This window comes from Aotus nancymaae, unplaced genomic scaffold, assembly GCF_030222135.1.
Source record: "Aotus nancymaae isolate 86718 unplaced genomic scaffold, 86718_ANA_hifiasm-v0.15.2.pri h1tg000003l, whole genome shotgun sequence".
Classification (NCBI taxonomy): domain Eukaryota; kingdom Metazoa; phylum Chordata; class Mammalia; order Primates; family Aotidae; genus Aotus; species Aotus nancymaae.
In genome coordinates, this window is record NW_026988414.1 from 32662291 (window position 1) to 32786734 (window position 124444).

Sequence of the window (124444 nt, forward strand, 5' to 3'; positions counted from 1 at the left end):
TTCAAAGACAATACCATTTACCATAACACAAAAATACGAAATTCTAAGGCATAAATCTGGCTAGAGGTGAGCAAGATTTATACTGAAAAACCACAAAACATTGCTGAGAGAAGTTAAACAAGACCAAACGAAATGAGGAAATATCCCATTGCCTAATTCAAGGTCGTGAAGATTTATACCTATGTTTTCTTCTCAAAGTTTTATAGTTTTAGTGCTTACATTTGGGTCTGTGGCTCATTTTGAGTTAATGTTTTTACACAGTGTAAGTCAGGGGTCCAACTTCATTCTTTTCTATATAGATATCCAGTTGCCCCAAATACCATTTGTTGAAGATCCTGTTTTTTCCCTCCATTGAATGATCTTGGCACCATTACAGAAAATCAACTGATCATAAATGTGAGATTGTACTTCTGGATTCTCAAATTCTATGCTATTGATATAAGTCTGTCTTTACCAGTACCACACAACACAGTCTTGATTGCTGCAGATTTGTAGTAAATTTCGAAACTGTGAAGTGTGAGTCCTCCAACTTTGTTATTTTTCGAGATTGTTTTGGCTATTCTAGGTCTGGACAACTGATTTTTGGCAAAAATATAAATGCAATTTAGTAGAGAAAACACAGTCTTTTCCATAAATATAGTTCTGGAACAAGTGGATAGCCATATGCCCTTGATTTTTCACTCTCTTGTATCTGTGACCACAGCTTTTGGCTCAACCCCTGTTTTCTGAAACGCTTCTGTTCTTCTGGAAGTTGGTTTCTTATTTCTTTTCAAAAACATAAATTTAATTAGGTTTAATTGAATTTAAATATTCTTGGTCTGTGCTTTCTGTTTTTGGAGGCTGTGCCTTATCTCTCCATTCATAGACAGTTTCCTGAAATCTGGGAGTGCGAGGGGCTTAAAGGGAAACCCTGACTGACGGGAGCTGGGGAAGCATCCTGTGAACTCTCTCCTGTGCCTTCTCCAGACAAATGGCCTTCCCTTCTGCTGGATGGCCCTGGGGAAAGGCCTGAGTAGCACAGCCACAAAGATTCAGACACAGGCAAATGCATGAGGTAACTTCTCTCACTTGATTTCTGAAGGAGAAAAGGCCTCCCCAGCATCACCAACCACTTCCACGCCTCTCCATGAACATAACGTATGTCTATCAGCCATAAGTCAAGCATCTAGTGCACACAGATGTCCAGCTAACCTGTGTCGCAGGCCTCAGAGGACCTGGATTGGACCATTGGCAGGGCAAGAAAGCTCTGTGCATGATGAGACACTTATTATTCCTCCTACATGTAGTACCGAGATCCCAACATTTTCACTACCAAATTCCCTTCCCTGGATAATGATGAGTTTTGCAGTATTCGAAGCTATACAACTGAGCTTTTAGAAGACTATTTATTTGCTGGTAGTTGAGGGCTGGTGCTGTGGAGTCAGACTGCTGGGTTTGTGGCCTTGGGCATGGCACTTAACATAGTGGTTCTCAAAGTGTGGTCCCTGATCCAGCAGTATCAGCGTCCAATTTTCAGGCACCACACCAAACCTACTGAATCAGAATCACGGGGTGGGACTCAGCATTTCGTATTTTAACTAGTCCTTCAGGTGATTCTGATGCACCTCGGCTGTTAAAGAGCTTACCTGTTATCCAGATTTCATATCCTGCTTCTGCCATTTGCTACTTGTTACTTAAGATCTCTGGGTCTTAGTTTCCTCATCTATAATATGGGAATGATAATGGTAGCAGTCTCCACAAGTCTCTTGTTTCCATAAATAGAATAAGCCATGTTAGGATGCACTTATTAATCATTCATTTTATATATATATGTGTGTGTGTGTATATATATACATATATGTGTATATATATGAATTTCCTCTGCCTTAGCTGTTTATGAAGATTCATGGTCATGTATAATGGTTCTTAAAGTTTTACAAATAAACTTGTATATGATGGCCCTAATCGTTTTCACCACAAGCAAGGCAGGTATTATTATCTTCATTGTACACCTGGAAAACAGGGGCCCAGAGCACGAACATCTTCTCAGGGTCACAGTGAGACAGTTATGAGTCTAGAACATGAACCACTCCTGCCTTGAACATTTGCGTCTTTTCATCACATCATGAATTCTCAGAGTGGAGGCCTGCAATCTTGGTTGACACAGATTAAACTGTTTTAATTTAGGTACCTGTATTTGTCCACTATAGGAAAAAGATATGGATAATGGTGATGCTGTTAAATATAAAGTTATTGGCAGGACCCAGCTTGGCGTGTGACTCATCATTGCTTCTTGCAATTCCTCATTCCAAACGGGGAGGCTATTTGGTGCAACAGGCACTGGAATGGAACAAGCCAACCCAGCTCCAACTTCTGACTCCGACATTTCTTATCAGAGTGTGTGACTTTGAACAAGGTACCTTGCCTCTTAGAACTTCCTTTTCTTCTTTTGTAAAATGGGGTACTATCCCTACCCTACCCAGCTCCCAGAACAGCCTTGGGTCTCAAGTTGAATGATGTGGAAGATGTGGAAGCACTTTGCAAACCATAAAGTGCATGTGCAATTATGGGATTGGAAGGAAGAGTTTGCTGAAGACGAATTCTGCCGGCTCCTGCCAGTTCTGAATGGCTCTGTGGTCTGGCAAGGCCAAGGCACTGTGCAGCTGGTGGGAGGTAGGTGGGGACTGGCGGAAAGTTAGTCAGGATGTGTGGTCTGACCCTTGCTGGGGAGTGGCCTGCCAGGGCAGGGAGAAGTCAGAGACCCTCCCAAGGAGCCCCCAGGCCTATGCCATCAGCTCGCGACAAGCCACTACTGCCCTGCTTCCTAGCTAGCCAGAGTCCCTCTGGAGTTAGGCCCAAGGAGTCCACTCAAAGTGAAACAGGTTCTTGTCCCAACTACCAGTTCCCAAAATGACACTGGGCAAGACCCTCCCTACTCTAGGCCTTTGCTTTACAAGATAAAGTGGCATGTGTCATCTCTCAAGAGCAAAGAAAAGCAGAACATAAAAAAATAATAATAAATAAAAAATGGCATATCCTCAACTATTCCACCACTACTTTAATTATTCCTATGTGTACACTTTGATCTCAACATTTTCTCTACTAAATTCTCTTCCCTGAATAATGACAAGTTTTGCAGTGTTCAAAGCTGTGTAACTGAGCTTTCAGAAGACGGTTTGCTAGTAGATGGGGGTTGGCGCGGTGGAGTGAGACTGCTGGGTGTGGACTTGGCACAGCGCTTTACCCCTCCAGCACTTAGTTTCTCCACTGGCAAAACAGGACTCATAAACGTACCCGTCTTACAGAACTGAAGATCAGTGAGATGATGTGTGAAGGGCTTCATCTTGCTCCTAGCAGGTAAGCTCAGTGGGAAGCTATCACTGTCACCAGCAACAGAGGGATCAGCTGGAGCTGATTTCAGAGAAAAGTCAAGACACCAGATACTTTTATGAGCCTGTGAGCCCTCACACAGGAGCCATATACTGCTTCTGTTCAGCTTTTGAAAGAACCAGGAATAGTCTGAGCACCCCCAGAGTCCAGGGACCCTAGCCTGGGAAACTCTGGCCCAGAGAATCATAAAGCTGCTTCCATCGCTGACATTCAAGGCCTCAGAACATCATCTCAGCTGTGCTGAGGGTCAGCCAAGCCTCTTAAAAGAAACCCACGTGGTCAGCAGCAGCTGGGCCTGCAGCGAGGCCAAGGTAGACCACAGGAGGAGCCGGGCAGTCCAGTGCCCCGCCTCCCAGGGCCAGGGCCCCTGAAGAAGAGTCGCACATCAGAGGAAAGCTCACAGCCTCCTTTCAGTGCATCCGGGAACTAAATCTCCACGCCCCCTCCCACCTCTCTGATCTCAAAAAGGCCGGGAGGAAAGGAAATGGTTATTTCAAAGGCTGGGCAAGCCCCCTTTGCAGGAGTCTGTGTCTTACGCTCTTCAAGGAACTACTGAAAGCCAGAACTTTGCCCACTTCCTTTTCTTTATTTTCCTTTCCTTTCTTTCAGTCCTGTTCTGAATACAGATCTGTAATCCCAGCTACTCGGGAGGCTGAGACAGGTGGCTCGCTTGAGGTCAGAAGTTTAAGGCCAGCCTGGGCAACGCAGTAAGATCCCTGACTCTAAAAAATATTAAAAATAAAATTATGCAGGCATGGTGGCATGCATCTATAGTCCCAGCTACTTGGGAGGCTGAGGCAGGAGGATTGCTTGAGCCCAGGAGTTTGAGGCTGCACCCCAGCCTGGGTGATGATCCAACACAATGGTCATATAAATGATGATAAATAAATGCTTATTACTAAAAATAAATAAGTAAGTAAATAAGATCTTGGAGGTCATGATTCAGGCTGTCAAGGAACAGAAACCAAGCCATCAAAGGGAGGGAAAAACCTCAGGATCTGGGTGTGGTAGGAGTGATCTCAGGGTAAAGCACACACTAGTGGGGTCTCCTGCAGAAAAAGCCAATGTAATGGGAATGATGCAGAATCCCTCACCTCTGAGGATCCTCTCAGAGGATCCTCTCCCTGGCTCCTCACACCAAGCCCAAGAGACATCCAAGGCAGGGCTTCTTATTCCCATTATGCAGAGGAAGAAACTGAGAGCCAGAAAGGAGATGATATATGAAAAATCATAGCTAACGTTCATTGAGCATTTACTAATTTGCCAAGTAAGGCACTAAGAACTTTGCATGCATTATCTCATTTAATCCTCACAAGTGCCCTAGGAGGTAGGCACCATTGCTATTCCCATTTTACAGATAAGGAAACTGAGGCAGATATGCCAAATGTCCAAGCCCACGTTCATAATCACTGGCTTCATCTACCCCTGCCCAAGAAGCACCGGCAAGACAGTGGGAGGGTCAGGAGCGAAGCCCTGGTCTTCTGACTCCAGGTTCAGTGCTCTTTCCTTGCCTCCATTCTGCTTCCCTGTGGTCAGTGTAAGGATGGATACTCTAATAATCAGATCTATATAAAAAAGGAACCAGTTGTGCAGGAGGGAGTGAGCACCCCATCCCTGAGAAGCATCCTAGCCAAAGCTAGATGATTACCTGGTGGAATGCTGTGGAGGTAATGGAGGTGGGGCTCCTTGCAGACAGGGGGACGCAATGAAATCCATTGTAGTTGCCAAGAAAACCTCCAGAAAGATTTCTAGGTCCCATCTTTTCTCTCTTCTCTCATGTCATTCATTCTTTCTCTTAATCAACAACTTACTGAGAGCCCACACTGTGCCAGATGCCATGCCTCATAACGAAGGACCAGACAGACATGGGCCCTGCCCTCCTGAACATATGCTCCCATGACCTCTATCCCCAGCTGGCCTACCTGGGACTCCTCTGCCAGCCAAGATGTCCCAGCTCCAGACCATGGCTCTTCCTGTTGACCTTCCACCAACTCCTCCTTGATGCTGAAACCAAAGCAGTGCAAATACCACCTTGGAACTCTTAACCTATTCTCGGTGGGAATGTAAATTAGCCAGCCACTATGGCAAACAAAACGGAGGTTTCTCAGAAAATTATAAATAGAACTACCCTCTGACCCAGCAATCCACTACTGGATATTTATCTGAAAGAGAGGAACTCAAGTGTACCAAAGGGATACCTGCACTCACATGTTTCTTGCAGCACTATTCACAATAGCTAAGATATGAAATTAACGTAAGTGTCCATCAGTAGATGGATGAATGAAGAAAATGTGATATGGGTACACAAGAAAATACTCTTTAGCCATAAAAATGAATGAGATGTCATTTGCAGCTAAAGGAAAGCCTGATGCAGCAAAAAAGGGAGTTGTCAAGGCTGAAAAAAGCAAGAAAAAGAAGGAAGAGAAGGAAGATGAGGAAGATGAAGAGGATGAGGAGGAAAAGGAAGATGAAGATGAAGAAGATGATGATGAAGAATAATTGGTTCTGGCGCAGTTTTTTTTCTTGTCTATAAAGCATTTAACCCCCCCATATACAACTCACTCCTTTTAAAGAAAAAAATGGAAATGGAAGGCTGTGTAAGATTTGTTTTTAAACTGTGCAGTGTCTTTTCTTGTGTAGTTAACGCACTACCGAATGTGTCTTTAGACAGCCCTGTCCTGGTGGTATTTTCAGTAGCCACTAACCTTGCCTGGCGCAGTGTAGGGGCTGTAAATTGGCATGGAAAGTTAAAGCAGGTTCTTGTTGGTGCACAGCACAAATTGTTATATGTGGGGATGGTAGCTTTTTCATCTTCAGTTGTCTCTGATGCAGCTTATACGAAATAATTTTTGTTCCATTAATTGATTACCACTCTGTAATTGCAAAAAAAAAAAAAAGTTGCACCTGCTTTGTTGACATTCTGAATGCTTCTAAGTAAATACAATTTTTTTATTAAAAAAAAAAACTTGATCTCATGGGCATAGGGAATAGAATAATTGATACCAGAGACTGGAAAGGGAGGGTGGGTGGCTGAGTGGGTGGGAGGGGGTGATGAAGAGAAGGTGATTAATGGGTACAAACATACAGTTAGACAGAAAAAATAAGTTCTGATGTTTGATAGCAGACTAAGGTGACTATACTTAACAACAAACAATATTTCGTGTATTTCAAAGTAACTAGAAGAGAGGACTTGAAATGATACCAACACATAGAAATAAATGATAAATACTCAAGGTGACAGATACCCCAAATACCCTGACTTGATCATTACGCATTCCATGCATATAACACTCACATGTGCCCTATAAATGTGTATAATATTATATGTTAGTAAAAGAAATACAAATTCATTATAGTTTTAAAATTATAATTGGGCTTATGGTTTAAAGAAAAAAAACTTGGAATGCTAAAATGGTTTCAAGGAACCTGGCCTAACATAATTAGCACAGTGGATCTTTCAGACGGGTATGAAAGTCCTTACTAAAACATTGACATATTACACAACAAACAACAAAAATAAAAGGCGATTTCCAGACTTTTGTTAAAAAAAAAATGCCACCTGGCCTAAGATGCCTTCTCTGGTATTCCCAGAAGAAGTGCTGTTCCTTCTGCCTGGCTCCGTGACCTCTGCAGGGGCCTTCCCTATCCCACAGGCAGTTGGCTTGATCTGCTCTGTATTTCAGGTAAATGTTGGGTACATGGGACGTTCTGCAGGACCACAAGCCCATGGACTGCAGGGACTGTGTCCAATTCTGGTGTCCCAATGCCAGGCACCCCAGCACAGATAAGATGCTCATTCATTCATTCATTCATTCAACAACTATGTATTGAGCAGATGCGAAGTCTCAGGCCTTGTTCTGCCACTGGATTTCCAATAGGGAACAAGGCAGGCAAAAAGCCTGCCCTGGTTTATATTCCAGCGGGAACTACTAGATGAGCAAGTCAATGACTAAATGAATATGCATTGAATCCTGAAAGCCCTTTTTGAGACCCTACACTTAGAAAAAGGTGCATTTTTGGACTGTTTGCATATCCACCGGCTGAATGTTTATCTACACTAAGTGAGCTCTTGAAGGAAGCCTACCTTCCTCTGTGGCATGAGTGTTTAAAAATCGCCGGAAAGGGCTCGTGTCGGAATTAGTCTTCCCTGCTTTGGGAATCCTGAGCTATTGAGGTGTTAGCCCAAGGCTTGAATAAAATAAAATAAACTAAGCTTTAGAGTCAGAGAAATGATTCAATTTCAGGAAACACCAGGTCCAGGGATAGTAATAACAAAAATAATCACAGCAAACATTTCCACAGCACATACTATGTGCCAGACCCAGGAGAATCCCTGGGTTTCCAACAGATGACAAGGCCATGTCAGAAGGAAGGAGAGGCCATGAGGGGGATTACCCTGACTAGAGCCATCCCCTGGGATCAGACCATTGTTCTCTTGGGCTCTAACTGTCTCATAATCCACAGCAAGCTTTCAGGTCCAGGCCCTTTGAATTTCCCAAGAATTCAATGGCAGAAAAGACAAGTCTTCCTAAGCAAAAGGACAACTGCCTCCCTAAAATAGAAAAACTGTGCTCAGGGAAGGCAATTCCTCGGAATAATGGGAGCATCTTTACTCCCTGAAAAGAAGGTTGGAATGCACATTTATTGAGCATCTACTATACGTCAGGCACTGTGCTAGGATTTGGCTTACACTGCCATTTACTCACTGCTGGGTACTATTTAATGTGGAGCTATAGCCATGGATGAAATAGACACTGTCAGTCCCCAGGGCTGACATGCAGCCAGGTTGTATCTCTCGTCCTCCCCGTCCTTCTCCTCTTCTTTCTTCTCCTCCTCTCCTCCCCCTCCTCTACCTCCTCCTCTTCCTCCTCCTGATGTATTTCCCACTTCTTTCATCTGCATGTGCATGTATTCATGCCATAAACACCCACAGAGCATCCATTACATGCCAGGCACTCTGCGTGACATTGAGGATGGAGAAGGGAGCAAGATAAACCCTCAGGGGCCTATGGTTCATCAGCCCAGGTGCTCGGGCAGGAAACATGAACACCACCTGCAACTTCTGACTTCCTCAGCCCCTGCATGGTTGTTCAGTGAGCCCTGCAATTAGACCCTTTCCCTCCATCTCCACTGCCAAAGCCCTAACCCAGATCCTCGCCCTCCCTCACCATGGTCATCATCCAGCTCCCTCAGCCTCCCACTGTGTGCTTTCTCCAGCTCTTTCTCTGCAATGCAGCCAGAGGGACTTCTGTAGAACACATCTAGCTCTGTCTGCTCCCTTTCTCAGAGCCTAACATGGCTACCCTCAGAAGAAAGTTCAAACCCCCTGACCAGACATTCAAGGCCCTTCCTGATCCCCTCCCCCCACCTCTTTTTTTCAGAGATGAAGTTTCGCTGTTGTCACCCAGGCCGGAGTACAATGGTACGCTCTCGGCTCACTGCAACCTCCGCCTCCTGGGTTCAGCTGATTTCCCTGCCACAGCTTCCCATGTAGCTGGGATTACAGGTACCTGTCACCACACCCAGCTAATTTTTCTATTATTAGTAGAGACAGAGTTTCACCATGGTGGCCAGGCTGGTCTTGAACTCCTGATCTCAGGTGATCCACCCACCTCGGCCTCCCAAAGTGCTGGGATCACAGGCATGAGCCACCACACCCGGCCCATCCTGACCCCTCTTGGTCCAGTAGAGTTGGACTGGCAAGAGATGAGCTGTGGGTGGTGGAGCAGTTGGTTCTCAATCAGTGACTCCTTACCAGCCAGGTCCACGTGCACACAGACCCCCGTATACACCCAGAGACACATGGGCACAAACGTACACACACTCAGGTGCACCCTGGGATACAAAGAAGCAAGTCCATTTATACTGCCAAACATGCAAGCAGACATAGCAGCCAGATTTAGCAAACCAAAACACAAGATGACCGGTTACATTTGAATTTCAGATAAATAACATATTTTTAGTATAATTATGTTCCAAATGCTGCATGGGACAAACTTATCCTAAAAAATAATTTGTTGCTCATCTGAAGTTCAGATTAAATTGAGCATCCTGCATTTTATCTAGTGACACTACAGAGAACAGCTAACACAAACACCAACCCTACACACACACATCACACAGCTTACACACTTAGACATATTACATACTTACACTACTTACATGTGCAATTCACACGTGATCATGCGCTTCACACTGTCATGCATTCTACACTAATGGGCATCTCACCTCCGAAGACCAAATCAGGGCATTGGCCAGCTGCAGAAAGCTCTTCAGGGAAATATTTGTTCCGTGAATAAATGCCTAATTAACAGGAATTCCTGGACATCCAGCTCCTAGAATGTTGTGTGCCTAAAGTAATCCCGGCGGAAACTGGGATTTCACGAAGCACAATACCCTGAGTGGATGGCAGCAGGGAGTAGGGTCTATGGGGCCTGAGCCTCTCACTCCCTCCTGTACTTTCCACAGATTTCCAGAGCAGAGTTCAGTGCCTGTAAACTGCCTTTCCAAACAAGACCTCCTTGTCCCAACTGGAAGGCTGCCTAGGATCACAAGAAAGTCACAGAATTTAAAGCCAGACAGAAATACATTCACAAATTCGACTTCCACATATCTGCACTGTGTCCTTGAGCAAGTCACTTGACCCTCTCTGTATAATGGAAATGTTCCACTAATAAACTGCCTCCTTCGGGTTATAAGAGTTACTAAATAAGATAATATATGTGGAAGACTTTTTAGAGCTTTGTTTAAAAACCAGCTCCTAAGGTTGAAAGTAAAGCACAGAAGAGGAGAATGTGATAAAACTTTGGGACAATTAAAGTCAGCTGTTAGTATCAATTAAGTACTGTAGAGTCACATCCTAAGTAAATTAGATTCTAAATTCAGCACCTACAGGGAAAATGCTTATGTCCAAAACACACTGAAAACATTTTAGGATTGTGAACAAGCGTTGTACGATGGCAAACAAGAATACTTATACACACTGGAAATTCAGGACCTCCAAAATAGACCAAAGGAAGGAACAAAAGGAACTTCTTCTATGCAAATGTCTGGGAATATTCTGATTTTAAAATGACCAGCAAATCCGTAGTGATGAATGGCAAGGGTGGGGAATACTGAAATTTCTTCTTGCCTGCAGGTTTCCTCTATTATTTTAAAACACTGAGCCTCTATGTAGTCAACATTAATGCTTGCTCCTTGGTGTTTCTGGTTATTTTCCACCTGAGCATACAAAGGGATTGTATGTCCCTCCTTCGGCTTGTGAAAAGGGAAGTGATGTGTTACCATTAGGCAGAAGCATTCGAGAGCTGCTAAGCGATTCTTCCTCTTCTCCTCCTCCTGCTGCAGTGACCCACAATCTTCCAGGTGGTGAACCCTGAGTATCTAAGAGAGGTCAGTGTGAACAGTGACCCCACAAACCTACAATGGACATGGAGCATGAGAAGTGAGCCTTTGCTACACTAAGCCGTTCATATTTAAGAGTTGTTCATTACTGAAGCAAAATTCAGCCTGTACTAATACACTGTAACATCTTAGATTTGTGTGTGGTTTTGAAGTTTTTTTTTTAAGACAGGGTCTAGCTCTGTTACCCAGGCTGGCAGGCAGTGGCACGATCACAGCTCACTATTTCCCAGGCCCAAATGATTCCTCCCACCTCAGCCTCCTGAGTAGCTGGGACCACAGGTATGTGCCACCATGCTCAGCTAATTTTTTTGCTTGTTTGTAGAGATGGAGGTCTCACTATATTGCCTAGGTTGGCCTCAAACTCCTGAGCTCAAAGGATCCTCCTGCCTCAGCTTCCCAAAGTGCTGGGAGTGAGCCACGTCACCCAGCTGCGGGGAGGAAATCTGAAAATTATCTTGTGATAAATGCTTGAGGTGATGGATACCCCATTTACCCTGATGTGATTATTAGGCATTGCATGCCTATATCAAAATATCTCATGTAACCCATAAATATATACACCGGATATACCCATAAAAATTTAAAATTAAAAAATAAAATAATAAAATAAACTTGTAAGTTAGATGAGCCTGATGCAACATCACTGTAATTGCATACCCTGCCTAGCCTACTTCCAAGCAGAATCTGTGGTAACTTAGTAAATCAAAATACATACGGGCAAACGGAGTCACTAAAATAACAACAGAGGAGAGGCAGGAATCCATTTAGGGAAAATGGGAGAGGATTGTACTTGGAAGTTTTGCCAAAAGCCAAGAATGACAGATTGAACCATGGATCAGTGAAAGCATTTAGGAGTAGGTATTAGAAGAAATTCTTGGTACCAAGAGGCTCTGGGCCAGAAGGCTGGGAGGAAGGATAAATCAGTGTTTATCATGTGCCAGATACTATGCTGCATGCATTGAAAATATAATTTCTTTATTATTCTCATTTAAACTCGGGGAAGTAAAACCCGAGGCTCAGAGAGTTCAAATAAGTTGTCCGAGGTCACACAGTGGAAGAGTGAGGATTCAAACCCACACTGGCCTCACTCTTCCATCAGTGCTCCATTGGAGCCACCAGGGGCCAAGTCTGGCAGGATACACTCCCCACCACTTGTTCCAGGCATGGCTGCAATTTAATGTGGAAGCAAGCGAGCATTCTCTTCTCGATAGCTAGGATGTGAAGCCCTGTTGGAGGGGACCGTGGTGTCCAGGTCTGCCCCACACAGGGTGGTCCTGCTTATGAATTCCTATTCTGCACCCACAAGGGTCCCGGGCTTCTTGGGAGTATCCTATGAAGAAGAAACCACATTCCAGGCCCAGATGCAGACAGCTGTGTGCTTCCTCCAGCCTGTGGTGACTCATACTCGGACAAGAAAGCCACTTCTTTGCCTGGACTCCCTGTCCCAAAATCCTAATCTGGGGAAAGCTGCCTTAAGCTCCCTAAACACAAGGCCCTGTCCAGGCGGCTGGCGCTCTCGAGGGTGGGGTGCACTGATGCTGTCCACCGACAGCAGGGTCCAGAACAAAGAGGAAATTCAGGGCGGGAGATCATTTTGTCTCCCTGGCGGGGCTCCTGCGACCATCTGGCTGAGGGGGCTGTTATTCAGACCTCTGGAGAGTAGTCTGTTTGTCTTTTAGGAGTTTGCAGCTGATTATTTTCACCAAATTCCCAACAACCAACTGCGCTGGCTCCTTTAGCAGGCAAACCTGCACAGCCAACATGTCCTCTCTGCTGGGTTCACGGCTCCGCTAGCAGGGAACCAGCAGCATCGCTGTCATCTTATCAGCAAGGACCCCTAGGCCAGGGGAGGGCCTTCAGATCTGGATACCTGGGCCAGTCCACCAGTGGTCTAGCTGACATCAGAGACTGGCATGAAGAAGGGACACTTGGGAAATCAGAAAGCTCCTGGTGGCCAGATCTGCTCTAGTGGCCTTTGGTGTAATCGTTCCAGCTTTGAAAAGGAAGCACCAGCCCTTCCTGGGTATCTTCACTGTGCAGAAAAGCAGTGAAGATCTCAGAGATCTCTGGAGAGGACTGAGCTGGAGTTCAAATCCAAACTCCAATACTTTTGTTATATAGCAACTGAGTCTTCATTTATTCATTTGGAGATTGGGGATAGTAACACCTTATCTACCTGCACTGCTGTATGTGTGTGTATTTATACACACACATACAATAATATATATGAAAGGGGCCTGAGACCATGCCTGCACATAGCAGGGTCTCAAGAAATATTACTAGTTTCCTCTTTTCATTTCTTCAAGCATATAAAAACTTGGTCTTTCGCTCCCCTGGTCTGGAGGACAGGTGAGTAGCTGGTTCTCCTTGCTATAGCAAAAAGGGTGCAGAGACTGGGAACTTTCCTTCAAGAGACAATGAGAATGAGCCAACTTCAAAGTGATTGCACAGACCATGGACTGATAGCTTTTTACCCAGAAAGTAAAATCCAAATGGTTTTGTAAGCTATGAGCTGAGTTACTCAATATGCCTTCTGGACATCAGTCTGTCTTTGGGGTCAGAATGATGGACCAGGGCTATTCAGTGGGAACAGAAACGATGGTTGTTCTGCACAAAGAAAGAGATGGTCCCCTCTATTATAGCAATCCCAAAAAGCTCTATATGAAAGTCAAGCACCCCTTTATCTAAGAATCTAGGTTAGGGCAATTTCTAAACCATTTTTTTTCCCTTTATACTTCAACTATTCACCTATTCTGCCTTTTGGAAATAAGAAAAATGGGGCTTCTTAAAATATCTTGCCTGGCTCCCCACTCCCAGCCTCCTGCCCCCACAGCTGAGATGGCCCCAGATCCTTGGCCCTTTGCTGGGGTTTTCAGAGGGCTCAGTCCCCATGGGCCTGGCATCTGGGCCTCCAGGGGAAGGGTTTTTGACTCGTTCCTGATACCAGTCATGGCCTTGCAGTCTGTTTCTTCCAAGATCCTTTTAAGTGCCTGAATCCTAACCCCAAAGACTCGAGTCCTGATCCCAAACCTCAGGCCAGTGGCCATCGCCTGGTCTCCCAGACTTCCCCAGAAGCTGTCTGCTGGTCAAGACCCTGCCACAATGCCCATTCCTCAGCTCCTGGCCACCACCCTACTTGCCGCAAGCCCCTCTCTGAGATCACCACACTGATCCAAGCCCAGCACCAGATTTGAGACCCATTGCTGTGTCCTTGAATTAGACCAGGCCAGGCTAGTTCACCTGCAGCGTCATTTCACTGCCCAAGAATACTGTGCCCAGGGGAAGGTCATCACTACTCTGAGGAACTCACTGCACCTGGGACAAGAGAGTTCTGTGAATAACGAACGAACAAATGAATGAATGAATGATGAATGAAAATATAATGCAAATTGCAGTAGAGACTCGCAGAACATGAAAATGTTGGCCCAGAGGAGAAGTAATCCACTCCACCCCAGGGGGTGAGTAGGGAGCCAGGGAAGGCTTTGGGGAGGAAAGTCTAATTTGGAGTTCAAAGGTGGAATGGGGAGACCAAAGGGGACAGTCTAGTTGTCATTGATTCAATGGTCACTTTTATCTTTACCATAATTTATCCCTTTTGTGGCTAATGTCCACTTCAGATTCACCTAATTCTAGCTCTGAACTAAAAATTCAGGGTAGGATCTTGTCCTAAGTTTAAAACTTTGGATTTCTCTCAAGTAGAATTGTTGGTAAAAGGAGCCCTAGATGTGAAGTCAGAAACACTTGGTTGAAGCCTTGGGTCTGTTGGATCTTTAGGAGCAACTCCTTGACCTCTCTGAGCTTCAGTTTCCTCATCAGAAAAGTCGGGGAAACAATTCTGTCCAGCTCACCTCACAGGGCAGTTGTATGGCTCATATGAAATAACACACGTGAACCTGCTTCATGGACACAAGACTCCTCTAGCCCCGTGAGAGTTTATTAAAGCAGCAAGACCTCCTCGTGGCTGTTCTAACAGCGAATCGAAAAATCAGGGTAGCTACAAGGAATAATCAAAAGCTTGACTTTCCCCCATTTTGCATGCCTATAATTCCTGGGCTTGTTGGTCAACATATGCCTTACAAATGAGCTCTTACCAGGCCCAGCATTTTGTATCTGTTTTATCCTGCAACTATTTTTCAGTAGAGAAATTCTACGCTTGCAACAAAGACGCAGGCTCAAGGTCACTCAGAATGAACGTCTGTGTGTGCCAGATGGGTGGTTTCGACACAGCAAGATGTGTGAGGAAGAAAAGAAGGAAGGGAAGGAGGGAAGGAGAATGCATCGAAGGAGGGAAGGAGAATGCATCAAAGGAGGGAGGGAGGGCACTCCATTTGAGGAAAAGGAGACCGCCTGCCCCTGAAAAACCTTAGTGAAGGGTGCAGATACGCACACAAATGCTAACCTGCTCCTGACCTCTCCAGGAGAGGCCCAGGGAGGGAGAGTTCTGGAGAAGTCACCAGAGGTGGAAGTGGCTCTCAATTGCTTTTCAATTGCCTTCTATGGGAAAACAGGAAGAAAGCAATCAAATCAGGAGCTCTCAAAGGTTGAGGTTCTCAGAGTTGGTGAGAGCCTGTTAATTTCTGAGGCAGAGGACGACTGTAGGAAGAAATGCCAAACACAGAGGCCTGGCTGATGCAATGGAGGAAGGAACCTCAGGTCCGAGTCCGGAAGTGGGGCCCGCATGCTGCCTTGTACATGGCCTGAGACAAGTCACTTCCGCCCTCTGGGCCTCGGTTTCCCCTTGTATGCAGCTGGAGGGCTGGATTGTGTGAGCTCTAAGCTCCTTTCCAGAAGTGACCTGTGTCGTCCATGATGCAACTGTCAGGTGCAGAAATTCAAGGAATGGAGGAGTTTGGTTTCCTGGAGGCCACGCCCCTCCTTTCTGCCCACTGGATTTCCCATCCTCGTCCACACTCACTGGTTGCATTCCTAACAGAAGGAGCCTACTCATAGTCATTGACCCAGCCTTACAGGGTCTGTCCACCAGGCTGTCCTGTTCACTCCTCCCAACAACCCTGTGAGCAAATAATAAAAACTATGGCCGGCTGAGTGATGTTCTGTGCCAAGCACTATTCTATGCCCTTCCCATTTTAATAATAATTTTACTTAATTCCCAACATAATCACATGATGTACAGGTATTGCTGTCCCCATTTTACTGATGTCCCCTTGCTCTGCCACACATGAGCAGGTGCACAGAAGGGCTCCTCTACATGCCAGTGATCCTAAGCCTCTGAGCCTGGCCTCTACCCTCTGCAGCCCCTTTGGCTGGACGAGCTGAACTCCAGTCCCGGCCAGTACCTGCCTGCTTGCATTAGGCCTCTAATTCTTCCTGGCTGTCCTTGGCTTTGGTGTCCCTCCTGCCAAAGGGGGGATCTTGAGAATCATTCTCCTGATGCCAGCAGGGAGAGGCCACTCAGGTGGGCTGGGTCTTCAGGGAGAGGATGCATTTCTTCTTACAAGTCTCCTCCTCCCAGGAGAAGGGCTGGCCCACCCAAGGCTCCCCGGGCAGCCTGGACAACTGTCTGTTCTAGGAAACTGGCCCAATGTTTCTTCCTTCCTCGCCTCCCAGAGGACTCAGGGTTATGTCTGCAGGGCCAAGCCCTCCACCTGCATCCTAGATCCCAAGGCCTCCCTCCCAGCACTTCCTGCCCTCCCCGGCAGCCCCATCTCTCTCCTGCTATACTTATTCCTTCCCATTGTCCGCAGCTAAAATGCAGCAGAGAGCGCCCCAACCTGAAGTCAGGAGACTGCAGATAAAATCCGGCTCTGACACTGACTGAATATGTGAGTCTAGAATATGTGACTCTAGACAGGGTCAGTCACCTTGCCGAGTCTGTTTCCTTACCTGGGGACTGGGGTTCTGAGGGTTATGATTCAGTGCTTTCTCTCCAGTCTGATTTCCTGCTGCTCCTCGTCTTGCCACTTCTGTTCTATCCAGACCTGTCTCCCGTCCACAGATTATTTAAGAAATTCATTCAATAAATAGGCTGAGCACACAGGCCCTATATGAAGGAGTCTACAGAATGGTGGGACAGGGAGATGATAAACAGGCAATCACAAGTCAGCATCCTGAGAACTGTGAGGCCCAAAGTGGAGGGTGCTGGGAAACTAAGGAAAGGCATAACGCACAGGCTCAGACTGCCTTTGAAGACTTCCCAGGGAGGAAGCAGCAAGCTGAGAGCTGAGGACTGGTAGGAATCAGCCTCTGGGCCAGGCAAGGTGGCTCACGCCTGTAATCCCAGCAGTTTGGGAGGCCAAGGCAGGCAGATCACTTGAGGCCAGAAGTTCGAAAGGTGAAACCCCGTCTCCACTAAAAACACAAAAAAATTAGCAGGGCGTAGTGGCATGCACTTGTAATACCAGCTACTCTGGAGGCTGAGGCACAAGAATCTTTTGAACCCAGAAGGCAGAGGTTGCAGTGAGCTGAGATGGCACCCCAGCCTGGGTGACAGAGCAAGACAGTCTCTTAAAAAAAAGAAAAAGAAAAGAATCAGCCTCTAAAGAGAGGAGAAGGGGAAGAGTATTCCAGGCAGAGAGAGCAGCATATTCCAAGACCCCCAAGCAGGAAAAGGTCAGTAGATTAGGGGAAATGTATGTGGTTTAGCTTGATTGGACAATTCATGGCCAGAGGTATGTCTACATGCATGTGTGCATGTGTGTGTCTGTGTACTCAGCCATGTTGGGGCAGCGGAGGAGAGGGAGGTGAGCCTGGAGAGGTGAGCAGGCACCAGCTCCTCACACAGAGCCTGTGGGCCACTCAAGTGTGGGTGCTTTACAGGGAGCAGTGAGGGTCCACTGGAGGGGTTTTAAGCAGGGAAGAGGCATGATCAGGTTTGCATTTTAGAAAGATTCCTCTATCTGCCATGGGAAGAAGAAATTTGATTTTTTTAAATAAGAAAAATATTGACAATACCAGGTAACTGTGAGGATGTGAAGTCACTGAAATTCTTATTTCACAGACACTAGGGGAATGTACATGTAATCTGGCACTGCCATTTTAAAGAACCTTTAGCAACACCCAGTGGAGTTGAAGATCTGTGCATTTTTGACCCAGTGTCTTAGTCCATCCAGGCTGCTATCAAAAGTACCATAAACTGGAGGCTGAGAAGTCCAAAGTCAAGCTGCCAGCAGATTCAGTCTGGTGAGGGAACTGCTACCTGGCTCATAGATGTTGCCTTCTTGCTATGTCCTTACATGGTGAAAGGGGCAAAAGAGCTTTCTTTGGCCAAAGGACACTAATCCCATTCACAAGGGCAGAAATCTCATCACCTAATTGCCTTTCCAAGTCCCTACCTCCTAATACCATTACTTTGGGGATTCCATTTCAACATATGAATTTTGGAGGGACACAAACATTCAGACCATAGCACCCAGCAATTCCATTTCTTGGTTTCTACCTTAAGAAAAACACACATAAGAGCTATATGGAAGGATATTCACTGCAGTACAATTTTTAATAGTGAAAAAGTAGAAATAAGCTAACCAGGCATCTGTAGGGAAACAGGTAAAGTGTGATTCATTCATACAATGGGATGTTATACAGCAGTTAAATAAATTAACTAGCGCTCCACTGATAAAGTTTGGAAGTTTGTCTCTGAATCTCATATTGAAATGTGATTCCTGATGTTGGAGGTGGGGCCTGGTGAAAGGTGACTGGCTCATAGGGGCAGATGCCCAGGATGGCTTAGCACCATCCCCTTGGTGATGAGTGAGTTCTTACTCAGTTCACGTGACATCTGGTTGTTCAGACATGTGGGATACCTCCTCCCTCACTCTCTTGCTCCCACTCTGGTCATGTGACATGCTGGCTCCCCATGACCTTCCACCATGATTGTAAGTTTTTTGAGGCCTCAGCAGAAGCAGGTGCCAGCACCATGATTTCCGTGCCTCCGGCAGAACCATGAGTCAATTAAATTTCTCTTTTTGAATTACCCACTCTCAGGTTTCCTTTGTAGCAATGCAAGAATGGCCTAACGCATCCTTGTATCAAGAATAAATCTGAAAAACAATGAGCAGTGGAGAAAGAAAGGTAAGTTGCAGAAGGATATGAACGTTATGTATGTGAGACTTATCAATGAAAATACACAAAATGCCATATATGCTTTGTGAATATAACATCAGTAGAAAAAGTAGGAAAACATGTAGGAATAATGGTCGCTCTAAAAGAACATTAGAAAGGGGAGGGAGGGTTAAGGGGTACAGCAGGAATTTAGCTGAAATTGTTACCTTTCTGTAAAAGACAGAACTGAAATGAATATGCAGAAATGTTTACATCTATTGAATCAAAATGATGGTATCTTGGTGGCCCTTGCACTGTTTACTATACCTTTTGATATGATGAAGTATTTTAACAATTAAAAAAAGATTGACAATATCAATCCACTGGTGGGGAACAAGACAAGATGGAGGTAGATATGATGAAGGCTTAGGCTGTGTCCAAGCAAGAGGTGCTGGTGACTCAGACCAGGGTGGGGCCCAGGGGGTGGAGAGAAGCAGATGTAAATGAATGATGCTCAGGAGGTAGAATGAACACAACTCTCTGCTTGTATGAAGTCCTTCCTTCCTTCTCCCCTCTAATCTGGGCACCTAAATGGAGTTCTGCCGTCTCCAGAGGACTTCTCCAGCTCTGGCAGTCCTCAGAGTTCTCTCTACCCTTCCATCCCATAGCCTCTGCAGTACTGCTCACTCCTGAGGGCAGTTCATGCAAAAATGCCTGAACTTGTGGTGGTCATATGTCTCCTCTCCCTGGTAAATCTGTAAGATTTTGCAGGGCAAGAACCCTCCTGTTTGCTATTGATGGGTTTCCAGACATGTCTGTGTGACCAATTGCTGTATCCCAGGGCCTTGTATCATGCCAGGCCCATGGCCAGTGCTGGAGAGCTTCTAGTTGAATGGATGAATAAGCGGATAAAATGATGAGTTCTAGTTGAATGGATGAATAAGCGGATAAAATGATGAAAGACTTAAGGAATGCCCAAAGCAATGTGGCAGTCCTGAATTGAAACCATGACTCTGCCATTAACAAGTAGTTACCTTGGAAAAGTCACTTCACCTCTCTGAATCTGTTTTCCCCAGCTATAAAATGGGGATAATTCTCATCATTAAGGATTAATGCTTACAGATATTACACATTGTTTATGTTTGCCTATGTATGTTATATATGATGAATCTGCTAACCATAATACTACCCATAATATATTTAAGAGGCCGGTCACTTCCTCCCCAATCACACTCATGTTTTATAGAACTCTCCTTGTCCTAGCCCAGAAACTGTGGTCTTTTTATCAGGTAACCCTGCTCCTTCCTCTGACAGCTGATTGAACAGGGGGTGGATCTCTGGCACAGGATGGGCCAATCAGATTCTCTCTTCCAAAAATTTGGAATTGAAACAGAGACCTAGTCAGTTGACATGCATTCATCAAATATTTGGACCAGGTGCAGTGGCTCATGCCTGTAATCCCAGCACTTTGGGAGGCCAAGGCAGGGGAATCACTTGAGGTCAGGAGTTCGAGACCAGCCTGGACAACATGGTGAAACCCTGTCTCTACTAAAAATACGAAAATTAGCTGGGCATGGTGGTGCATGCCTGTAATCCCAGCTACTCGGGAGGCTGAGGCATGAGAATCGCTTGAACCCGGGAGGCAGAGGTTGCAGTTAGCCAAGAACGCATCACTGCACTCCAGCCTGGGCAACAGAGCAAGACTCTGTCTCGAAGAAGAAAAGAAAAAATTGATGAGCAGCCCCCTCTTACCATACCCTGAACTTGCATAGCTGTATATTTTAGCTGATGTGCTGCAATGCAAAACTCAAGCCTGGAAATTAGAGTAGAAAGAGAACACACTGTCTCTCTCCCTCCTGCCACACGTAACAGCCTTTGTACTGGAGGCCTTTGTAGACAAGCCTTCCCTCTCCTAAAATGCCAAGCCAGATTTGTGCCTGTCTTCTCCACAGCACTTAGCCTAGTGCCTGGCCCTGAGAAGGTGCTCAGGTAACAGGGATTCAGATGAATCATGTTAGATTTGCATGGAAATGGACTAAGACTCATGTGGGAGAGAGAAAGCAAGCTGATGGGTGCAAAACACATCCAAATCATAGGCGGCATGCTTTAAGCAATTAGAGGTGTTTAACTTATTGCAGAGAAAGCTTGTGGACAGCAAACAGGAAAAGGAATTTGATATTCTCTGTGGCTAAGAGTTACAGAGATGGGGTTGTGGTTCCATGTCAGAAAAAGCTTTCAGACAGAACTTCTCAGAGACACACTGGGCTGTCTTATGAGCCTCTCTGTTCTCAGAGGTGCGCAAGAAACTGGGTACTACTCAGCAACTACACAGGTCTCTACGGAGTTAGATGTTCTGCAAAATTCCTTTCAACTGGGAGAGTCTAAGTTTATATGTTTATTAGTGCACCCTAAATGAAATTGTTTTAGTTATCATTAAAGTTTTAGTTTTTAATGAGACCTCTCTGGAACCTTGGCCATGTGTTCTGAAAATCAGACACAGAGTATCCATGGAATAACTGTTATGAGTTATTATTTCAGTTTTTATTATGCACTTTATTAATGTTGGATAAAGTTTTAAGAAAAGTTTTTTTGTACTAAAAATGTTAATGGGTTGTTAGTCATCTTCAAAGAGGAAAAATTGCTAACAAGAAAATGGTGTTGTTTTAGTGTTAGCCTGGAAGTAGAAAGAAGAAATCAAGTTCCCAGCAGAATGGATGGCATATGCTGAGCACATGGATGTGCACTGCTGTCTTCCTTTTTACAGCCTCTCCGTAGTCACGAAGAGGACAAAATCAGAACTAAGACCAGGTCAGCCTGCAGAATCCAGTAGAACTTTGTTGATAATGTGATACCAGCTGACTGAAGAGGAATAGACAATTCTCTAAAATTGTGTATAGAGTAAGAATTTCCCCTACTCCATAATAATACCTCCTCTAATCCCCTTCCTGTTTACTTTTTCCATCACCATAACAATCCACTCCCTGAATAACCAGGACCATTCTCAGAAGAAGTAGAAAGAGAAGAGCTGGAGGGGTTTTGGGGCTCCATCCTGCTCCTGTCTTCTTCTTGGGCCTTTGGCACTTAGTGCTTGCCAATTAACCATCCTCAAGGGACCCAGCCACCAAGCAGGCATGTAAACCCATGCAACCAACTTCCAGGATCCACACATCAAAGCCAGACAGAAGCAGCTACATGGCAAACAGGAATGACAAGTGATCCTATCACTAGACAAATACTTATAACAGTGGTTTTTAATCTTGGTACAGGAGCTTTTAAAAATCCCCAAGGCTACATCTGTAATCATTAAAATTAGAATCTCAGGCATCAGCATTTTAACCTTCTCTTTAAAAACTGAAGTATAGTCCAGGCACAGTGGCTCACGCCTGTAATCCCAGCACTTTGGGAAGCCGAGGCAGGTGGATCACGAGGTCAAGAGATCGAGACCATCCTGGTCAACATGGTGAAACCCCGTCTCTACTAAAGATACAAAAAAATTAGCTGGGCATGGTGGCGCGTGCCTGTAATACCAGCTACTCAGGAGGCTGAGGCAGGAGAATTGCTTGAACCCAGGAGGCGGAGGTTGCGGTGAGCCGAGATCGCGCCATTGCACTCCAGCCTGGGTAACAAGAGCAAAACTCCATCTCAAAAAAAAACAAAAAAACAAAAAAAAAAACTGAAGTATACTTTGCATACCTTTAAACACATCTTGATTTGTTTTGACAGATGCATTCACTCATGTAACCCACAGCCTATCATGACGTAGAACATTTCCATTACCTCAGAAAGTTCCTCTTGCCCCTTCTTAATCATCCTCATCCTCAGTATTCAGAGCTCAAGATGCAACCATTGTTCTGACTTTTTTAAACTTAGATTAGCTTTGCTTGTTCTAGAATTGCATGTAAATAGAACGATACAGTATGAACTCTTTTGTGTCTGGCTTCTTTTACTTAGCATAATGCTTTTGAGGCATTCTTTTTTTTATAATATAGATAATTCCTTTTTTATTGCTTAGTTGTATTCCATTGTATGGATGTACACAATTTATTTACCCAGTTAGGAGTTGGTGGACACTTTTGCTGCTTCCAGTGTATGGTGACTCTGAATAAAACCTCTATGAACATTCACATACAGATCTTTGTGAGGAAATATGTTCTTACTTCTCTTGGCTCAATGCCCAGGAGTGAAATTGCTGGGTTATGTGATAAGCATGTGTTTAACTTCACAGGAAACTCCCAAAACTATACCATTTTACATTCCTACCAGCAAAGAATGCGAGTTTCAGTTGCTCCATATCCTTGCCAGCACTTGTTATTGTCTTGTTATTATTTTAAATAAACTATTTTAGAACATTTTATATTTACAGAAAAATGACAAAGGTAGTAGCAAGAGTACTCACATATCCTGCACCCATATTCAGTTATTACTAATATCTTACATCAGCACGGTATATTTATTACAAATAATGAACTATTATTGGTACATTTGTAACCAAAGCTCATTCTTTATTCAGGTTTCTTTCATTTTTACCTGATGTCCTTTTTCTGTTCCAACATTTCACCTATAATGCAACATAATGTCTAGTAATCATGTCTCATTAGGCTTCTCTTGGCTGTGATAGTTTCTCAAACTTTCCTTGTTTTTGATGACCTTGACAGTTTTGAGGAGTATTTATCAGGTATTTTGGAGAATGTACCTCAGTTTGATTTTTCTAATGTTTTTCTCACAATGATACTGGGGTTGTGAGTTATGGGGAGGAAGACCCAGAGGTAACATGCTATTCTTATCACATCATACCAAGGGTACATACTATCAACCTGATTTATGATTATTGATGATGACCTTGATCACCTAGCTGAGGTACTGAGAAAAAAAATCTGTTAATGTGCCCACATATTTGCCTTTTCCATTACTTTGCACTTTTTCTGCAGTGTCCAATCTACTCTTATCCAATTTAGTGAATTCTTTTAAATTTCAGATATTAAATTTTTTAGTTCTAGAATTTCTATTTAGTTCTCTTTTTTATCAGATGGGGGAAATCTTGAGAGAAATGGAAATGATAAAAATCCACAAACATATCGTGGATTTTTCACAAACTGCAAAATCCACAAATATATTGATGATAGTTATTTTAAAGTCTTTGTCCAGTAATTTTATTATCTGTATCATCCCTGGATCTGTTTTTACTGACTGTTCTTTCATCTAGTTGGTGTAACTTACCCTTTATCTTTATATTTCTAGTAGTTTTAATTTCTTTGCTGGACATTGTGGCTACCACATAGAGAGTTCAGACTATGTTCGCTTCCTCTAAAGAGGATGCCTTCACCCTTCTCATCATGTGAGATGAGTCAAATTTAGGAAACAAAAAAAGAACTTATAAACAGGTATTTGTTCCTGATTTGTAACCCACAGCCTATAAGGTGTAATAAATCACACCTCATTTGGGGCTGTAGTCAATCCTTGCTGTAAGTTCAATTTATGTGTACTTAAGTTGGCATAAGTACACAACTTACGGTATGTAATAAGTACAAGAGGATTTACATAGACAGTTTCTAGGGAATGGGTGTTATGTTCCCTAGAACACAACAGGATTTACATGGACAGTTCTAGGGAACCCCAAAGAGTTTTGTGACTTCCTTTCCGGAAGGCAGTTCACTTTTTTCTAAAGATAATAAGATACAGCCTTTCTGAGGTCTCAACTAAATGTCTAGGGTATTCAGTAACCTGACTCTAATATGGTCAGTCAGAATTCCAACATCTAACAGCACTGACACTACCAAAATCTCTGTTGAGCTCACAGTCCTCCAGGAGTTATTACTTGCCAGGTCTCTCAGAGTGTCAGTCTGTGCCTGCAAAGTTTCAAACTCAGTGAAAGACTTAAGGGGATCCCATGAAAATTTCACCCCAGTATTTTTTTAACTCCCTAAGTGATTCCAATGTATTTATCAAGGTTGAGAATTATTGTGAAGGAATTGGGGTGAAATGTCCTGGTACCAAAGACACTTCAGAATTCCTTTAGATGGGCTGGTCCCAGAGAAAGTCATACAGGATATTGAAAAAGAAGCTCTACACTAAAATGACTCTAACCTGGTGACACAAAAAGATAGAGTCTAAGATAAATCAGTGAGAAAAGTTTACTTTACCTCCTGTTCTTTAAAATAATTAGCTATAAAAACTCGCTCCTACCTTATCTGCATAGTCTCCTTTAAGACTTTCCTGTCAGCTAAACTGAAAAAACTAAAGTGATATCTGGTCAAAAGGAGTCATTGATGCACTAAAACCAGAAGGAAATTAAATCAACCCTTAATAAATTCTTATCAGTGGTCAGGTTCCAAGCTCAAGGGAAATAAAGAAGAATGAGATGTCCTTCCTTCCCCAAGGTAGCTCCCAATCCAGTTGAAATTCCCAGTTTATATGGAGCTAAATGAAATACATTTCACACTGTGATAGGTCTATGGTATGACAGAGATACATTCAAAGTGCTTTTAGGAACATAAGTATATCTAACTTTGAATCTGAAAGCCTTCACAGAGGAATAGCTCTTGGGCTAGGTCCCTTTAAGGGTAGGAAGAGTGAAGAAGGTGGTGAAGGTAAGGGGTATTCTAGGAAAGAGAACATACGCAAGGGCATTGAGAGGGGAGAATAAATGGAACATGTGGGGACATTTAAAATGTTCAGTGTAGAAAAACGAGGTGTAGAAGAATGTTCACAGAACACCAGAAATAAGACGCCTTCACCCTTCTCATTGGGTAAGATGAATCAAATTTAGGGAACAAAAAAGAACTTATAAACAGTTATTTGTTCCTGATTTGTAATAAATCGCACCTTATCTGGGGCTGTAGTAAATCCTTGGCGTAAGTTCAACAATGGTGTATAATAAGAACAAGAGGATTTATATAGACAGTTTCTAGGGAGCGGGAGATGCCTAACCATTTAAGTCTAATCCGAAGAATGCCATCTCACTAAAGCATTGCAGCTTAGCACAGAACTTTGGAGAATGAACTTTCCATGTGGATTGAGATCCTTCTTATTGTTTTGTATATGCACAAACTGCAAAAAGGCAAAATAGTTGCACTGGGAAGATTAAGGATCAAAGAAGCTTGGCCAAGCTTGGCCAAATGTGCTTTGGAAGTCTCCCCTGCAGCTAGAAAACCTAAGTCTCAACACTGCTGCTGCCATTTACTGCCCATTGGGCCCTTGAGAAAGTCCTTTAATTCCTCTGAGCCCCAGTTCCTTGAAATGGGCCATTAATACGCACCCACCCTGCTGTGTCTCAGGAGATTGTCGGGCAAGATCAATGAGCTACTTTGTGTGGAGAAACTTCGTAAAGATTAGAGCATAATAGTGATGCAAGGGTTATTATTAGCAATAATAAACAAGAAGAATGTGTGACAATGACCAGAATTTCCTGTTGAGACAACAATTTCATGAAACTATTAAGAAAGGTAGGATGTTTTTCATTTCCACAATAAGAGTTATGTGCTGGTATTGTTTCAACATTCTCCAGGGAATAAAGGGTTTCGTGGTGACAAATAAGGAATGAGCCAGTTTGTCTGAAAGATTCTTTTCCTCTTTAGAATCATTTCAATAGCTTTTTGTGCCTTCCCATGATTTTTCCAGCCAATCCTGCCATGACGGATGAGAACTGGGTACAGGCAATTTGAGGTCTTCCTTAAAAGAGTGTTATCTTTCCATATGCAAATACTCATAATTCAGGGCTGTGAGTTCCCTCCCCCAACCCCTAGGTAGCCCTCAGGCACAGTCCTGGGGCACAGAAGGACATCTGTCTCATCAATAACCTCAGGAGTTTCTTCCATTTACCAAGAAAAGAGGAAAATGCATCCCTGAAACCAAACCACTCTACAGGAATCCCTTTATTCCTCTCTATCAGCACAGGACAAGAGGCTTTCGTGTATATATCAACTGGCATCTGTCAATCTGTCAAACAAATGTGGGCAAGACCCTCGGGAGGAGGCCCACTGTCCTTCAGAAATGTAACACAGGGATTCTTTCTTGTTGGATTGAGGCCTACCAGTGATTTTGATGACCTTTGGGCTGTCCGTTTAATTTCATGTCATCAAGTACAGCAGCCAACTGCCCTTCCTCATATCCTGCCACTAAGAGTTCCGGTCCTCAATGGTGATCCAAAGCCTTCTTCTCCTAAATTTCTACTAAAATAACCAAACTACTGTAATAGTGGGAAAAGGCTGCACTGTCGGAGGAAACTTGGAAAGGGTTCCCTCCTTTGTCGGAATTTTATAGCATTTCATGTGTGTGTGTGCGTGTGTGTGACAGAGTCTCACTCTGTTGCCCAGGCTGGAGTGCAGTGGCATGATCTTGGCTCACTGCAACCTCTGCCTCTCAGGTTCAAGTGGTTCTCCTGCCTCAGCCTCCCAAGTAGCTGGGATTACAGGTGCCCAGCACCACACCCAGCAAACTTTTTGTATTTTTAGTAGAGACGGGGTTTTGCCATGTTATCCAGGCTGGTCTCAAACTCCTGAGTTCAGCCAATCCATCAGCCTCAGCCTCCCAAAGTGCTGGGATTACAGGCATGAGCCACTATGCCCAACCAGGAATTTTACAACATTTCTCAAATTTCAATGTGCACATGAATTACCTAGGAATCTTGTTAACATGCAGATTCAGTAGGTCTGGGGTGGGGGTCCAAGAATTTTCATCTCTAACAAACTCTCAGGTAATACCAATACTGCTGGTCCATGGATCACACTTCGGGGAGCAAGAAATCAGAAGACAAATTTGAGCAATTCTCCCAGAACTCAGAAGAAATGGTTAAAGAGATAAAAATGATTAAAGTAACATTGAGGAGAGAGCCAAGAGCTATAATGGAGCATCTATGTAAGGAAGTGAACAGAGGAGATACAGAAAAAAAGACTGAGGTTGTATGTATGTTTCAACTTTAGAAAAACCTTAGTACAATTCATTATCTCAATACAGCAAAGCAGAAATACCATATAATTATTTTGATAGATGACAAAAATATCTGAGAAAATTCAACATTTCATTATCATCACCATTGATGATGCATTTTCTTAAAGTGATAAATGTACTCTGTGTAAAACCAAATCCAGCAAGAAGCTTACTGGTGAACTAGCAGTGGCAGTCCTGTTTGCATCAATAAACAGAAAAATGTCCACTGTCATCAGTGTTATTAACACCATCCTCAAATTCTAATTCAGACTATCAAATACAAAAATGAAGTTCGGGGTGATTTAGTTGGGATTATATTCAGCTTCATATAATCATGGCTCAAACAAAACAGAAGTGCCTTCCACTCTCGCCTAAGTTAGAGGAAGCTTATGTAGCTCAAAGACCAAGGCCTTTGTGGTTTTCTTCTCAGTCATGTCAGAGGTGGCTCTTGTCCTCAGGATCTAAGGTGGCAGTTAGAGCTGCTCTAAGGATGGCGTAGCTGTCATAAACATTTGGTGTCTCAGGCCCCCATGTGTGTTTCCTTGGTTCTCCCATCCTTCCTGTCTCTGTTCAATCCATGTAGGCTCGGCCAACTTTACCTATCACATGTCACACAGCTACTGGCTTCTAATTGTTTGCTAAGATAGAATTTAAAATTCTTAAATAATGCGGCAAGGCACATTACACAAAAGAAGCATATTATGTTAACAAAGTTAAGCTAGAATAATAAACACACAGCAAGGACTAGCGATTTTTTAATATGAGTGAGAATATGAACGTATCCTAACAAATATTAGATTATATCATAAAGGGGCAAGAAATTTCACAGTATGTTAGCAGCTGAACAAAAGACGGACCAGTGCAGGAAAGAAAGTGCAGCAGTAGTCCCAACTATATGTCAAAAGTAGTATATGGTAATGCTATTGTTTCCAAGTCAGTGAGGAAAAAAAGTGTGGCCGTGCAACTTGCTTAACCATACGAGAAAAAAAAAAGTAGATTCCCACCTCACACCATTCGCACATTCCAGAAGAATTAAAGCTCTAAACATAAAAAGGGAACCATGAAAGTATGGTTTAAATACATGCACAGGAAAATATGTACATGTATTTAAATAATATTGGGCAGGGAAAAGACTTTTTAACCTGCCAGCAAAGATGAAACAAAAAAATGAAAATATCAAAGATTTTATTCTTAATTTTAAAGGTCTGCATCATTCTTAAATGGCCAAAACTGAACTGGACTAATGAACAAGAGAGGACCTGGAACAGACCTAGCCAGACTAGCCCAGCTCTCGATCCATTCTACTAAGCAGAGGTTGGTAGATCGCACCAAGTTCACATGTGTGCTATTTGAAGGTTGATAGGCATACATAATTTTTTTCCAGTTTCCATGGTTTTATGGGTAAATATGCTCTAGAAAAGAATGATCAATCCTGTTGCTTCTGCTTCTAAGTCAGTGGAATGAAGAGCTATGTCCAAGGGTGCTCCAAGCAGTCCTGAAAGAGACTGCTGCTGTGTCCATCTCTCATTCATAGGCCCAGTCAAAAGCACAAGATCTATAGTCAGCGGGTTCTTTGGGCTTACACTGTAGGTTGATTTCTTTTTCAGCACTTTTTACTGCGCCATTGCCATGAATGATGCACCAGCCCACCTGAATGCAGAAGTCCCCACAAATGGCACGTGGCTTAGAATTCACTGGATTGGTCTCCCCAAGAATCACTTGGCCTGTCTTCACCACATTTGGCCCCTCCCAGACCATGGCCAAGATAGGCCCTGAGTTCCTGTACTTTGCCAGCCTAAGGAAGAATGGGCGGTCTTTCCAGTGAATGCAGTGCTGCTTAGGTGTTCTCAAGGCCCAGAGGAACTTCATGGCCACAAGGTGGAATCGCTTCTGCCCGAAGCACTTGATCTTGCAAACCAGGCCACGCTGCATGCTGTCTGGCTTGATGGCAGTGAAGGTGCACTCAGGCTGGCCATGGTCTAGGAAGCTGGTTGGGCCAGGTGGCGACTGCACTGTGCTGTGGGAGCCTATAATTTTTAATTGTTCCGAAAAATATATATTCAATACAAATGAACTTTAAAAGCATTATGTGAAATGAAAGAAGCCAGACCCAGGAGGCTACATGTTGTATGATTTCATTTATATAAAAAGTCCAGAATAAGCAAATCCACAGAGACAAAAGTGGATTAGTGATTGCCAAGGGCTCAGGGGAGAGGGGAATGGGAGTGACTGCTAACATATACAAGATATCTTTTGGGGTGATGAAACTATTCAGGAATTAGACAGCAGAGATGATTGCAGAACTTCGGGAATGTATGAAAAACCACTGAATTAGATACTCGAAAGGGCAAATTTTACGGTGTGTGAATTATCTCTCAATTTTTTTCCAAAACATCTGTGTTGTAAGTCACTTCTGAACGTGGGCTTCAATTCTTTTCAACTGAGCCTGCTGTTGTCGCTATAAAATAGTGAGTCAAAAGAACACCCTTCAGCTTCTCAAAGCACACTACCTGAGCAAGACCCAAGCAAGGAATATTTATGTCCTGATGGCCAGGGTGGGTGGACCAGCAACATGCTTCCTTCTAGTACGATGCAGGTCCCAGACAGCAGACAGAGCCTCTCCCTGCATGAGTCGCCCTGTACACCCACCACCCAGGTTAGGTCTAGTCATGCATCCTCTAAACAACTCAAAAAAGTCTGCCTTTAGTTTGCAATTTTGAGCAAATATGTGCTGAATCTCTAGTAGGTGGATTTGATCGTCTGTGGTTTCAGAGCATTTCTGAACTTTTGGTTCCTAAACTATGAGCTTGACCTCACAAGGACTGGATCCTCTCCCAGAACTCCATCCATATCACTTTCCAGCAACTCTGTGTCAGTTGGCCTGTTGTTGATCTGATATCATGGAAGTGACAGACAGAGCATATCACAGCCGGAAGGAACTTACAGATTAATTAGTCCAACCTCCGCAACTCCCTCCCACCTCCTACAATCCCCATTTAATGGATGAGGTCCAGAGAGGGGAAAGAGCCTCCCTAGATCTCCCAACAAATAAATGAGGAAACTAAAATTAAATTTCTGTGTCCCAGTCCCCAAAGCACATGTGGTTTTTACATTCAATTATTTCTGTTGCAATATTGGCCTTAATATTGGCTTCCACTTCCAATTAAATGATCTACTACACTGTGAACAGCAAATAGGCTGGCACAAGACCAGCACCAAGGCAAGGGTCTTAACCCTTTCAGAATGCTCCTGACAGTGCTACAATAGGAAAGCCATGCTCAGGACAGACCCCTTGGGCAGGCACTTTCTTCAACTTTCCTATGATTAAGTAAACTTAGCCTTGTTCACAGCAGCAGATGGAATTAGTAGAAAGAACCTAACTATTTGCATAGAAAATTCTGTGGTCTCGTAGAATATTATGCTGGAAAGGAAGCATCTCTCCTCCTCATCTCCCCTCACTATCAAAGCAACAATGATGTCAGATGTGCTTTCATTCATTCATTCATTCATTCATTTCAACAAACACTTCCTAAACATCCACAATGTGCCTGGTCCTGTGCTGGACACTGGGACATGGAAATGAGTGAATCATAAAACTTGCCTTCAGAGAGCATCTAGCCCATTGGGAGATGTTCCTCTAATGACCAGCCCTGGCTGAGGGAAAGATGAGAGGCAAAGAATTTATGCAGAGCACAATGGAGACACAAGAGAGTCCCTGATTCTGGTTTGTGGGTCAGGAAAGACTTCAGGGTGTTGATGACGCATCATAAGCTAGATCTTGAATGTTTTCAGTGGCTGAGGAAAAGGGAAGGCTTTTTCAAGATAAGGAACAACAGCACAAAGCATAAAAGTGCATGGAACGTTTGGAAAGGAGATGAGACCAGGGTTTCTGGAGCAAGGTGCCTGGAGCTATGCTACCTTGGTCCGTTCCCATTTTATTCCCATCAATAAAATATGGGTTTCTTTTGGGATGAGGCCAGTGACTGTGCATTATCCCCTTCTGAATTCCAGCATCTGGCACAGTGCCCAGCACCTAGTCAGAGCTCAGCAAATTTTCTCCAAGTGAATGAATTTTCTCTAAGCATTGACATGTACTAAGCACTGATTACAGCCAGCCCTTCATATTGCAGGTTCTGCATCTATGAATTCAACCAACTGTGGATTGAAAATATTCAGGGGGAAAAAATGGATGGTTTCTTCTGTACTGAACATGTACAGACTCCTTTCCTTGTCATTATTTCCTAAACAATACAGTATAACAACTATTTACATAGCATTTACATTGTATTTGCTATTAAAAGTAATCTAGAGATGATTTAAAGAATCTGGGGGGTGTGCACAGGTCCTATGCAAATACTACACCATTTTTCATCAGGGACTTAAGCATCCTCAAATTTTGGTATCCCTGGAGGGGTCCTGGAACCAATCCCCTCTGGATACCGAGGGACAAAGGTATACAGCAGACGTTGTACTGAGTGCTTCACACACATCAAATAATGTAAAGCTCACATACCTCTTACGAATTTGGCATTATGAGTAATATTAATATTATCCTCCTTTAACAGATAAGATGACAAAGACAGAGAAGTATAAATAATTTGTCCAAGATTACACAGCTAGGAAGAAGGCAATCTGGTCTTCAAGGCCACATCTCTGCCGGGCTGCGAACGTACTCCCCTCCGTGTGCTGAATTTCTATCCTACTATTCTGTAAGCAACCTGGGAGAAGAGACAACATCTATTTCTACTCCCTGAAGTTCCCGCTCTTAAACACTTCTCTGTCACTGTAGTAGAAATGAACTGTGGGAGAGGGGCAGCAAGGGGCCAGATGGTGAAGGGTCTTGACCACCAGGCTCAGGATTCTGAACTCAGTCTTAGAGATGACAGAACCTTTAGCATAAGCCAACAAATCTCTCAGCAGGTATGTGCCCAGCATCTTTTCCATCTTAGCACAGAAAGGAGCCTCTCTCTGGACTTTGAAGCTAGGACAGACTTGCTGGGAAGGGGAAAGTGTAATCCAAAGGTCCCTGCACTCTGCGGCAAGGTGGACACAGCCAGACATCAGGGAAGCGGTTGGTAGGACAAAAGACCCAATGGGTTAAGTCCCTCTCTGTGTGATAGTCTCAGACATCTGGCTCTTTTCTATGTTCTAAATTTGGAACAAGTAGATAGCCACTTCCTCCTAATCAAGATAAGCCCAGGGCCGAGGATCCATGCAATTGTGCTAGGTCATTTAATTGCCTTCCTCTTGAAAACCTTGAGCCAGTCATAGGGAAATTCTCTGACCACGACAAAGAATAAAGGTCAATGCCTTGTGGCATCCTGATGACTTTTACAGAGCCCGGAGCCACAGGAGAAATCAATTCCAGTTAAATGAGTAGTGAAACTTTTTTTTTTTTAATGGAGCCAGTATTTTAAGATTTTCCAAGTCATGGAAAAATAGACACTAAGAACATGAAAACAACACAAAGTGCCTCATGAAATTTAATTCTCATTGTTGTCCAGACAAAGCCAGGTCAGTTTCATAAAGAGGTGTATTTTTTAACCGACCATAAAATGATCTATTAGGAAGTATTAGTGGGAAAAACACTACTACAAGTTATTTTCATTTTTCCTGGCTGCTCACAATTTTGTTATTAACTAAGCTTTCCTTTTCACAGCTTTTTATTCTGACTACAAAAGTAACGCATGTTCATTTTTGTCATTTTGGCAAATAAAGAGAAAAATAAATAAGTAAAAGTCACTGCAACCCACTATTAACAAGTATGGTTTGTTTTTTTCCACAAAAATTAAGATTACACTGTATATAGAGTTTTAAATTGTTTTCATTTGGTATTTATCAATAGCATAATCCTGTATGCCCAATATTCTTTGAGTATGTTATTTTTATCAATTACATCAGATTTCACAGTGTGGATGTGCCATAATTAAGCTAGTCACCATCCTGTGGACACTTAGGTTGGTTCCAGTTTTCTGAGTTTATAAATGAATGTGAGGAATGTCCTTATACAAATATCTTTGTCCTAATTTTTAAGAGTTTCCTTAGGAAGTGGACTTACTAAACAATGGGCTATAACTTAAGGTTGATGATATATTGTGAAATTATCTTCCATTTGTTCAACACATTTTAATTGAGTGCCCAAGTGCCAGGCAAGTCAGAGCAGGACATGAGGTCAACACACCCAGGGACATAAATTCCAGAGGTGGCTGTGCTATAAAACTAATTGCTGTTTCATGGATTCACTTATAATAATCCAAGCAACATTTTTCTAGGCATGGTTCTGGGCACTGGGATCCAGGTGCGAACACAGAGACAAACTCTCTGCCCTAGAAAGCCATATTCTAATGGCTGTACTAACTTATTTTCCTACCAGCTGTGTATCAGAATGCCTGGCTCCTGACCTCCTCACCAGCATGATGACCTTTGAACAAAAGTACATCTTGGGCTGGAGCAGTGACTCACTCCAACAACTCAGGAGGCTGGGGCAGGAGCATCACTGGAAGCCAGGTGATGTGGTCTGGCTCTGTGTCCCCCCGCCAAATCTCATCTCAAATTGTAATCCTCGTGTGTCAGAGGACGGGCCTGGTGGGAGATGACTGGGTCGTGGGGGCAGTTTCCCCCATGACGTTCTCATGAGAGTGAGTGGGTTCTCACGAGAGACGATGGTTTTAAAGTGTGTCACTTCCCCCCTTGCTCTCTCTCTCTCCTGCCACCATGCAAGATATGCCTTGCTTCTCTTTCACCTTCTGCTGTGATTGTAAGTTTCCTGAGGCCTCCCAAGCCATGCAGAATGGTGAGTCAATTAAAACTCTTCTCTTCATAAATTATTCACCCTCAGGTAGTTCTTTACGGCAGTGTGAAAACAGGCTAATATGCCAGGAGTCCAAGACCAGCCTGGGAAACACAGCTAGACCCTGTCTCAAAGAAAAAAAAAAAAAAAAAAAAATTAGCTAGGCATGGTGGTGCACACCCATAGTCCCAGCTTTTGGAAAACAAAAAGAAAGAGAAATAAGTAAATCACTGCAAACACCAAGTCAGATATTTGTTATGAGATGCTTCTGGAGCCCCAGGGAATGTGGCCTCCCTGGTAAGGTGGCTTGCAGAGGCAACTGTGAGTGCCAGCAGCCAACACTGCCAAAGCTGGGGATAGACAAGACTGGCAGATGAGACCCTGGCGGGGCATGTGCATCTTACCACATGTCAGAGGGACTGGAAGGCCAGAGGGGTAGAAGGAACATGGGTGTTGTATGGGGAGGGCAGCTTTGTAGTTAGCAGAGGTATATGTGGCTTCACTGTGGAAAACAGATGGGGGAGAGGGCAGAGAGAAACCTCAGGGGTCCAGGAAAGATAAAGTAATTCTAGGGTATGGCAAACACACAACTCCTTACTTTGGCAAGTCACTGTGATCATTCTTAGCAGGTCTGAAGCTCTGAGAAATTCTACAATATGGAAACTCGTCTAACCTTGTTCAAATCCACATTTCCTGGGAAATAACAGAGGAAGAGAAGAACAGAAAGGGCATCATGGCAGTCTAAAGGATCAACTCTAGGTAAGAGAAAAAGGCCTGGACTCTGCTGGTCCAGACTTGCAGAGAAGTGGGAGTATTGAAAACATATTCAGAAATTAAAAACGGCAGGGCTTAATTGAAGACTGGATATGAAACTGGAGCAAGGGAATGTCAAGGATGACTCGGGTTTCTCATTTGAGCATCTGCCTAGTGACGCATTATTCTTGGAGAAGGATTGAGTCTAAGGTCAAATGTGAGGTAGAGGGGAGAAAACACCAGCAAAACATAGAGCAGTGGAAAGAGGCCTGAACTAAAGACGTGGGTTCTCAGTCCAGTGCTACCGACACATGATTGCATAACCCTGAGCAGGTCCCTTCCATCCACTGAGCCTCAGCTTCCTCACCTGAAAAATGAAGATGATAAGTCATATTCTAATGACCACACACCGCTGTCATTCTGATCAAATAAAATAATAGAAATGAAAGTGCATCCTAAAGTGTAGAATGCAACCAAAATACAAGAGTATTATTGTGATTATTGCTAGCAGTCATTTGAGGACACTTCATTTATGACTCCCCAAAGAATGAAGTCAGAGCAGGACATGAGGTCAACACACCCAGGAACATAGATTTCGGAGGTGGCTGTGTCATAAAACTAATTGCTGTTTCATTGATTCAGTTACAATGATCCCAGCAACATTTTTCCAGGCAGAACAATTTTTTTTTTCTCTGTCATTAGGTCTCTCTCTCTCTTCCCACCCATAATCAATCAGGGATTTCAACCAGGGTCACCCCTACCTCATCAAAACCTGCTCTCAAGAAACTATTCATTGATTGGCACTGAAGAAAAGGTCCCAATAAAGCTTGAAGTGCTTTCTTCCCAGGGATGCTTGCCCCTCTTCAACCAAGGACCAAATCCTCTGCTAAAGGAGAGGATGTCTCAAGGGGTCTGGGGACACAAGGATCACACTCAAAGTGGGACTGAAAGGAGGGTCTCTCGTAGGGGGTTGGGAGAATGGGGAGCACACTCAAAGAGGTACTGAGAGTGAAACAAGCCAGTCACACAAGAACAAACATCATATGAGTCCACTTACAGGAGGTCTCTAGAGAAGTCAGATTCAGAGTCAGAAATTGGAATAGTGATTTCCAGGGCCTTGTGGGAGGAAGAAATGGGGAGTTGGTGTTTCACGGGTACAGTTTCAGTTTCACAAGATAAAAAGATTTCTGGGAAATTCTGGATGGTGGTGATGGTTGCACAACATGTGTGTACTTAACACACTGAAGTGTACACTTAAAATGATTAAGATGGTAAATTTCATATGTATTTTGCTAGAATTGATCATGATGATGATGATGTGATAAACGGTATTGAAGAAGTTCAGATTCAGGGTACTCTGGTACTCTGGAGATCACTCCACAGAGGGAGTCTGCTACACACACGTGTGGTCACGTGCACACACACACGCATACATGCACACACACACACAGCCCCTGCCAGGCTTCTTCTGTCAGCTAGGCAAGGAGAGCTGAGCCCAGTTATTTGTGCCAGTTTAGGGTTGACTCTGGAGATTTTAATAAAGAAATCTTTGTTCTCACTGTGTGACCGTTTCTCATCCCAGTTAGCTCTTACATGAGACATATTTTGGATCTGATACATTGTGGGGGAAAAACCATTACCCGTTTTACTCATTTTGAATAAACTAAAAGTAATTGGCCTTCCCATTTCCTGGAGTCAAAAAAGACGGTTTAGAAAGGACAGAGGAAAGAAAAACGTGGAAAATGGGAAAAGAGCCATGGGCTGGGCATACAGGAGCCTGCTTCAAAACCTGGCTTTGCCCCCCATCTGCTGTGTGACCTTGGGCATGTCCCTTACCCTCTCTGTGCCTTAGGACCCTTGCCTATGGAATCCTCTGGCCTTTGAGGTCCCTTCAACTCTCATAGACTAGTTTTTGGTGAGAAATAGGATTGGGAGTTGAGACATCTTATTTTGCTAGCCATCTAGTGGATGAATCATTTTTATTATTCTAAATGTTTTCCAAGTGAATTTTGATGTGATCCTGCTCGGTAAGACACAGTTAACGACATATCTCCTCCCATTCCTAGTCTGGCGTCTAGAAATAGTCTCTGTGAGTAATTTCTATTCACAATCCCCACTTCCTCAACTCCTGCTCCCTCCCCTGCAGTCTGGTTTCCGACTCCCCAGTCCTTTAAAATTGCTCTTGTCAAGGCCACCATAACCTCCTGTGGCTGGGCCCAACAGACACATCCCAGCCCTTTTCTTCCTTGACCTCTCAGGAACATTTCAACACAGGTGACCACCTTCTCTTTCTTGAGACACTCTCCTCTGTGGGGCCGAGAGGGAAAATAGCCTGCCCTCCTGGAGTCCCAGGGTCACCACTAGGATTTGAGTACCCACCATGTCAGCCCCAAAGTCTATGTGGTACCACACGACTTGCAGTCACTCACCTCCCTGTTGTGCTCACATTGCCACCAAATTCTAGATTCACTGGGTGATTCATTTCTTCAGTCATTCAACAATGATTTGTCCAGAGCCAAGTATTTCCCAGGCACTATGTGAGGCAATGGGAATACAGTAAGGCCAGCATGACCTCTGCCCTCCTGGCATTTGTAATCCATTGCAAGAACCAGGCATCAAATGGGAGAGGACAAGATCCATGTATAACTACAAATACGATGAGTTCTCGGAAGAAAAAGTGCCTAGAGCTATGAAAGATGAGACGTGGGGGCAGACAAGGCACCAGCAAGGAGAGTGACAGGACACCAAGGTCTGAAAGAGGGGAGGCAGCCAGCAGGAGCAGTGGGCGGGACTGCAGCAGGCACAGGGGACTGCCAGAACCTTGAACGGGGAACCCGGGGGCCCGACATCATCACACACCAATAGCACCTTGCATTTCCAAGATGGAGGGTGTGGGAGACGCACGTGAAGACGCTGGAGGAGCTAACCGTCCACCCTGCCCTCCCTCCCAGCCCCTCACACCTTGGGGCTGCCTCTTGTCACCCTTGAACAATGCAAGCTCCAGAGAGGCTGTAGTTTGGACCATTGAAGGGTCTGAAAAGGGCCAGGGTGAGTGAGAGGACACAGTAAAGCAGGGTGCAGGAGGAGGACACTCCAACGAGTCATCTAGTTATGATTTAGACAAAAATAGTCCATTGATCTGTGGAGACTGGGGACAAGAGGTGGGAGGAAGGGTAAACCGTGGATGCCTCTTCTTTTGTTAGAAAATTATTATCATTATTATTATTATTTTGAGACAGAGTCTTGCTCTGTTGCTCAGGCTGGAGTGCAGTGGCACGATCTCGGCACATTGAAACTGAGTTCAAGCAATTCTCCTGCTGCAGACTCCTGAATAACTGGGATTTCCCACCACCACGCCCGGCTAATTTTTGTATTTTTAGTAGAGATGGGGTTTCACTATGTTAGCCAGGCTGGTCTCGAACTCCCAACCTCAGGTGATCTGCCCACCTTGGCCTACCATATGTTTTGTTTTATTATTTATTTTGTTAACTTTTATTTTAGGTTCAGGTGTACCTATGCAGGTTTGTTATATAGGTAAATTGAGTATCACAGGGGTTTGCTGTACAGATTACTTCATCGCTGAGGCAATGAGCATAGTACCCAAATCACCCTCCTCCCATCCCCCACCTTCAAGTAGGCTCCTGTGCCTGTTGTTCCCCTCCCTGGGGCCACGTGTCCTCGATGTTTAGCTCCCACTTACAAGTGAGCGCATGCAGTATTTGCTCTACTGTTTCTGCTTTAGTTTTCTTAGGATAGTGGAAGGCCAATTCTTTTGTGCTGACATTGCTTGGTTCAACAGGCATAGAATTAGAAATATTTTGCCAAGAGGGAGAATACAAAATGCTTTTCCTCAGCATCGTTGTCAAGAGTGGGCTCTCCTGGCCTCCTCACTACGCCCTCAAGGCCCTTCAAGATGACATGGTCCCACGTCCTCCATGCACAGATGAGGACAGGACACCGCACCCGGCAAGGTTCAGGACCTCCTGAGGACCATGCAGCTGCCAAGTGGCCCAGGCGGAACGCATGCCTGCCTGACTCCAACATGCACACCTGTCCACACATCACCTTAGATGCCACCTGGGCCAGCCAGCCTCACTCACACGCAAGATGAGGAAACTGAGCCTCAAACAGAGGGAGCCACTTTCCCCAGGATCAGACCTCCATCCCTGGAGGCTCAGCTCTGCTCCTTCTGCTCCAAACCTCCTTGTGGGTGGCAGAAGAGAAAGTATCCCCTAAATAAATACCATTAGCATGCAGCTGTGAACAAAACAATGTCACCAGGCTGGGAGGCCAACGTCCCAAGGCCATGTGAGGAAAGAGGTTGCTGCCTTCCTGAGCAGGGGCAGCTGCTGTGGAGCTGGAGCACTGCTCGGCTTCCAGCCTCTCCCAGGAACATAAAACTCAGGAACACAGGAACACTGGGCAGGAGCCCGTGGGAACAAGGCCCGCACTCCCCTCTCCAGGGGCCGCCTCGGCCACTCCTTACACTCCCAGCCAAATCCTTGCTGAACATCTGTATTGTGCAGGGAACAGGCGCCTGGACTCCGCTGCCATGAGGGGCTTGGCGCAAACCCCCAATTCTGGGGCTGTCACCTCTGACACCACAGAGACCCTGCCTCTCAGGGGCCACATTCTGACCCTGAAAATCTGGAATGCGTTAGGGAGAATTTAGACAGATGTTGCTCCTTCCAGTTTCCTGTGGAAATTAAGTGAAACCAGGAGGCATCTCATTCAGGGGAAAAGATGAGAGATGTGAGGAAAACAGGAAATAAATACATAAGGTGTTTGTTTGCAAAGCAGTTGTTTCTTTCTTGCTCAGTGCTCCTCAGAAGGGAGTTGACTTCTGGCAGGGCACTTTGCAGCAAAGGAAGTCCTTGATCAGCCGTCTGTACCCCTCACTTCCACCACAAAGAGCCCACAGCTCTGCACGCTCAGTACTCCTGCGCACTCCTAGTACTCTGCACAAGCTGTTTCCTCCACTTGGAATGCTGTTCCCTCCCTTCCCTTTCTGGAGAACCTCTACTCAGCCCACGTGGATCAACTCAAGCCGTAATTCTCTTACTCCCTCCCTCCCACCTTCTCAAGCAAAAGAGATGGCTGCTTCTCCGAGTCCACCCATCACCCTGTAAACTCCTCCATGGCGATCTTGTCACATGACTTGAGGACATGTCTACATGCCTTGTATCTCCCTTGCTAGTCTACAGCAGACACTGCACCTTAATCATTTCTGTATCCACAGTGCCTAGCAGAAGGCCTGGTACAGAAAATGAACCCAATACATGTCCAAGGATTGAATGGGAGGAGAGGGGAGAAATGGAAGGAGGGAAGGAAAGAAGCAGAAGGGAAAAAAAGGCTTCTTTAGAGTATTTGCAAGTGCCTCTCCTATTCTCTATTGATTTGAGCCTGTACCTGCCTCTTCTAAATAAAATGCCTCAGAAAAACTCATAGATTAGGCTGTGACAAGCCTGAGCTGAATAACACAAATACTACGGCTTATGCAGAATAGGAGTTCATCTCTCACTCACATGCAAGTCCTTCTGAGGAGGCTGAGGCTGCTCTTTGAAGTGTCAGGGTCCCAGACTGCTTCTGTCTTACTGCTCTGCCATCCCAGTGGGCTGTACTCACCCAGGTGTCCAAGATAGCACCCCACACGTCTACACTCCACCCACAGAATGAGTAACGAGAGAGGACACACTCCACTCTTCAAAGGCGCAACTGGCAATTGAGTACAGGAGTCCCTCTTACCTGTGGGGATGCGTTCCAAGTCCCCAGTGAACACCTGAAACTGCAGATAGTACCAAGCTTTATATACACTTTTTTTTTTCCTATACATACATACCTATGATCAAGTTTAATTTATAAACTAGGCACCGTGAAAGACAAGCAATAACATACAGTAATAAAAATTATGTGAATGTGACCTCTCTCTCTCTCCAAATAACTTGCTGTTCTGGACCTTGGGTAACAGGAACTGTGGGAAGCGTGGATAAGGAGGGACTATCGCACACTGGTGCCCTCTCCTTCCATCTAGCGCAAGACACGCTGGGAATTGTGGTCTTGTGCTGAGTGTCTGCACGCCAAGGTGAAAGTTTTATTTCCATGTAAAAGGAGGAAATGGATTCTGGAAACAACCAGAAATCTTTTCCAAAACAACAACACATGAAAACATTAACACACTTCCAAGCCCCGACGTTGACCTTATACATTTCACCATCCCAACAAACCTGTGGGGAAAGTGAGGCTCAGGGTGGCGATGCGTTTGGCTGAGGGCACTGTGAGTAGTAAAGGAACACGATAGTAAACCAAGTATCTGGTGGAACCCGGGATTTCCACGTAAAACCTCACAAACACTAGAAAGAGGAAAGGGAAGATATGACCGTGCAGCTGTTTACAGGGAGGAGATATGGGAGCCTGAGTTGACCCCATGCTCAATGATCTGCTGTGTTATGTTTGTCTCCAGAGCTACATTAATGGGGGCCGACATCCAGAACAAATGGGGTGAGTGATCTGCTCTCCTCAGGCTGGCCAGACTACACCTGGAGTTCTGTGTTCTGGGGCCCAGCCCTTAATGAGAACACAGAGAAACGGAAGTGTGTCTGGGGCCACGACAGGCTGGGAAGGGACTGGATGCCAGCCCTGTAGGAAAGAGCCACAGCTGAACACCATGGAGAGGGGTGAAGCCCAGGGGATGTAGATCCTTATCTTCTCATCTGTATCACAGAGAGGACACGGTGACCTCATTCCAGGTGGCTCTGAGGAGCAGAACAATGGCCTTTGAAAAGAAGCCACTGGGAGGCAGAGTTAGCTCCAATGAAAAGAGGTGACCAGGGTGGTGAACCGAGGCCCTGGGGAAGCCACCACAAGAAGTGAGAACTCATCCCCCAGGGTGTGCACCAACAGTGGAGGTGCTGTAGAGCCTTCTAAGGCAGAATCTTGCACCTGGAGGCTCCCACAGCTGAGTATGGCCAGGTGTGTCTGTGTGCCTGTGCACACAGGTGTGCCTCCTAGGGACAGGGGCCATAGCTCCCTTCAGGTTCTTCAAGGAGTCTGTGACCCAGACAAGGGTCAATGGACTGGCCCGCTGGGTCCCTCCAGGGGCCATGCCTGCTTTGAGATCCCATGACCAGGCCGGGCACTGTGGCTCACGCCTGTAATCCTAGCACTTTGGGAGGCTGACATAGGTGGATCACCTGAGGTCAGGAGTTCAAGACCGGCCTGTCCAACATGGTGAAACCCCATCTTTACTAAAAAAAAAAATACAAAAATTAGCCGGGTGTGGTGGCATGTGCCTGTAATCTCAGTTACTTGGGAGGCTGAGGCAGGAGAATCACTTGCACCCAGGAGGCAGAGGTCACAGTGAGCCAAGATCGCGCCACTGCACTCCAGTCTGGGTGACAGAGTGAGACTGTCTCAAAAAAAAAAAAAAAAGATCCCATGACTGCCAGTGTAGATGCACAAATGTCCCGATGAAAAATAGGTAAAGAGAGCTCAGAGTGGCAGAAGGAAACTGGGGGCTTACCAGGACTGAAGATGACTCTGTGAGCTCCACTCTCCAAGGCAGAGTGTGCCCCAAAATGCAACCACAGGAACCACCATCGTGGCAAGCTTGGAGCGCATGCTCCTTCCCTTGCTAAAACTGAAGTTTCTTCAGAACCCCAACTGCAAAGGAACCAGGGGTTCCACATTCGTCACACACCAGCCTTGGGGCCTAGTATGGGTGTGGCCATTTTCCGGGACACCCCACCAGTCCCCAGGTGTCTTTTTATGTTTTTCACCACTTCTTTTTGTCCTCCACAATTAGAGACCCTCTCATGGCCAGACACTGTGGCTCATGCCTGTAATCCCAACACATTGGGAGGCCAAGGAGCTTGGATCACCTAAGGTCAGGAGTTCAAGACCAGCCTGACCAACATGATGAAACCCCATCTCTACTGAAAATACAAAAATTAGCCAGGTGTGGTGGTACATGCCTGTAATCCCAGCTACTTGGGAGGCTGAGGCAGGAGAATCACTTGAACCTGCGAGGTGGAGGTTTTGATGAGCCAAGATTGTGCCATTGCACTCCAGCCTGGGCAGTAGGGTGAGGCTCTGTCTTAAAAAAAAAAAAAAAAAGAGACCCTCTCATTTATACGATGGCAATGTAGAGTGACTTGTAAACCCATTGTTCCCAAGCAGCAAGGCAAGGAAGTGGAGAGGGAGGGGTGAAAATGGACCATGAACACCTGAGTCCTGGCCCTAGCCCTGAGTGACCCAGATCACCTCCTCTCTCCTCTCTGGGGTCTCCGGTTTCACACCTGTGAGTGTGAGGAGACTCTGTGGGGACACTGTGCCATAATGTATGTGTGTGCCTAGCCCAGTGCCTGGCACACAGAGGGACCTCAACAGTGTTTGTGGCTCACTTTGTACCTCTCAGGGCTGTTTGGGGATTAAGTGAGAAAAAATATGCAGAGCACCTGGCTCCAAGCCTGGCACATGGTGAGCACTTGCTGACTTCCATTTTGTGCCCCTCCTGTGCATGCATGTGTCATGGGCTGAATCACATCACATCCCTCCCTGAATTCATACACTGATGTCCTAACCCTCAGGTACCTCAGAATGTGGCTATATTTGGAGACGTGATCTTTAAAGAGCTCATTAAGTTTGAGTGAGTTGTTGGGGAACCCTAACCCAATCTGATGGGTGGTGTCCTCATAAGAAGAGGAGATTAGGACACAGAGAAGCACAGAGTGAATGCCATGTGAACACAGAGACAGAGGTGGCCACCTACAAGCCACAGACAGAGGCCTTGGAGGAAGCCATCCCAGGCCACACCTTAATTTGGGAATTCTTGCCTCTAGAATTGCAAGAAAATCAATTTCTGTTGTTTAAGCCATCCAACTTGGAATACCTGTCATGGCAGCTGGAGCAAATGTGGACACCCTGCGCTTCTCCAGCTCTGTGCCTTTATCCACAAGGCAAGGCTGTCCTGCCCAGTCCTATGGCCCAAGGCATGCCCTGGAAGGAGGCTTAATGAGCCTTCATCAGAACTTCTCAGACCTTAATGAGCCTGAGAATCACCCAGGAGCTTGCTAAAATGCAGTTTCTGGTTCAGCAGGTCTGGGTGGGGCCTGAGAGTCTGCATTTCTAATGCACTACAAGGGAATGCCAGGGCTGCTGGTCCACGGCCCACACCTTGAGTAACATGGTGTCAGATGGGGGGTAAAGCCAATGGGTTAAGTGAAGATGGGAAGTCCAGTGCCCCCTGAGTCCTGAGTGATCACAGCTCTAGCTCCTTCCACCCCTCAGAGAACAGAGCTGGAGGAGGAGAAAAGAGGTGGCACCATGGGGTAGCTTTGGGTGACCTTCCCAGGGGAAATAACCACTTGTGAACCCAAAGAAGCTCCCCTGGAGGACCACGTGTTTCTGCTGCCAGCAGCAAGTCACCTCCAAGCTCCTCTGGTCCTTTGGTCCATCACTTTCTTGACACAGATGGGGAGACTGAGACCAAGACTGGCTACATAACTTTTGGAGGTTATGCAAAATGAACACTGGAGGCACCTGCTTCAAAAACCATGAAGAATTTCAAGATGGTAAGAGTAGAGCGTTACATCAAGCATGGGGTCCATCTTGGCACGGGGCCTTGTGCATGGATGGCACACCAATGCCAGCCTAAGGCAGAGATGGCTCCCCAGCAAGCCTAACCTCAGGCCTCCTGAGTCCCGTCACTCCTCTTTCTATCAGTGCACTCCTCACCCTTGCCCCCCGAGCTTGCCTGCCTCCAGGGATCTAGCTGAAGCCAGGCAGGGAGGCGCTGGGGAGAGGAGGGAGTCCAGGGCTTCGCAGGCTCCTTCCACCCCAAGCCAAAGAGGCCTGACCTCCTGGCTGCCTTCCCAGACCCACAGATTCCTCTGGCTCTGTGGGCCCAGTTTATCTAAGTAGTTCTGTGCCACTCCCAGCTGATGGTGCAGGGGTGGGAGATGGCACCAAGAAGAAGGAAGGGGCCCCAGAGATAAGATCTGCTGACCTCATGATGTCACAACCCCCTTGCCCAGGCCACTGGCAACTGATGACAGTTGCTTTTGCTGTTTGGCATGCATCTTCTCTTTCCTGCTTCATTGAGCCACCTCTCTCCATGCCAGGTTCAGATACTGCTATCTCCACCCCTGCTCCAAAGGTGGGCATGGAACTCAGGTCCCTCTAGTGTCCCTCACCACAGTGGTACATCCAGAGATGGGCCCTTGATCCAAGAGAGTCTAGCAAAACTCAATCCCTGAACTTTCACTGAAAATATTGAGATTGCTAGCTATAAGAATGATGGAAGCCTGGAGCTTCCTGGAGTCCCTTCATGGAGTAGGGAAGGCTTGCCTTAGAATGAAGCCAGCAGAAGGAAGCAGAGAGAAAAAGAAAAAAAGCTCCAGGATATTGTTGGAATCCTGGATCCAGCTGTACCTGAAGTCCTTGACTTCTTAGTTCTGTGTGCCAATAAATTCCATTTTTTCTTAATCTAGTTTGAGTTAAGTTTTTACCAGTAACCATCAAAAGAATGCAGCTTGAAATGTGTGCTCAGAGGTATCCAAGCTTGTCCATTCACACTTGTAATCCATAAGGACCACGGATTCCCTAGATCTGGGAAACCGCACAACACAGTGGGAGTGGTGAACGCTGGAAGAGTTGAGATCATGAGTCAGTGATGGGCATCCTGGCCTCCCTTCAAAGAGCACTCCCAGGTCTAGAAAGCCTTTTGCATAATCCATCTCTTTTCCTTTGATCCATACAATGGCCCTACAAGGCAGACAGTTTAGGGACTATAACCAATAGGCCAAAAGGGAAACTGAAGCTCAGATAAGGGAAATGACTTGCTCAAAGTCATACTGGTAGTAAGTGGCAGAGTTGGGTGGAATTAACACTCATGAGCACCTGACTCCGTCTAGATAGCTCACCTCTGTGCCACCAGAGCAGCCTGTACCCAGCTCAAGATATGTCTACAGCATAAAGAAAAGTCCTCCACAGAGGTCACTCTGTTTTTGCTTTTTGTCTGTTTGTTCTGTTTTGGTTTGAAACAGAGTCTCATTCTGTCATCCAGGCTGGAGTGCAGTGGTGCGATCTTGGCTCACTGCAGCCTCCACCTCCCAAGTTCAAGTGATTCTCCTGCTTCAGCCTCCCTAGGAGTTGGGATTAAAGGCACCCACCATGACACCTGGCTATTTTTGTCTTTTTAGTAGAGATGGGGTTTCACCATGTTGGCCAGGCTGGTCTTGAACTCTGTGAGCTCAAGTGATCCACCTGCCTTAGCCTCCCAAAATGCTGGGATTACAGGTGTGAGCCACCATGCCCAGGCAGTGTTCAGTCGACTGTGACCTCAAAATATGTTTTGGTGGTTATTTACCCTTTCCCATTCACTACAGCTTCCCTCCAAGCCACAAGGCCTTCCCTCCCGGCAGCAAAAGCAGTCAGAGGACCATGTTCCCTAGTCTAATCTGCTCCTTCCTTCCTTCCTTCATTCAATCATTCACTCAGTCAGCTGGCCAGCAGACACTGGATGATCACCCCTGGGCCAGGCCTTGTGACAAATGCTAGAGTAATGATCAGACACATCACACCCGCCTTCTAGAAGCCCTCCCTCTCTAACCAGATCAAGTGCTATGGTAAAGGTAAGACAAGGAACAGTGCTGAGGAAGGCAAGAATAAACAACTAAGGCAGGTGGTCAGAGAAAGCTACACAGGGTTGATTGCACTGGACATTAGAGGTTGAGGAAGAATGTTCTTGGAAGAAAAGGCAGGAAGATCGTATCTTCCAGTGGAGGTGTGAGACAGCCTCGTCTATTCAGGGACATGCAGGTGAAACAGACATCTTCTTCCAGGCAGTGGCAGGTGGCAGGAGGTGAGACCACAGCCTCAGTCAGGGGCCAGATCAGCGAGGGCCTACCAGTGGAGCCTGGGAGGTGATGGGGCACCGTACCACGGGTCAAGTTCGCTCTAGAAAGGCCACGCTGCTAGGTGGGGAGGAGGAGAGATTGAAGCGGCAAGTTTGAAGAGGAGGCCACTTGATGGTCACTGACCGTGGCTCAGGCAAAAGAGGACACAGGCTCGAACCGAGGCGACAGCAGTGGGGATGGCAGGGAGGAGAATGGCTAAAGGACTGAGAGCTTTCTGGTATTCCTTAAGTGTGGGGCGTGAGTCAGCAGGTGGGTCCCAGGTTTCTGGCTTAACTGGCTGTATCAGTGGTGTAGCCATACAGTGAGTCGGGTGTAGCAGAACACTTTTGGTTGAAAATGTCTGAAAACATAGTCAAACTGACCTTTAACAAAAGAGAAGAGGAGTTCGGCGTTCATGTAACTGAACAGTATGAGGGTCTCACACCAGCAGCATGTCCTCCCCCATCTCCAGCCTCACGTACTTGTGCTGACTCCGTTCTTGACGGCTCTTCCCACATATTTTCAAGATGGCTGCCAGCAATTTCCCGCACTACATCCCTCCACGATTAAATAGAACAAAAACAAACTGGAGCTTGTGTCCAAGCTTCCCGTGAATAGTCTGAGATTTGCTCTGATTGGACCAGCCTCGGTCACATGCTCACATCCAGCCAATCGCTATCTATGGCTGTGCTAATTGACTTCAACCCGATCCGTGAGCTCCACCCCTTAAGCTTTGGTGGAGCCATAGCTGCAAGGACTAAGAGGGGAAGGAATGGACCCCAAAGAAACACTGAGGCTCTTGCTAGGACAAAGGGAAAGAAATAGATGCCAGCCAGATAGACCAGATCTTTTTTTTTTTTTTAGACAGAATCTCACTCTGTCGCCAGGCACCAAGCTGGAGTGCAGTGGCACAATCTCGGCTCACTGCAACATCTGCCTCCCGGGTTCAAGCAATTCTCCTGCCTCAGCCTCCCTAGTAGCTGGGACTACAGACACACACCACCATGCCCAGCTAATTTTTGTATTTTTAGTAGAGACGGGGTTTCACCATGTTGGCCAGGATGGTCTTCATCTCTTGATCTCGTGATCCGCCCGCCTCGGCCTCCCAAAGTGCTGGGATTACAGGCTTGAGCCACCGCGCCCGGTCAGACCAAATCTTTTTAGTCTTGCGGGCAGCACAGGAGAAAGAATAGTAGGTTGGGGGAGGACAAGATGATGAGTCCAGTTTAGAAGGTGTTGTGTTTGCAGGCTGTATGGGGCAAACAGAGGAGATGGTTGGTCATCAGACAATCAGGTAGGGAGAGACCCATGCTAGAGAGGGATCAGGAATTGTAGGTGTTGAGGGAGAAGCTGAAGAAGACAATAATATAATGGTGCAGACTTCGGAAGCCTATTCCGGACTCCCTGCTTCAGGAACTGCAGGTCTGATCTAGTGAAAGTCTCTTGCTTTCTTTGCTGTTTAGGATTAGGCAATGGAACAGCCCCTGTGATCCTGAAGTGAGCAATGCCCCAGCCTCCTTCTTTCAACACCAGCTCTCACTTCTTGTCTTAGAGAACTTTGCACCTTCCTCTCCCTTAGTTAATATCAGGATCTGAATATATTTGATTTGAACCACTCATGCTACAAATGAAAGAGATTGATGCTGGGCCCTAGGACCAGGACATGTGACAGAGCCAGAGTCCTTCAGGGCCGATGGGCATGTGCTGGGACTGACTAACACAGGCTAGCATCTCCCTAGAAGATGGAAGGACGAGCAACTCCAAATGGGGTTGACATTGATGACTCTTCTACCTCATGCCCATCATGTTATGGCACCTCTGACACTACTGGGATAAGTGCCAAAATGAGGGACAGTACTGGGGAGGACACCAAAATGAGGGAAGGTTTGTGAAATGCTGCAATGGGAGAAAGGAACTCAGTGGCCCATGTAAGTCTGGATATGTTTGAGATGTGGCATTGCCTGTCTCTGTGTCTTCACAAGGATAATAAGCATCTCCAGTGTTACTGTAAGCCAGTGTGATCCCTATCTCCATTATTTTTTGCCTGGAGACTCCTGGCCCATGACTATTGTAAAAAGTCCTAGCAAAGTATGCCTACCCAATATCCAATATCCACTTTCCTCTTCTTCCTTAATATCAAAACCTTGCATTTGTTTAGGATGGCAATGTGCCAACTAGAAAAGTCACACTTAACCTCCTTTGCAGCTAAGAGGGAACATGACACATGGCTGGACAGTGAGATTGTGTTAACATGGATTATTCCCCAACAAATATGCATTCTTCTCCTCTCCCACCATGAACACGGTGTAAGTACTTACCCATTGATGTTGGGCTTAGCGACATGACTTCCTTTGGAATGTTAGTGGAAGGAATAAGCAGAAACCTTTTATTTGCTTGTATAGTTTGGTTTTCTTCCTTTCATGATTCACCGTGAGAAGAACCCACCCAGGTAATCACTGCTTGCTCAGATCCCAGCAAGTTCTGGATCCCAGAACTAGTGCCCTCAGAGCCAACCTAGAGGCAAGACCAGCTGATCCAAGTCTGGAGCACTGCTCAGATGAGCCCAGCCTGAATTTGGGAGTGCTTGTTACAGAGCATCACCCTGCAATAACTGACTGATGCAGAGATGTAAATAGACATCACCGGTGGAGCCCCCAGGAAAGCTCTTTAACAGAGGAGAGACTCAGCTGGCAGGTCTTTTGCTCTTTTCCCTTTTCCTCCTTGAATGAAGACAGGCTCAATGGTTGGAGGGATAAGAGGAGGCAGCCATCTTACAACCACAGGTGACAGGAAGATACTAAACAGCTGTGTGGAAAGACAGAAGGAACCTCCATCTCTCAGCACCACAGAAACATCGTATCAGCCTAGAAATGCCTAAATCTGAACTTCCTCTTACCTAAGCAAAATAAAACTTCAATTTGATTCAGTCACTGTTTTTCAGGCCCAGTGGCTCACCCTATAATCCCAGCACTTTGGGAGGCTGAGGCAGGCAGATCACCTTAGGTCAGGAGTTCGAGACCAGCTTGGTCAACATGATGAAACCTCGTCTCTATTAAAACTACAAAAATTAGCTGGGCATGGTGGCAGGTGCCTATAATCCCAGCTATTCAGGAGACTGAGGCATGAGAATCACTTGAACCTGGAAGGCGAAGGTTACAGTGAGCCAAGATCACATCACTACACTCCAGTTGGAGTGACAGAGTGAGACTGTCTCAAAAAAAAAAAAAAATTCCTGATAGACACAGGTCACTGTTGTTATTAAAGCTACACTTGGCCGAGCACAGTGGCTCATGCCTATAATCCCAGCACTTTGGGAGGCTGAGGCTGGTGGATCACCCAAGGTCAGGAGTTCAAGGCCAGCCTGACAAAAATGGTGAAACCCTGTCTCTACTAAAAATACAAAAAAATGTGGTGGCAGGCCCCTGTAATCCCAGCTACTCAGGAGGCTGAGGCAGGAGAATCACTTGAACCTGGGAGTCGGAAGTTGCAGTGAGGCAAGCATTTGCCATTGTACTCCAGTCCGGGCGACAAGAGCTTAACTCCATCTCAAAAAATAATAATAATAAAATGAAGCCACACCCATGTTTGAGATCCCCCAGGAGGAACAAGAAGGGTCACAAGCGGGTCTCATGGAATCCTAGGGAATGTGGCTAAAGAATGCTGGAGAGGAAGACTGCAGAAGTGATTGAGAAGCCAGGAGAGTGGATGGAGAACCCAGATGTGTGGTGGCCACAAGCCACAAGAGGAAAGAATCTCAACAAGAGACAGAGACAGTCCAGACCAAATGCAGCAGTGAGATTCAGGCACATGAGGAAGAAAACTTTTCAAAGGATTTGGCAAACGAGAGGTCCCTGACCTTGGCAGGGAAGGTTCAATTCAGGGCTGGCAACAAAAGCCAAACCACACAGCCCTCTGCAGAATCCCAGCCCTCTGCAGCTCCCTCCATGGGGGATGGATGCTTGAGGAAGGATGATGCAATGGGAGGAAACCACGGCTTGGCCAGCTGCAGCCTTGTCCTCACTGCCCAGACCATGTCTGCTCCTTGCCTCCAAGAGGAAATCTAAACTCGACTTGGCATCCAATCCTCGAAGATGTGGACCTAGCCAGGCTGCGGCCTCCCCTGCCCAGCCTCCCTTCTGCATTTGGCAAGATCCCCACTCCTCCCATTCCTGGCCATGCTATCCACCCTTGGACTGCCCTCCACCCCTGCCCTGACTATCTGGAGCCTACTCAGCCTTCTGAGGTGGCACAAATGTCACCCCCCTCTAATGAAGACAAGGTCACTCCTTTCTCTGGGCTCCTTGCACCCCTCTGTGTGTGCCTTGAATCATATTGGCCGGATTCAAGTGGGGTTTGCTCCCCAGGGTGGGAACAGTGTCTGTGTTTTCTGTTCCCCACAGGGTAGAGCACACCGGTCTGGCACGCATAGGAGCCAGTAGCCTTGGTGGGTGGCCACCGTGTGCCCTGCAGGAGGTTCTCAGGCCAGAGAGACCAAGTGGGCATCTTCAGGGCCACGTCTGTCCCCTTCCACTCCTACAGAGCTGGCTTTCGAGAGCTCAGGAAGGAAGCAGAACAATCGACAGAGATGCGTGAGGGCTTTCTTCTTCCCCTCTCCTCTCTAGAGGCTTCCCAGAGGGCAGCTGCTTCCTTTCTTTCTCATTTTAGAACAAGAAGACATGATTGTGACCAAATTTAGAAAACAACCAAAAATTCAAATACAACCCATATTTTAAAATCCATTTCAACAGCTCCACCTCACTAAAAGGAATGTCGCTTCTGAGCAACATGGGTGAGGCATCGGCAGCAGAAGTAGCAGGAAGGCGGGCTGTGGTGTCACGAGTTTGGGGTCTGAGGGTGGAGGAGGGAAGGGGTCTTCCCACCAAAGACAGGCAAAGCCACTCACCAGCAAATGGGGGGGATGATGAGGCCCTGGGGAGAGCAGAGCCAGGCATGAGAGCAGACAGGCCCACATTCAAGGAAGCATCTTCTTGGCGTCTTGTTTCTGCCAGTAGCTGGAGAGGACGGATCCTTCTGGAAGCCACCTCAGAGACCAACCATGGCGGATGGTCCCTCCTTAGCACAGAGCTACTTTTAGCCCATTGTTCTACTGTGGGGAAGAGAGGAAACCCAGGGAACCAAACAAACAGTGTCCCCCGCCTTCTGTAATAATAGTAATCAGGTATGGGGCGTGTACTGTGTGCCAGGTGCTATAGCTAGGAGGCTTTTACAAAATATTGTTTCCAGGAATTCTACATAAGTCATGTTGCCTCTGAGATTTTTATAAGGGGGAAAAAAGGTCTTTATGAGCCAGAATGAAAGAGATTAATTTGTCAGGAACAAATGTAAAAGCTTGCTTTGCAACCATGGCATTCAAAGGGCAGTTTCGATAAGGCTGTCAGGAATGCTGCTGTGTCCTCTGGCCACCTTAATAGAGGTAAAGAGTCCACAATAAAGGAGGCTCTCATCTCACTGAACTTGGATCCCATCAGCCTAAATGGAACCCATTCTCTTTGAGTCTCAGTTTCTTCTAAAATTTGGAGCTAGAAAATGTTCCTTCATGAAGTTCTTGTGAAGATTAAACAAGGAATGCATGAGAATTAGTTAGCACTGTACCTTACAGGTAGTGCACATTAGTAAATGGTAATAATTAGAAGTGTTATAAACCTTGGCAATTAAATGGAGTTGAGGTTTTCTCCTGGAGATAGGAAGAATCTGGGGATGGATGTTGACTTCATGCATCTGAACTTCTGTTAGGAAAGAGACTAATTCTGCATTTTTCCAAGCAACAGAACTATGCTCACTGGGCAAAAGTTATTATCCAGCTAATTTCAGCCAAATAAAAGAAAGTGTGATTGTAACTGGGGGGACAGGAGCAGGTTGCAGGGGCATCCCAAAAGGCATCCCAAAAGGCTAACTGTTTTCCAATTGGATGTGTTTTTTCCAGGTCCTTGGGCTCTTACTCACCCAAGAATGGGTAGTAGACCCTGGCGGTAGCTATATATTGTTTAAGTAAATATCAGACCCAAAGAGTTTTGCAGAAAAGTGATTTATTAGGCAGAGAGAGAGAGAGAGAGAGAGAGAGAGAGAGAGAGAGAGAGAGCTCCCACACTGTTGTGGGAGGGGATCCTAGAGATAGAGTCTGCACAGGTAAGTCTCAGGGGGACTTTTAATCTGGGAGTTACTCCTGCACCATTCAAGCTCATGTCCCATGAGAGGAGTTCCTTTAAACTTCCGCTGGAGTGATTGATCTTCGACTCTGATGTCGGATTTGCTGTCCAGCCCACGACAGAGCTCCTCCTTCCAGGGCTTTCTGCGGGCTTTTCTGAGCAAAGGAAGCTCGCCTGGGCAGTCTACCTTTCCCATGCTTGAAAGTTAGACAAAGAACTCTAGTCTCCGGGATGGAGACATGAAAGAAGGGAGGTCGGGCATGTCACTGGGAAATTTCTGCCTTTGAAACCACACCCCTTGTGGACTTGGAAAGAGAAGTTAACACAGTCCCTCATGATCACAAAAAAAGGTTGGAAGGACATAATTCCAAATGGTGCCATCTTTGGGTAATGAGAACTTAAGTGGTTTCTTAATATTCTTGTATAGTTTCCAAATTTTTAGTAGTAATCTTATATTTTTAAATAATCTGGGAAAAATAAGATGTTAAAGAAAAAGAAGAATTTCATACACATCAGGAATGCTGTTATAGGAATGGGAGACCAAGCCGGATTCTACAAAATGTGAATCAAGCGTCAGAAATCTGAAATCCATTCCCAACAGAGGCAATGCAGCTGGAGAGGATCCTGCTCCCATCTCTTGGGCCACCCCCACCTGCACCCTCAGAGGACAGACAGCAGACACCTGACAAATGACCAACTACTCCAATGGAAGGTGTCGCCGAGGGCCTTGGAAGCCCGTGAGGTGCGGAAGAAGTTTTTCACCCCAACATTAGGGCAAGGATTCCCTCTGGGCAACACAAAAGGACCTTTTCAGTCCAAGAAAGCTGATTAGATAGATAGATAGATAGATAGAAAGGGGCTTGGCCTCACTCTTCAGAGTATGGCCAATCTCACCAACAGAGTGAGATTGGCTTTTAATTAAGAAAACAGCCTTGCGTTGGTTTCTAGAAGAAAGACTCTTAGAGTGAGAGGCAGGCGCAGGTGATGGGATAGACCTTGGAACCGACAGCAGAAGATGAGAGTTCTGGTCTCAACCTTGGCTACCCTAGCTGTGTGATACTGAATCAGCCCTTTGCTCTCTTAGGCCTCTGGCTTCCCCATCCGTAGTGTCTGGAGGTTGGACAGAATGCGTTCTAAGCTGCTTTCCAGCTCAAAGTCAGCAGCTTGATGCCACAGGCCCTTGCCACACTCTCTCCTGAGACTCTTAAGTCTCCACGGCCCAATCGACCTAAGAAGCCTTTCAGCCTTATTGTTCTATCCCTGCTTTTAATGAAGCCACATCTGGAGTATATCTCTTCTGATCCCTGTTTTGTACAGTTCCTCACAGCTGGGTCCCCATAAATCAATTTGTTCTGCACACAAGTTCCCAGAATTGTCCAAAACCTTAACCAGAAAAGGCAGTTTGATTTCCCTTCAGCTTCTGTTTGCAAAGGTTGTGCACGGAGCCCAGTCCACACCAGGACAAGCTCCCTGAGTCTTCCAGATCCTACTGCCAGCAGGGTTCTGCAGAGTGGCCGAGGTTTGTCCTCCCTTCTCCAGGCACAAAGCATGAACTGGCCTCTGGGCCCCACTCCCATCCCCTATCAGGGAGCTGTACCCTCAACTCCACAGTGAAAAGATTGGGATAAACATCCCTGCAGCTCTTGGATTCAAAGTTTTCCCAGGGAAATGGACTAATAATGAGAGAAGTGTTGAAAAGTTGATATTCCTGCGGACGGAGAGGGAAGGAGGATTGGGAACTTCCAAGGACCTCTTTGTTCTGCCACAGGCAGCTCATAGCACAGAACTCAGGGCTCCGTGAAGAGCAGCAGTTCCCAGATACTCTGCTGGCTGATCTGGACACTTCTGGGATTGAGCAACCCGGAATCTTTGTCTGGTCAGCATCTGCTCTCCCTCAGGAAGTGGTCCCTGAGCTCTGATTCTGGCTGGTGCCCTGGGCTCCCAGCTTGGCCCCCCTCATCTCCTTCAATCCTCACGACCCTTGCAGAGGTGGATACTAGCACTGCCCTTATAATACAGAAGAGGAAATCGTGGCTCAGAGGGAGTAAGTAACTTGCTCAAAGTTGATGTGGCCAAATAGAATTTATACTCAGGTCTTTCCTACTATGAATCCCAGCCTGTTTTCAATCTATCATGCCAAATAAAGGCAAACTGAGGTCCCTAATGGTTTCCCTACTAATGAGAATTTGCACTCAGACTCCATTTGGGGGAATTTTAAAATATAATTTTTGTCAAAGGAATACATGTATTTCGCTTAAGAAGCCTAATCGTTCTCAAGGTCTACCATAAAATCAGCAGTCCCTGGTCCCATCTCTCCCCACCCCCAGATCTGGCTCCCAAGAGAGACCCTATTCATAACTCCTTCAGCTATTTCTTCTTGTGTTTGCCTTCATATTTTTATTTGTCTGTCACCCAGGCTGGAGTGCAGTGGCACAATCTCAGCTCACTGCCACCTCCGCCTCCTGGGTTCAAGCAATTCTCCTGCCTCAGCCTCCCGAGTAGCTGGGATTACAGGCACCTACCACCATGCCTGGCTAATTTTTGTATTTTCAGTAGAGACATGTTGACCAGGCTGGTCTTGAACTACTGATCTCAGGTAATCCACCCGCCTTGGTCTCCCAAAGTGCTGGGATTACAGGTGTGAGCCACCACGCCCGGCCAATTTTTCAATTTTATATTGCACCCTTTTGTTGTTTCTGTCTCTCTCTCTATCTCTCTCTGTCTCTCTCTCTCACACACAGACACACAGACACACAAACACACACACACACACACACACAGCCACTCCCCACCCCACAGCCTGCCAATGTTTTACTACCCTCACAGCATCTGGGGTCAGCCTGAGCTGGCCCGGAACTCTCTGCAAGGATACAGAACAGAGACTTGATTTTTGGTTAAATGCAGCAGACTTCGTGCAAACCTCTGTCTTCACTCACTCCCAGAACCCCAGTGAAAACCACACCCCACAGTGAAGAAACTAGGGCTGCTTAGCCTGGAGCAGAGTAGGTGCAAGGCCATATCTTCTCTCCTTGACTTTCTGAGGGGTGTCCTGGAGCAGAGAGAGCAAACATGCTGGGTGGCCTCAGAGGGATCCCAGAGCAATAAGGGAAGTTGCAGGGAAAGTGATTCTAGCTTCATCAAGAAGCCACCCAAGAACAGACCGGGATGGCTGTTGAGCAAGTGGCAGTGGACAAGTTAAGATCAGCTGGCTGTGCGTCGGGAACATGGAGGAGGGATTTCTGCATTAGGGAGGAGTTGAGCGCATGACTTCGAAAGTCCCTTCAAGGTCTATAACCCGGTAATTTACTTGTTAAAGTAACTGCTGGCAACTAGAATCCAGTGGTGCTTTGCAATCACGCTTGTGTTAATAACTTGAGCCACCCAATAGACACACCCATTCTGGAAATTTCTTTATAGGATGCTGAAATAACTGTCTTAAGATTCTTATGAGCAATCTGTTCCACTGACCCTTACCTTGTAAAAGCAAGTTCAACATGATTCACAGAGGAATCATGACATGGTGATTGGGACAGAACTCTCCACCCTCTGGGTATTAAGCATGCTGAAGATGGATACAGGCTGGATGGAGCAATCGCAGTCCATTTGGCCGCTGCCCGTGGGCCTCTCTGACTGCGCAGCAAGAATGTCAAACAGGGAAACTGGAGAAATACTTCCCACCCCTATCCCGTTTGAAAGAGAAAGAGGGCAGAGTGTGGCATGAGCAAGGGTGGGATTCCACCGGGACGGCTGCATGCGGAGGAGCAGGTCTGGTCCACACACAGCTCTGAACTTGGAGTCCTGTCCCTAGTTCTTCTCCCTGACTTGACACTTTAGAAAGAAATGTGCTTGCCCAGAGATATGAATCAGCTATAAACTCCTGCAGTCTCTAAGCGGGACAGACTCTCATTAACTGTCAGGCTGTAACTGGCAGTGTTATGTAAATGGATTAAGAGTGATCAGGGCATATGAGCTTCGGACTTGGGCAACCCTTTTCCTCCCCTCCCAGAGAGAGGAAGACAGAGCTGTTTGAGCTCTGAAGTAAGACTAAGCGCAAATCCCAGCCCTGCCACTCATTGTCTGTGCAACCTTAGACCAGCTCCTTACCCTCTCTGAGTCTCAGTGGGGTAGTGGGTGGGAGGTGGAATGTTTTAATTTTGAGAATTAAATTAGCTCATGAATATGAAGTGCTTAGAAAAGCACTGAATGCATAGTATTGTTATTATTATCAACAGCTGCAAACAGTAGGTAGCAATCTTCAGCTAACTGACCTCGTTAGAGCAAACAAAATATCTGTAAAAAAAACAAAACCCTTGACAGTTGTGTATAGGTGTGAGAAATTTGGTGTGTAGTGTATTAAACCTCACAAACATTAGGAGACTGTAAGAGGCCAGTATTTCCAACTCCACTTAATAAACATTGTGGCTCTGATACACCAAGCCGTGTGGCAAAGTTTCTAGAACTTTTTGTCAAGATAGGAAATTAATTTGCCTTTAAAATGCAATGTAATATAATAAAGCCAATTTTTGAAAATATAATTTTTAAAAGGAGGGAGAGAGTAGCACTTTAACACTTTAAGAAAAGTGACACACCCAGGCCACATTTAGAAAATTGACTAAATGGAATGATGGGAATTAGTCCCTGACTTGCTGCATGATATCCGGCAAACCCCGTCCCTCCCTGACTTCAGTTCCCCATCAGCTACATCTGGCCCCAGATGATCTCTGGGAGCCTTCCAAGTCTGCCATCCCGGGATCTCTGACTTAAAGGATTTTTAGACCAATAGATTTGGTCTCCAGGAAAGCACTGTCGTGTTTCCTGAGCCAACACCACCATCTAGTGTGTGTGTGCAAGGAAGACACAACCGCCTGGCCAACCAGCCACTTTCTCTCCGTCTCATTCTCACGTTATCTTGCTATTCAAAATATGGCCCACAGACCAGCAGCAATTGCATCACGTAAGAGCTTGGGGGATACGCAGAATCTCAGGCCCTATCCTAGACCTACTGAACCTGAATCTATCTGCTTTTTTTTCTTTCTTTCTTTCTTTTTTTGAGACAGAGTCTTGTCTTCTCCCAGGCTGGAGTGTGATGGTGTGACCTCAGCTCACTGCAACCTCCGCCTCCCAGGTACAAGTGATTCTCCCGCTTCAGCCTCCCGAGTAGCTTGAATTACAGGTGTGTGCCACCACAGCCGGCTAATTTTGTATTTCTAGTAGAGACGGGGTTTCGCCATGTTGGTCAGGCTGGTCTCGAACTCCTGCCTGGATCAAGTGATCCACCCGCCTCGACCTCCCATAGTGCTGGGATTACAAACGTAAGCCACCGTGTCTGGCCTGAATCTGCCTTTTAACAAGATGCCAGGGGATTCCCACCATGCACATGAAGCGCGAAAAGCACTATTTTAATAGGAGGAGAAAAGGAAAGTAGGTTAGCGCAGGAAATTTAAGTTGAACAGATATTCAACCTATAAAGAAATCTAGAAATGGCCCCCGGAAGTAAAACAAATCCTTTCCAACTGACATGTAAGGGGCCTGTCACATGACAAAGATTCCATTTCTTGGGAATTTTTGGAAGTTTTCAAGAGAATCTTCTTGAATGGTAACTAGGTATCTAAGGACAGCAATAGTTGTTCCTGAGCCCAAGTTTCCAATGCACCCACATTGTCTACATTGCTATTAACATAATAATCCCACCTTTGAGTCTCTGTTTCCAGGAATTCAACATGAACTGGGCCATTCTGAACTCCTAGAGGCCACACTCAGGTTGAAGCCACGTGGCCCCGTGACAACATAGCAGCTCACTTCTTCAAAGCCAGCAGCAGATACTCTCAGCAGGTAGCCTCTAGGAGCTGAAGTTCTCAGTCCTACAACCACAGGGAAGGAATTTTGCCAAAAACCAGTGAGCTTGGAAGAAGACAGCTACATAGGTAGAAGAAAGCTACATAGAAAGAAGAAAGCTACATAGCTACCAGGGCTCAGATGAGACAGCAGTCCGAGCTGACATGGTGATTTCAGCCTGCAAGATCCAAAGCTGAGACCCCAGTTGAGTCAAGCAAGCCCTGATTTCTGACCTATGGGAACTGTGAGATAATAAATGGGTATTTTCAGCTACTGCATAGCAACAGAAAAATAACACAGATTTCAGTACCTGGAAGTGAGATGTTGCTGTAACCAATACCTAAAATGTAGGAGGTTGGAGGGATTTTGAGGAATATGATAAAGCCTGCATCTTCTTGTAGAAATGTGGATGTTTGCTTTGGGAGGCCGAGGCAGGAGGATTGATGGAAGCTAGGAGTTCAAGACCAGTCTGGGCAACAAAGCAAGACACCATCTCCACCAAAAAATAATTTTAAAAAAGTAGCTGGGCATGGTGCTGTGTGCCAGTACTCCCACGTACTTGGGAAGCTGAGGCAGGAGGATCACTTGAGCCCAGAAATTTGAGGTTGCAGTGAGTTATAATTGCACCACTGCACTCCAACCTGGGTGACAGACTGATGTTGAGGATGTGGCAATAAGAGGAAGGAAGTGAGGAACATGTCATTGGAAACTGGAGGAAGGGGATCTTTGCCGGATAGTGGCAGAAAGCTTAGCGAAATTGTCTCCTGCAATGCTCAACGTCACTCATCAGCAGGGCAATGTAAATCAAAAACACGATGAGATATCATCTCACCCAAGTTAGAATGGCTACTAGCAAAATGACAAATTAACAAATGCTGGCAAGGGTGCAGAGAAAGAGGAACGCTTGTACACTGTTGGTGGGAATGTAAAGTCGTACAGCCATTATGGAAAACATCATGGAGGTGCCTCCAAAGTCTAAAAATAGAACTACCACATGATCCAGCACAAAAAAAAGTGGGGCTAGCCATGGTGGCTCATGCCTGTAACCTCTGCATTTTGGGAAGCCAAGGCAGGCAGATTAATTGAGGTAAAGAGTTCGAGATCAGCCTGGCCAACATAGTGAAACCCCATCTCTATTAAAAATACAAAAATTAGTCGAGTGTGCTGGCAGGCACCTGTAATCCCAGCTACTTGGTAGGCTGAGGCAGGAGGATCACTTCAACTTGGGAAGTGGAGATTGCAGTGAGCCAAGATCAGGCCACTGCACTCCAGCCTGGGCAACAGGGCAAGACTGTCTAAAAATAAAAACCAGGGGGCACAGTGACTCACGCCTGTAATCCCAGCACTATGGGAGGCCAAGGTGGGTGAATCACCTGAGGTCAGGAGTGTGAGACCAGCCTGACCAACATGGTGAAACCCTGTCTCTACTAAAAATACAAAAATTAAGTGGGCACCTGTAATCTCAGCTACTCAGGAGGCTGAAGCAGGAGAATCTCTTGAACTCAGGAGGCAGAGGTTGCAGTGAGCTGAGATCATTATGCCATTGCACTCCAGCCTGGGTGATGATGGATGAGACTCTGTCTCAAAATTAATTAATTAATTAATTAATTAAAAAGTGGATCTCATGGAGGGAGAGAGTAGAGTAAGGATTACCAGAAGCTGCAAAGAATAGCAGGGAGGGAGAGTGAAGTGAAGTTGGTTAAGGGGTACAAAAATGTAATTACATGCAAGGAATAGTTTCTAGTATTCAGTAGTACAGCAGGGAAATTATACTTAACAGTAATTTATTGTGTATTTAAAAATAGCTAGAAAAGAAGACTTGTGCCGGGTACAATGGCTCACGCCTGTAATCCCAGCACTTTGGAAGGCTGAGGCCAACAGATTATGAGGTCAGGAGGTCAAAACAAGCCTGAGCAATACAGTGAAACCCTGTCTCTACTGAAAATACAAAAATTAGCCAGGCGTGGTGGCAAGCGCTTATAGTCCCAGCTACTCGGGAGGCTGAGGCAGGAGAATTGCTTTGTGGGACGTAGAAGTTTCTCTTCAAAGTTTTCTTTCTTGTTAAAGAATAAATCATAAGCATGCTAATAACTCTTTGTTAAGCCCTATCCTATGTAGCTGTTAGACATGCCATGCTTAGAGGCACATTGTATATTCTACGTCCTTGTACTTTAACCAAAATATCTGTGCTGTACATGCTCACAGGCATGTCCCAGCTTGCAGCCTATGCCCCTTACCTGTTTAGAAAAGTTGTAAGTTGTTAGCCAACTGGGTTTTATTTTAGATTGTGAGTTCTGGCTCCAACCAGCATAGATCAGACACAGCAGTGAGGACAGCCCCAAATGCGTAAGGTATAAATATGTCTGCTTTCCCTTTGTCAAAGGAAAGATGGCTAGCAAGGGTAACCTTCCTGCAGGGCAGGGAGTAAAAAAGTAAAAATTGCTTTGCTGAGAGATCTTTTGTCTCAGTGCTGATTTTTCTTTGCAGCACCAAGCAAAGAACCCAGGAGGTGGAGGTTGTGGTGAGCTGAGATTGTGCCATTGCATTCCAGCCTGGGCAACAGAGAGACTCCAACTCAAAAAGAAAGAAGGAAGGAAGGAAGGAAGGAAGGAAGGAAGGAAAAGAAAGAAAGAGAGAAAGAAAGAAAGAAAAGGAAAGGAAAAGAAACTTTCTGTTCCCAACACAAAGAAAAGATAAATGTTTGAGGTGATGGAGATATGCTAATTACCCTGATTTGAACATTACACATTGTATACAGTTATCAAAATATCACACCTACCCCCCAAATATGTACAACTATTACATAGCAATGAAAATAAACAGGCTGGGTGTGGTGGCTCATGCCTGTAATCCCAGCACTTAGGGAGGCCAAGATGGGTGGATCATGGGGTCAGGAGTTTGAGACCAGCCTGGCCAATATGGTGAAATCCTGTCTCTACTAAAAATACAAAAATTAGCTGGGCATGGTGGCACGTGCCTGTAGTCCCAGCTACTCGGGAGGCTGAAGCAGGAGAACCATTTGAACCCAGGAGGCAGAGGTTTCAGTGAGCCAAGATCACACCACTGCACTCCAGCCTGGGCAACAGAGCGAGACTCTGTCAAAAAAAAAAAGAAATATTTTTTAAAATTTAAAAATTATTTCCTGAAGTTATGTGGAAAGCAGAACTTATAAAAGATGAACCATTTATTTATTTATTATCTGTTTTAAGTACAGTGTGTGGAAGTAAGGGATGAGCCTTGTGCAGCAAAGGAGATTTCCACCCAATGTTGCCAATGCTGCTTCGTTTCTCCTTGATACCAAAATGTGAGAGGAGGGAGGGAGGGGGAGAGAGAGAGATAGAGAGAGAGAAAGAGAGAGAGAAAGAGAGAGAGAGAGAGAGAAAGAGAGAGAGAGAGAAAGAGAGAGAGAGAGAAACCATGGCACAAAAATGAACTAGGACTGAATCGTTTAGAAAAAACTCCACCTCTCCAGGTGGCAAAAGGTGCTAAAAGTCATAATGGCTGTGGAAAATGTGACATAGAGAAGAGGCTGAGTGTGTCGCTGTATGACCTTTGGCTAAAACCTCAGAAAGATCAAAAAGTCGGAGGACTCAGTCCCACAAAGGGTCTATTCAAGAGATTAAGGGTGTGTGCATCTCACAGCTCTTCTCAACTCAATCGGAGACAGCTAGGGAGCTAAACGCTGTTATTCCTCAGCCATCTTAGCAGGAGGCCAACATAGAAAAGGAAGTAACTTGGAAAGATCTTCGGATGTGACTTCTGTCTAGTGGAATGAAAACCACTAAAATCCATGCAAGACCCACAGAGTTCTTGAGAAAATTGTCCAGGCAGAAATGCTGCCAGCTTGGGCTAGAAAAGTCAGGAAGCAGGCTGATAAAACTACTCAGTGGCAAATATGTGCTATCTCTTATAAAAAAGGAGGAATGATGAGAGGGTGGAACCATGCCCAGAGGAAGGAGCTAAGAGCCCCTGAGATTATTCCTAAGTCCTGCAAGCTAATCAAAAAGAGTCAGATATTTGCCTGGCTGGATTTCCGAACTGTGATAGATTCAGTAGACTCATGATGCCTTTTGATTTTGCATTCCCCACTTTTTGAGCCAGTATTTCTACAACTGTAATCCTGTGCCTGCCCTACCACTGTATGTTGATAGTTCTGAGGCAGATAACTCTAGTTTCCCAGGTCCACAGATGGGGAGGAATTGTGCCCTGGAGGCTGTACCTACTGGCTAACACCCAGAAGCCCATCTGTACTTGGACTTGATTTAGATTTTGAACTTTAAGCCAATTATATTTAGATTAAGATGATGACATTTTAGACTTCGAGCTCATGCTGTAATGAGACTCTAGGGAATCTTGGGAGGGTGTAAACGTATGTTGCATGTGGAAGGGATGTCAATTGTTGGGGGCCAGAGGGTGGACTGTGGTGGGCAAGAATTCTAAGAGGATCCCTTGTTGTATATAGCCCACATAATCCCCTCCTCCTTGAGTGTGAACAATATCTGTGAATATGATGGGATAGTACTCCAGTGATGCAATTATGTGGATGTAATTAAGATCCCTAATCAGTTGATTTCTGTGTAAACAGAAGGGAAATTATCCTGAGTGGGCCTAACTTAATCAAGTGAGCCCTTGAAAGAGCAAACTGTCACGTTGTGGAGAGGGCCTTATGGCAGGGAATGGGAAATGGTCTTTTAGAGCTGGGGTCCTCCATCCTATCACCCCAAGGAACTGACTTTTACCAACACCCACTGAGCCTGGAAGAGGACCCTGAGTCCCAGGTAAGATCACAGCCCTAGATGACACCTTCACTGCAGCCTAGTGAGACTCTAAGCAGAGAATCCAGCTAAGCCATGGCCAGACCTTGGACCTGCAGACACTATGAGATAATATACTTGTTTTAATCTGCAAAATTACAAAGGCTTCAAATTGGCCATCACAAATATATTCAAAGAATTAAAGAAAACTATATTCAAAGAATGAAAGGAAAATGTACTAACAATGAGTCAATATATAGGGAACCTCAACAGAGAAACAAACACTATAATAAAGAACTAAGTGGATATTGCATTGAAAACTATAATAACTGAAATGAAAAGGTGATGAGATAGGCTCCGCAGCAGGTTTGAGATGGCAGAAGAGATGAGTGAACTTAAAGACAGACAAAGACTGGTTGCAGTGGTTCCCACCTGTAATCCCAGCACTTCAGAAGTCAGAGGTGGGAGGATCACTTGAGGCCAGAAGTTCAAGACCAGCCTGGGCAACATAGCAAGACCCTGTCTAAAAAAAATATGAAAAATTAGCTGGGGTTGGTGGTGTGTGTCTGCAGTTTCAGCTCCTTGGGAGGCTGAGGCAGGAGAATTGCTTGAGCCCAGGAGTTCAAGGCTGCAGTGAGCTATGTCTTCACCACTGCACTTTGGGTGACAGAGTAAGACCTTGACTCTAAAAACAAACAAACAAAACCAGCAGAAGTCCAATTTGAGAACAGAGAAAGGAGTAGAAAAAAAAATAAAGAAATAATGGCTAAAACCTTCCCAAATTAAAGAAAAACAAGAAATTACATTCCAAAAAGTTGAACAAACCCCGAGCATGAAAAACACAAGCAGACCACACCTAGACACATCATTACCGAACTGCTGAAATATAAAGACAAAGAGAAAATCTTGAAAGGCAGCAAGAGAAACATGAGTCATCACACAGAGGTAACAGTATCAGCAGACACCTTCCCATTCAAAACAAAGGACACCCTGCAGCAGTGCAAATCACACATTCCAGGTTGGAAAAAAAAAAGAATCTGTCAACTGGAGTTCTAGATCCAACTAAACTCTTTCAATAATGGAAGGCAGAATAAAAACATTCCCAGATAAACAAAACCTGAATTTGTTGCAAACTGACCTCTCCTAGATAAACTACTAAAGCTCTTATGCTGAAAGAAAATGGTACCAAATGGTTACTCAGATTCTCAGGAAGTAATGCAGAGCGTGGGAAACGGCACGTATGTCTGTAAATATAACAGACTGTGTGTGTGTGTGTGTGTGCATATATATATATACATACATATATATTATCTTTTACTTTTGAAAGCAGTAATTACGTCCTTCTATTAATGAGTATATAACATATATAGTATATATGCCCCTAATAGCACAGAGGAGGGACTAGGAAGTAGAGCCGCACTGGTGTAAATTTGCCAAATTTTACTGGAATTAACTCCATGCTAAGCTGATGAAAACTGTGATGAGTTCAGGAAGCACATTGGAATCCCTAAGGCAACCGCTAAAAAAGTAACTAAGAAATATAGCTAAGAAATCCACAGAGCACATATTTATCCTCATTATGCAGATAAGAAAATGACTCTGTAGTGAATTCTTATAATTTTATGTTGCCTCAGCATCCGTTTTGAATATAAATTGGACTTTTTCATCCCAGAAGCTGAACTTAGTCACCGTTGAGACACAATTTTCAGTTCTCCACCTCCTCTGAGTTCCTCAGTGTGGTTGGTCCAGATATCTGCTTATACAACTGCCTTCTTGTGACCACCTCCCTAGGGGACAGCTAGATACAACCTACTTGACTTGTCCACCAACCCCCACACCTCATACGAACTGTACAGATATGCTCAGCAACCACCTCTCAGTCACCTGTGACGTCCCAGAACTCCTGCCTGTTTGTTCTAAACCCATCAATTAAAACTCCCCTTAGGAAACCTGCTTTGTTTCTCTCTATCCCAATCAAGGCTTTGGCCCCGGCCAGGCATGGCGGCTCACACCTGTAAGGGAGGCCAAGGCAAGCGAATCACCTGAGGTCAGGAGTTTGAGATCAGTCTGACGAACATGGAGAAACCTTGTCTCTACTAAAAATACAAAATTAGCTGGGTGTGTTGGTGCACGCCTGTAATCCCAGCTACTTGGGAGGTTGAAGCAGGAGAATCGCTTGAACCCGGGAGGCAGAGTTTGCAGTGAGCTGAGATTGTGCCATTGCACTCCAGCCTGGGCAATAAAAAGGCTTTGGCCCAAAGGTCCCTCTCTCTTGCTCCCCACATGCTGGTTGAATGCATATCATGGATGGCTCTCACCCTCCTGTTGGCCCTGTGAGGCCTCTTTTCCTGTCCTCTCGGATGTTAGTAATACACTCTTCTGTTATTTCATGTGGGTTTTGTTTTGTTCTGTTTTTTTTTGTTGTTGTTGTTTGTTTTTTTGAAACAGAGTTTTGCTCCATCACCCAGGCTGGAGTGCAATGATGAGATCTTGGCTCACTACAATCTCCACTTCCCGGGTTCAAGCGATTCTCCTGCCTCAGTCTTCCTAGTAGCTGGGATTACAGGTGACCACCACCACACTCAGCAAATTTTTGTATTTTTAGTAGAGATGGGGTTTACCATGTTGGCCAGGCTGGTCTCGAACTCCTGACCTCAGGTGATCCACCTGCCTCGGCCTCCCAAAGTGCTGGGATTATAGGCGTGAGCCACCACACCTGGCCTTATTTCATGTGTTTTGCTGAGTTGCCTCTTCTGTGTCTCACCCGACCAACACACCCAAATCTACCTTCTTTCCCCATTAGGGCTCTCCTAGAGAGGAGCTGTCTTGGTAGGAATAAACTGGCCACAGGTCAGACAAGAGCCACAAAGGCATCTTCCGGTATAAACAAGTTTTCTGTGAGAGGCACACCCTGTCACGGGTTGGACACCTAGGCTGTCTGCCAGGGTAAAGAAGTGTCCCATGAAAGACACACTATAAACATTCATGACCAAATCCCTGGAGCCCTGGCAGGACAGGGCTAGAGTTTTCACCTGTGCTCCTTGGAGAGACCTCAAGACCAAATTAGAGGAAACTACAAAAGAGTCTTAGAAGGTGAAACGATCCACCACAGCTGGGGCTGGCCCCTGGAGCTCCCAACTCCACACATCAGCCCTAGACTGACGCCTGCCAGGGAGGCAGGTGGGGCAGGTGGGAACCTGCTCAGGCAACATGAATCCATGTGAGAATTCCCTCACATCCCTGTGGGCTTTTTCTCAGACTCTTCAGCCATCGGTGAAGGGAACATTTTCTCGAGATACTGTAAATTCATTCCCAGCCTGTGAAAAGATTTCCCTTGACACCCCCAAAAATAAGATTTTTATTTTATATTGGCTTTCTTTGAGCCTAAAAATGACTGAATGTAAGCAGATGCAGGAGTTAGAGGGGCAACTTCTCAAGCGAAGCTAATGAGCTGCCATGCCCAGCAGACGCTCCAGAAATGCAGCCTCTCCAGCCTCCCTGCACTCTTGATGATTTTGTCGGCATTAATTCTATGTCTGCCTGAACTGTCTCTCTGCATCTGGGAGGGCCTGACACCCCTTCATCAAGCTCACACTGACATGGCAGAAACGCTGGGGAGGGGAGGCAGGGCAGGACTTCCTAGCTCATGGACTGAGTGGGGCATCATGCCTGTTTTCACAAGTTCTCACAGCAGTAGGAAGGAAAGCTTGGCCCACGGAGCCTCACGTTTATGAGAATTGAGCTGTGTCGAAAGCTATTCCTGCCTGCTAAGGAGCTGTTTAATCCCGCAAAGATTAAAAAAGCTAAACTACTTAATATTTCTTTTTGAATAAATATTATAGTACATTTCTGAAAGTAGAAGCTATATTTAATAAGCCCATACTGTGGGCCAGTGTCAGAGGTGTTCAAACCACAGTGCCTCCATCTTGAACCGGGGCTGGGTAACACGAGGCTGAGAGCTGCTGGGCTGCATTCCCAGGAGGTCAGGCATTCTTAGCTGCAGGATGAGATGGGGTCGGCACAAGACACAGGTCACAAACACCCCGCTGATAAAACAGGATGCAGTGAAGAAGCCGGCCAAAACCCACCAAAACCAAGATGGGATGAAAGCAACCTCTGGTTGTCCTCACTGCTCATTATACATTAATTTTAATGCATTAACCTGCTAAAGACATTCTCACCAGCACCATGACAGTTTACAAATGCCATGGCAATGCTGGGAAGTTACTCTGTATGGTCTATGAGGAGGAGCTCTCAGTTCTGGGAAATCCTTGCCCCTTTCCCAAAAAACTCTTGTATCATCCACCCTTGTTTAGCATATAATCAAGAAATAACCATAGAAATAGGCAAGCAGTCGTAGGAGCTGCTGTCTATGGAATAGCCATTCTTGTTTCTTCACTTCTCTAATAAACTTGCTTTCACTTTACTCTGTGGACTCACCCTGAATTCTTTCTTGTGCACGATCCAACATCCAGAAATCAGGCCTAAGCTAAGCTCTGACCTGCTCTATTATTTAATCCTCACAGTTATCCCATATCTTGATTTTATTATCTCTGTTTTTCCGACGAAGAAACTGAAGTACAGAGAAGATGCATCAGATGGATATGAGCTGCCCAAGCCAAGTTGTTTCTGGGTAATTGTTAAACTGGTCCTTGCCAGAATCCGAATGAAGAGCCTGAGACACAAACTGATGCATTTTAATCAATTGCTTGTGTGTCTTCACCAATCCCATCTGATTGGCCCTGTAAACCAAAAAGTATTTGAGACAGGTCTCAATTAATTTAGAGGTTTATTTTGCCAAGGTTAAGGATCATGGCCTGTGACGCGGCCCCAGGAGGTCCTGAGAATACGTGCCCAAGGTGGTTGGTTACAGCTTGATTTTACACATTTTAGAGAAACAGAAGCTACAGGTAGACATAAATCAACACATTAGGTATACATTGGTTTGGCCTGGAAAGCCAGGACATCTCAAAGTAGTGGGGTTGGGGAATGCTGCCAGGTCACAGGCAAATTCAAAGATTTCCTGATTAGCAATTGGTTGAAAGAGTTAAGCTCTGCCTGAAGAGTCCAAGTCAGCTTGAGCCAAGATAAAAGGGTGGTTGTGGAAGCCAAGGTTGTTATCATACATGAAGTTCCTGGTAGCAGGCTGCAGTGAGAATAAATGTGAATGCCTCTTATCAGACCTTAAAAAGTATCAGACTCTCCAGAAAAGACCTAGTTAGGAAAGGAGATTATCTACAGCCCGTAAATTTCCCCAAAAGGGACAGCTTTGCAGGGCCATTTCAGAATATGTTAAAGAAATATATTTTGGGGAAAATACTTGGATTTCCTTCAGGGCCCACGATCTGTCGTGTGATATACCAGAGTCAGGATGGAATTTGGTATTTATTGCTACAAAGAGTCTGTTTGGTCCATCTTAAGAGATCTGTTTGAATGTGAATGTCTGTTTAATGTGAAAGTCTCTCCTCTCCAAAGGAAGGAAAGGATAATGAGGCTAGTCTAGATACTGCCCCCTTCTCATCATGGCCTAAACTAGTTTTTCAGTTTCTTTGGGATGCTTCTTGGCGGAGAGAGGGGTCCATTCAGTCAGATGGGGGAGCCTAGAATTTTATTTTTTATTTTTTGAGATAGAGTCTGGCTCTGTCGCCCAGGCTGGAATGCAGTGGTATGATCTCGACTCACTGCAACCTCCATCTCCTGGGTTCAAGCGATTCTCCTGCCTCAGCCTCCGGAGTAGCTGGGATTATAGGTGCACACCACCATGTGAGCTAATTTTTGTATTTTTAGTAGAGACGAGGTTTTGCTATGTTGACCAGGCTGGTCTCGAACTCCTGACCTCAAGTGATCTGCCCACCTCGGCCTCCCAAAGTGCTGGGATCAGGCGTGAGCCACTGAGCCCAGCCCTAGAATTTTATTTTTGGTTTACAGTACAAAAACAAAGATCTGCAGTCAGTGTTCTCATATCCTTTTAATCATTCGTATCGATTTAATCAGGTAGACAAAATCTCAGGGTTCACCTGGGATCATTCACAAATCAGAATTACTCAGAGAAATTTTCACAGCAGTTGCAGCAGCACAAACTCTAACGCTGATTTTTACCAAATGTTATTCATGAACAAACTTGAAAAAGGCATTTCATATAGAACATTACATTTCTCCCTGACACTACTGTATGGTAAAAATTAAAAACAATGTAAACATGTTTTAAAGTCATAGTGGTCATTAATAAAAGCAACCAGCCACACTACAGTGAGTCATTGTTAGAATTTCGCTCTCAAGTTTACTTAGCTTAGTAAAGCACACTGTTCTTTGAGATTTCAGCTTTGGTTAGTCCTCTTTGACTGACATGAACATTATGGAGTATTAACTGTGGTAGCAACACATAATCAAAAAGCATTCTTTATTAAATACATCTAGAAGATCTCAATGAGCTGAAGAAATTGATATAATGTTCCTAGTGTCAGTCTCTCTGTACCGGGAAAACTCTAACCTCACAGTTGAGGTATTATCAGTTAATGCAAGGGACGTTGCAGGAGCCTGATTTCCACCCATGCAGATATCTTCAGACCTGGGAATTCTTGTAAATACCAAAATAAAATCTTGACCTGTTTTGCTAATGAGAATAAAAGGCATGTGTAAAATGTACATCTTGATAGAAAAATATTACAAGGTTTTAATTTTCTAAATACCAAGGGTTAACATTCGATGATTACCCTTTGAAAATACGGTATTTTGGAACATTTTAAAAGTTTTCAAAATAAGTACAAAGCTTATTCACATTTTTACTAAATCCAACAACACTTTCACAAACAGCAAAATGATTTCCTCCTCAAAGCAGAGCAGGCTAGTTTTTAGTGGGCTCCGGTCACTGCTTAGCTAAAGTCTTTGTTGGGCAGAGTTCTGGGTCCACAGTCTCCTTCGATGGGCCCCTTGATACATGAGGCTTCAAAACATGCGCTCCTTGAAGAACCATTTCTGATGATCTGAGCTGGTACAGTCTCGTAAGAGTGGGACGAAACTGTCACTTGACTCCCTCCTCACAGCCTGGACACATTTCTGGGACTGTTCGTGAAATAAAGAACCATTCTACAAAAGATAACACACAGAATGACAGGCAGGTCATCAGAAAAGTCTCTTTTCCCTAAAAATGTGTTCTAAAGAGCTCAGGGTCTGATTTCTATTATTTTAGAAATATTTATTGAAGGGTAAGTGTCTTCCGTGTTAACCAGCAACTCAGGACTGTCCCAGGGAAGGGAGGACGAGGCTTCTATAGGCTGTGCCCCACTTGACTCTCACAGGGCTGATGGTGCCACCTGCTGGCTGCTCTGGGCATGTGTCAGACCCTACAGCTCCTTACTGCATTTCCCTTTCTTCAGGGAAATCAGAAACAAAGATCCTTTATCTCTTTCACTCCTCTTAGGTCAACTCATTCCATGCAGGGTGATCTCTTTCTCTTAGGCATTTAAATAGAGAGTGTGGAAACTTGGCTGTAGTCGCAGCTCAGCCACAGACCAGCTGGGTGAGGGAGCCAGTCACATGGCCTGAGCTCCTCACCTGTTACACATCAGGGTGAGAGGCAGTGGGTTCTATGCCCTGTGCTAATCTCCAAACCCCAAAGACGATGGTCTTCTTTAATGACTTCCTTCTTCTCTCCTTTCTGCCAGCCCTTGCTCAGTTATCTCAGCAAGTCTGTCTCTCAGGCCTGGTGTTTATCTTTTCCCTCTCCCTCTCTGTTATAAGCAATGCACTTAATCATGGCTGAGCAGCAAACAGGCAGAGTGAATAGCATAACTTTGGTGAAAAGCCTTTGTGATGTGCTACTTTATATTACTAAATGGAACTTGTGTTTTCATTCCAAAAAATCCAAACTCATGTTTTGTAGAATCCAAGAAATGACATTTCAGAGGTTTTTAGGTCTACATAAGAAAATACAAGTCTGGGCACAGTGGCTCATGCCTGCAATCCCAGCACTTTGGGAGGCCGAGGCAGGCAGATCACTTGAGGGCAGGAGTTCTAGACCAACCTGGCCAACATGGTGAAACCCTGTCTCTGCTAAAAATACAAAAAATTAGCCGGGCGTGGTGATGGGCACCTGTAGTCCCAGCTACTCAGGAGGCTGAGGCAGGAGAATCACTTGAACCCAGGAGGTAGAGGTTACAGTGAGCCAAGACTGCACCACTGCACTCCAGCCTGGGTGACAGAGCAAGACTCCGTCTCAAAAAAAAAGATCCAGCCCTAAGAACTAAAACCAAGCTTTCTGTTATGGTCCAGTCAATACAATTGGGTATATTTCCTTCAGAATTCAAATATGTTTCTAGTCAATGTATACTTGTTTTACATATATATATATATTTAGGGCATGACTGATGAAATATAATAAATCAAGCTGTAACCTTTTCACTTATGAATCAAAGTATTAAGTGTCCTGAAGAAAGGTAAATAATCCAATTAAGTATCCTTCTTCACAGCCTCCTAAACAAACTTCCTTTTCCTTAAATGGTCATTGAAATTTAAGATAACACTTTGGATATGTCAAACCAATTTTATTGTTTCTAGCGTTCCTTGCCATTCCTTGAGGGCTGACGATGGCTTACGGTTGGGAGAAAGATGGTAAGAGGAGGACATGCAAGAAGATCGAAGACTTCTGGGGTGTGCAGAAGTGTTTTTCCTTCTTATTTTCCTATACCCAATAGCTAACACTATGGAGTCTGGCTTTTCCGGGCAGCCTGCAAATGTCATTGCTAGTGATAACATTTTTCTGTAGGAAAACATATTCCAATTTTTAATCATCTTTAGAATAAACCCATTTATGCCAGGCGCTGTGGCTCACACCTGTAATCCCAGCCCTTAGGGAGACAGAGGTGGGAGGATAGCTTGAGCTCAGGAGTTTGAGACCTGCCTGGGCAGTAGAGTGAGACCTTGTCTCCACAAAAAGGAAAAAACAAAAAGACACACACACACACACAAAGTGTAGAATAAACTCATTTATAAGCAGTATATTGGGAGGGAAAGCTTCCCAGGGAGATCAAAAAGAATGAATTTTCTTCTTTTGAATGATTTTCTTTGGATTTATTCCCTCACATGCTTTTTAGTGAGTCAAAGGATATGACTGATTTACAGGTCCTGACATGGGCTGACTGCAAGTGTGGCGGGGCCAGCACCCTCAGTGTCAAATATCTGGGGTGCCTACACCATCAGAGGTGTTCTCTTGGTTATAATACCACAAGTAACAACTAATATCTATTAAGCTTTAGAGTTTCCAAAGAACATTTCTGGCTATGCGTCTAATCCTCAAGAAATAGGCTGCTATTATCGTACCTACTTTTTTTTTTTTTTTTGAGATAGATCTCGCTATCTCCCAGGCTACAGTGCAGTGGCCTGACTGCAGCTCACTGCAACCTCCATCTCTGGATTCAAGTGATTCTCCTGCTTCAGCCTCCCAAGCAAGTAGATGGGACTAGAGGAGTGTGCCACCACACCTGGCTATTTGTTGGTCAGGCTGGTCTCAAACTCCTGGCCTCAGGTGATCTGCCTGCCTCAGCCTCCCAAAGTGCTGGGATTACAGATGTGAGCCACTGCACCCAGCCTACTGTACCTATTTTAGAGCTGGGAAAAACAAGGCTTAGAGAGGTGGAGTGGCTTATACTTGTATCTAACACTTTGGCTAACACCCTTACACTTGGGCTATTTGGCTCACTCGTTTAAAGCCCTTTCCATCTCTGAATGCATTTGTGAGAGCTGTTTCCATCTTAATGCCTGCAGCTCATTGGGGTACAAGGGAACTGGAAAAGACTGAAAGGGATTGGACGATGAGGAAGGAAGGCGGTGCCACTGACACCGTGTGCCAGGGACTCCACCTCTCCTGCCAACACCACCCCCTAGGCTCACTGGGACTGATGTTTCAGGTCTTCCAGAGCACCTGTATGAGTGTGACCACATCCTGATCCTCACCAGCACTATGCCAGAGAGAATGTCTGACTCTCACACTCTCCCTTACAGCCCAGGGACTGTCAGCAGGTAAGAAGGAGAGAGTTCACCTACCTCCTGCAAGATGAACTTCTGATTCTCTGGGGCAGTTTCTTTGCAGAGATGCATGGTAAGGATATCCATTCCAGCTTCCACAGCAATGCAGCCCTCTGGCTGGTGGGTGTTATAGCGTATTTCTTTCTGGGATGTGTACTCGAAAAACTAAAAATGGGGCAGCCAACATGTAACACAACATATTCCACTGACATGGCAAGAGGAAAGATCGCTGGACAAGAACCTGGGATCACAAGAGTGTGGGTGGGGTCATGCACCCGCCTCACCCCCAACACGAGCCTGTGTGATGGGCTCCTCTGCATCCCGCAGCCCTCAGTGGACCGCTACTGCAGTGCTTCCCAAGTGTGGAGGAAATGGCCCTTCCCATGTCTGCCTGGACTGCTATATAGTAAGACAGGGCTGGTGCACGTCACCTCCTGCCCGCAGTGCTGAATGCCGTGTTGTTGTGGGCTGGGAGGAAAGGAAATGGACCCATCCCACCACTAGGTCTTGGAGGCTCTCTGTGACCTTGACTAGCTACTTCCTCTCCTTTTCCTTAGTCTCTCCCCACAAACCCCGAGTATAATGGATACAACAGTTCCTAGAAACTGTAAAGTGCTGTGCACAAGCAGGCAACGTGATCACTAACAGGAAGATGTGGTTCTTCCCAGGCAATGGTTTTCCTGCCCAAGTATACCTAGGAACTACCTACAGTGCCTGTTAAAAATGCTGATTGCTGGCCCCATCCCAGAGAGGGAATAAGGGGCCTAGGAAGCTGCATTTTCTGCATCTTTGACAAGACACTCACCCACCCCACCGGCCCCTTCCAAAAATTCTGACACAGGTAGGTATTCTTGGGGTGGACAAAGCAGGGCTTCTCAAACCGTATCTCCTGAAAAGCTACTTAAAATAAGAGTCTGGGATTCAGCAGGGTTGGGATCAGTCTGAGAATGTGCATTTCCAAGCTCCCAGATGATGCTGACGGTAGCACTCAGGTACATCAGCTTTGAGGAAGGCTGTTCTAAACAGTGTTGAAAATCTAAATAACTTAAGGTTGCAGGGGTCTGAATTATGAAAGTTTACTGTTGACCATCAGGAGGCTTCATATTCAAGTAGCACTGGGGTGAATCCAGATTGGAAAAAAAGTCTGAATCTCCATCCCTTTGTTTCCTGGTGTCTGATAACTCCTTAGTACGGTAAAGCTTTGGAGGCCCAGAACCAACACTTCTCTCCATTCCTACATCCTCCAAGGGCCCTGCCATCGGCTTTCCAGGGCTGGGGGTCCTGTTCTGGTCTTCAGACTCCCCCAGGACTGAGCCTCCCCTGCCCAGACTGAAGTACAGCCCTTCACCCAGACAGATACACCTGGGCCCCCAGCTAAACACCACCTTGCAAGGTGGCCCTAGGCATTAAACCTATAATTCCACTTAACAATTAATTCTAAGGAAATCATCTGAAATGCAGAGCTGTTATTTTATCCTTCCTTCTGTCTGATCCAAGGTGTTAGAGGCAGGGTTATTTATAATCGCAAAGACAGGGAGGCAGGGAGCCAGTAAACTAAACAGCAATACAGGCACACAATGAAATAGCAAGAGGCCACTAGGAATGATATTCTCAAAGAATATCTAATAACATAAGAAGTATGATGCAGGGAATGGAAATAATGGATCATAAATCAGAGACATTATGATAATATTTATAGCACATAATCCTTATGTGTTACGTGTAAAAAATGATGGGAAGAAAACACATTTTAATTTTAACGGTAGTCTCTCTGAGTCCAGCCATTCACTCCAGGCTTCCACTGTTTATATTTCCCAAACATTACTTTTACAAGAAAAAACTCAAGTGTTTAATTTTTTTAACAAAACACACAGTTTTCTCCTCTTCTGAGGCTCATACCCACCTGATTCTGGCCCATCCCATGACAGAGGTACAGAATGACCTGGTGTCCCACGATCTGGTTTTCATCGGGAGGGTTATAGTCAAAGCAGTAATCTTTTAGTCCTTTGTTCTGGAGCTAAATAAAACATAAAGTTGGCATTTCAGTCCAGATTTACACACACTAACAGATGCCACGCCAGGTTTGGGAAGGGTACCTGGCATGAGAGGAGAGCCTGCTTCAACAGCTAGACACAAAGGTAAGAAAGAGTCTTTCCTGTGCAGCACCTTCTAGCTTTAAAAGTGCTTCCTTGTTCTGTAGGCAAGAGTCTTTATCCCTATTTTAAGTTGATAAGCCTGAGGACCAGAGAGATGAACCCTTCATGACCTGAAAGCTCCTCTCTCTTCCTTTCTCATTAGTGGCAGCCTTACTGCTGCACAAGTCCCAATATACCATACTTCCTGTGCTCCTGATATGACAACGTGAACAAAAAACATCACCCACAAAGTGTTCTTGCAAAAAGGTGGATCCTGACTCTAATCAAACCTTTAGAACTCACTTCCATCTTCAAGAAATATGGAGGAGAGAGGCACAACCTAATCACACCACAAAGGAAGAATTAGTAATTGCAAGAGTGAGACACTCCACAGGTAACTGATCTTGTTTTTCCACCATGTTAAAGATTAACCAAAAAAAGGAAGAGGACTGTCTTAGATTAAAAGAGATTTAGAAGACAAGACACCACCACCACATGCAATGTGTGGACCTTGTTTGGATCCGAATTCGAATTAGCTGCCACTCAAAGAGAAACTGGAAAAGTTGGGGGAATAGGAATCAGAACTAGACATTAAATGATAACAAGAAATTACTGCTCATTTCTACAGTTTTGTAAGATAATGTCCAAATGTTATGAAAATGCATACTAAAATGCAGAGTTGAGAAATGACACACTGCCTGGGATTTGCTTAAAAAGAGAAACACAGGGAGGTGAAGTAGAGGAGAGAGAAAGCAAGAGAGGCAGGATCTTGAAAATTCTAGAATCTCAGGGATGGTATTCACTATATCATTCTCTCTGCATTTCTACATGTTTGAATATTTTCATAATGAAAATAGAATGTAACATGAATATCCTGCTTTGTATTTATCAGTGACTTCCAGAATGGAACACCAGCACTCCTGATCAACACATCACAGCAGAGGAGACCTCCCTAAGCTGGTGTAATTCGTAGCAAAAGCAAAAGACACTGCACATTTTATCTGGTCTCATCCCAAAAACATTCCTTTTAGGTTTTTCTGAAATACTAGCATTGACTCCCCTATACCCACTATTGCCTCTGTATACTCCCAAACCTGGAATTATTAACTAGTCCAGCCACCAAGACTAGGAGTAATGTGATAAAGTGACATGGAAACACCAGATAAGCCTGTCTCCTTATCTACAAAATGGGAGGCATATAGTTGTCAACTTTGAGATAGCTTCCAGCTCTGACATTCTGCACCCAAGGCCCAGAAACGCACAGGGAGAAAGAGTCGTGGATAAAAAGGTGGTGGGGGGCGGGGGTACGGGCAGGCGGGTGGGAGTGGAGGAAGCCAGTGATCCCCATGAAGTAGCCTTTCTTGCCCAGAATTTGTAGATCAGACCCAGGGAACTCCCTGCCTGCCGTGGGTCCATCACCCTCACTCACCATCCCAAAGAAGCCAGGCCTGTCTTTAGGCACATGCAGTTCTGGATACACAGTCTCCAAGAACCACTTGAAGTCCTTACACTGGAGCTTGGCCCAGAGCTGCTTCCTCTCCGTCACGTCCCCAAGAGGTTCCTGAGGAAACAACAAAACAGTGAGATCCCACGGGTCCTAGTGCTTCCTCTCAAAGTTACCAACGCTCTCTCACTAACTACCAGCCAGCTTATGCCAGGCCCTGTGCAGAGCCTGTAAACATAACAGAAATGTAAAGATGATAGTCCATGTAAATATGATAGAAAACAGCCTCACGCCTAATTCCAGCTTCCAGTATGAGAGGCTGTCACACAGACAATTCCATTCCCAGGTGCTCTGTTGGCGGGAGGCGTGACCAGATGCAGGAGGGTAGAGGACAACCCGCCTGCTGATGGAGTGAAGGAGCCAAGCCCTGGGGCTGCACTGGCATCTATGGATCCTGGACCTGTGACCCATGCCTGTGATCAGAGGTCATCCTGACACCCAACCAGGGAAGCGTCAGTTTCGCTGTGACATATGCCATGACTTCCTGATTTACTACTAACATCTGAATATCCACTTGCAAACACAGGTAAATATTCTGAAGTAATTATGTTCTCAACATATTGAAGTATCAATATTTACTTATGATGATAAGAGCAAAATGCTGCAATAAAATATTTGTGGAAGTTTGGTTTTACGGACAAAACAATGACTGAGAACTTTCGAATGATAAAGCAAGCCTCTATTTAGCACGGCAAATGCACAGCCACGAGAAAAATGCTGGGTGCAGAGATGTTACCATACCTGCACCGTCACGTTAAACAATTAAAAACTGACAAGTTAAATATTGAACAAAATGGTAATAATAAGTAAATGTTTGATTAAGATTTTGGATTTCTGCTATTTCCCAGAAGTTCTTTCACTGATGAGAGCCACTGTGTCCTCAGTTTCAACCAAGTAACCATGTAACACTTGGGCATGCAGCCTAAGGGTGCATTCAGGGCCTCCCTAACATATGCTCTGGGAACTCTCAGGAAAAAGGAACTATGGGTTCCAAACTGTGCATCAGGAAAGAGCAACTGTTTCTACTCCATGATACTGGGCAAGACAGAGGAAACAGGCAAATGACCATGGAGCCCAGAGCCAGACACGGGCTGAGTGGGAGTTCAGCTGAGAGCCCTCAGGCTCTGCAGAGCAGAATAAGAGGTGCACTGCAGAGTACAGGCCCCAGGCACAGCTCTACCGCCTATCAGCTTTGGGGCCTGAAGCCCAAGGTCTGGGAAGCAAGAGGCAGATCCCTCATCCACAGTGGTCTCTGAGGTAGAGGCAGAACAAAGATCTGGGGCAGATAACAATTCCCTGAGATAAATCACTTTGAGGAAGAACACAGTCTGGGCTGGGCTGAGCCTCAGCCTCCAACAGGCTCAGTGCAGTGGGTGGTTGGGCCAGTGTCACTACAGTGTGTGGCTGGGACCTGGGGGAGCAAGCCAACAGAGCTGAAACTTCAGCCACTGCAGGCACACCTTCACCATCGTTCAGAGAGATGGGGCCAGCAAGGCCTCTGAGAGGGGAGGAAGAAAGGCATCTGTTAGGCTGGCGGTGGGAGGTTTCCATGGTCATGACATATGGTGAGAAAGAGTAGCAGCGGGGGCCTGGGCCACTCTCCAGTAGTCCTTCCATCTGGAAATGGAAGCAGAACAGATTCCCTGTTTTAAAAAAGTAAGCTTCCAGGGTTCTAAGAAGAAGTCTCTAGAGGGAGGTAACAGACCCCTAGCTTATAAGGAGGGTGTGTCCCTGAGCAACAGCTTTAAGGTAAAGAACTGTGCCTTAGTTTGCACCCTGGGTTTGTGGACTCAACACTACTGGCTACAAAGAGGTAAGCCACCATACATGGACAATGTCTGGCATGTGACACCGGGTGTCCTCAACTGTCTACATTGGTTCAGTCCATCCTCATTATTTACTGCTTCTGTATCTGTGAATTTCCCTACCTGCTATAATTCAATTTAAAACAGGAAATCTGTTCTGCTTCCATTTCCAGATGGAAGAACTACTGGAGACTGTGCCCCTAACTTGGTGATTGGGATGCTGAGGGGTCCAGCCCCATGGGGCTCCTGGGAGGGCTAAAGCAGGTAAACTGGTGCTGAGCCTGGAGCCTGGCACAGAGGAAAGTGCCACCAACGGCAGCGAGCAGCCCTCTTAAGAAGGAAACACCACTGGTATGTGAGCAGGGCGTACCTGGCGATGTTGAAAGGCACACCTACGCCGAAGTCTCCCGATCGCTGGTACAGCTGGCAGGACAGCTCACCATTCACCACACAGAACTGGTAGAGGGCATGGCGTGGAGGCAGCGCCATCAGAGGAAGATCTCTTGGATTCCAAGCACACATGATGATTCTTCTGTCATCAGGGTTGGTTTTGATGGTGTCAATCACTCTTTGCAGTTGGTCAACTCCTTGTCCTGAATAATCTGAATCCATATCTCTGTATTCTGCCCCAAAATGCCTCCACTGGAAGCCATAAACTGGGCCCAAGTCCCCTTCTTCTCTGGCGGAGAATCCCAAGCTATCCAGAAAGTCTCGGGATCCATTGGCATCCCAGATTTTCACTCCCTTGGAAGACAGCTCTTCAGCATTTGTGGATCCCTTGATAAACCACAGCAACTCCTCCAAAACACCCTTCCAGAACAGACGTTAGGTTGTCAGCAGAGGAAATTCATCTCTCAGGCTGTAGCGCACCTGCATGCCGAACACTGACAGGGTCCCAGTGCCAGTGCGGTCGTGACGCCGCAGCGAAGGATGTGCTCGATCTGCCCCAGGTACTGCAGCTCCCCGTGAGGCGACCGCGGCTGGGCGTCCAGCTCCTGGGCGGCGGGCTGCGAGGGCTGGCATGGCAGCTTGGAGCCGGAGATGGGCATGGCGCTGCAGGCGGCGGGACGGAGGCAGAAGTGGCGCAGCTGGTGGTGGGACGGAGTCAGGAGAGGTGGCGCAGTGGCAGGAGCCCTTCCGTGCGTTCTTCTCCTGCCGCCGTCCAGTGCTCCGCCTCTTCGTGCTCGGTGGGGTCGCTGCTGCGCCAGCGACATGGGCAAAGATTTTATGATGAAAGTACCAAAAGCAATTGCAACAAAAGCAAAAATTGACAAATGGGATCAAATTAAACTAAGGAGCTTCTGCACAGCAAAAGAAGCTATCATCAGAGCAAACAGACAACCTACAGAATGGGAGAAAAATTTTGCAATCTATCTATCAGACAAAGGTCTAAAATCCAACAGACACTTCTCAAAAGAGAGGCCAGGTGCAGTGGTTCATGCCTGTAGTTCCAGCACTTTGGGAGGCCAAGGTAGATGGATCACTTAAGGTCAGGAGTTTAAGACCAGCCTTGCCAACATGGTGAAACCCCATCTCTACTGAAAGTACAAAAATTAAGCTGAGCATGGTGGCTTATGCCTGTAATTCCAGCACTTTGGGAGGCCACGGCGAGCAGGTCACGAGGTCAGATCGAGACCATCCTGGTCAACATAGTGAAACCTTGTCTTTACTAAAATACAAAAAATTAGCTGGGCATGGTGGCCCACACCTGTAGTCTCAGCTACTCAGGAAGCTGAGGCAGATTAATCACTTGAACCTGGGTGGCCGAGGGTGCAGTGAGCCAAGACTGTGCCACTGCACTCCAGCTTGGTGACAGAGCAAGATTCAGTCTCAAAAAAAACAAAAATTAGCTAGGCATGGTGGCAGATACCTGTAATCCTAGCTACTCAGGAGGCTGAGGCAGAAGAATTGCTTGAACCCAGGAGACAGAGTTGCAGTGAGCCGAGATCTCACCACTGCACTTCGGCCTGCGCAACAGAGCAAGACTCCCATCTCACTCACACACACACACACACACACACACACACACAAAGACATACATGCAGCTAACAAATATGCTTTAAAAACCTCAACATCACTGATGATTAGAGAAATGCAAATCCAAACCACGAGATACCATTTCACACCAGCCAGAATGGCAGTTAGTAAAAAGTCAAGAAACAATGGATACTGGTAAGGTTCTGGAGAAACAGGAATGCTTTTACACCATTGGTGGGAATGTAAATTATTTCAGCACTGTGAAAGACAGTGTGGCAATTCCTCAAAGATTTAGAACCAGAAATACCATTTGACCCAGCAATCCCATTACTGTGTATAATGGTATTTATACCATTATATTATACATATATATAATTATATATGTAATTGTGTTATATATAAAATATATAATTACATATTATATATTACATATATATTATATATATTATATATATTATAGCTGATTAATATATTCTAACAAATGAATATATAGTAAGTATATTATATATTCATGCATTAGCTAGAATATATTAATCAGCTGTAATATATATTATATATTACATTATATATTATATATTAGTATGTTATATATCATGGTATTTATATCATTATTATATATCCAAAGGAATATAAATCATTCTGTTACAAAAATGCATGCACGTGTATGTTCATTGCAGCGTTGTTCACAACAGCAAGGACATGGAATCAACCCAAATGCTCATCAATGGTAGACTGGATAAAGAAAATGTGGTATATATACACCATGGAATACCATGCAGCATGAAAATGAATCAGATCATGTCTTTTTCAGACACGTAGATGAAGCTGGAAGCCACTATCCTCAGCAAACTAACACAGGGACAGAAAAGCAAATACTACATGTTTTCACTTATAAGTGGGAGCTGAACAACGAGACCGTGTGGACACAGGGAGGAGAACAACACACCCTGGCACCTGTTGGGGGATGGCCGGTGGTAGGGAGAGCATCAGGAAAAACGGCTAATGCATGCTGAGTTTAATACCTAGGTGATGGGATGATAGATGCAGCAAACTACCGTGGTACACATTTACCTGTGTAAGAAAACTGCCTGTCCTGCACATGTACCCCAGAACTATAAAGAAAATAAATACATAAATAAAATTTAAAAAAAATTTTTTTTTTTTTTTTTGAAACGGAGTTTCGCTCATTACCCAGGATGGAGTGCAATGGCGCGATCTCGGCTCACCGCAACCTCCGCCTCCTGGGTTCAGGCAATTCTCCTGCCTCAGCCTCCTGAGTAGCTGGGATTACAGGCACGCGCCACCATGCCCAGCTAATTTTTTGTATTAGTAGAGACGGGTTTTCACCATGTTGACCAGGATGGTCTCGATCTCTTGACCTCGTGATCCACCCGCCTCAGCCTCCCAAAGTGCTGGGAAAATTTTGAAAAATTTTAAAAATTATCTTAATTGTATGTGGGTTGGTCCCTTTGATTGAAAGTGAAATGGAAATAATTTTTTAAAAAAACCTTACTATTCAAAATTTACAAAACTATATAAAACAAATATACATTTTGTCCCTGGATCGATATAAGACAAAAACATTGTGTGGGAAAGCTGGAGTTGAGGACGAATGAGATTCTGAGAATAAAAATCCCTGGTACATAGTCAAAGTTTCAGAGTCAACTTCAGATTTTCAAGGATTATAAAATAGATAACCTCATACCACCATCTCCAACAGATAAAAGGAACCAGATAATATCTGTGTTCCACGGAGAAAGAACAGAAAATTGGCTGAGTTCTGTCACTGACAAAACTTAGTGGGAAGGAGGAATCTGGAAGGTGGGAGGGTGGAGGGATCCCGGGCTTGCGGGGTGGGGAGGGGCTGTGCTTCAGCCTCCCCCTCTCACTGCCCCTCCCCAGTCAGGGGCCCTTTGTGAGGTGAAGGCCCCAGCTCTGTGACACGGGCCTGGGCCCCAGTCCCTAGTCTCCAAGGGCATGCCCAGAGCTCAGTTGCTTGAAGGCAGCATACCTATTCAAATGGCGACTATTCCGTACCCTCTAAAACTTCTTCGTGAATCGTGGAGAAACACCCCCAGCTCCACATCATGGGAGTTGGATATCTTCCTCACCCTGGTATTCGGCGTGGTGTTCTTTTTCCTATTACTACGCCCCTACCGCTCTTACTTCCTTTGTGACCCACCCTCACCATCTCCTGGGAAGAAGAAAATGGTAAGGAGCCCTCGGGCCGGACCCACACAGCACAATTCTCTCCTTTCTTTCTATTATTAGCTCTGCTTTTCCAAATCCAGTGGAGAGACTTCCGCAATGGGAAGTGTCAGGAGAGACCAGAACATGGTCCTTCCAGGGGGAGGCAGAGCAGCCAGGGGTTGGTAGGGACTGGGATTTCCCTCCCAAGCTCTCGGTCCATCTGTGGGGGAGCACAAGAAGCATCAGGGCAAAACCAAACCCCTGGACTCAGTGGCAAGGACCAGTCAGGAGATGGGGGAGGTCTTTGTGGGAGGGCGCTCATAAGCCCCTTCCTGGGGCAGGTGGCTGGGGGCCCAGCCTAGTCTGTGTGGGGTGATCTGGGGGTTGTGCTGAGCCTCCGAGGGCCTCCCACCTGGGCCTGGAGTCTCCTCTGATCTCCTGGGAAGCAGAATCCTACCTGACAGCTCAGGTGTGCCCGCGGGCCTGAGCCTGGGTGTTCGTCGAGTAGAGGAGCACCTCTACCGTTACTTATATTATATTATAGTTTATATATGAAACATATATAATATATATATATTTCCTCATATAGTAAATCCCTCTCTGTAGTGGGTTTTACTGTTTGTTTGTTTTTTGAGACGGAATCTCACTCGTCGCCCTGGCTGGAGTGCAATGGCGATTTGGGCTCACTGCAGCCTCTGCCTCCCAGGTTTAAGCAATTCTCCTGCCTCAGCCTCCGGAGTAGCTGAGATTACAGGCGCGCGCCACCACGCCAGTCTAATTTTTGTTATTTTTTTGTTTGTTTTTTTTTTTTTGAGGCGGAGTCTTGCTCTTGTTACCCAGTCTGGAGTGCAATGGCGCGATCTCGGCTCACCGCAACCTCCGCCTCCTGGGTTCAAGCAATTCTCCTGCCTCAGCCTCCTGAGTAGCTGGGATTACAGGCATGCGCCACCATGCCCAGCTAATTTTTTGTATTTTTAGTAGAGACGGGGTTTCACCATGTTGACCAGGATGGTCTCAATCTCTTGACCTCGTGATCCACCCGCCTCGGCCTCCCAAAGTGCTGGGATTACAGGCGTGAGCCACCGCGCCCGGCCCAATTTTTGTTATTTTTAGTAGAGACGGGGTTTCACTATGCTGACGAGGCTGGTCTCAAACTTCTGGTCTCAGATGATCCACCCTTCTTGGCTTCCCCAAACGCTCGGATTACAGGCGTGAGACACCGCACCTGGCCCCCGCTCTGTGTTTTTCTAAGAAGAAAAGCAGTTTGTCATCCACTTAAACATGAGTGGGAGGAAGCACACCACTCCCTGAGCAAGACAAGAGAGCTGTGCGGTTCGTGAGTGCTTTGCGCTGTGGCTGGGCTGGGGGCAGAGAGCGAGAGCCAGTCTCAGCCCCTCACCCTTTCTTGTCTCCCAGGATCTTCTTCTCTGCCTGGATCGACTTCTGTCCCAGTGTGAAGGTCAGCGGAGGGGGCGGCCCAAAGGCAGGAAGAAAAACAGCAGTTTGAAAGGTAAGGCTCTGCCGGGCACACTAGAGTTCATTTGATCTCGTCTGTCCCCGGAGAGAAGCGACTCTGTCTGAGGAAGTCAATTGAAGAAGCCTGAGCTGGGGGCTCCTAGGAAGGAAATCAGAACCCCGGATCCCTCTCAGATTTCGTGGTGGCATGAAACCATGGTGGGCCAAGGACTGGGTGTTCCCCAGCAGGGCACAGTGTAGGGGGAGGAGGCCCATGCCTGTCTGAATCAGGAGGGGGGTGAGGGGGCTATGGACAGCTGTTCAACTCTGCTAAGGCTGATTCCTCTTTGAGACCACCCCAGTCCTTTTTCCCCACAGGGCAGCTATGAGGACTATGGGGGTGGGGGGGTCTGTGTGTGGAAGCCCTTTGTGGACAACAAAGCCTTGCCCTCCGTGCCTCGCTATCACTGTCCAGGCCATGTGGCCTTGGACACAGACATGTGGTTTCCAGGGTCTGACTCCCCATGGTCTTCCCTAAAGAAACATCCACTCAGCCTCCTGTGGAGATCCCAGGCCCCTACCTCACTGCCCTAACTGGGTCTCCTGATTTCCAGCTTCTAGAGACCGCCTGACAAGCCTGAAGAGGACTCGGGACTTGTATTCACAAGTGCAGTGGTGAGGCACTTCCCCTTCCCTGCATCCTTCCTACCGGGGCTAGGATTCAACCCCAGGGCCTCACGGCAGCCTGGAGCTGACCTGGGATGGGGAGACCAGGGGGACAGAGGATGGGAGTAAAATCCTGGAGCAAGGGGTAGGAGAAGAATTGGGGAGTCTGGGTGCAGCGCAGTGGCGGGGCATAGGAGGAGAATTGGGGAGTCAGGGTATGGGGCGGTGGAGGGGCATAGGAGGAGAATTGGGGAGTCTGGGTGCAGCACAGTGGAGGGGCATAGGAGAATTGGGGAATCTGGGTGTGGGGCGGTAGAGGGGCATAGGATGAGAATTGGGCAGTCAGGGTGTGGGGCGGTGGAGGGGCATAGGAGAATTGGGCAGTCCGAGTGTGGGGCGGTGGAGGGGCATAGGAGGAGAATTGGGCAGTCAGGGTGTGGGGCGGTGGAGGGGCACAGGAGGAGAATTGGGTGGGTCTGGGTGTGGGGCGGTGGAGGGGCCGGGGCCCACGTGCCCACTCTGTCCTATGGCCCTACCTGCTCCTGGCTGCAGCTTGTACCTCCTGTCTCCTGCAGCATCCTGGGGCCACATGGGCCACATCTCTCTCGCCCAGAACCCCCTGGTGAGGAGTGCAAAAGAGCACCTGCTGGAGCCTCCCAGTCCCCTCAGGAGCCGATGGAAGATACCGCTCCCGTGCTTTCCCCATTAGCTTCCCCGGATCCTCAAACCCAGCACCCTTGGCCTCCGGTCTCCACCCCATCACCAGGCCCAATGGCCACCTCAGTCTCTCCTCTGAGTGCCTCCCAACCACCAGAACCTTCCCTTCCCCTGGAACACCCCTCACCCGAGCCAATTGCACTTTTCCCTAACCCACCACACACCCCTGATCCTCTGGCCTGCTCGCCGCCTCCTCCGAAAGGTTTCATTGCTCCTCCCCTGTGGGACTGCACTCTGACTCCTCCACCTAACTGTGGTTTGGCGACTTCTGGCCCAGCCAGCTCAGACCTTGGCAGCTCAAGCAGTCACGTCTCTGTGTCTGCATCCTCGTGCGTCTCCAACTCAAAAGTCCAGCAAGATCATCTTTCCTGTCACCCACCAGAAACCTCGTCCTCTGGAGTAGCTTGCCCTACGTCGCAGAGGGCTTTACCCTCTAGAGCCCAAAAACCTGCTCAGGACGTCTTTAGTGCCTCCACTCCTAACCTTCCCCAGGACAGTTTGACAGAAATCGTTCCTGAGAACTTTCCAGTCAGTCCTGAATTCCGGAAGCAACACCAGAGCAACCTGGGAATGACCCAAGAGTCTCTGAAATCCCACGTGGCCATGAAGTTGGGCCAGATCAAGGAGGGCTTGATCCCCATTTGTGTGCGTCGATCCTGGCTTGCTGTCAACTGGGTTTTTCCCGTGTCCAACACCCACACGAAGACCAACAATCTAGCACCCCTGAAAAGTGAGAGAGCCAGTGTGAACACATCCCAGGAGCTTTCCTTCCTCGATCCGTGCATTCAACAGGTGCTGGGACATCACATGTCCCAGGATAAAGGATCATCCTTATCCCACACACAGCTTGCTCGTCCCTCCTCATCCACCTATGAATCTAAGCCACCAGTAGGTTTACAGGTCCGTCTCCAGAGCATGACTGCTGTGAACATGCAGGCTCCCCAGGAGCTACGTGACCTTATGGCAGCCAGGAGGAGGAACCTGGGGTGCAAGGAGCCCAAGAACCCGAAACGTCAAGGCTCATGCAAGAACCAGAGCCGGATGTTAACCCCTACTCACAAGAGTGAGAACCCAACGAAGCCCAACTTAAAGAACCCAACGAAGCCCAACTTAAAGCCCCTCCAGCTGTTGCCACCAAAGAAACAGCCTCCTTCAATAACCAACTGGAGAGAAAAAATACAACAATTTTTTAAGTCGATCTTTTCGATTAAAAAAAAGAAGCCAGCACCAGTCACTGCCAAGACCAAGAAAATCGTAAAAAACACATCACATGCGTACAGCAGCTGTGCCGAAGCTGAGGGGCGCATGACAGCAGTTGGACAGATGCTGGAGGAAAAAATGACACTTTGCCGTGAACATCGTGCCTCAAAGGTAAATCAGCACCAACAGAAGTTCCAAGCCGCAGTCGGTGGGTTGCTCTGCAACCACAGGCACCTCCTCTTCCACCTGGAACACAGCAGAATGCTGGGCTATGTAGCCAGCAGTCAACAAGCCACTCTCAAGAGCCAGAGTTACCCCAACAGAGAGAGTATCAGAGATCAAAAGCCCTTGAAATGTGTCTGGTGCAACAATGAGCAATGGGGCCAGCGACATCCCCAATTCTTAATCCCCAAGAGGGCTGGCTCCTCAGTCAGTCCCCCTTAGAGCGGACTCCAGCAACACACTCTTCCTGAATGACATCGCAGGCTGCTCCTCACAGCAACCAAGAGCATTGGAAGAGCCCAATCAACACTTCTTTTAATAGTTAAAAAAAAAAAACATAGAAAAGCACATCACAATGCATATATCTCAAAATGACTCAAATCCAGAATATGTAAAAAGAAGAATGAGAGAAAAAACTCAAATCAAGAACAAAACAGACAATCCAATTTTTAATTTTGGCAAAAGACTTGAATAGACCATTTACAAAAGAGAATACCACTTAATATGTGAAATAGACAATCCACTTAATATGTGAAAAGCTGTCAACATTATCAATCATTAGGGAAATGCAAATTAAAACTACAATGAAATACCATTATACTCCCACCAAAAAAGCTAAAATTAAAAATAAATGATAATTCTGAATTTTGGCAAGAGCTGGGAGCTACCAGAACTCTTATGTTGCTGGTGGGAGTGTTAATTGCTTCAACCACTTGGGAAATGATTTGGCAATGTTTACTGAAGCTAAGCATATGCCTGCATATGATCCAGAAATTCCTATGGTATTTGCCCGAGAGAAATGAAAGCAAGTGACTACCAAATGACATGTTTAAAATCATCCTCAAAGCTTTATTTGTAAGAACCCAAAACTGAAAACAACTCTAATGTCCATCTATTCTAGAATAAATAAACAAATAATGGTACATTCATTCAACGAAATACTATGCAGCAATAAAAAAGAAGAAATTACAGATACACGCAACCCTATGGATGGACCTCACGGTGGAAATGCAGAAGGAAAGCAGACAGACAGACGTGAGTGTGTGCTGAATGGCCCCACGCATATGAAGCTCAAGGTTAGATGAAACTAACCCTGGGCATCCAAGCCTGAATAGAGGTTACCTCCGGGCAGGTTCCTGACTGGAAAAGGCACAACGGAACTTCCTGGGCTGTTGCAATTGTTCTACGCCTTGATCTATGAGGCTTTTACATGGGTGTATACACATGTGAGAATCCATCAAGTGTATATACACACTTTGAATGTAAGCACTTTATACTAAGAAATACCCCCAATAAAATGTTTTCTTTTTAAGCCCTCCGGGTGGAGGTGGAGACTGGAGTGGAGAGGGTGAGGGGAGAGCGTAACCACTTGGGAGGCTTTTGCAACTTGAAGGCGGAGAGTGAGTAAACCAGTGGGAAACAGAGGCCAGGTGTCGGCAGGGCCAGCCATGCTGTGGGAGGCCAGAGGATGGGGGCAGTAACGTGGGGAGGTGCTGGGAGGAGGAAGAGGGGCTCAAAGGGAGCAGACCGGGCAGGAACCCCCTGGCGCATTGAAGCATTTCAACACACCCAGGTGCCATCTAGAACGAGCACCCTGGGGTCCCATCCCAATACTCGGAGAAGCTTCACATGGGGTGAGCTCCCCACCCCAGAGGAGTTCAACAAGAACAGTCAATCCCATTTGCTGAGTACTTTTGAAGTCCATGGCAAACCCTGCGCTGCCACAGACATCAGAATGGGGAGTGTTCATCAAATCTATGAAGCAGGCCTTATTTATTTATTTATTTATTTAAATGGAGTTGCCCAGGCTGGAGTGCAGTGGTATGACCTCAGCTCACTGCAACCTGTGCCTCCTGGGTTCAAGCAATTCTCTGCCTCAGCCTTCCAAGCAGCTGGGAATACAGGCACATGCCATCACACCCAGCTAATTTTTTTATTTTCAGTAGAGACAGGGTTTTACTATGTTAGCCAGGCTGGTTTCAAACTCCTGACCTCAGGCAATCTGCCCACCTCGGCCTCCCAAAGTGCTGGGATTACAGACATGAGCCACTGTACCCGGCCAGGCCTTATTCTTCCTATTTTCTAGATGAGCAAACTGAGGCTCTGAGAGCTGAGTAGTGATGCCAGGATCCCAGTCTGTTAACCCACCCTATCAATAACCATGTCACACTAGGGGTGGATGACCGCTTGTGAGGAACAATGTGGCAGGGATGCAGGATGGGTGGGGCCCACTGGCCAAGATGGCGTTGGAGAATGGACTTGGGAATCTGTAACCTCTCAGGGCTGCCAGGAGTCCTGGTGTTCCTCCAGGTCTTCTGAGAATGGGCAGGTCAGGTGACTGGCAGTAACTCTGCACCTGGACGTGGGACAGAGGGAGCTCCGCAAGATGTCAGGCACTGTCCTCAGCCCTCACTATCCCCACCCCTCAGTCCCTATTTTACAGATGGGGCGGCAGAAGCTCAGAGAGGCCACCCAGAGAAGGGCAAAGGCCCCAGCCTTGCAGACCCAAGCCCAGCGGGTCACATTCACTCCCACACCTCCCCCTGGGCCCAGAGGGCTGGAGGGGTTTGCATCCCAGTGGAAGGGCAGGGAGGACCAATTCTGAGAGACCCAGAGTGTGAAAGAAGGAAGAGAAAAAGAAATGGAGAGGCAAAGAAACGGGGAAAAGCAGAAACCAGGTAGCTCAGGGCTGGGGAGAGGAGGAGTGACAGGGAGCGCCCCAGAAAGAGGCCGGTAGTGGGCGGTGAGGCGGGAGGCAGCGGTGCGAGGTGGGAGACAGAGCAGATGTTCGCCAGCAGCTGTGAGCTCCCAGACAAACAAAACATAGACCTGCGGGGCGTGGCCCTGCCGCCGTCAGCTCCCACCTGCCCTCCTCCTCCCTTCCCATCACGGCCCACTGCCCTCATGCTCCCCAGAGGCCCAGCAAGCTGATTTTGCCCACCTTGGTCCAGGTGCCTAGGGCTGCAAAAGGGAGGAGGATCGGCAGAGGGAGGGCCAGGCTCTCCTCAGGGAGATCCCTACCCAGACTGTGTGGCCTTGGGCCTCAGTGTTTCCATCTGAGAACACTCATCTCTCCAAGGACCGGGGCAGCCATCAGGCTCTGAGCCACAAGGCATGTCTCCTGCACCCAGCCCCACCCCTGCAAAGATGCTCCACCCCTTTCACCTAGCCTCCTAGCTCCAGAGGGGAAGCATGACCAATCGCACCACACCAACCTGGGCCCGGTTCTTCCTCAACAATGAAAGGGGCCAAAGAATGCCTGCAGCCTCTCTGTCACTCAGGCTCCGTTCCTGCAGCCTCTCTCTGTCACCCAGGCTCCGTTCCTGCAGCCTCTCTCTGTCACCCAGGCTCCGTTCCTGCAGCCTCTCTATCACCCTGTAAGGTATATTGCTGAGTCGAAATGAGGAAACTGAGGCCAGTATAAGAAAATGAAAATCCAATTTTTTCAGCTCCCGGGCGAGGTTCGGCCCATTCGACAGGAGGGGCCGGAGAAGTCGCGCTGGGCTTCTTAGAGTGTGGGGTTTACAGGGAGTAGAGGTAGTTGATTGGTTATCGGGGAAACAAAGCAAAGATACTCCCATTATTTATGGAGAGACAGGGCGCCGACGGGGCGAGCCACTATTGGTAGCTAGGTGGGGCTACTGGTGGGTGGGTTGGCTAAGGACGTCCGTGGCGAGCTGCCGTTGGGCAAGTCTTTGGCGGGATTTTTAAATTTTGGCGGGGTTGCGTGCATAGTTCAGTGCTGAGTGTAGAGCTGGGAGCGGAATGCAGAGATGGGTGTGGGGAGCCCGAATGGAGAAGCCAGATGCTGAGTCATGCATTCAGAATGATGATGCTGTTCTCAGGCGCAGAGAGGGATGGGTGTGTCCATTTGGCTCCCAGCGAGGCAACCAGCCTTACACATCTAAGCTCCATTCCTGCAGCCTCTCCATCACCCAGGCTCCATTCTTCCAGGGAAGACCTCTTCTTGGGGTTCTGGGGAAGGGGGCTTTACAACTGACGGGAGGTGCTGATGCAGAAGTAGGGTCAGGGGAGATACCAGGGGAGATCCATCAACGTCATCCTCACCTCTCCCAGCACTTGTTCAGCTCAGCTCAAACCAAGCTCCACATTTAAGGGCTGAGTGACCGAAGGCAGGTCATTCGTCGTCTGAGCTGCTCATCTCTAAGGGGCAAGTAGGGGATGAGGTTACCGTTTTGCAGAGCTGGTGTGAGGATCTGCTGACACTGTAAGTGTGAATCCTGTCCGTCCCAGTGCCCAGCCTTCCCTGGCATAAGAACATCTCCCCATGAAAGAGGAAAGGTGACTACCAGGCTAGAAGGGGGCTTGGATAGTGCTGACTCCATCCCCTCATCCATAACTGGCCACAGCAGCCCAGAGACAGCGGCTGGGAGGCAGGGCTGCAGAGTCAGGGCAAGGACGGGACAGTTAGCCCCGGTCTGTCTCCCAGGCCAGAACTCCCTGGTCTGGGAGAGGGTGGGGCACACAGCGGTCACCGACAGTCACTCCTTCCTCTTTTGCACACGCAGCAAATGCCTACCCTATGATGGCATCTGGAGATGCCAGGCAAGAGTAGGCACGCGAAAATACACCACGGGCCTCTGGAACTGCAGCTCTGTTATTGAGGACAAAAGAGCAGCTTTCCTAGAGTGCGGGGCGGGGCACCAGCAGGAGTGGGAATAGGTGGGGTGGGCACTGGGCTGGTGAGGCTGGGCGGGGGGCGAGGCAGACTGAGAGCCAGGGCTTCCAAGACCCTCTGCCTGCTGTCCCCTGAGGCCCTCTCCCCGGCAGAGGCACTGGGCTATGATGAAGCCGTCACTGCCACCTGTGATGGCACTTCTGCCAGAATCCAAGAGGGATGGAGGAACGAAAGTCGTGGGAATCACAGGTCCCTAAATCAGGCTGCCCCCACAGTCAGCGGCCTCCACGGGTCTTTAGTGCCAGCCAGCTGCCCTGTGGATGCTCCTCAGGCTGAAGAGGGGGGCACTGTTTACGGCCCCTGCTTAATTAAATCAATAAACCACCAATGCAAATCTGGCGGAGGGCCAGCTTTTTACAATGCACCATGAAGAGGGGAAGCTGAATTAACAGCTGCTGCAAGAGGGCAAGAGGAGAGATGGAGAGACTGAGGGGGAAGGGGAGGAGGGCCTATCTGGGAGGGGCCTAGAAGAAGTTGAGAGTCCAGGTCCCCAGACTCCCTCTCTGGACTACATCACAACCCATCCCTGCAGTACCTAGAAGCGTCCCATTTCCTCTTTCAGGGGCTCCTTTCCCCCTCCTGCCATCATGGCTGCAGGAAAGGCTCTGCTGTCAGTCATTTACACTATAGTGAGAACTTGAAGCTAGACAAGACTGCAGAGATTCAGTGCCATGTTGGCTCAGGGCAGGCTACTGGAGCATCCTGCCAGGTCTCTGTTCCAGTGCTCTCGGGCCTGGGCAGGATGGAGCTCCAGCAGGGAGCCAGATATATGGCCACAGCTCTCCTTCTGTTCTGCACTCCAGGAAGATCAGGGGAGACCTGGTTGTCAGGAAGCCTGTCCATTAAGGGAAGCTGTGTGGTCTGGGACCAGCCCCTGGCCTTCTCTGAGACTCATTTTCTCTATCTGGATCACCAGTGGCTCAGAATCTAGAAACTGTAAGTGACTTTCTAGCTCAGATACTCTGCATTGGGATCCCCTAAGAGGAGACGCATCTCCTTGATAAGCCTGGGGCCCAAACTGAGCCAGGGTCATGGTCAGCCCATGTTTGGGGCCAGAGTCACTACAGCCATTGGCAACCTGCCGGATGGGACCTGGGGTCCAGCCATGAGCCCTGAGCTCCCTCCATGTTCCCATCTGTAACATGGGAATAATGAAAGGCATGGACACCACACATGGGAGTAAAGTGTACTAATGAATGCTCTCAGAGCCTCGGATGAAGAAAGGAGGAGGCCTCTGCAGGGGCCGGGGGAATGGGGAGGCAGCATCGACAACCCTGCTCCACCTGGACTGCCAGGCACCCCTCAGGCAGGGAAATCACACTTCAACCTCCAGTCTCCGGTAGAGCCTTCCCAGCACTCCCTCTGGGGCTGTGAGAAAATGCTTTCCCCTTTTGAGCCCCAGGTTCTTTCCTTCTAAATGGCTCTGAAACTCTATGACTCAGTTTCCCCATGGAAAGCGACAGCATCTTATGCTCTGTCCCTCCATCTGACTTGGGTTTACAGAGCCTGTGTGTGCCCAGCGTGATGAGGGGCACAGAGGAAGCATGAGTCAGGGTGCCTGCCTTCAGGGGGCTATGTCTCCCCTAGACAGACAGGGGGTAAAGAGATGAGAGAAATCTTGCATGCACAAAGGGCATGAACAATGGCCACATGGCCCAGATGCCTCGGCAGGGAAAGCAAATGTAAGCCACCCTAGTCTCCCTCTCCCTGATCCTGGCAGGCGTCGCCAATCCATGCAACTCTTTCCGGCTGAGACTGGATGCAGCCTGTTTCAGGTGCTCCAGGCAGCTCCCAGCCTGATCACCTAAGTTAGCAAGCAAAAGGGGCTGACCTGCTCTCAGGGGTCTAAGGGTCATGCTAGGACAACCACAGGAGGCTTCCTGGAGGCAGAAGTAAGTCTTCACCTAGGCCTTGAAAGAAGAATCCAGATAAAGAGGAGAGAAGAATGTGTTCCAGGTGGCAGGGGCAGTGTGAATACCCCTGGGGGAGAAATTGGCACAGCACACCTGGGGACAGTGGGATCTGCTGCCGGAAGGGAGAGAGGGTCAAGAGAGTACAAGGCAGAGTGGGAGGTCGGCGGGTACCGAAACCCAGAGGCCAGTTTCACCGGGGAGGTGGGTGCCTCTCCCCAATCTAGTTGATGGGACCTGCCAGCCTTCACCTTCTGCACCCATTCCCCAGGCCGGGGAGGTCCTGGAGGGGTCTGCGGGTGAGTGAGGTGGTGCTGGCCATGGCTGTCCACCTCCTGGGTGACAAGGAAATTTCCAACCGTGTTAAAATGACATGTTGCTGCCTGTTCTCAGAGTTACAGGCTGGGTGCCTAAGATGCATAAACCACGTCCTCTAGCCCAGCTCCCTGGGTGATTTACAGCAGTGTCCAGCCCAGTCTAGCTGCTGGCCTAGGGGCAGCCTACAGGGAGAGGTGTCCTCATTACTCACACCAGAGACCAAACACAGAACCGCCAGCTTAGATGCCAGCCCTTGCCAGGGGCTTCTGGAGCCTTAGGGTGCAGGAGGTACACAGGCCAAGGGCAGGTGGACCATGCAGCCCCTTCCCTTCCCAGCTGGCTTCTGGGCAGAAGTCAGGGCCCCTCTCTGTAAGGACTGCAAATTACACCCACACCTCCCATCTCTCTCCACTCACACTTTCCTTCAGAACCTATCTTAGCTTTCGCTTCTATCACGGAGTCCACCAGGATTTACCCCTAAGACTCAACCAACTGCAAAAAGTGGCAGGAGACTTGTTCATAATTCGGACCCAAGGCACACATGCTGTGGGAATCTGGCAAGCCACCCCTCCACCCAGGCCTCGGTCTCGCCACCTGTCACTGAGGAGTCAGACAAGGGGGTGTGTAAAGAATGTTTCCGGCCAGGCGCGGTGGCTCACGCCTGTAATCCCAGCACTTTGGGAGGCCGAGGCGGGTGGATCACGAGGTCAAGAGATCGAGACCATCCTGGTCAACATGGTGAAACCCCGTCTCTACTAAAAATACAAAAAATTAGCTGGGCATAGTGGCACGTGCCTGTAATCCCAGCTACTCAGAAGGCTGAGGCAGGAGAATTGCCTGAACCCAGGAGGCGGAGGTTGTGGTGAGCCGAGATCGCGCCATTGCACCACTCCAGCCTGGGTAACAAGAGCGAAACTCCGTCTCAAAAAAAAAAAAAAAAAAGAATGTTTCCACCATTTCCAGAGGGAAGAGTCTGGTTGCCTTGCTGGTCTAGAGCCACGGAGTCATCTAGAGTCCATCACCCGGTCCTGTGGCAATCAGGGCTTGGCCCGGGTGCTGATCAGCCACCTGAGGAGGCTGAAAGGCCCAGAACCTCAGACACCACCACTGGAGGAGCTTCAACAACTATCACTCTCCCAAGCCTCATCTTTCCCAGGCGGGCAGTGAAGGCCCAGAGAGGGTGATGGTTTGCCCAAGGCCACACAGCAGCCACCCACAGCTGGGGCTCACACCTTAGACAGGTCTTACTTGGTGATGTGGCTCATGGGTGCAAAGGCTTTGCTTGCTGTTCCATCTCTGCCCCTCCCTGGGAGCCCCCTCTGGAGGGACCTCACTGGGCCTTGTTTGGGAAGAACATAGAAGAAACAGAAGAAATGGTCCCCACCTGCCAAGAGCCTGCTATAGAGGTGAGAGGAGGGATTCTGGTGACAGTGGGAGCCACGGAGAGCAGCCTTCCCACTGACTTCTCCCACCACACTGCCTGCCATTCCCCCCAGAGAGAAGTGCTTTATTAAAACTGTCCCTTTAGAGGAGACTACAAAGTCATTTCCTGGCATTTCAGTATAAATGAATCTATCAAAAGTCTGGGACTCAAGTTTTCTGGGACTGAAGGGGTTTGAAGTTAATGGAAGGGACCTGAAGAGTAATGCCCCTGCTCCTTTGGAGGAGCCTCTGCTTTTCTCTACAAGTCCTCCCCACAGGCAGCGCTGTGGTCCCATGCTGGTTTACAGCTTACACCCACATGCACACTCACACAAGCATACACACACAGCCCACAGCCAAGGCCAGAGTGGCAGCGCCAGCCTAGTGAAGACCTTCCCAATCTTAGAGCGGGCCTTCTCGGGGGTGCGGGAGCCACCTGGCCCTAAGAGGCACTCAAGCCAAGGCAGTGGAATGAGGCAGAGAGGACTTGTCCGCCTCAGACAGACTAGAACACTGACCATTCGCCCTCTTCCTCCTCCACTCACCGCAAGGCCTACTGGCCTGAAATACAAGTCCACAGATGTCCCTTCCCTGCCCTGCTTTCAGTCCCTCCACTGGGGCTCTGGCATTTGGAGGTGTTCTCTGAACAACTCATCACCAAGCTCCAGGGCTCCCAGAGCCCCCATGGACCAGATGCAGCCAACTCTGCCGCTGGCCCCGAGCTGCGGGGTTCCAGGGCAGCACTCGCAGGGAAGAGTGGACGAGGCCTTTGATCAAGAAAAAGGCAGAATGAAATGTCCTCACCCAAAAGGAAGTCTCCCCACCTGCCCTTGAAGGAGGAACGGTGTGAGAGGGCAGTCCCTAGTCATGGCACCACCCAGCTGGACTCAATCTCTTCTAAGTCTGAGGCGGGCCAAGGAGCAGAGAGAGATGTCCCTGGCCCCCAACAAGGGGTCAGCATGGAACCCTGCCCACCCCAGACGGCTGCCCGGGACCCTCAGGGACAAGGCAGTGCATGCACTGGGATGGCCAGGTCCAAAAACCCTGTTGTGCTTTTGGAGAGGCTGGATTCTCGCAGGCTGAGGGCTGCCCGGCCAAACTCTCCTCCCCAGGATCACAGACCCACCCCCCAGACGGCTTCCCGGGACCCTCAGGGACGAGGCAGGGTGCACACTGGGATGGCCAGGTCCATAAACCCTGTTGTGGTTTTGGAGAGACTGGATTCTCGCTGGCTGAGGGCTGCCCGGCCAGACTCTCCTCCCCAGGACCATAGAACCCCCTGCCCAGGCGTGGGGACCAAGGACACCTGGGGTCTCCCTGGAGCCTCTCCTGTCAAGGAGTCACGCAGGCTGTCTAAGGGGTCAAGTGAGGAGGAGAGGAAAATCCCTGGTATAGTTTCTGTCGTGGGTACCAACTACAGGCTGCGGCCCTGGAAACTGTCCCAGAGCCCTGTCCCTGCCTCAGGCCTTCTCAGCCTAGAAGGGCGGGGACCCCAGGGAGCTCTTCAGTCCCGATCTGCAGAGAGAAGAGACCTCAGCCCAGCACCCGCTCCTGCCACCAAGTCCAAGAAGCGAGCTCTCTTCAGAGGCCCATCCCCTGTTCAGATGCCCCATCTAAGGCCTGGGCTCAGAGCCTCTGGGGCGCAATCCCTGGCTTGGGGGCTGGGTGGCCCCTCACAGTCTAAAAAGAGAAAGGGTGACCCCTTGCTCTCTAAGAGGAAGAAAATGCAGCGTTGTAGCCAGTAGAGGGACAGGGCAGGCTCTCTGGTGCCAATCCCCAAGGGTGGGGCTCTCAACTCTCGGACCCTCAGGGCTTCGGGTGCCTCAAAGCAAAGACTTCTCCTCTAGTGCTGATCTTGCTGGGCCTTAGGTTGACAGGGGAGGGTGGGGGAGGGAAGGGGCAGGAGGGAGGGGAGGGAGAGGGTGGCTGAACCAGAAGGGAGGGCCTAGGGGTAGTGGGTAGGGAGCAATACCTTGGGGGTCTCACGTGTAAATCTGAATAAACATAGTTGTGTTGGAAATGCTCTCTGGGCTGCTGCCTCTGTCCTCAGGCTGTGCTGCTCAGTGGAGGGGGTCTGTGAAGGTGTACAGAGGGACTGGGAGATGCCAGGCACTGGGTACCCACGGGGGCCAGCCCTACTCGTTCCTCCAGGTGTAGGTTGCCCCTTCAGATGCTCCAGGAACTGAGAGATGCTGAGGAAACCCTGATTCCTCCCACCACCCACTCACAAGGCCCCGCCTGCTTTAGTTATCAGCATCCCTGGAAAATCCTGGGATGTTGAGAGCTGGCTGGCTCTTGTTCTGCCCCGTGGGAGCTGAGGAGAAGGCAACTGCCCGCAACATGGACACAGGGAGAGGCAGTCACTCCTGCTTAACCCTCATCAGGAAGAGCTCGGGCCCTGGGCTGAGGGGAGATGTCAAGGCATCCATCCACACGGGTGTATTTGGGATACGACGGTGGGTGGGGAGCAGGGGAAGTCCTCCTGCCGGTTTCTGGGCAGGAAAGAATCTTGTCCAACCGGCGGAAGCAGATGCTCCTTGCTGTGGCCACAGAGACCGGCCTCAGGGCCACTCGGGGTCCTGCATGGAGCCCCCCACAGCTATGATTCCCTTCCCATATGATGACTGAACTCTTGTGTGGAATTAATGCAGACACAGATTTGAACCCAAGAGGTGGATGTTGCAGTGAGCCGGGATAGCACCATTGTACTCCAGCCTGGGCAACAACAGCAAAACTCCACCTCAAAAATAAAAATAAAAATAAATTAGCTGGGCTAATCCCAGCTGCTCCAGAGGCTGAGGCAGGATAATCACTTGAACCTGGGAGGCAGAGGTTGCGGTGAGCCAAGATGGCACCACTGCACTCCAGCCTGGGCGGCAAGAGCAGAACTCCTACCACCAAAAAAAAAAAAAAAAGGAAAAAATAATTATCCAGGCATAGTGGCATGCTCCTGTAGTCCCAGCTACTTGGGAGGCTGAGGCAGGAGAATTGCTTGAACCCGGGAGACACCCACCATCCCACCCAGCTAATTTTTCTGTATTATTTGTAAACATGGGGTTTCACTACGTTGGCCAGGCTGGTCTCACAACTCCTGATGTCGGGCAAATCCACCCGCCTCAGCCTCCCAAAGTGCTGCGATTACAGGCGTGAGCCACCATGCTCAATCCATCTCTTTCAATAAGCTTCTGCACAGCAAAGGAAACAAACGACAGAGCAAAGAGACAACCTGCTGAATGGGAAATGATGTGTGCAAACTATTCATGACAAAGGACTAAAATCCAGAATATGTAACGAGCTCAAATAACCAACAATCAAAAACAACAAAAATCCCACTAAAAAATGGGCAAAGGACATCAGAAAATATACAAATGGCCAACTGACGTATGAAAAAATGCTCACATCAGTATCACCAGGTAAGTGCAAAGCAAAACTACAAGGAGATACCTACCACCTTACCACAGTTAGGATATCTATTCTTAAAAATACAAACAGCAGACGCTGACATGATGCGGAGAAAAGGAAACTCTTACACACTGAGGTGGGACTGGAAATCAGTAACGTCGTTATGAAAACCAGTATGGAGATTTCCCAAAACACTAAAAACAAAACTACTACTTGATCCAGCAATCCCACTACTGGCTATTTAACCAACATAAAAGAAATCAGTATATCCAATCAGTATACACTCACATGTTTATCACAGCGCTATTGACAACAGCAAAGATATGGAATCAACCCAAGTAACCACCAATGAGCAGACAAGGAAAACGTGGCATATATACACAATGGAATGCTCTTCAGCCAAAAAAAAACATGAAATCATGTTGTTTGCAGCAACATGGATGAAGCTGGAGATCGTTATGCTAAGTGAAATAAGTCAGGCCAGCCATAGGAAGAAAAACATCACACCTTCTCACAAATTTGTGGGAGTTAAAAACAACAACCACAACAAAAAAAAGCTGACCTCAGGGAAACAGAGAATACAATGACAGGCATCAGACGCTGGGAAGGGATGGGGGTGAGCAAGAGAGGTTGGTTAATGGGTACAAACATAAAGTTACAAACAGTAAATTCTAATGTTCTATAGCAGAGTACAGTCACCATAGTTAGCTCGGGCTGGAGTGCAAAGGCGCGATGTATTTGCAGTATGTTAGCAAATACATGGTGTATATTTCAAAGTAGCTAAAAGAGAAGGCTAGAAATGTTACCAGCACACAGAGATGATAAATCTCGGCCAGGCACAGTAGCTCACGCCTGTAATCCCAGAACTTTGGGAGGCTGAGGCAGGCGGATCACCTGAGGTGATCCAGACCAGCCTGGCCAACATGGTGAAACCCTGTCTCTACTAAAAATACAAAAATTAGTCCAGCATAGTGATGCATGCCTTAATCCCAGCTTATTCCAAAGGTTGAGGCAGGAGAACTGCTCGAACTAGGGAGGCAGAGGTTACAGCAAGCCGAGATTGCGCCACTGCACTCCAACCTGTAAAACAGAGCAAGACTCCGTCTCAAAAAAAAAAACAACAAACAAAAACAAGTATTCATCATATGTATCCCATAAAGATGTAAAATAGTATGCATTAATAAAAGGAAAAGACTGCTAGGAATTTAGCAATGTATTTCTATGCAAAGGCTTAAAGCAGATATATAACATCTCAACATAAGTGAGAACATACAAGTTACACAACTTGCTTCTCTTATTAAATGTTACACTTTCCCTGTAATACAGTAAGCCCTGGGCCCTCTTATCCCTTGACTCCACTTCTGTGGATTCAACTAACCTCATATTTTAAAAATTCGGGAAAAAAAATGATGGTTCCATCTGTACCAAACAAACTTTTTTCCTTATAGTTATTCCCTAAACAATACAGTATAACAACTATTTGTATAGCATTTATACTGTATTACATACATAAGCAATTTAGTGATTACTCATACAGGAAGATATGTACAGGTTATATGCAAATACACCAATTTATAAAAGCAACTTGAGCATCTGTGGATTTTGGTATCCACTGGGTGGAGGGGGTCCTGGAACCAATTCCCTGATATGGAGGGATGGCTGTATGAATTTTTTTCCTATCAACCTCTTATTTTTAACAATGGCAGAATATTTCAGTGTATGGGTATAATGGTAATTCAATGTTCCTGGTATTGCTTTCTGATGAACATGATAAAATAAACAAATAATCCATATTTACCAAGATTAAAAACACTTCCACCAGGTACGGGAAAATCTCTCCAAAAACACAAAATCTAATTCAAAAATTATAAATAAAAAGAGAAATGTAAAAACAATTGCATAAACAAACTCTGAAATGCGTATCGGTTGACATTATTGAAGCCATTACTCAAACCTCTGTAAAATCGAGAACGCACAATCAATGCAGTAAGATGTTGGAGAAAGCCAAACCGGAGGCGCTGCGCAGTCCCGCATTGCAAATTTCAACACATTCATTCCTAGATGAATACATCCAAGGTCACTCACTAAGGATAAGAAAAGTGCTTGTCTCTCTAGAGGACGCAAGTTTCGCCGCGCGCATCAGGAAGGCGGCGGCGCCGGCGCGAGGACTGGCCGGTGGGTGTTCCGGCAACCTACAGCTTGCAAGGACCACGGCCATCCCCCGGGTCTAGGAAGGGTGGCCCGAGTCCCCGGGGTGACCCAACCCGCCCCTCCCGCCTCCCCGCGCCCGACTGCGCAGCGCCGCCGCCCCCCGCCCGCAGGCCTCCTAGCTCTGCTTCAAACAAAGCGCGCGCCAAGGGGACGGCAGCGGCCAGGGAAGCGGGGACAGGAGGGTGGTGGCCATGTTGGCGGGGGGCGGCGGATATGCGGGGACGGAGTAGTACAGGCCGGCGAAAAAGGAGCGCGAGCCCGCCTCGAGGCCCAGGCCCGCCCCGCCCGGGTCCCCGCCGCGGCCCGGCGCGGGCGCCGCCCGAAGGACAATGCTCCGCCGGGCCCCGCGCGGGTCGCGCTCACCTGCGCCCCCGGCCAGGCAGCCGCACCCCTGGCCCGCCCGCAATCCGCACCCCCTCACGGATTTGCACGACCCACGCTCGCCCCCGCGCGGACCTTACCTGCTGGCCGCTGAAGCCGCCGTCCACAGGCCCGCGGTTTCCGCCGTCGCTCGTTCGCGCTCCCGCCTGTCCCGCCGGCCCCAGCCCGAGCCAGAAGGCGTCTCCCCCGCCCCGCTCCCTCTCCGCGGACGCCGCCGGCTCCCTAGCAGCCAGCAAACCCGTGCTCTGCGCCCAACCGACTGCAACTGCCGCCCCGGCGCCGGGCGCCGACGGCCCACTACGCAGGTGCGGTGGAGCGGGGCGGGGCGATGGAGGGGGTGGCTAAGGCGGGGCCCGAGCTCGGGACTTCCAGGTGCACGCCGGGAATGGGCGGCGGCGGCAGGCGCCCGGAGCCCTGGAGCCTGAGGGGGCGCAGCTTCTCCCGGAGGGCAGGCAGCCAGAGAAGGGCTTCGTTTTCGCGCAGTAGGACTTTCAAGAAAGGACAAGCTACTCAGGAGGCTGAGGCAGGAAGAATTGCCTGAACCCAGGAGGCGGAGGTTGCGGTGAGCCGAGATCGCGCCATTGCACTCCAGCCTGGGTAACAAGAGCGAAACTCCACTGTTTATATGCTTATTGTCAAGTAGAGGAGTGTTTTGTTTGTTTGTTTTTTGATCAATGAGGAAAAGCCTTTCATGGCTATAATCATAATTTATGCTTAATTACATTTAAGAGTAGCCCTCTGTGCTAGAACTCTGCCTGAAATGATCAGTTGCTGTCACTGTCTCTCCACAGTGCCCAGGAGACAGACTTCTAAAAGGCCACTCTGAGACCAAGATCATTTGACAGATAGGGAGTCGTTGAAGTCCTAGGAATTTAGGACTGGGTGGGTAAGACCTCAGACAAGGTGGTAGAGGTAGACTTGTGGACAAGGCTCAGGTCCCAGCCCAGCACACCCCTAACTCTAATCAGAGCAGTTCACTAATCTATTTTTGTGTGATAGCTGTATGGCGTGGGCCATTTAATGAGAAGTTACTGTATGCAGAACACTATTCTAAATTTTTCATATATATCAGTCATTTAATTCTCACATAACTTCAGAAGTAAACAGAAAGCCCCATTTTAGAGATGAGGAAACCGAGAGAACTTAGGTCATTAACTCAAGGTTGTAGAGTAAGCGGCAAAGCCAAGACACAAAGCTGGGCAGTTTGGTTTCAGAGCCAGTGCTTTTCACCTCTACTGTACTGCCTCTCAACCAACACAGGGTTGCACAGGCCCATTCTCTGATTTTGTCCTCTCTTCCTCTCCCTTTAGCTCCCACTTCCTCTCTGGCCCTTTCTAGTTCATTTTCGGCAGAGCAGCCCGAGTGATCATAAAGTGCAAATCTTACCATGTCAGTCCCCTGCTTAGAACCCTCCAATGGCTCACCACATCTCTTACTATAAAGGCGGAAGTCCTTACCCTATGCCGTCTCCCATCTCATCTCAAGCCCCTTGTTTGTTTGTTCTCCGCTGTCAGCCACTCTTCTTTCAGGTCCTCAGATGCACTATGCCCTTTCCTGCCTGAGTGTCTTTGCACCTGCTGCTACCTCTGCTTGGACAGCTCCTCACCTTCCTTTTTCCAACCCCAACCCTTGTATAGGTGACTTTTATTCATTCTTCAGAAGTATATGTCTCTTCCATGAAGAACTCTCACCTGCTGTCTTGAGACCCTATCAGGCCCCCAGGTGGGATCCTCTCATGGCTTCTCATATGTTTCTTTCACAACATTTACATAGTCCATGATAGTTTACTTGTGGGATGATTTGGTTAATCTTTGCCTTTAACACCAGACTGTCAGTTCCTTGGGTGAAGGAGCTTCATGGTAATAGTGTTATTTCAAGCATATTGTCTTGTATGTAGTAAGACTGCAATAAATATTTGGAGAACGAATGAATGTTGAATGCACACATCAATAATGAAATTTCCGTAGCTGCATTTGGCCTCTAAATCTCTGTCAGCATTGGAATTTGCAGTCTTAACAGCCTTTATTGTGTTAAGGGTTGAGAAAAGAAGCCCTAAGGCATAGCCTGCTGGGCAGATGTGCTGGGTGATTGCACAGGCTGCACACACACAGATCTGCTCATCCAAGGGGTTTCTGCCTGTGAAACCCTTCTCCCGTGAGAAGGGGAGAGAGCACTCCGTCTCAGTTACCCACTTGCCTGGGACATGGTAAGTCCTACTGCTGGGAGAACAGATGGGAATGTGTGCTCCCACAAACTAATCCTTCAGCCTCACAGCTGGAAGGATTCTCTCACATTATTTTGTTTTGTTTTTCTTTGAGATGGGGTCTTGCTCTCTCACCCAGGCTAGAGTGCAGTGGCGTGATCTCTGTTCACTTCAACCTCTGCCACCTGAGTTCAAGCAATCCTCCCACCTCAGCCTCCCAAGTAGCTGGGACCACAGGTGCATGCCACCATGCCCGATTAATTTTTTGTATTTTTGGTAGAGACAGGGTCTCACCATATTGGCCAGGCTATTCTCAAACTCCTGAGCTCAAGCAATCTGTCTATCTCGGCCTGCCAAAGAGTTGGGATTACAGGCATGAGCTACCCGTTCCCGGCCTCTACATTGTCCATTTAGTTAATGGTTTCTACTTATCCTTCAAGGCACAACTTAAAGGTTACCTCTTCTGAGACTCCTTCATATAGTCAGTACCTTTGTTGAAAGTACCAGAAACCTAATTTCAAAGAGACTGAGCAAAATAGAAACTTGATGGTCATCATACCAAGTCATCCCATGTAACTTTGGGAAGGTTAAGGGCAGCTGGGCTTCAGGAACTCAAACACTGCCTGTAATCACGCTGCCTCTGCATGCCTGTGTTATCTTCTCATTCCTCCTCCTTCCACAAAGCAGGAAGTGTGACTGCTAACAACCCCATGTTGTTCATCCTACAGCTCCAATGCCAGAGGGGAACTGCCTCTGTTTTCTTATTTCTGATTTGAAAGATCCTGGGGAGAAATCTTTTGGCTAATCAGCGATGGCCAGGGTAGCAGGGTCACATGCCATAGATATGGCCTTTAGGAGCCAACACTTAATGTTTTGGGGTAGTTCCCAGAGATGGGACCACAGAGTCCACATCTGTAAGTGGTGAATTAGGTATTCCTTCCAGGTGGTGCCTGGCACATTGTTCAGGCTTAATCTCTGATTTCTCAGGTGGTGAGTGGAAGTCTGGGATGGAAGGGTCACTGATGAGGTGTTTGGCTGGGCTATGCCACTTGGGTGTAAGAGGGGTGTCCCACTTAGGGCAGAAACTTTCAGATGCCACCAATATCCACTTTCTCCTCCTAAAAAAGTGAACTAATTTTTACTTCAATGCATGGCCAACCAGATAGACTATTTCTCAGTCTCCCTGCTCAGAAGGCCATGAGACTACATTTTAGCTAATGGGGTATATACAGAGTGTGTACATCTTATGGGAAATGTCTTCAAAGGCAGGTGGCATGCCCTTTCTCTCTGTGGCCTGGGATGCAGATGTGATGGCTGTAGTCGAGCAGCTGTCTTGGGCCTGAGGTAGAAACTGATGAGGATGGCAAAGTAACAAAATAGAGGAGCATAGAGTTGTCATACTACATAGGTCAATGTGTGGGAGAAACTACATTCTGTCTATAAGTCACTGTTATTTGGGGTTTTCCGGCTGTCATAGCCAAACTTTATCTTACATCATTCATAAGCAGGTATGAAACAAGTTTCTCAGTCCCAGTGGAAGGCCTTCTTTATAGTTGGCCTCCCAGTCCTGCCACCTGCAAGTCTATCAGCAACAATTCCTGTCCAGTGTTTCTATTCCAGTGGTCCAGGGAAGGTAGCTTCGTGCCTTCCTATGCCCTTTCTGCCCACCCTACAGCAGGAATCGGAGTCTGTAAAGCTGCTCTCACCTGCCCAGGCCTCTCTCCATACTCGTTTCTCCTGCCACCATTATCAAGAGGCTCTGCCTATTCAACATATACCACAGGAGGGGGTCTCTGTCTATGGTGACAGTTCTGAACGCTATGTGTCCCTGTGGGACATTGTGTGAGTGCATGTGTGCAGGACGTGCCTGGGGCTGTGTCTAATGTCAGAATATATGACAACCAGTCAGAGCGGATGTTGACCAAAAGAGCAGAGCAGCATCTGGAAATCATCCTGCAGTGCCAGGAATTAATCCCAGACCCTGGACACCGAGAGACCCAGTTGTTTCCAGGGGACAATCTGTGTGGCTAGGGTACAGGGGGGAGGGGGGCGCTCAAAGGCCTTGGGGCAGCACCTGTTTTCAATTGTGGAAAAACCTAGTTCAATGCTATGACAAGCAGTTCAGCTGTACTGTGTACACTGCCTGAATATCAGCCATTGCTGTGTGTCACGTGTATGTGTGTGCCTGCCTTGGAGTGCTGGTACAGCCCAGGAGGAAGCCATGCGGGGCATAGGGTGACTCTCACAAACCTTTTTTTTTTTTCTTTTTTGAGACAGGGTTTCACTCTGTCATTCAGAGTACAGTGGTGTGATCATGGCTCACTGCAGCCTCCACTTCCCGGGCTCAAGCGATCCTCCTGAGTAGCTGGGACTACAGGTGCATGCCACCATGCCTGGCTAATTAAAAAAAAATTGTAAAGACAGTCTTGCTGTGTTGCCCAGGCTGGCCTCAAGCAATCCTGCCACCCTCAGCCTCCCAAAGTGCTGGGATTACAGGTGTGAGCCACTGCACCTGATTTTACAGAGGCTTTCTGAGCCTGGGCCATGCACCCTGGCAGTGGCAGAGAATACAGATCTCACCTAGGTTTTTGGCCTGAATGACGGTCCAGTCTGAGGCAGACGGGAACACTAGGCAGCATCCTGGGGTCAGCGACTGGCCTCAGGCAGGCAGAAGATAACTGGGACCTCTGAGGGGACATGTGACAGGGTTGAGGAGTACCAGAGGGATGGAGAGAAGCTGGACATCAAATTCAGAGTAGAGAGAACAATGCAAAATCCACCTCCTATCCCCTCTGCAACCAGTGTCCCCAGAGACACTGACCACTTCACAGAGTTGGGCTGGATCTTTTATTTCACATCATATCCTCTCCATGCCCACCACTGTTCTCCAGCCTGAAACTTCGTGGCTTGAGGTGCTCCTGTAGGATCAGCATTTGCCATCTTTCATGATCTGGATGTCCTGTTTGGTTTTTCTGGGATCAAAGAAGACAGGTATGAGGCCACCTTCTCAGGAGCTATAATGTACCATTCAAGGACCTAGCATAGTCCATCCAGATATCCTGCTCAGTGCTGCTCACATATGCAGTATACAGATGCACGGAAGATCCCAAGGTCCATGGGCACATCCTTCTACAGCTTTTCTCTTTTGCACACCCTGATGGCTGCCAAATCTGTCTCCAGCTTGGACCTCTGTCCTGCCTGTTCATGTAGTTGTCCATATCCACTGGGATGGTCCTAGAGGCTTAACTGTCCACAAACATCATTGCCCCCCAACAACTGGTACAGACCCCCAAACCACCCATTCAGCACATGGAACCGCTGGCCACCCAAGCCCACAAATTAGAAACCAGTATGTTGCCTCCTTCCCCTCACCCTTTACATCCAGTCACATCCAAGCCTGTCAATTCTACTCCCAATGTACCTTCTAACCATGAGTCTTTAATTAGCGTGATCTTTCTCTAAGCTAGGACAACATCCTGCTGTTCCTTATATTTCCTCAAATACAAACTTTCACGTCTATCCTGAGCTTTGCAGCTTCCGAGGACTTTCTTCACTTCCATGGTCTCATTTAGCGCTCAGGATCATAGAAAGATGAGTTTTATGTTTTTTTGTGTGTGTGTGGAGAACGGGGTCTCACTATATTGCCCAGGCAGGCCTCGAACTCCTGGGCTCAAGTTATCCTCCCGCCTCTTCCTCCCTCAGAGCTGGGATTACAGGTGAGAACCACCATGCCCAGTCAGAAGATGGGTTTTATTGATGAAGAAACTAAGAGCCAATAGGTGATCTGATGTAGGGAGGACGTTCTAGCCCTGCTTATCTCTCTGGACTCACTTCTTATCTCTCCCCCATTCTCCCTTAAACTTCACACTCCAACAAGTCCAACTTCTTATGTTTCCTCAAATGTAAACTTTCTTTTCCTTGTAGACATTTTCAAACTCCTCTACTTGGAATTATCTTCCCTTGCTACTTTTTCCTAGCTAATTTCTACTTATTTCTCCGGGTTGAGTTCAGGAGTCTCCTCCTCCAGGCAGTCTTCCCTGCTCTTGCCTCTTCCCTACTCCCATGACATCCTATGTGCCCCACTGATCCCTTAGAATTTTGTGCTGCAGGCCGGTTGCGGCGGCTTATGCCTGTAATCTCAGCACTTCAGAAGGCTGAGGCGGGCGGATCACTTGAGATTCGGAGTTCGAGACCAGCCTGGCCAACATGGTAAAACCCCATGTCTACTAAAAATACAAAAAAAATTAGCCAGGCATGGTGGTAGGTGCCTGTAATCCCAGCTACTCGGGAGGCTAAGGCAGGAGATTCACTTGAACCCAGGAGGTGGAGATTGCAATCAGCCGAGATTGTGCCACTGCACTCCAGCCTGGGTGACGGCGAGAGTTCATCTCAAAAAAAAAAAAAGTGTTTTTTTCTTTTTTCTTTTTTTGCGATTGGCTGACCATCAGCCTGGCTTCCCCTTTACATCAATTGTATGTTCAGGAGGCCATTGATGCTGTCTAACTTATGCTCTATTCTAGCCCCAGTGGCTAGCACATAGTAAGTGCTCAAAAAATAATTGCTGGCTAGAGGAATGAAAGAACAAATGAGGTCACATGGTCAGGGCAGAACAAGGAAAAGGGTTTCAGCCCCTACTCCTTTCTCACCACCAGCTTCTAGCTTTCTGCTTGGAACCAGGTGCCTTCTTTGAATTAAACTGGTGCACATTCGATGAGGGGCAAGTGTTAGAGGACTCTTCTCAGGTCAAGCATGTACAAGGAAGAAGCAGATCAAGTCTTACTCCTTTCAGACTGGGCACCAGAGATGGGGGTCCACCCAATAAAGCAGAGGTTATGGGGCAGACTTACATCCGGACCAAGCAGAGCTGGCATTCATTTGTATATGTGACCCTATCAGTGCCGCAGACCAGATTGGATGTCTGGGAACAGGTTGGAGACTCTACCATGTGTTCACAGATGGGCTGTAAAAGAGAAGGGAGGGAGAGGACTCGGGGATTCAGAGGGAGTGGGGAGGGATACAGGGGTTCTGCTTGGAGCCAGAGAGGCCCCAGGGAGGTATCAGAGTCAAGAAGGCCCAGTGTGGGTCCAGTGAAGATGAAACCAACCACTCGGGGCCCCTTGGTGTGTTTGCTTGTATGTGTGTGTGCATGACCATGTGCATGCCTATGCCTGGGTGTGTACATCTGTGTACCTGTGTCTCGAGCCCAGGTGTGCAGGCATTCAAGCATAAGCCTGTGTTAATGTGTGTGGAGTGAGTTTGTGTCCTCTAGCACCTGGGGATAGTTCATACCCTCCTCAAAGACTCTAACCAGAACTTCTGTTGCTAGTTCCATTGAAGACCCCAGGACACAGAACCACCCATCATTCTCAGGAGGCCCCTCTCTCCCTAGGGGCTCCTGCACTGTCCCTGGCCTGCATGATCTATCAGGCCCATGTCAGAAAGGCTACACAGGGTGAAAAGGCTGGAGAAATGGGGCAGAGCTTGGGGCTTGAGGCTGTCTGAAAAGGTTTTAGGTCAAGCCTGAGGTCAAGGTCAGAACTTGGTCAGGACTGGCATTAGAGCCTGAGACAGGGATAGGGTGAGAAAGGTAGCCGTGAAGGCCCAAAAACAGTGGTGTTCTTCTCACATAGGCTAATTGAAATAACGTATGTAAAGTATTTGGCTCTTTGGCACTGAATAAGTGGGGCTAGATTCTGAAGGACTGATGGGGAGGATGCTGAGGCTCCAGATGGGAAGGTGGCTCTGAGCCTCCTTATTCCCCTACGTGAAGGGGTAATCTCAAAGGTCTCAAGGATATCAGCACCACTGCCTTCTGGTCACTGGGGACATCAGACCAAGGGCCAACGTGGAATCAGATTCAGGGGTAACTTGGTGTTTAGACAATCAGATGGAATGTGGTAGGGGGAGGCTGGCAAACTCCACAGATGCATTCAGTGTGCCAGGGTCCCCTCTGTTGCTTGCCTGTCTGCACTATTCAGAGCAGAGAGCACATTCTGTCCTGCTAAGCCTGCATGGGGAGATGTCACTGATGGAAGGGGCCTTGGAGACCAGGTGGGGGGATCACAAGGGCTTTGAGGCCAATCTTGGGACTTGGGTGAGGGGGCTGGGCCTACTCAGCCTTGGGGGCTAATCTGAGGAATGTGCAGGCCAGGAGCCCACGTTGAAGCCATTGAAAGTGTCTGAGCAGGATCATGGAGAAGAATAACTGGTTCCTCAGCCTGGATGAGAGGGCTCCTCTCGGCAGAGGGAAAGTGAGAACAGCACGCAGCTGCCTTACCATTCTTGAGAAAGAGAGCTTTCCTGCGGACACTGGCACTTCTGAAACACAAAGAAGCAAGAATTAGATGATGCTAGCTCTGGACCCCAGGTCTAGGGATCTGAGGACTGCTTCTCCAGGGAGCATGGCCCAGCAACTATCCAACCTGGAATTCCTCAAGGAAAGGTGGTGAGTCACCAGTCAGCGGGGCTGCCAGAAAGCTGATGTGATCTTGAGTTCCATACACAGAGATAGAAAGTCAGGAATTAGAGAGATGACAGTCCAGTCTATTCCTGGTTAGTTAGATCCACTGGAATTGTTGTGTCCCATATAATAATTATAAAATAACAATTCCACAGTTATTATGTGCCAGGCATTGAGAACACATGATTTTAAGTACTCTCCACCTCTCTCTTACAGCTGTGTAACAGAGGGAAGAAAGGAGGTAGTAGTGGATGCTGTGTTCTGCCACCAAAAGCCCTCCCTCAAGACTGAGGCACTTATTTACTCATTTCCCCAGCTGCCAGGAATATTGACCACTCACTGCAAGTCCCTTCTAGGAATTACCTTCAGAGAATAGAGCTGCCTCATCAAGGTTGCTTCCTTTACCCAGGAACAGCCCATAGCCCATGTCGGGTTGATGTGGTTACGAAGCCCACCTGACCCCCTTGTCCAAAGTGACCTGTAGGCTCATCTGAAGCTTCTGTTGCACTGCATCGAAGTCGACCTCCCTCATCCTTCATGGATATTACTCCCATGAACTCAATGAACTCCCCAGTAAACTGCATGTGTATCTCAGAGTCTGTTTCCTGGGGCAGAGGTCGGTTTAAACAACTACAAAAGAGGCTCAAAGAGGTGAAGCAATGCAGTTTGTTAAGGCAGAACTAGGATTTGCACATGTGTCTGTTGCGCTCCAGAGCCTGACTCTTTCTACATGCACCGGTGTGCCCCTCAAAGTCTGGCTGAACTGCTTATAGGACATGAGCAAACTGTGGTGTGACTGACAAGCGTGATGGATAGATGAGGGAACTGGAGCCGTGTCTAATGGCACAGGTGGAAGGAAGGGCATTTACGTAACTTGGAGAAGGCCAGGATGCTCCCTGAAGTCTCTGAAGGGCTATCCTGGGGCTGAGGGAGAGATGGATTCTTTTCAACCTCACAGGGCAAAGCCCATCTCTGTGAGGAGGCTGCAGGGAAGCAGATTTGGGTTCTATATGAAGCAGAATTTTCTCTCAGTGGGAGCTATGCCACAGTGAAAGAGACTTTCTCCAGAAGTAGCAAGTTTCCCATCACTGGAGGTGTGCAAGGCAATGTGGTTTTATCTATTCCTGGGGATGCTATTACAAGATATTTCCACAGAGAGGGAAACAGAAACTTAGACTAAGTCACCTCTGATATGCTGTTTAAGCCTGGCATTGGGGTATCAAAATGCAAACCTAGACTTGTCACTGAACTGCTTAAAACCCTTCCATGTCACATTGCCTCGACTGAAAGTGATCCAAATGTCCTTCAGCAAGAGAATGGATAAATAAATACAATGGGGTACTCCTCAACAATAAAAGCAAGCAGCTGATACATGCAATAACATGGCTGAATCTCAAAAATAGTTTGCTGAGCAAAAGAAACCAGACACGCCGGGCGCGGTGGCTCATGCCCGTAATCCCAGCACTTTGGGAGGCTGAGGTGGGCGGATCACGAGGTCAAGAGATTGAGACCATCCTGGCCAACATAGTGAAACCCCTTCTCTACTAAAAATACAAAAATTAGCTGGGTGTGGTGGCGTGCGCCTGTGGTCCCAGCTACTCAGGAGGCTGAGGCAAGAGAATTGCTTGAACCTGGGAGGCGGAGGTTGCAATGAGCCGAGATCGCGCCACTGCACTCCAGCCTGGCACCTGGCAGCAGAATGAGACCCTGTCTCAGAAAAAAAAAAAAAGAAACCAGACACAAAAGATTACATACCCTATGATTCAATTTATGTGAAATCCTAGACCAGGCCAACTAATCTGTGATGGAAAAAAAACACTTTGGGAGGCTGAGGCAGGAGGATCACTTGAAGCCAGGAGTTTGAGACTAGCCTGGGCAACACAGCAAGACCCCGTCTCTACAAAATAATTTAACAATTAGGGCCAGGTGGGGTGGCTCACACCTGTAATCCCAGCACTTTGGGAGGCCAAGGTGGGTGGATCACCTGAGATCAGGAGTTCAAGACCAACCTGACCAACATAGTAAAACCCCATCTCTACTAAAAATACAAAAATTAGCTGGGCATGGTAGCGCACTCCTGTAATCCCAGATACTTGGGAGGCTGAGGCAGGAGAATCACTGGAACCCAGGAGGTGGAGACTGCAGTGAGCCTAGACTGCACCATTGCACTCCAACCTGGATGACAGAAGAGACCAGCCTGGGCAATATAGCAAGATCTCAGCTCTACCAAAAAAAAAAAAAATTTTTTTTAGTAAAAAAAAGAACAGTTCCTTTGAGGACACCAGCCAGCCAGTTACCTCTACAGACCCAGAGAAGCCCCAGATCTGTGGCCAAGACCAGCTTGAGGCCACCAGTGATCCTTGACTCAGCTTCAAGATCCTTCCGTTTCTCCTTAGGAAACTGCACAGTCCCAGGGATGCCTCTGAGGCAGGTGGCAGCTATCTTTCCATTGCTTAGGCAGGCAGAGCAAATATTTAATGATGACTTCCTGTCCTAAAGCAAAAACATCATCTTAGAAAACGAGAGTTGCACTTTAAAGGTCATCTAGGGGCCAGGCACCATGGCTCATGCCTGCAATCCCAGCACTTTAGGAGAAGGCCAAGGCAGGTGGATCACTTGAGGTCAGTAGTTCGAGACCAGCCTGGCCAACATGGTGAAACCCGTCTCTACTAAAAATACAAAAAATTAGCTAGGCGTGATGGCACACACCTGTAATCCCAGCTACTCAGGAGGCAGAGGCAGGAGAATCACTTGAACCCAGGAGGCAGAGGGTGCAGTGAGCCAAGATAGTGCCACTGCATTCCAGCCTGGGTGACAGAGCTAGAAACTGTCTCAAAAAATAAATAAGTAAAAATAAAAAATAGGCCGGTGTGGTGGCTTGTGCCTGTAAATCCCAGCACTTTGGGAGCCCCAGGTATATGTGTCCAGGCCTGGGAAAGGGCTCTATCATGCTCACATGGTTTCCCAAGTCACAAACCTCAACCTTTCAGAGAGACCAGGAGCTCAGAAGACCTCAGCCAGATCTCTTTTAGCACCTACCCCCTGCAGCCAGCATACTTGTCAGTCTCTCCTGGGAGCTGGGACCCACCTGCTCCCTTCTGCCCCCACAACCTCCAGCCCAGTAGTTGCTCAGTGCAGCTCGAACTGGAACCATCTCCTCCTGTACAGCTGGAGAAACCGAGGCCCCAAGAGGGTAGGGGACTTTGGCAATTCTGGGCCAGAGTCAGGAGTTGAACCCAAGTTTCTTTTCTCCCAGGCCAGAGCTTCCCCGCAACAGTGGAGGGTGCATGTACAGAATGAAGGTGCATGCCAAAAGCTGAGGACTCACAGGGTGCTCCATGCCCTGCCTCTGCTCACACCCCCAGCTCACCTACCAACACAAAGTCACAGAGAATCCAGGTTCTGCCCGCTCACCCCTGTCCACAACAAGGAGGGCAGCCAAGGTCAGAGTGACTACCCACTGGTAGACGGCCATGCTGATCCTGGGATGGTGTAACCTGAACTGGCCGGGGCCTGGGCTGGGCCTGGGGAAGGATGGGGGCCTATTTATAGTGCTACTTCCCTTATCTTATCTTGTGTAGGGCCAGATAGAGAGGCCAGAGTTGATCTCTGCACGCTGGCATCCGGAAAGGGCTTGCTCTAGTTACAGATGCTGAGCTCATGGTGAAATGGGGGTGTGGCCATGGGGCTGATGGGTTTCCAGAGTGACAAAAAGTTTGGACAGCTTGCAAAGCTGACTCCAATCTGAGGGTTTGAGCAAGGAGAGGAAAGTTGAAGTAGAAAGAGAGAGAGTCCAAGGCAGAGAGAAAGAGAGAAACAGAAAGAGTGGAAAAAACAACTGGAAGATGGCAGGAGGCAGAGAAGGGGGCTGGAGTCTGGATTCCTTTGCCAGTGCCTCCAGCAACCAAATCTGGGACCTCAGTAAAGCCACTTTTCTTAACTGGGCCTCAGATCACCCATACACAAAGTGGAGATGATAATTTTGGCTCTGCCTTTCTCCCAGGGCTGCTGTGAGGACGGGGGCAGTGATAGAAGATGGGAAAACATTTTGCAGAGATGAAATGAACTGTAAATGTAAGCAGAAATGATCCTGTTTAACTTTTTTATTTCACTGTTTTTTTGTTGTTTGTTTTGTTTTTTTTTTTTTGGTACCACAAGGTGGGCACAACTAACAGGCAAAACAAAGGCAAAATAAAACATAAAGAGGAGCTGGGTACGGTGACTCATGCCTGTAATCCCAGCACTTTGGGAGGCCAAGGCAGGCGGATCACAAAAACCCTATTTCTACTAAAAATACAAAATTAGCTGGGCATGGTGGCGCATGCCTGTAATCCCAGCTACTTGGGAGGCTGAGGCAGGAGAATCGCTTGAACCCAGGAGGCAGAGGTTGTGGTGAGCCGAGATCATGCCATTGCACTTCATCTGGGCAACAAGAGCGAAACTCTGTCTGAAAACAAAACAAAACAAAACAAACAAAAAACGTTAAAAGGAAGATGACTTCTTGCTTTGCAGGTATTATGTGTTCATTTGCATTTTCCTTTTTTCTTTTGAGACAGAGTCTCAAACTGTTGCCTCGGTTGGTGTGCAGTGGTGTGATCTCAGCTTGCTGCACCCTCTGCCTCCCGGGTTCAAGTGATTCTCCTGCCTCAGCCTCCTGAGTAGGTAGGATTACAGGTGCCCAACACCACGCCAGGCTAATTTTTTATATTTTTAGTAGAGACAGGGTTTCGCTATGTTGGCCAGGCTGGTCTCGAACTCCTGACCTTGTGATCCGCCCGCCTCAGCCTCCCAAAGTGCTGAGATTACAGGTGTGAGCCACCTAGCCCGGCCTCATTTGCATTTTCATAGGTTAAATACTGGCAAGATTCTTTTTTTTTTTTTTTAATTTACCTGGGTGCAAGTGGGCTAATGCCAAAAAGGGCGTTAACCAACAAGATTCTTTTCAAGAAAAATCAACATCTAAAACTCCCCCATATTTACACAGTATTCATGAATAAGTAATTTGGTTATTTGCTCTTAAACAATTTCTGATTATAAACATAAATTTCTTTTGCATACATATTTCTCTAATTTATTTAGAGCAGTGTTTTTCAGCTCTGTCTGTAGATTGGATTTTCCTGGGGGAGAATTTACAAATACAGATGCTGAACTTCACTCTGAAATATTTAAATCAGAATCTGTGTTTATTTTTTATTTTTGTTCTTTGTGTGTGTGTGTTTATTTTTTAAAGAAAACCTTTATTTTGAAAGATATCAAGCCTACAGATAAGTTGCAAGAATATTACAATGACAAGGGGAAGGATTCTTGTTTGAGGACAGCCCCAGTCAGGTGCAATGGCTCACACCTGTAACCGAGACCAGCCTGACCAATATGGTGAAACCCCATCTTTGAAAAAAAAAAAAAAAATGAAAAAAAAATTTTTTTTAATTAAAAAAAGAATAGTTCCTCTGAGGACACCAGCCAGCCAGTTACCTCTACAGACCCAGAGAAGCCCCAGATCTGTGGCCAAGACCAGCTTGAGGCCACCAGTGATCCTTGACTCAGCTTCAAGATCCTTCCGTTTCTCCTTAGGAAACTGCACAGTCCCAGGGATGCCTCTGAGGCAGGTGGCAGCTATCTTTCCATTGCTTAGGCAGGCAGAGCAAATATTTAATGATGACTTCCTGTCCTAAAGCAAAAACATCATCTTAGAAAACGAGAGTTGCACTTTAAAGGTCATCTAGGGGCCAGGCACCATGGCTCATGCCTGTAATCCCAGCACTTTGGAAGAAGGCCAAGGCAGGTGGATCACTTGAGGTCAGTAGTTCGAGACCAGCCTGGCCAACATGGTGAAACCCGTCTCTACTAAAAATACAAAAAATTATCCAGGCGTGGTGGTGCACACCTGTAATCCCAGCTACTCAGAAGGCCGAGGCAGGAGAATCACTTGAACCCAGGAGGCAGAGGGTGCAGTGAGCCAAGATAGTGCCACTGCATTCCAGCCTGGGTGACAGAGCGAGAAACTCTAAATAAATAAAAATAGGCCGGTTGCGGTGGCTCACGCCTGTAATCCCAGCACTTTGGGAGGCCGAGGCAGGCGGATCACGAGGTCAGGAGATTGAGACCATCCCAGTCCACATGGTGAAACCCCGTCTCTACTAAAAATACAAAAATTAGCTGGGTGTGTTGGTGCACGCCTGTAATCCCAGCTACTTGGGAGGCTGAAGCAGGAGAATCGCTTGAACCCAGGAGGCAGAGGTTGCAGTGGGCCGAGATTGTGCCATTGCACTCCAGCCTGGGCAATAAAAAGGCTTTGGCCCAAAGGTCCCCTGCTGGTTGAATGCATATCATGGATGGCTCTCACCCTCCTGCTGGCCCTGTGAGGCCTCCTTCCCTGTCCTCTCGGATCTGTTAGTAATACACTCTTCTGTTATTTCATGTGGGTTTTGTTTTGTTCTGTTTTTTGTTTGTTTGTTTGTTTTTTTGAAACAGAGTTTTGCTCCGTCACCCAGGCTGGAGTGCAATGATGAGATCTTGGCTCACTACAATCTCCACTTCCCGGGTTCAAGCGATTCTCCTGCCTCAGCCTTCCTAGTAGCTGGGATTACAGGTGACCACCACCACACTCAGCAAATTTTTGTATTTTTAGTAGAGATGGGGTTTACCGTGTTGGCCAGGCTGGTCTCGAACTCCTGACCTCAGGTGATCCACCTGCCTCGGCCTCCCAATGTGCTGCGATTATAGGCGTGAGCCACCACACCTGGCCTTATTTCATGTGTTTTGCTGAGTTGCCTCTTCTGTGTCTCACCCGACCAACACACCCAAATCTACCTTCTTTCCCCGTTAGGGCTCTCCTAGAGAGGAGCTGTCTTGGTAGGAATAAACTGGCCACAGGTCAGACAAGAGCCACAAAGGCATCTTCCGGTATAAACAAGTTTTCTGTGAGAGGCACACCCTGTCACGGGTTGGACACCTAGGCTGTCTGCCAGGGTAAAGAAGTGTCCCATGAAAGACACACTATAAACATTCATGACCAAATCCCTGGAGCCCTGGCAGGACAGGGCTAGAGTTTTCACCTGTGCTCCTTGGAGAGACCTCAAGACCAAATCAGAGGAAACTACAACAGAGTCTTAGAAGGTGAAACGATCCACCACAGCTGGGGCTGGCCCCTGGAGCTCCCAACTCCACACATCAGCCCTGGACTGACGCCTGCCAGGGAGGCAGGTGGGGCAGGTGGGAACCTGCTCAGGCAGCATGAATCCATGTGAGAATTCCCTCACATCCCTGTGGGCTTTTTCTCAGACTCTTCAGCCATCGGTGAAGGGAACGTTTTCTCGAGATACTGTAAATTCATTCCCAGTCTGTGAAAAGATTTCCCTTGACACCCCCAAAAATAAGATTTTTATTTTATATTGGCTTTCTTTGAGCCTAAAAATGACTGAATGTAAGCGGATGCAGGAGTTAGAGGGGCAGCTTCTCAAGTGAAGCTGATGAGCTGCCATGCTCAGCAGACGCTCCAGAAATGCAGCCTCTGCAGCCTCCCTACACTCTCGATGATTTTGTCGGCATTAATTCTATGTCTGCCTGAACTGTCTCTCTGCATCTGGGAGGGCCTGACACCCCTTCATCAAGCTCACACTGACATGGCAGAAACGCTGGGGAGGGGAGGCAGGGCAGGACTTCCTAGCTCATGGACTGAGTGGGGCATCATGCCTGTTTTCACAAGTTCTCACAGCAGTAGGAAGGGAAGCTTGGCCCACGGAGCCTCACATTTATGAGAACTGAGCTGTGTCGAAAGCCATTCCTGCCTGCTAAGGAGCTGTTTAATCCCACAAAGATTAAAAAAGCTAAACTACTTAATATTTCTTTTTGAATAAATATTATAGTACATTTCTGAAAGTAGAAGCTATATTTAATAAGCCCATACTGTGGGCCAGTGTCAGAGGTGTTCAAACCACAGTGCCTCCATCTTGAACCGGGGCTGGGTAACACGAGGCTGAGAGCTGCTAGGCTGCATTCCCAGGAGGTCAGGCATTCTTAGCTGCAGGATGAGATGGGGTCGGCACAAGACACAGGTCACAAACACCCCGCTGATAAGACAGGATGCAGTGAAGAAGCCGGTCAAAACCCACCAAAACCAAGATGGGATGAAAGCAACCTCTGGTTGTCCTCACTGCTCATTATGCATTAATTTTAATGCATTAACCTGCTAAAGACATTCTCACCAGCACCATGACAGTTTACAAATGCCATGGCAATGCTGGGAAGTTACTCTGTATGGTCTATGAGGAGGAGCTCTCAGTTCTGGGAAATCCTTGCGCCTTTCCCAGAAAACTCTTGTATCATCCACCCTTGTTTAGCATATAATCAAGAAATAACCATAGAAATAGGCAAGCAGTCGTCGGAGCTGCTGTCTATGGAATAGTCACTCTTGTTTCTTTACTTCTCTAATAAACTTGCTTTCACTTTACTCTGTGGACTCACCCTGATTTCTTTCTTGTGCACGATCCAACATCCAGAAACCAGGCCTAAGCTAAGCTCTGAGCTGCTCTGTTATTTAATCCTCACAGCTATCCCATATCTTGGTTTTATTATCTGTTTTTCCGACGAAGAAACTGAAGTACAGAGAAGATGCATCAGATGGATATGAGCCAGCCCAAGCCAAGTTGTTTCTGGGTAATTGTTAAACTGGTCCTTGCCAGAATCTGAATGGAGAATGTATGTCAAAAAGAGCCTGAAGCCGGGCGCGGTGGCTCAAGCCTGTAATCCCAACACTTTGGGAGGCCGAGGCGGGTGGATCACGAGGTCAAGAGATCAAGACCATCCTGGTCAACATGGTGAAACCCCGTCTCTACTAAAAATACAAAAATTAGCTGGGCACGGTGGCGCGTGCCTGTAATCCCAGCTACTCAAGAGGCTGAGGCAGGAGAATTGCCTGAACCCAGGAGGCGGAGGTTGCGGTGAGCCGAGATCACGCCATTGCACTCCAGCCTGGGTAACAAGAGCGAAACTCCGTCTTAAAAAAAAAAAAAAAAAAAAAAAAATGAGCCTGAGACACAAACTGATGCGTTTTAATCAATTGCTTGTGTGTCTTCACCAATCCCATCTGATTGACCCTGTAAACCAAAAAGTATTTGAGACAGGTCTCAATTAATTTAGAGGTTTATTTTGCCAAGGTTAAGGATCATGGCCTGTGTTTGACACGGCCCCAGGAGGTCCTGAGAATATGTGCCCAAGGTGGTTGGTTACAGCTTGATTTTACACATTTTAGAGAAACAGAAGCTACAGGTAGACATAAATCAACACATTAGGTATACATTGGTTTGGCCTGGAAAGCCAGGACATCTCAAAGTAGTGGGGTTGGGGAATGCTGCCAGGTCACAGGCAAATTCAAAGATTTCCTGATTAGCAATTGGTTGAAAGAGTTAAGCTCTGCCTGAAGAGTCCAAGTCGGCTTGAGCTAAGATAAAAGGGTGGTTGTGGAAGCCAAGGTTGTTATCATACATGAAGCTCCTGGTAGCAGGCTTCAGTGAGAATAGATGTGAATGCCTCTTATCAGACCTTAAAAAGTATCAGACTCTCCAGAAAAGACCTAGTTAGGTAAGGAGATTCTCTACAGCCCGTAAATTTCCCCAAAAGAGACAGCTTTGCAGGGCCATTTCAGAATATGTTAAAGAAATATATTTTAGAGATCCAAGATGGCCGCTTAGGAGGAACTCGGGAATGCAGCTCCGAGAGAAAGCACAGAGGGTGAGTGGACGCCGTATTTCCAGACTGATTTTTACTGCCCACAGACCAGGAGATTCACACGCAGAGAAGCCACACGGGTCGCCAGCACCGCTGGCGCCGCTGGCTTGAACGGCGCAGCCGCTGGGCCGGCACCCTGAGGCAACGGCTCACGGTACAAAGTGAGAGAGTCTGAGTCCCCTATAAGCCAGCAAGGGGAGCTGAAACGGGGAGCCAGGCCAGCGCCACGAATCTCAGAGCCGCGGCTTTAGCCAACGCAGCGGCTCCGGAGGCAGATCAGATGAGACGGTGTCCCCTCTTACCCAGCAAGAAGACCTGAAACACAACTGAAACCGGGACGGTCCAGCTCTGTGGAGGAGGGGCGTTCTCCATAGGCACCCTGCTGTTCTCTACCAAGGCAATCCGCCACTACAGAGACTCCGTCACTACAGGGGCGGGCCAACATATCGGAAGCAGTTCTAACTACACCCAGAAGTTCACACGGAAGCTGGGTGGAGCCCACAGCAGCTTAGCGAAGCCTCTGCAACCTGAGTGTGACTAGGCTGCCACCTTGTGGGCAGGGAAAACAGCCGCACAGGGGAACATCATAAAACCGTAACTCCCTGGGACAGAACACCTGGGGGGAAGAGCAGGGGGTTTATGAGTTCTGCCACAGCAGACTTAAAATTACCAAAATCAGAAAGAAAACAACTACAAAGTCAACAGGTGGATAAATCCACAAAGATGGGAAGAAACCAGCGCAAAAAGGATGAAAACACCCAAAACCAGAACACTTCTCCTCCTACAAGGGATCACAACTCCTCACCAGCAAGGGAAGAAGACTGGATGGAGAATGAGTGTGATGAAATGACAGAATCAGCTTTCAGAAAGTGGATAATAAGAAACTTCCGTGAGCTAAAAGAACATGTTCTAACCCAATGCAAAGAAACTAAGAACCTTGAAAAAAGACTTGACGAAATGCTAACAAGAATGGACAACTTAGAGAGGAATATGAGCGAATTGATGGAGCTGAAAAACACAACACGAGAACTTCGTGAAGCATGCACAAGTTTCAACAGCCGAATTGACCAAGCAGAAGAAAGGATATCAGAGGTCGAAGATCAACTCAATGAAATAAAACGAGAAGGCAAGATTAGAGAAAACAGGGTAAAAAGGAATGAACAAAGTCAACAAGAAATATGGGACTATGTGAAAAGACCTAATCTACGTTTGATAGGTGTACCTGAATGTGACGAAGAGAATGCATCCAAGCTGGAAAATACTCTTCAGGATATTATCCAGGAAAACTTCCCCAACCTAACAAGGCAGGCCGAGATTCAAGTCCAGGAAATACAGAGAACACCACAAAGATACTCCTCTAGAAGAGCAACCCCAAGACACATAATCATCAGATTCACCAGGGTTGAAATGAAGGAGAAAATACTAAGGGCAGCCAGAGAGAAAGGTCGGGTTACCCACAAAGGGAAGCCCATCAGACTCACTGCAGATCTCTCAGCAGAAACCCTACAGGCCAGAAGAGAGTGGGGGCCGATATTCAACATCCTTAAGGAAAAGAACTTTCAACCCAGAATTTCGTATCCAGCCAAACTAAGCTTCATAAGTGAAGGAAAAATAAAATCCTTTGTGAACAAGCAAGAACTCAGAGAGTTCATCACCACCAGACCAGCTCTACAAGAGCTCCTGAAGGAGGCACTACACATAGAAAAGAACAACCAGTACCAGCCACTCCAAAAACACACGAAAAGGTAAAGAGCATCAACACAATGAAGAATCTGCATCAACCAAAGGGCAAAACAGCCACCTAGCACCAAAATGACAGGATTGAATTCACACATAACAATATTAACCCTAAATGTAAACGGACTAAATGCCCCAATCAAAAGACACAGACTGGCAAATTGGATAAAAAGCCAAAACCCATCAGTGTGCTGTATCCAGGAAACCCATCTCGCATGCAAGGATACACAAAGGCTCAAAATAAAGGGATGGAGGAAGATTTACCAAGCAAATGGAGAGCAAAAAAAAGCAGGAGTTGCAATTCTCATCTCTGATAAAATAGACTTTAAAGCAACAAAGATCAAAAGAGACAAAGAAGGACATTACATAATGGTAAAAGGATCAATGCAGCAAGAAGAGCTAACGATCCTAAATATATATGCACCTAATACAGGAGCACCCAGATACATAAGGCAAGTTCTTAAAGACTTACAAAGAGACTTAGACTCCCACACAATAATAGTGGGAGACTTCAACACACCATTGTCAATATTAGACAGATCAACGAGACAGAAAATTAACAAGGATATCCAGGACTTGAACTCAGACCTGGAACAAGCAAACCTAATAGACATTTACAGAACTCTCCAGCCCAAATCCACAGAATATACATTCTTCTCAGCACCACATCACACCTACTCTAAAATTGACCACATAATTGGAAGTAAATCACTCCTCAGCAAATGCAAAAGAACGGAAACCATAACAAACAGTCTCTCAGACCACAGTGCAATCAAGTTAGAACTCAGAATTCAGAAACCAACCCAGAACCGCACAGCCTCATGGAAAATGAACAACTTTCTCCTGAATGTTGACTGGATAAACAATGAAATGAAGGCAAAAATAAAGACGTTCTTCGAAACCAACGAGAATGAAGACACCACATACCAGAATCTCTGGGACACATTTAAAGCAGTCTCTAGAGGAAAATATATAGCAATAAGTGCCCACATGAGAAGAAAGGAGAGATCTAAAATTGACACCCTATCGTCAAAATTGAAAGAGCTAGAGGAGCAAGATCAAAAAAACTCAAAACCTAGCAGAAGACAAGAAATAACTAAGATCAAAGCAGAATTGAAGGAGATAGAGACACGAAAAACCCTTCAAAAAATCAATAAATCCAGGAGCTGGTTTTTTGAAAAGATCAACAAAATAGACAGACCACTAGCCAGACTAATAAAAAAGAAAAGAGAGAATAATCAAATAGATGCAATAAAAAATGACAAAGGGGATATCACCACAGATTCCACAGAAATTCAAACCATCATCAGAGATTATTACAAACAACTCTATGCACATAAATTAGAAAACCTGGAGGAAATGGATAAATTCCTGGACAGCTGCCTCCTGCCAAGCCTAAACCAGGAAGAAGTCGAAACCCTGAATAGACCAATAACAAGGTCTGAAGTCGAGGCAGCAATTAAGAGCCTACCACCCAAAAAAAGCCCAGGTCCAGATGGGTTCACAGCCGAATTCTACCAGACATACAAAGAGGAACTGATACCATTCATACTGAAACTATTCCAAATAATCCAAAAAGAGGGAATCCTTCCCAAATCATTTTATGAGACCAACATCATCCTAATACCAAAACCTGGCAGAGACTCAACAAGAAAAGAAAACTACAGGCCAATATCCATGATGAACATAGATGCAAAAATCTTCAATAAAATACTGGCAAGCCGATTACAACAGCACATCAAAAAGCTTATCCACCATGATCAAGTAGGATTCATCCCGGGGATGCAAGGCTGGTTCAATATACGCAAGTCTATAAATGTAATTCACCACATAAACAGAACCAAAGACAAAAACCACATGATTATCTCAATTGATGCAGAGAAGGCCTTCGACAAAATTCAACAGCCCTTTATGCTAAAAACCCTCAATAAACTAGGTATCGATGGAACGTATCTCAAAATAATAAAAGCTATTTACGACAAACCGACAGCCAATATCATACTGAACGGGCAAAAACTGGAAGCATTCCCTTTGAAATCTGGCACTAGACAAGGATGCCCTCTCTCACCACTCCTATTCAATATAGTACTGGAAGTTCTAGCCAGAGCAATCAGGCAAGAAAAAGAAATAAAGGGTATTCAATTAGGAAAGGAGGAAGTCAAATTGTCTCTATTTGCAGACGACATGATTGT

General features: G+C 46.9%; 3 protein-coding genes and 1 pseudogene across 3 annotated transcripts; 1 reads left to right on the top strand and 3 right to left on the bottom strand.

The window, feature by feature from the left end:
* Positions 1 to 29220: 29220 nt before the first annotated feature.
* Positions 29221 to 74232, bottom strand: LOC105733361 (uncharacterized). Its single transcript, XM_064376706.1, has 6 exons — positions 74197 to 74232; positions 73931 to 74077; positions 44972 to 45029; positions 41464 to 41589; positions 32444 to 32495; positions 29221 to 29683 (listed from the first exon to the last, which is right to left on the bottom strand). The coding sequence occupies exons 1-6, from the start codon at positions 74230 to 74232 to the stop codon at positions 29221 to 29223; spliced, it is 882 nt and encodes a 293-aa protein (XP_064232776.1).
* A 3287-nt stretch (positions 74233 to 77519) lies between these two features.
* On the bottom strand, positions 77520 to 84060 carry LOC135276242 (thymidylate synthase-like; annotated as a pseudogene).
* On the top strand, positions 81519 to 88926 carry LOC135275261 (spermatogenesis-associated protein 31A5-like). Its single transcript, XM_064376709.1, has 4 exons — positions 81519 to 81528; positions 84836 to 85033; positions 85593 to 85653; positions 86220 to 88926. Exons 1-4 carry the CDS (start codon positions 81519 to 81521, stop codon positions 88003 to 88005), a joined length of 2055 nt encoding a protein of 684 aa, XP_064232779.1. The 3' UTR covers positions 88006 to 88926.
* An 18236-nt stretch (positions 88927 to 107162) lies between these two features.
* Positions 107163 to 114275, bottom strand: LOC135276243 (serine protease inhibitor Kazal-type 4). Its single transcript, XM_064379586.1, has 4 exons — positions 114204 to 114275; positions 110607 to 110647; positions 109177 to 109289; positions 107163 to 107301 (listed from the first exon to the last, which is right to left on the bottom strand). Exons 1-4 carry the CDS (start codon positions 114262 to 114264, stop codon positions 107256 to 107258), a joined length of 261 nt encoding a protein of 86 aa, XP_064235656.1. The 5' UTR covers positions 114265 to 114275; the 3' UTR covers positions 107163 to 107255.
* Between the last annotated feature and the right edge of the window lie 10169 nt (positions 114276 to 124444).

What these genes read in the sequence shown, in the direction of transcription:
- LOC105733361 (XM_064376706.1), bottom strand. Translation starts at nt 74,232, where the DNA reads ATGCAGAGGAGCCCATCACACAGGCTCGTGTTGGGG. An exon ending in AGAAGTTCATCTTGCAGGAG is followed by an intron (nt 45,030 to 73,930) that starts GTAGGTGAACTC and finishes TCCTCTCCCCAG; the next exon opens with CGCCTCCCTGCCTGGCTTCA. An exon ending in GAGCCTCACTTTCCCCACAG is followed by an intron (nt 32,496 to 41,463) that starts GTTTGTTGGGAT and finishes CCTCTCCCACAG; the next exon opens with TTCATTTCTACTACAGTGAC.
- LOC135276243 (XM_064379586.1), bottom strand. Translation starts at nt 114,264, where the DNA reads ATGGCCGTCTACCAGTGGGTAGTCACTCTGACCTTGGCTGCCCTCCTT. An exon ending in CCTCCTTGTTGTGGACAGGG is followed by an intron (nt 110,648 to 114,203) that starts GTGAGCGGGCAG and finishes TTTGTGTTTCAG; the next exon opens with AAGTGCCAGTGTCCGCAGGA. An exon ending in AGCTCTCTTTCTCAAGAATG is followed by an intron (nt 109,290 to 110,606) that starts GTAAGGCAGCTG and finishes TCTCTTTTACAG; the next exon opens with CCCATCTGTGAACACATGGT.
- LOC135275261 (XM_064376709.1), top strand. An exon ending in GAAAAACAGCAGTTTGAAAG is followed by an intron (nt 85,034 to 85,592) that starts GTAAGGCTCTGC and finishes CCTGATTTCCAG; the next exon opens with CTTCTAGAGACCGCCTGACA. An exon ending in TTGTATTCACAAGTGCAGTG is followed by an intron (nt 85,654 to 86,219) that starts GTGAGGCACTTC and finishes TGTCTCCTGCAG; the next exon opens with CATCCTGGGGCCACATGGGC.